Consider the following 116,605-nt stretch of genomic DNA (forward strand, 5'->3'; position numbering starts at 1 on the left):
CACACACCCCACATACGGATACACACACCCCACATACGGATACACACATACACACGCTGAGATGCACATTCACACATAAACACACACACATCTATATATACCACACACACACACACAGGTACACACACACCACACACACAGATACACACTCACACATATACACACATACACCTAATACACGCCACATATATACATACACACACTCACATATACACACACCACACACACAGCCAGTTCACTGTGCTCTGAGTCTGACACTCTCTGAACTGAGAACTTCATCACAAAGGACGCTTAATCCTCTTTCCCATCAGCCTCACCCCTGGGCAGCCCAGGGCCCCGGACCCTCCTGACTCCCTGTTCCATGTCAGGGAGCCTGAGTCTGACGGGCCTGCCCAGCACGCTGTACGTAGCACCTGAACTTTCAGAAGGCCCACCATAGATCCCTGCTGGGTGAAGGAATTCAGAATCCACTCTCATGTTAATCCTACCACCACTTCCTTCTTCCTCATCTCCACCCACCACACCCCACACCGCATGAGCAATCTGTGGTCAGATTTTGTAGAGGCCAGTCTTTGGTCCCACCCCCTCTCTCACACTCTCTTTTTTGCACCCTTGCCTAGACCACCAGAGGAGTACTAAGCGTTTGGGCAGACTGACCCAGCAGTGATGGCCATGGTGGTGATGATGGTGGTGGTGGTGATGGTGGTGGTGATGATGATGATGATGGTGGTGGTAAAGGTGATGGTGATGGTGGTGGTAATAACGATGCTGGTGGTGATGGTGATGATGGAGATGGTCGCAATGATGGTGATGATGGTGATGGTGGTGGTAAAGGTGATGGTGATGATGGAGATGGTGGTGATGGTGGTGATGGTGGTGATGATGATGATTGAAGGTGATGGTGGTGATCATGTTGTTTCAATTCATTGAGAACTTAACCTTAAATTAAACCTTAAGTGTTTTATCAATATATCTTCTTTTAATATTTAAAACAATTATCTGAGATAGACATTATTAGTGTCATTTTGCAGAAAAGGAAACTGAGACTTAGAGAGCTTCGACAACCTGCCCAAGTCCCATAGCTAACAACCATGGAACCCAGGCCCGTGCGCCCCAAAGTGTGCGCTCCTACCACTGCCCCTGCTCGGCGGGATGGAAAGAAGCCAGGATATTTCATTTAGGGTCCAAAGAGGAGTAGACTGGCAGGGCGCCTGGGGAAAACGTGGGTGGTAGCAAGGCGGCCCCCTCTCAGTGCTGTCCCAGTGCCCTGGGCCTTCCAGACTTCTCTGCAAGGAAACCCCATCCTTAGGTTCTCCTGGTCCTTCACCTGCCAGCCCCCGTGGAAATGTTTTTTCCAGAGACCCATCCCGCCCACCCCTGTCCCAACCCCATTCCAAGGTGCACCCTGCTTTTTTTTTTAATTAATGTATAATCATCATATAACGTTGTATAAGTTTAAGGGGTACTGGCCTGTTGATTTGATACGTTCATATGTAGCAATATGCTTGCCACCATAATTAGCTAACACCTCTATCCCTTCACATAATTATCTTTTTTTTTTTTTTTTTTTGCAGTGAGAACAATTAAGATGTGGTCTCTCAGCAACTTTGAAGTTCATAATACAGTACTGTTGACTCTAATCACAGTGCTGTGGATTGGATCCCCGGGCCTTATTTATCTACTAGGAGCAAGTTTGTGCCCTTAAACAGCACACGCTCAGCTTTCAAAGGCTTCAGCTCAGGACCTGCATCCTCTCCTGGGCCGTTCAGCATCCTTGGGACCGGGCTGAGCTCAACGCTGCCAGGATGGAGCAGGCCGCTCTCACCTCCTGCCTCGCAGCTGGTTTCCCCAGATCCCTGTGCCATTTTTCTTTTTCTTGTCAGTTCTTTTCATCTGAAAAGGTCAGGGAGGCTTCAGGGGGTTCTGGCCCAGCAGGCCGCGCTCCACGCTGTGGGGATGGAAGCTCAGGGGCAGAGCCCTCGGCTCAGCTCTCCCAGCAGAGGTCCTGACACCTGGAGAGCCACGCCCCCCCCACACCCCCTGGGCATCCTGTCGGTCCTGGGGGGCCCAGCTGGTGGAACACAGGGGTGGGGGTACGGTTCTGTGGGGGACTCACGCTGCCCCCACAGGGGTGGGGCTAGGTGGTCTGGGTGACGGGGTGTCCTGCAGAACGGAAGGTCTCTCCCACCCCTGACGCTGAGGTCCTCCCACACACAGCCCATTTCAAAAACAAAGGAGCTAACACACCATTGTAAAGCAATTATACCCCAATAAAGATGTTTAAAAAATAAATAAATAAAAATGTCTGGGAGAAAAAAAAAAAAAAAGCAAAGGAGCCAGCCAGTTCCAGAGATCGAGGGTCCTGCCCTCACCCCAGCAGCAAGTTCTAGCCCCCCAGGCCCCCACCGCTGGGCACCCAGGGGCTGCCCCCTCGTCGCCCTTCCGGACGTCTCATGGGGGTCTCCCACACAAGAGCGAGTGCAGGTGTCTGAGCCAGTCTGGGGAAGGGGAGGTCAGATGCTCTCCAATCAGCCCCGTGCCCCCAGGGCTCTACCCAGAGGCCAGGGACCAGGAGGACCATCGCCCCTTTCCTCCCGACACGTGCTCTCAGCCTGGAGCCAGGACAGGGCCCAGAAGGGGAGGCCTTGGCCCGAGAACCTCCCCCCTGGGAAAACTGCCCCCTGGGGCCTACCTCGAGGGTCCCCAGAGGTACCAAAGGCCCCATGCAGGGGCTGGGGGTCAAGCTCAGGAGGACTCCCTCTGGACCAGAGCTCCCCACTCCAGCCCGTGTGTCCACAGTGCCCTCCCTCCCCCACGCCTGGGTGTCCACACGTGGCATGAGCACAGACAGATCACCGTGGAGAGAACACCCACAGGCCCTTGGCCAGCGGTGACGAACAGAGCAGAGAGGAGATGGGCTGGGCTGCAGGTTTCAGAGCCAAGCCCACCAGAGCCCTGGCAGCAGTGGCACCCTCCACCACCCACAGGTGACTCGAGAAGGAAAACCCACCCTGCACCTCCCAGACGCAGGACTCTCCTGTGTTGTAACAAGCATGGGGCGAGGGGAGGGCAGGGAGAGCCTGGAAAGCCCTGACAAGGGGCTCAAAACTGAGTCACGGTACCCCGGGGGCAGAGAGAATCACCTTCCCTGGCTGGGCTCTGGCCCAGCTCAGGTGCAAAACTGAAGGAGGGGAGGGGATAAGGGCCCCCCTCTGCAAGGAGGGTGTAAAGAGCCCTGGGGTGGGTAGACTGTGGCCCCAGTGTCCCAGGCCTTCCTGCATCTACGCTCTCTGAAGCGGGACCCTGCAGCTCCTCCACCAAGAGACGCAGGCTGGCCCCCTTCCCCTTGAATCTGGGCTGGCCTTGCACGGTGCCAGGCTGGGGCCGGAGACCACAAGCCCCATGTCCCTCTTCTTCACTCATGGCCCACCTCACAACAAGGGGCAGAGTCCGTTTCTCAGGAAGAGGTGCTGAAAATGAAGGGATGGACATAATGCCACACTGTGAGGTCAGACAGCAACAACCAGAACTAAACCCTCGGCCCCTGTGTCGAGGCTGCTCTGAGGCCCTGAGATTTGGGCCATGCTTGTTATGCAGCACAAGCAGTCTCTCCTGACTGCTGCAGGAAAAGATGCTGGAGGGCACATGGCTCCCTCCTCCCCAGCTCCGGTTAAGGCATCAGTTCCCACGGTAGCTGTATCTTTCCGTCAGTTCCCATGGTAGCTGCCTCCTGCCTCCCCCCACCACCTCCTTCCCTTCCTAGTAGAGCATTTTCCAAGGACAAGGACCTGCCTCCCCAAACCAGGCCAGCCCAGAATGCAGTAAATGCTCAATAAACCACCGGTGAACCAATGAATGGGTGAATAAGTGAACGAATCCAGTATCCTGCCTTGGGCAGAACACGCTACTCACAGCATGAACTGTGTCGGTGACCAAGGCACACATCCCCTAGCTGACCAAGCCCTGTGTGTGCTGAGCACACGGTCTCCTACACATAGGCTCACCACACATTCAGAAACACGGGCTTGGCTTCAGGGGGGACCCACAAGCCACGGATGATCCCATGAAAACCAGGCTGCAGCCACTCTGCACAGAGTTCCGAAGGAGGTCTTGGTCACTGTCATGGAACTAGGGCGTTTCTATCTGGGGGATGCATGCATACACGTCTACACATTCATAGGTGTGTGCACAGGCACACACACACACACACACACATATGCACGTACGTGTACACAGAGGTGGTACAAAAATGCATGTGGGCACATGGCACAAATGCATGTGTGCACACGCATACACACAGATGCACACACACTCAGGATCCCAGGCCCCATGGACTGCACCTCGGTGGACATGAAGGTGTGGCACTGCCTCTCCCTACTACATGTGGCAGTGTGGGCGGCCTGAGACTTCCTGAAACTCTTCCAGCCTCTGTTTTGTTGAACCAAATGTGGGTCTGTGACAACTTAGTCAAGCGACAAGCGACACGGATCTTGGTGGCCAGGGCTCAATGGGCAGCAACAGGTGACTTCACCCTGTGGTTTCCACACACTTGCACACGTGTAGTGGGCACATGCGTGCCTGTGTCTACAGGCCAACAGACCTCACCCGGGCTGGACCCACAGGAGGCCAAGGACAGGCGTGGCTAGGGGACTGAGTTTGCAGGCGTGGTGTCAGCCCCCAGCGCTGCCCCCTCAGGTGTGGGTTAAATGTGTCTACACTGCAGAGACGCGGGTGTCCTGGGACAAGAGAAAGCACAGGAACGGCCACGGAAGCTCTGCCAGCTCCTCCCCTGTGACAGGTGAGGGCACATGTGAGCCCAGAAGAGCCAAGCCTGCTCCCCAGAAGTTCCTACCCTGTGTCCACACCCCGCTGCAGGTCTGTGCCCCTCCCTTCCTGGCCCCAGGAACCCCCCAGGGCTAAGCCATCTCCACTGACCTGCCGAGTTCTGTCTGATCCCCCAAACCCCGCGACTGTATTGGGATTCCCGTTGGTCAGATGAAGAGACTGAGGCCCAGAGAGGCCAGACATCTTGGCCAAAACCCGGACGCCCCCACTCGGCATGTGGAATAGGCTGGGTCCCCACAGCAGAATCCTCAACGCCCCCACGCTGGAATCCGCTTCAGTGGCTTTGCTTTCTATTACCCAGGCCAGGCACTGGGCCCCCAGCCACACTGCTTTCTCCCCAGCGAGCAGGGCTCAGGACCCCCCTGCACCCAGACTGACCCGCCCCAGCAGTACAGGAGAGGGCCGTGCACGCAGAAGTCGTGTGCCGACTGCCAGGGCCGTTAACGTGAAGATAGGGGACACCCTAATTAAGTAACGTTTTATTGAACTTTCAAATGGTGAAATGCATTAAAGTCACCACCTTTGATTTGTCACTTTCAGACTCAGTTTAAGGTTGTCACTCTTCCCCTTTCGAGGTGCAGGTCTAGGGTCTGTTCGCTCCTGCACAGGCTCCTTCCAAGCTCCCGTAGGTCTCAGCTTCGGCTGCTGCTGACAGTGACCTTGCAGCTTGCTCAAGGTCACCGGCTTCTAAGGCATGTGGTCCACAGACTCCCGAGGCACTGAGATGGGGGTGTGGGTCATCTGTTCCCAGGGGCCACACGGGGAGATTGACCTGGGCAGCAGCTGTGGCGTGACCAGGAGGGTCTGGGCATAAGCGGTGTCTCCGAGCACTCGGGGACCATGGGCTGTGGGGATGAGCCATGTTTCAGCCTCCATCTTCCCTTTCTGCGATAGGGTAACCCCGTCTCTCGGGCACAGTTGCGAGACCAGCGGGCTCGGAGTCACCTGGAGGCTTCGTTAGAACGCAGCTGCACCCAGCAGTTTCGGGGCCGCCTCAGAGTCAGAAATCTCTGCCAGGGCAGGGATCTGCCTGGACACCCAAAGCTACAGGTCACTGGCAAGGTCAAGCCACAGGTAGGGAGGGCACTGTAGACCGAGAGCCGCAAGTGCGGATTGCCGTGGTCCCAGCGGTCAGAGTGTAACAAGAAGCCAGCCAGGCCCCGCCCCCAACCCGACTGTTATCACGGGGTCATCAGCCTCGGCCTGGAGCCCCCAGGTTCACCAGGCTGGGCGGGAAAACCTGCTCTGCCCTTGGGGAGGGGGCCCCATCCTAAGTCCGGCCCTGAGAAACACCCAGAAAGCAGGAGCACCCTCCCTTCCGGGTCCCAAATGTCGCCCCCTTTCCACCTCACCTCCAGGTCCTCAAATCACCCTCCCAGACCCAAACGTGCCCCCCAGGGACTTTCCTGGTAGTCCCAACACAACCTTCTTCTTTTCTCTCTCCCACCCAGGAAACCTTCCACTCCCTCACCTGCCTAACCCAGCCCAGTGCTTGGAAAAAGAAGCAGTCTCCCCCACTAATTCAGACTCAAGAGTGAATGGCTGATGGGACCTGCCAGAGCTGCCGATGAACCTAAATGCCTCTCTAATTGGTCGAGGATTGAAATAAAGCCAAAGCAGGGTCCTTGACCCCGCCTGCACGTGGCATCGCCTGAGGGTTTTTACCTGTGGAGGCCCGCCCAGACTATGTCCTAACGGGGAAGCCGGGCGGCGGCCCGGGATCCGTGGTTTTAAAAGCTCCCCAAGTATTGAGGACCAGCCGGGGCCGAGAACTGTGGGATTGGGGCAAGTTTCACACACAGGGGAACGGAGCCTTGTGGGGCTGACCTTCCCATGGGGATTTCCAGGACTCACCCAGCTTCTGGTTCTACCACCCATCCACCCCGACCATCACCCCATTCATTCATTCATCCTTCCGGTCATTCGTTCCCAGCATTTATGGGGCGCCTTTGTGGTGCCAGGCTCTGCCCGACGCCCTGGAGGAGCGGCAGTGAGTGAGACGGACCCCCCGCTGTGCTCGTGGGCTCGGGTTCTGCGGGGGACTCTGGGCTGTCAGAGCACGGGGTGCTGTGACGGGGTGGGAAAGGTGCTGTCTAGATGGGGTGCCCAGCCAGGGCTGTCCACCGGGGGGCTTGGGGCCGGGGGGGAGGGAGCCGTGCACAAGGGCCCTCCAGCCAGAGGGGCGGAGTGCGCCAAGGTCCTGGGGCAGGAGCCTGCGGTGAGGGGCAGGGCGGCTGGTGCAGAGTGCGACTGGCCCAAGCCTGGGACAGGAAGGAAGTGGGGACCCTGTAGGCCTGAGAGCAGGCAGAGGACGCTGGGCCACCCACGTCCAGCAGCCCCACAGGGTCAGTGTCAGCGTCTCACTTGACAGATTCAGAAACTGAGGCAAGAAGCCCAAAGCTCCAAGATTTGCCCAGACCTGCTGGCCCCGAAGGCAGGGACCCGGCTGTCCCCTCACGTCCTCACTGCGAGCACCCCAGCCCCCAGGTCTCCCCCCACAAGGCCCAGCAGCTCAGACTGACGCAGCGTCTGACAGCCTGCAGCCTCCTGGGTGACGGAGGCCGCAGATAAGGAGACCCCGGTGTGGCTAAGGGGCTCTGCTCCCCTCCCCCAGCCCCACCCACCAGGCACAGAGCTCGCGGGAGGGGCTGGCGGGGGGTGTCCGGGCAGGGTATGTGTAGGCGGCCGTGTGGCCGTGTCCTCCCGTGTCGCGGAAGCCACAAGAAACCACTCCTTCCGGCAGCTTCCCTCTGGGGAGCCCCTCAGGGATCGGGGAGCAGGCAGAGGAGTTTCTGGGTGAACCCCCCGCCCCTTCTTAGCTGGGGCTTTCCCAGCTGGCAGCTTCGGGGGCCCGGGCCCATTCCCTCCCTGCAGCTGGGCCCTCACCTGTCACCCCCACCGGCGGGGCCACGGGGATTTCTCCCCCAGCCCAGGGCTATGGCCATCCAGCTGCCCAAGTTCAGAGGAGAAAAGGCCCGGCCTGAATGAACTGGGGCCCCCAGGGCAGCACAGGCCCGCAATGCCCCGAGGAGCAGGGAACAGTGACCAGGAGCCGACTGGGGGCTCAGACCAGGGTTCTAGGGCCCCTGCCTCTCAGCAGCCAGACGCGACCTAGGAAGTTCCTTGACCCCTGGAAACCTCAGCTGGTGCTGTAAAGCGGGGCTGGCAACAGGACCTGTCCCCCGGCTCGGGCTTGAGGATGAGTGGACGCATTTGCAGAGCTGGCCTTGTGGGGACAGAGCCGTGAGCCTGGTCAGCGCAGGACTCCGGTGTCCCCAGCATCCTCCCTGCCCTGCCCCCCCACCCCCCCTGAGGATCATTGATGGGGGAGGGCATCCGGGCCCCACGGCAGGCTGCGTGTGAGCCCCAGACTTCCACAGTGCCCCCTACACCCGGCTGTCCCTGTAGACGCCCCGCATCCTCTTCCCAGCTGCACGGTCAGAAAGCAGGCCCAGGGTGACTGGGGGCCGGGACCGGGGAGGACCCCCTGCAGCCCTAACGCCACAGACCCGACTCAGACGAGACTCCTCCCTGCTAAAGTGCTATCCACTGCGGCATCCTCCCCGGAGCTGGTTACAAAGCAGGGTGCACCCTCCACCTGCCGGGCCAGAACCTCATTCTCAGGTGATGGGCAGTCATGTCGGGGAAGCGCTGTTCTGGAACGCAGAGTCCAGATCGAAGATTAAGCAGCTTAAATTCAGAAGCGCAAGCCCAGGGCAGCGACAGCCAGGAGGGAACTGAGGCAGGAGAAGCCGTGAGGCCACAGACGCAGCGCCCCAGCAGCCGTCACGCCCGGGCACGTGGGCTCTGCACGCGGGCTTCCACGGGGGTGGCCCCCAGGCGGCAAGGCGCAGGTCCACCCCCTCCCGTCATGGCTTGCCCTGTGGAGCCTCGGCCCCAGCACTCGCTGCCCCGTGGGCCTCTCGGGATGGCAGAACCCCTCCCGTGTGGTCTCTGGTCCAAGCCGAGCTCAAGGGGTGTGACACCAAGACGAGCACGGGAAGTAGCCAGGGGTCGTGGGGACACAGTGGCCGTGAGGCTGCCCCAGCCATTCACAGCCACTGCTCGTTTCCCACAGCCAGCACTCCTGCCCGCAGGTGGTGGGCGGGGCTCAGGACAGGTGAGCCTCTCCTGCAGGCCACCTGGGCCCGAGCTGCTCTCTCACACCACCTTGGCGCCTGGCTGTCCCATTCCCTCCCCGCGGGACACCCAGGAGGAGGGGCCCATGCCCCTGCTCCACCCGGTGGGGGCAGCCCCAGGGGCAGGGCAGCTGCGCCCCTGGTAGGGGGCCCCCCATCTCTCACTCCCACTGTCGTACAGGCTCGTTCCCGCCAGACCCAAGGGACTGACGCTCACCTTTCCCGCCGCCCACCTGCCTGGGAATGGGCTGAGGAGAAGGCCAGCTTTGGGTGAGGATTTGCACCTCCTTGTTTTCCAAAACGGAAATCCTCCCTCCCACTGCGTCCAGGGGCCTGAGTTTATCCGTTAGCCCCGAGTCGCGTTAATTAGCCAGAGGAGAGGGAGTTGTGGAAGGCACCCAGCGTGGGCAGAGGGAGGGGGCCTGGCCTGGAGCTCAGGGAGTCCGGTGGGTGTCCAGGTGACCTGGGGAAGAGGACCCGCAACGCCCGGGGGGGCTCTCACGAGAAGGTCCAGCGCGGCGGGGGGCTGGGACCTGGTGCCGCCAGCTCCCCCAGGTTCAGCGCACAGGAGAGAAGTCGCCAGCCACACGGGGAGTCGCCTGGGGGCTCCCACAGCTCCCCTCCCCCAACCCCACCCCGACTCCATCACCCACTAAACCCCGGGCTCAGGGGTGGCGACCAGTGCAGCCAGGGGCAGGAAGTGCTGAGGTGGGCTGAGCCGGGGGGCCTTGGGGCAGAGGGAGAGCCGCCCAGCAGGGCCAGGGCAGAGCAGGGGGTGGCCCCAACCCCTCCCCAAAGTGGGGCTCTGGGTGCCCCACTTCCCATCCTTTTCACCCCAACTGCAGGGCCGCCTCTGCTGCCCTCCGGGGCCTCCCTAGTCACCGCCCGGCCAACACACCATAGGGTCCACGCGGCCGTCAGGCAGGGTGTAGGCTCCTGGGGCTGGCTGATGTGGCCCAGGCCAAAGGCCCGGACGGCGCTTCCCCACCTGCTGAGGCGCGCTATGGAATGTTCTCTGCCACCCTGCAGCAGGTCTCGGCCCGTTCCTGGAGACCCACATTCCCCCCGCCAGGCACATCCAGCCCCGAAACACCCAAGTCCTCAGGGCACCGGAGGAAGCGGTGTCTGAGGGGCACTGAGTTTACCACGTGGGCCCTTCCCCGTCTCCCCTTGACGTCAGGCCCCGTATACAGACACACACAGAACCCACACGCCACTGCTCCCCCCTCCTCCGTTCTCACCAGAAGTGGGGAGCAGGGCTTGAGCCCCCATCACCCAAGGCCTGCTTCTCCTCTCTGGGCGGACAGGCCGAGGGTGGAGGTGTGTCAGGAAGCCCCCTGGGAGTGCCCGCCCCGGGGTTAGTGGCAACCCGGAGTCCCCTGGGCCTATCCCGGCCACCTGGGCCCCGGGCCTTCCCTCACCCTGCCCGCTCCCCAGTGCCCAGGGCCTAGCAAGGCCTCCTTTGCACTTGGCCTTGGGGGTCACATCCCTGGGCAAGGTTCCAGACCAGGTCCAGGACCGACTTGCTGGCAGGGTGGGGATGTTCCCTGAGTGGCGCCCGCCGGTCTCCTGGTTCCTGGCAGGAATGTTTGGGGCCCCGTGGGCGGCAATAACCGGGCCCGGGTCAGCGGCTGCCCCACAGGTCGGTTAATAGGTGAATCATTGCCAGACACAGGACATCGGGTCATCCATGGCTGGGCAACAGAGGGTTGCCATAGCAATGCCCAAAACAGAACCCCAGGCCTCCGAGTGTTAGGATGCAGGCTGGGCTCTGGGGGAGCCAGGGTGGGGGGCACCTCAGACGTACACATCCAACCCCAGCTCTTAGAGCAGAGGCGCGGCTGCTGAGATGGAGGCCACGGGGCAGCCTGGCCTGCGGGGGGCATCGCAGACCCCTCACTTTCCTTCACCAAGAAATCAAGGCATCACCATTTCCTCACAAAGGGACCTTAGGAGACCGCCCTTCCCTTCACGGCTACATCACCTCAGGTTAAGCCGCCAGTGGCCATGCGGGGCCCCCCCACCCCAGGCCTCCTGCTGCCTGGCTCTACGTTCCTGAGCCTTTAAAGTGGGCTGGTGCCAGTCCTGCCAACCTCAGAGACTCCCGTCCTGCACCAGGAGGAGTGGTGCACCTGAAGAGCCCCAGCAGGTGAGGGCCGTGTGACTCGGGGGAGTCAGTCCTGGCCGCGGGCAGAACAGTGACCCCTAAAGAGCTGTCTCACTTCTAAACCCCAGAACCCGCAAACGCAACCTTATTTGGAAAAACCTTACATCTGTCTTTACAGATGTCATTAAGGTAAGGATCGAGATGAGATCATTCTGCATTACCCGAGCAGACCTTAAACCCAATGACTGGTGTCCTTAAAAGGAGAGCAGAAACACAGACGCAGGAAGAAGGCCACGTGACCTTGGAGGAGACGGAGACGGGACGGATGCGGCCACAAGCCAGGGATGCTGGCAGCACCGGGAGCTGGAAGAGGCCGAAGGACCCCACCCTCGAGCCCCCTGAGGCAGCGATGACCCGCCTACACCTCGATTTCACACTTCTGGCCTCCAAATAAATTTCTGTAGCTCGAAGCCGCCCAGTTTGTGGTCATCTGATACGGCAGCCCCAGGAAACCAGCACAGCCCTGCGGGACATGAGCTGCCCACCATGGGAAGCAAGTTCTACACTGGCTGCAGGACAGGCAGTGGAGAGAGTCAGGAGCACAGGAGACAGCTGGGATTCATACCCCTGCACCCCCCGGAGGCCAGGCGTCCTCAGACCCTTTGTTTAACTCCACACCCCTGCACCCCCCCGGAGGCCAGGCGTCCTCAGACCCTTCGTTTAACTCGGTTTTTGACAGGAAACAAGCAGGAGCAGAAGCAGCAGCCTGGTGAGTCCCCACGAGCGAGCCCAGGGGTGAGCTCTCAGCACACACTGGCACAAGGAAACCCCAACCATCGCTGTTAGCAGCCGTCGGGAGGAAATCGGCCCCCAGCCCCTCCAGGAACCGTTCCCTTTCATCATCAGTCAAACGCTACCAGGCCAGCATGGGGCCGCCCAGGTCCCACCTCCCACCTCGGTGCCCCAGGTCTGATTGGTGTCCTTGGCCGGTGCCCGGCGTCCCACCCCCCAACTCAGCAAAACTCCGCAAACCCACCCTTGCGTGCAGTGAGGCTCCGTCTGAAAAGCCTTCAGAAAGCTGCGTGTTGGAGGCAGATCTGTTTGTTTTAATTGATTTCCGGCTCCTGGCAGGTGGGGTGGGAGCGGGAGTGGGGGGAGTGCAGGAACGTGCTCACGGGCCCCGAGTAGCTGACAGCTCCAGGGAAGGAGCAGGCGCCCCACCCCTCACGCTGCTTCCCTGTGACCTTGGGGTGCCCTTGAGCGCACCACCCCCCCTTCTCTCTTGCTAATCTCTAGCAGCAGAAGGTCTAGCAGAGCCACACAAAGAATGTCGGGTCGCCCTAAGAGCACCTTGATGGGAAATGGTCTGCTGACCAGAGCACACGGGAGGGTTCTCCTCAAGGTGGAGAAACAGGCAGGGAATGTCTTTGTGTGATTGTGTCTTCAGGTACAAATCAGACACAGAGGGAAGCCAGTGAGATGTAGGAAACAGAGCCTAGAGCCTGCTCGTGTCTGTTGCAGGCACATGGGGGTGGGGGTGGGTGTCCTCTGTGTGCACGTGTGTGTACATGGATGTGCAGGTGTTGTGCGTGTGTGTGTGCATGCCTGTGTGCGTGTGCGTGTGACTTGCTGTGTGTAAGTGTGTGTGTGACTTGTTCTGTGTGTATTTGTGTGTGTGTGCATGTGCACATGACTTGCTCTGTGTGTGTGCGTGTGCACACGTGTGCGTGTCCTCTATTCAGTTCTGTCTTCCTGACAGCAGTCTGCGCACACAGGTGTAGGGCCGGCTCCCCTCCCCTGACCCTGCAAACTCAACCCTCCGCCCGGGATCGGGGGGTAACCCCGCAGCCTGGCGAGCTCAGCATCAGGGAGCTGACCCCGAAGTGGGCCAGGTAGTGGCTGCAGCCTTCCACAGGCCACCCTCAACTGGCCCTGACCTGAGTGGGAATCCACTTCCCGCACCTCCACTCCCGTGCTGAAGGCCGAGGCAGGTACTGGAGGCAGCCACCGGCCCCTGGAAACAGGTGCAGGCCTCATCCCTCAGGTTCCACCCCTCGAGCCCCCCTTCAAACTGAGGCCTGACACGTAAGCATGAGCCTCTGGGTGTCAGCCCGCCTCCAGGCGGCCACATGCAGCATGTGGCTGGCGGGACCTCTGACCCCGTGATCCGGCCGCCTGTGTCAGGCTCTGGGGCCGCCTGCCCAGCCGAGTCCCTTCCTGGGACGTGGCAGGACCAAGGCTGCTCTGAGAGTCTTCCCAGCAGAGGCCGCGGGGGCCCGGGAGGCCGGTGGCCTGGGAGGGCTGGCATACCACGTCATTCTGTGTGGGAAGAGGTCCCGCCAGAGCCGCGGGGACCCCCCCCAGCACAGCGCTGGCCTGCCAGGCAGAGACTGCCTCTTTTTCAGATGATTTTGCAAACGAGAAAATGAAACAAAAACTGCTTATTATAAAGAAATACCACTGGCTCCCTTTGGGGCTTTTTGTGTCTGTTTCAGTGTCCCCTGCTGGACACTAGCTTCCTGGGTCAGGATGGGGCCTCCCAGAGCGCTGCGTGGCCAGCGCAGCCCACACGAGCGAGGCCCTCTGCGGATGTGCGCTGCGGTGCTTCCCGAAGGCTGGACCCCTGAAGGTGACCTTTGAGACAAGATCCGCGCCTCCTTCCGGCGAGGTCTTGGCGGCCAAGGCAAAGCCTCTGCTGCCATCTGGTGGTGAGTCTCGGAATCGCAGGTGGTCATCTGGGAACTGGACACCCCTGGGAGAATCTAGCTCACCACCCTCGTGAACCGGTAAGGATGGGAATCTGATACTCAGAGGGCTTGATAAATCTGCCCGTGTTCACGCAGCGAGCCGCCTGCAGAGCAACCAGCCTGGCTTCCTCAGCGCCTCCTGACTTACTGGTTAGGGGTGAGGCTGTATGATACCCATCAGGTAGGGGTTCCGAGTCCCGCCTTTGAGGTCAGGCAGAGGGGGTTGGTCCTGGCCAGGCCCTCACCGATGGGGAGCACCGGGCAAGGGACTCAGCCTCCAAGCCTGGGTTTCCTCCCTAACAGTGGAGCCTGTTACAGGCGGCTGGGCGGCTTGAGGGCTGCCAGCTGCCAGGGCGGTTGGCACAGTGCCTGGCACACAGTAGGTGCTCATTGAATGCCCTTGCTGCTGCCGCTGCCGCTGAGGAGGACCCAGAGATCAATGCGACCTGAGCCCTGGGATGGGAGAGGCGGCCTCCAGCGAGACTGCTCTCCCCGCACTCGCCCCACCCACGGAGGCGACCACTCTGGCATGTCCCGGACTAGCCTGGTCGTAGGTGTCTCTTGGAGAATTATGGGACACACAGACTCCTGGACTCCAGCCCCACACGGTCTGATTTGCTGGGTCTGGGACAGGGCCCAGGAATCTGTATTCGTGCAGCACTCTGGGTGGGTCCCAAAGGCCGACAGGTTTGGGGGCTGCTGACCCATCCCACCTTCATGGTTCTGGTAGAGGGGACAGACACGTGTCCTAGAGCGGGCAAGGCCAGGCTCTGGTGGCCCAAGACTGGGCAGTGTCCCCCCCAGGAGAGATGTGACCAGAGGTAGACCCTTGTCACCTAACCTGGGTGAGGAAGGGCCGGCAGGCAGAGGCACAGCAGCAGGCGGTGGGGGCCTGGCACCTGCACAGGTGATGAGCTCCAGGCCCTGCATCAGTAGACGGACACGAGCTTGGGAGGAGCTTGAAGGGAGGGGGAGCAGACGGTCCTCTGGGTTCAGAAGTTCCTCCTGCAACAGCCCGAGGGACTGATACCAGTGGGAGCACCACAGTCAGGGATCTGGTGGCCGTCAGATCCCAGAGCGCGGCCGGGCAGCCGCAGCCCAAGCTGTGCTCCCTGCTTTGCATCAGTGTGGCCTCAGGTCCGGCAAGCGTCAGGCAGACTCGCCCTCAGCTCTGCAGAAGACGGTGGTCAGCTGGGTGCCTGCGCAGAGTCCGTGTAACTTGGCTGACAGCAACCATGGTGGGTGGGCCGTGCGGGGAGACTGTTCCAGAACAGACCCTAAGACGAGGAGGCTCGGACGCCAGCTGACATGGCAGCACCAGACGGGCGAAGGCCACTGGGATGCAGGCTGGGCCTCCTGGGCCCAGGAGGGGCCGACCCTGGCCCTCTGTCAATGGCCTCAGGAGCTGGTCGTGCCCCAGAGTCTCGGGCGTCTCCGAAGGTGCAGAGCAGCCGTGGGCCAGCCCTTGGGCCCCTTAGCTTGAGAAACGCCCAGGCAGGGAGGAGAGCAGAGAAGGGGCGTGTACCGCCCGGGGGCCCTGGGAGGACAGCGGGACGAGGCTTTGCTTCAGGAGTCCAGGCAAGGTGGGGTCTCCCAGCGAGCTGCCATCAGGGAGTCCTCTCAGCTCCCTGCCTGGGCTGGGCCCCAGGGCTCTCTGCAAATCCCCAAGGAGCTCCATCCCGGATTCCCTGAGCCGGCTGCGTGACCTCACACCCCTCCCCAGAGGGCCAAAGTCTGCGTATTCAGGTCTGCATTAGTCAGCTCGAGCCGCCGCGAGGAATGCCGTAGACGGGGAGGCTTAAACAACGGAAGCTCATTTTCTCACGGTCCTGGAGGCTGGAAATCTGAGATCAAGGTGCCACAGGCGTGGCTCCTCTGAGGTCGCCCTCCTGGGCATGCAGACGGCTGTCCCCTCCCTGTGACCCCCTTGGTCATCCCTCTGTGTGTGTCTGGGTCCTAACCTCCCCTCCTTGTACGGCCACCAGCCCTATGGGGTTAGGAGCCATGCTCATGACCTCATTTTAACTTATTCACCCCTTTGGAGACCCTCATCTTCAAAATAGTCACATTCCAGGGCTTCCCTGGTGGCGCAGTGGCTGAGAGTCCGCCTGCCGATGCAGGGGACACAGGTTCGTGCCCCGGTCCGGGAAGATCCCACATGCCGCGGAGCGGCTGGGCCCGTGAGCCATGGCCGCTGAGCCTGCGCGTCCGGAGCCTGTGCTCCGCAACGGGAGAGGACACAGCAGTGAGAGGCCCGCGTACCGCAAAAAAAAAAAAAAAAAAAGTCACACTCTGAAATGCTGGGGGTGAGGACTTACATATGGATTTGGGGATCACAGCTCAGGCCGTTACCAGGCCTGGGCAAGAACCACAGGGAACTCAAGACCAGCAGCATCTAATGACAGGTCAGTTCTGGCTGCGGCCAGACCGACAGGACCCCTCAGCCCCCCAGACCCGGTGCAGTGATAGGCCAGGCTGTACAAAATGGAAGGCGGCCTCTGGGGTACCCGGGAGGAACAGGGACCTCAGAGACTCTGATTTTCCAAAGTACCTGCCCAGCCCCCTAGTGCAGTGGCTGTTTACGCTGCCTACCCAGGGCATGCCCTTCTCCACGGGTGTGGATGCAAAGGCAGGGCGGCGGCAAGGGGGCTTCCTGTTGGAAGGAGCCTGGGGGGGGGGGTGGAAAGGAGTCTGGAGAAGCTCCCACGGGGTGAGGCCCCTTCCCTAGATGGGGCCAAACCCAGAGTGACCCCAAGCTACAACAGCGCAAGTGTGTGTGTGTGTGTGTGTGTGTGTGTGTGTGTGTGTGTGTGTTAAGCAGGGCTCACTTTTGGAAATTCTCCCATGTGCCCTCCCTGCTTGCTGTCCAGTTTCTCCCAGGAGGAGAAGCCTGGGCACCACCACAAGGAACATCCCGCTGGGCCCCATCAGGGCGCCCAGGGCCCCTGGCCTCCACTGCCCGGGAGAGGGCCCTCCACATGGCCTGGCAACACCAGCAGTGCCCGTCCAGCCGGGACATCCGCTCGCTTCCCACTCCCGGAGGCCACATCCGGCCGCCCACTGCCCTCTACATGGTCACCGCGCAGCTGGCAGCCCCTGGCTGATCGCCCGCCCCCTGCTGGCTCCCCCGGGAGGCTGCTTGTCTCCTTCCATAGCGGGGGAGTCTGGGCACACAGCACGAAGGCCGCCCCTCTGTGTGGGGAACACTCAGACCTGGTTGCCAGAAACCCCCGAGGGCCCCGTGCCTGTTTCAGGAAGGGGGAGCCAGAGTGAGGGGGGACCCCAGGGTGTGGTACCTAACAGAGATGGACACTTCTGATTTCTGGGGAGCAAAACCCCAAGGGAGCTGGGACAGAAGTCCCCAGGGGGAGGCCAGCGGTCAGGAAATCCCCACCTGGCACCCCAGTTTCCACACAGGGTTAGAGAAGCGAGCCCAGATCCTCTCCCTCCCAAGTCCCCCGCCCCTCCCCCCTCCCTCCATCCCTCGGGGCTCTTGGAGGAGTCCCTCCTTCCTGCACCGGGTCTGGGAGCCAGGAGTCGACCCGGTCACTTAGAGGCAGCCGGGGCTGAACAGGGACAGGCGGCCCAGTCTCCCCCGCCCCTTCGTCCCTCGCATCCCCATTACAGGTCCCCTCGCGCCTTCTCCATTGCTCTCCAACCCACCCCCCGCCCCCGCCACGAAAATAGTACGGCCAGCACACAGCAAGTTGCTTGTGTCACCTGCTCTTTATTGACTGCCACGGGCTGCCTTCTCATGGGTGACCAGATGCCCCAAGAGCGGCACTACATAGAGAAGGGTTGGAGGGGAGGGGGTCTGAGAGGTGCAGCCTGCAGAGAGCCTGGGTGCACGGGAGCCCCGCCAGACGGATCTCACGGCACCTGGCTCGGCCCCGGTGAGGGCGCCTGCCACCAAGGGCTGAGACGCACCTGGCTGGCCCTGGAGACCAGAGGCCACCCAGAGATTGCTCAGCGAGGGGTGTTCTCTGACCTCCCGGCCAGCCTGGACGGCCCGCAAGCCCGGGAGGATGGGGATGCCGTCTGAGAAGCTGGGATGGCGGTCACTTCCACCGACTGGCTGGTGTTGGAATCCGGGTCACTCTGAGGTCTGAGCACCTCAGGCCAAGGCCCCGAGCTCTCCAGGCTACTCTCTCAAACCCTCATGCCCTCGGAGAAAAGGAAAAGGAAATGGAAAAGGGGGAGGCAGGGGAGACAGACGCCCCACTTTCTAGGGTTCCCCCGGAGGGATGGGTGGCGGGGGCCGCAGCGGGTGGCAGCCGAGGCCGAGGCCGAGCTTAGGAGGAGGGCGCGGAGCTGGGCTTCTCCTCCCGCGACACGGGGATGGCCCGCTCGCTGTGGCCGGCATCCATGCCAGACGTGACCTTGGGGCCGGAGAAGGTCAGCATGCCGTCCGCAGACAGCGAGCAGGAGAGTGCGGACTGGTCCACGTTGGAAGGCAGGCGGTAGCGGCGGTGGAACTCGCGGGAGATGTAGCCGTGGTCATCCTGGGGGGCCGGGGGAGGGCGCGGTCAGAGACGCCGCCACAGCGGGTGGCGGCCGCCTCTCACAGAGGAGGGCATCCTGGACCGCACAAGGGTCAGACCCACGATACCCCCACAGGGCGTGGGCTGCACCGTGTCCAGGGCTCTGGGACCGCGCTGCATCCCTGCATACAGTCTGGGCTTGCCTGGGGCCCCTGGCTCTTCACGATAATGTCACCCCAACGTCGTGTGAGTGGTCCTGCCCCTGGCCCGGCCCTTGGGTCCAGCTATCCCTGCACCTCTGGCCTCACAGACTGCTTGGGCTCAGGTCCCTGCCATCCATCTAGCTGGGTCAGAAAGCCATGCCTCGACGTTCCCTTCTCCTGACACCCTGGACCCAGCTTAGCCCCTGGCCCGACTCCCTCCCCTCCAGGTGGAAAGACCCAGAGCCTCGGCGTAGTGTCCAGGCATCTCCAGGGGCCCAGGAGGGGAGAGCAGCCGATGCAGTGGGGTCTCTCCCCCGCCTCCAGCTTCCCCACTACTGGACAAAGCCCTGATCTCTGAGCTGTCCTGGCTGGGCCCCTGCCCCCTCAAGATAACGGGCTCCGGGCACTCGGGCTCCGACACGAGTCAGCTGTACCGTCCTCCCGGGAGAAGCTGGTGTGAAAACCTACGTGGCTTGGAGCTCGCTCCCTTGGTGCTGGTGTCTCCTGGGGTCTTTCCTAATCCCACCCCATCACCCAGGGGATTTGGACAGAGCCCGGGATGCCGAGTAGCTCCTGAGTGGGGTTCCCCACAGGCCCCGCCGGCCGTTCACCTGCTGCCCAGGCCTGCTGCGGGCCCGGGGCGGCCTCCTGTCACCAGGACGGGGCCTCGCTCGGGGGTGCAGCCCCTCCCTGCGGGCCCAGGCTCACCTGCCGCTCGTTGTGCTTGCCGTGGATTTCCACGAAGTCCTCCTGCACCTTCACCGTCAGGTCCTCGGGAGAGAAGTGCTTCACGTCCAGGAAGATGACAAACTTGTCCCGGTCGGATCGCACCTGAAACCAAGTGTCCGTGTGGGTCTCCACGGGGCTGCGGCTCAGGGAGGGGGGTGGCCGGGGCTCAGTCCCCAGTCATCAGAACAGAACCTGCAGTCAAGGCTCTAAGCTCTCCGTCCACGTGCCCGCGGGGCAGAGGGACCTGGGACTCAGGTCTCTGTGGCCACTGGGCTGATAGCCGGAGCCCCGGGGCTCTGCGGCCGCCTGGTGGGTGAGGGGCTGCCTGGGTGATGGGTGTGGGCTGCGCGGCCTGTTACACATTGGTTGGTTGGCTGCTTACGTGTTGTTTGGCTGGTCGGTGGGACTGAGCACTTGGAATAAGGTCGCGGCCCTGGGGCTCTGCCCGCCTCTCTGTGAACAGCCTGGGGCTTTGTCTCTGCACACGGACGTGCATGTGACATGCCGGCAGCCTACGCAGGCTGCCCAGCTCCTCGCACAGAAACTGCTTTCGGCCGCCTCCCCTCCCACTCCCCTCGCTGGGGACGCTCCCTTGGGCTCCGTCGGCCCCAGAATGGTCGGCGTTTCACCAGCTCCGAGCAGGCCTCTGTGTTTTAGGCAGTGGTGACCCCTGGCACCTCCAGAGCACTGGACCCTGGGAGGGAAGGCCGGTGGGCTGCCTTGCCTGCCCTCGGGGCCTGGCCTTGGGCGCCCGGGCGAACTCGGGAAGAGCCCACACTCCGCAGCTCCATGGCCGCAGAGGGCTTCAGACAGGAGGCCTCCTGCCAGACCTCGCTGCTGGAGGGGAAGTGCAGCCCCAGGCCACACAGAGCTCCGTCCACCAGCGCCCGTGCCCTGGGCTGTTCCGGGGGCTCCCGGCACATGGAGGGACGGCACCAACCACATACGGGCCGTGCGCTGATGACAGGCAGCAGGCGGGCTCTTCCTCCCAGCACCCCGGGGGCACGCGAGGCTCTGCTGCGGGGTGGTCTGCCTGGCCTCTGTGCGTCCAGGACGGACGAGGTGGGCTGAGGCGGGAAAGTGGCCCCGCGGCGGTCACCAGCCGCTCCATGAAGCAGGGCGCGGGCACGCAGCGCAGGGGTGCCGCGTCTGCCCCAGGGCCGGCCCTCACAAGCCCCCGCTTCTCGCCCGGCCACGGCCCGGCCCCCGTGCAGCCGCAGGAGGAAGCAGCGCGCAGCGGGTCTTACCTCGGAGATGCCGGAGTCCAGCACGCTGCGAAAGAGGGACTGGCGGTAGTAGGGGCTGATGGTGGAGGACAGGAAGGGCAGCAGGTCGTACTCGAAGAGCCCCTCGCCGAAGAACTGGTCGAAGAGCCGGCTAGGGTAGAAGGGGCCCAGGGCACGTTTGAACCAGGGGTGCTGGATGGCGACGTCCATGGTGGGCGCGGACTCTGCAGGGACCCGGGGCCGGCGGGGAGTCAGGGCAGGGGCCTCTGGGCAGCGCACTGAGGACCCGGGGCGCACGCCCTCCTTATATACGGCGGGACAGAATGGAGGCATCAGGGGGATTTGTCTGGAAGGCGTGAGCTCAGGAGGGAGGCCGCCCAGTCAGCAGAAACGTGGGCTGGGCTGAGCGTGCACGTCTCCCAGCCCCGGGCTGCAGCGCTGACAGCCCAGAGCTCTGGGCGCCAGGGGAACGGCGTCCCCAGGGGGCTTCTCTGTGCGTGGCTCTGTGCCCCCCAACGCTCAGCAGGTGCTCAGCAAAGGCTCGCGTCTCCCCTTTCCTGGGCGGGGGTGCTGTGTGCCAGGTAGCATGCCCGTGTCTGCATATGTGGGGCCCTGTGACCTCACGGCCACCTTACGAGAGGGAGCTCGTACCCCTGGTTCACAGACGAGGAGAGTGAGGCACAGAGGCTAGACAAGTGGTCCCCGAGTCCCACCGCCACGAGGCGAGGCTGCACTGTGTTTCAGAACAGAATTACCTCCATGACTTCTTCCTGATTACAAACATTATACATACTTGTAAAAACTCTCAACAAAGACAGAAAATGAAGAGAAGACACTAGAAAGCGCCCGTAATTCCAGCACCGGGGGGCCCTGCTGTGGCGTCTGTGTGCATCCTGAGGGGGGGCAGGTTTGGTTTCACAAACATGGAAACCCTGCATCCCGGGGTCTCCTCTGGACATCATCCCTGAGAAGCTCGAGGCCTGGGAACAGACAGAGCCAGGGTCCTTAGAGCAGGTGCCCTGTCCCTGTTACTGGCCTGGTGACTGGTTTGCTCCCGTCTCTGTGGCCCATTCCAGCTATGGCCCAGGATGCGTTCCGGGGGGACCGGCCACAGCTGGGGCACTCCTGGCTTTAAGGCTTTCATACTTTTCAATGGCTTGGCCTCCGGGAACCTTGCTCTAACTCACCAGCCCCTCCACACCCGCAGCACAGGAGGGTGCCGGACCCACGCCCTACCCGAGCCAGCTTTTTCATGCACAGTCCAGACGGTGAGATGCTTCTAATTCACCCTGCGTCTCCCCAGGTCCTCGTGCAGCTTCTGACCAGCGTCCACCTCCTGTTTGTGGGGTCAGTGCATCTTCAAAGCACTCAGGATCTTTGCAAATTTACCTCCAAGCCCTGGGCTTAGTGGGCCGGGAAAGAGTACTCACCCTGTACCTAAGTGGGATTTTGTCTCACACACCTAAGAAGCAACTGGTGTCAAAAGTGGGAATTTTGGCGCCTCCCTCACACAGCCCCTCCCTAACTAGCAGTGCACAGTATCAAAGCCCACCTCCCTGCCTTTCTGAGCACCTATGATGTGCATCCAGCCAGTGGTAAAGGGCCCAGAAAAAACTGGAAATGCCAACCTTTGCCCTGCAAGTCTACGATTTCGGCAGGTAATTCCCTAGGGTGTCAGGCAACAAGGGCCAAACCAGGGGGCAGATAATCAATACTCTGAGGGGTGGAGGGCACTCTCCCTGCCCCAGGCCTGCCTGAGCCCACACTGATGGTGACCTCATGGTTCCTTGCAGCCACCCTAAATGGCATGTAGGTGCCAAACCTCCCCCACTTCATAGAGAGGGAAAGTGGGGTATAGAAAGGTTAAACAGGTCACTTAGCATGGAGGAAGGGGAGGGGGCTCTAGCGCAGGCTGCCCACCCAGGCTGGGAGTCAACCGGGGAATGGGCAGGGCTGTGGGCGACCCCACACAGCATGGGCTGCCTGCTCCTGGGCGTGGGACAGGGGGAGGAAGGGGCACAGGCATCCAGCTGGCTGCTGAGGAGAGGGTCCAGCTGGGCCAGGCACATGGTCCGTGCGGGCCAGGGCCACACTGAAGCTGCAGACAGAAGGCAGAGGCAGCAGTAAGGGTCCTGTCTTTATGTACAATTTGATATTTTGTTCATCATGGACTTTTTGCACCCATTTTGATCTGTTTAAACATCACATTAAGATGTGATGTACCCTGATGACTGCGTTTGGTCCCTCTGACACTTGGTACGTTCTCACCTGCACCTGGCTGTCCATGTGGTCCTTCAGACACGCTGGGTCTGCAGGCAGGGGCGGGGTACAACCTCGGCCCATGGGGTGCACGGCCCAGGGTAGCTGAGGGTCCGCCAAGGTCCTTCAGACACGTAGGGATGCCCAGGCACTCACCCATGCCCCCGACCCGTGGGCTTCAGCCAGCGGGAGCCCAGAGCTGGCCTTCAGAGTAAGCCAGCACCAAGGTGGCAAACCCAACCACGCAGGCCCCGGACAGGGGGCCCAGGACGGCCGCAGAGCCCTCGGGGGCCTTTCCAACCCAAGACGACGGTGCTGTACCAGTTTCCTGCAGCTGCTGTAACAAAAGACCACAAACTTGGCGGCTGAAAACAACACAAATGTATTACCTTGTAGTTTGGAGGCCAGAAGTCCCAATGGGTCTCACTGGGCTCAGATCAAGGTGTCGGCAGGGCTGGTCCCTCCTGCAGGCTCCAGGGGAGACTCCATTTCTTGCTTTTTCCAGCTTCCAGAGGCTGCCCATCCCTTGACCCATGTTCCTTTCCTCTGTCTTCCAAGGCAGCCGTCACATCACATCCCTCTGGCTGCCCCCCTCTGCCTCCCTCCAGTAAGGACCCTATGATTACTGAGCCCACCCGGGGAATCCAGGATCACTCCCCCAGCCTTACAGTGTGCTCTTTAAGGAACCTTATTTCCCCCCTTGCCATGTAAGGTGACACATTCACTGGTTCTGGAATCAGGGTGGGGAGGCCATTAACCACGCGCTGCAGGGAGGGAAGCACTGTGATGACAGGCGCCCTCCCTCGGGGCAGCTGGAGGGACCCTCCACTCAGGAAATGCCCACCACTAACGGCCAATACGACTCACGTCACTCAGAGCCACCCCCTCGTTCGGGTCAACTTACATCTCCGTCAGGTGTCTGAGCCCTTCCATCTTCCTCTCCGGTTTGCTGACCTCGCCTATCGGCCAAACCTGTGGCTCACAGGCGCCATGGCAGGCGGTCCAGAGCTCTGCAAAGTGGCCACAGGGATGAGAGGTGATACGGGATGGAGTGATGGGCGACCGGCTGTTTCCAGCTCACCTGTGTGAACTCACCCTGCCTCACACCTGACCCCACACAGCCCAGACCCTCCCACCCTGGATTCTTGGAAAACAAGACCCTTTTCCTCCGGGCCTGGGTTCCTCCTTGAATTCACGGCCACGTTCTAAGGGGTGCGCTGTCTGCATCTGCAGAGATTTAAAACAATAACAACCACCCAAAAGTCCGTTCTAATCATGCAGGTGGAAAATACGCCTCCTCTTCTGTTAGTCTGAGGTCTGAGCAATCTATACATGATAATACGGTCCATTTTCCTTATTGGAGGGAGTGACGTCCTATAAAGTCGCCGTGAACAGTGAACTGGTAACTACGGAGCCATTTCTCCCAGGGGAACACAGGCTCAGGTCCTACCAGCCTCTGGTCACAACATTTTCATCAGTCACTACGTGGGCAACAGAATCTTCATCGATCGCTACGTGGGCAACATCTTCACCGATCAATACGTGAGCTTCTTTGGTGTGTGTTTCTGTACAAACACAGCTAATTTCACACGAGTGGTTGATTCATTGACACTGAACACACGCCAGCAGCCCCATAACTCACTCCTGCAGCGAAGCTCACCTGACACATGTTTTCTCCGGGGAGGCACGTCCCAGCCCTCCTGCACTTGGGACGCTAGACAGCCCTTCCCACTGTGCTTGGGACCATGCAAACAGTGAAGCCACAAAAAGCAGAAAAATTGGGAAACGGGATACTAAACAGACCCTGGAAAGGACGCTGGCTGCAGCACGAGCTGGAACAAGCAGGCGGAGCCGCCCTGTCGCCCTCGGCTGGGGACGTGCACGCCCGGCCACTCAGATACTTCACCTCTGCCGCTCTGCTCGGTGAATGACTGTGAAAACGGCCGTGAGCATGGATTTGAGGTCAGATTTCACAGAGCAGATATTATGGACTGAATTGTGTCCCCCCCAAATTCTTATGTTGATGTCCCAACCCCCAGTACTCAGAATGTGAACTTACTCGCAGAGGGGTCTTTTAAAGAGGTGATCAAGCTAAAATCAGGCCGCTAGGGTGGGTCCTAGTCGAATCTGATGGTGTCCTTATGAAAAAAGGACATGAGGACACAGACACACACAGGGGAAGACCTTATACAGGAGGGGGCTGGTGTCCTTATAAGGGGAAGAGACACCAGGGGTCCCCAAACACATGAAACACCGTGTGAGGACACAGGAGAAGACGGCGTCTACACGCCAACAGGGAGAGGCCTCAGGGGTTCCAGCCCTGCCCACACCGAGATCATGGCTTCCAGAGTCCAGACTGAGAAATAATTTCTGTTGTTTAAGCCACTCGTGCATGGTTCTGTGGTGTGGCGGCCTGGGCACCTAACGCGGGAGACATCCTCAAACGCGGGATCCGCAAATACAAGGAGAGCCTGCATGTGTGTAATGTTCACATAAGCAGAGTGTTCTTTCTTCTCCTTCTCTAAACACGCGCTAAGTGGAGATCCCCCGGAGAACTCACGCGACACAGCCAGCTCGAGGTTGGCCAGCCCTGCTCCGTGCCTTTGCTCTGGAGCCCATTTCCAAGGTCGGGAACTGCTCAGGCTCCCGGGGCGCTTCTCACCTCCAGCCTCTGACTTCTGTGCTTAAACACGGGGCTTCAGGTTGGCAAACGACAGCCCACGTGAAGACGCAGCCCCGGAGTTATCCCAGTTCTGTCACGCTGTGTGACTTCTCGCACTTTTATTGCGTGTTTAAAATATGAAACTGTGGGCTTCCCTGGTGGCGCAGTGGTTGGGAGTCCGCCTGCCGATGCAGGGGGCGCGGGTTCGTGCCCCGGTCCGGGAAGATCCCACATGCCGCGGAGCGGCTGGGCCCGTGAGCCATGGCCGCTGAGCCGGCGCGTCCGGAGCCTGTGCTCCGCAACGGGAGAGGCCACAACAGTGAGAGTCCCGCGTACCATACACACACACACACACACACACACACACACACACACACACACACACACACATATATAAAACTGAAACAGAGCACAGGCTGTGAGGTGTGATGTTTCAGTGCAAACGATAGTTCTCAATGGAATATTTCACTGATTTTGAGGAATATCTTTAAGATTGAAATATATTATATTTTATTGTTAATTGCTTGTTTTAAAGAACAAATCAGGAAACTCATGATTATTCATGATTATTCCCTGATTACACTGGAAATAACCAGTGTAATTTTTATACACTGTGTGGAGGAGGAGGGTCCCAGAGTGACCTGCTCTGGGTGCCACATGCACCAGGCACACCAGTGGCCTTGAGCTCTCTGCTGGCATCCCAGGAGCACCTTGCAGATCTGCAACAGTGACGTGGGCCCCGCAGCTGTTCAGGGCAGACCTGAAGCCCACCGTACACGCCCCGCTGCCTGCAGCTCTCCAAAAGGTCTTGGGTGGACACACACACGGAGCCCTTTGGCCAGGACCTCAGCTCTGCCTCTGTGAGCCCCAGGCTGCAACCCGCCTGGTCACCAGCAGCCTTGGGACCCCCCCGGGCGGAGAGGATGCAGGCGGAGTTCACACCAGCATGTCACAAGAGTGAGGTGCCGCCCTTCCCTGCCTCTCGGTGGGAGGGTCACCTGCTAAACCAACCTGGGGCAGCGGCTCCGGCGCCACAGCCCTTAATGGCCAGACTTGAGCTCTGAGGACCACACAGCCCCATGGACGTCCCCGGGTGCCCGAGGCCCCTCTGCACTGTCCTTTCTATCGTTCCCACACACAAAGCAGACTGTTGACGAGGAGATGCTTTCTCGAGAAGGTCTTTGTGTACTAAGTTTTTAGAAGAGGATTGATGAACCCTGTGGTGTTCATTCTATTTCAAATAACATTGCTGTTATAAAAGTGATCCGTTGTCATTCAGAATTTGGATAAATCCAATAAACCTAAAAGTGGGGGGAATACCCATAAGCCTACCAAACCCCGGGTATGTATTGCAGGCTGTCTCAGAGGAGATGGCGAGTCTTCCCCATTTCGGTTGTTTGCCTGTTTATCGGGGTCTTGGGAGCCGACCAAAGAGTTGTGCCCGAGGGAAGCCGGAGCCACAAAATCCCAACGACGTGCTCCTGAGACGTGGAGGGGCCAGCGGCTGAGGACGCCCCAAGGGGAGGGGTTCTAGGGGCCTGACCACCCATCCTCTGTGTGACAAAGACACCCCCTCATGTCTGTGTGCAGGGACCCCCGCTGCCCTCGTGCTGAGCCCTGAGCCAGGGCCCCCCGGCGGCACCCTGCCTTGTGCAAATCCCTAGTGACCAGGACAGCTGTTCTCCAATGCTCCCATCCCTCCAGCCTGTCCTGGAGACACCAACAGAGAGCTTCCCACCCGGCCCCGCCATGGCATCTAGAAGGCCACAGAGCTGACCCCAAGGCCACCTGCAGCGCAGGCGAGGGAGCAGAGGGAGTGCACAGGTGTGTGTCTGACCTGGGCCAGGTCTGTGCAGGGACGGCCCCAGAGCTCCCGCCTGGAGAGCCTGGACCAGGCCCACGGGGGCCGCGGCGGGGGGCGGGGGGCGGGGGCTGGACCCTCAGCTCCCGAGCACGTGGCTCTGTGTGTGAGTGTCTGTGTGTATAGAAGGGGTGCACTGTGTGCCTGTATGTGTATGTATGTCTGTGTGTGTGTGTCTGTATGGGGGGTGCATGTGTGGTGTGTCTGTGTATCTATGTGTGTGTATGGGTGTATGTCTCTGTGTGTGTGTGTCTTATGGGGGGTGCGTGTATGTGACTGTATGTGTATTATGTCTGTGTGTGTGTGTGTGTGTGTCTGTAAGGGGGGGCTGCACATGTGGTGTGTGTCCGTATGGGGGGTACGTGTGTGTGTCTTTGTGTCCGTGTGTGCTTGTGTGTATGTCTGTGTGTGTGTCTATATATCGGGGTGCACATGTGGTGTGTGCTTGGGGGAGCGAGAGCCCCAGTCCCTGAGACCATCTTTCGCTAACATCTAAATGGATCGGGACCTGTCGGGAGTTTGGTACAGGACGCTGGCTAAAGCCCTGCGCCGGCAGGAAGTGAGGCTGGAGGGTGAGCCCCGGAGACGCGCCGGCCCCTCCCGCATTGTCTCGTGGCGGGTCAAGCCTGATCTCAGCAGTTTTGCACCCCGCTGCACACCAGTTGAACGCCGGCCCTTCTCACACAAAGGCTGGTATTTGCTTTATCTACAGGATTCCCGGACGTCAGCAGTCTGCAGGCGCAGTCACAAAGCCCCGGCACCCCAATTTTCCACACCAGGGCCCAGCGGGGCTCACCCACGAATCTGCCCAACTCAGGCCAACAGGCATTGTTGTGGGTCAGCGGGCTGAGCCCTCGCTCGCCCCTGACCCTCCGTGAGGCCAGCAGGCTGGACAGACAGTCAGTCCCCTGCCCACACCCACTGCGGCCCCAGGGAGGGACGGGAGGGCCGGCCGTCCTCCTCCAGCCCCTTCCAGGACACCGGCATTGGCAGACCCCGCAGAGGCCCCCCAAACACCGCCTGAAGGGGAAACGAGCAAAGCTGGGGCCTTGAGACAGTTCTGTTCCAAACACACCAGGTCGTGTTTGACCCAGTGGGTCACTCACTTCTGCCCACGACACTTGGCATTTTCAATAATTTTTGTCATGAGAGTAAAGTACTATTTCAGTGAGTTTATTCTTGTTACAAAATTTTTCATACATCTAAAAAGTAGAAAAAACGGTACAATGAACCCCCACATACTCACCAGGCAGATTCAACAGTTGCGAGGATTTGGGCCCCAGTTGCTTCATCTTCTTTTTCTTTCCTAAACTATTTTATTTTATTTCTTTAATTTTTATTTTATATTGGAGTATAGTTGATTCACAATGTCGTATTAGTTTCAGGTGTACAGCAAAGTGACTTAGTTATGCATATACATGTATCTATTATTTTTCAGATTCTTTTCCCATATAGGTTATTACAAAATATCGAGTAGAGTTCCCTGTGCTGTAAAGCAGGTCCCTGTTGATTATTTTATATATATATTAGTGTGTGTATGTTAATCCCAAACTCCTCATTTAAAGCAGAGCCCAGACTTCCTGTCATTTCACCCCTACATACTTCAGTAACTTCAGTAACTTCTCTTAAAAGATGAACATCTCCTTGTATCAGCACAAGTTCCATTTCATATTTGATAGTCATCATTTCTCGGTATCATCTAACACCTGGGCCCTAATCGAACATCCTTATCATCTCAAACATGCTATTTTACAATTGATTTCTTTAAGTCAAGACCCAAACCTAATCCACTCCCTTCTTTGGTTGTTGGGGAGGTATGTTTTTTCCAAAGGTTTTTCTGCATTATGGAGAAGGTCTCATGTGTTTTCCTCATTTGATCTGTTAAATGGTGAACCATATAGATTCACTGTCTACTGTGAACCAATCTACTGTGAACCAATCTTCCAAGGCTGGAATCAATCCAGCTGAGTTGTCTTAACCCAGGCTTCCCAGAAAACCAAGCAGGGGCAAAGCGTGGGTATTAATACTTCACTGGGAGGTGCAATCCCAGGGAAGCAAAAGTGGGGAAAAGGAAAGTGGGGAATGAAGGGATGCAAAGAGGGTGTGATATGGTACATGATATAGAATAGGATAGAATAGAATAGAATAGAATAGAATAGAAGAGTAGAGTATATGGTGGTACTCTCTGGGGCTGGCAGCAGCTCTCACAAGAGCACAGCTGGTAGAAACTCAGAACAGAATTTAACTGCCGGTTACTTCCCGTGTCATCGCTCTCATGGGCCAAATCTACCTCAAGGGGCACTAACTCCCTGAATTTCTGACCTGTCTTCCCTGGGCCCCTCTGGGCAGCCTCTGGAGGGCCCAGCCCCTGATCGGGGAAGTCGGCCTGAGGGCCAGAGCTCCCGCAGCCCCACTGTGTGGAGATGGGGGCCCAGGCCCAGCCTTGGCCCCTGGGCTCTTAGGAGACGGCCAGTGGGTTTGTACGTTTGCTTAGTATGTTTATGGCTTTGCATCTATGCTCCGAATGCAACTGGCCCATAATCTCTTTTTTACTCTCCTTACCCGGTTTTGATAAAAAGGTTATGATTCATAATAAAATGGGGGACAGGGTCATGTTTTCTATTTTTCTTTTCTCTGGAAGAGTTTCCTTAAACGTTGGCAAACTCACCTGTAAACACCTGGGCCTGATGCTTTCTATTCTGGGGACGTGTTTTCTACCTATTCAATTTTTGTAATTGTTACAGAGGACTTCCGATTTTCTATCTGTTTTTCCCTGAGTCGGTTATGGAACTCGTGGTTTCCCTTCTTTTTACACGCAGTTTTGTGTAGGTGTCCAGAGTCCCCGGCATTAGGAGCTCCTGCTGGGCACGGACTGCACCTCCTCTGGGCCCCATGAGCACGACGGGGGGCCCTGCCCCTTTTCATTCCTCCTGCTGTGTACTTAGGTCCACTTGCTTTTTTCCCTTGTTCACCTGGAGAGGTCTGTCAATTTTGTTTGGTTTTTCAGGAAGCCGTTTCTGGCTTTGTGGTTTTCTGTTGCATCCGTTCCTGCACCTATTATTATATTCTTCCTTCTGTGTTTTCCGGATTTACGCTGCTATTAATTTCCTTAACGTTACGTGGTTACTTAGGTATTTGGTTCTTCCCTTTTCTTCATCTCTCGTGTGGGATATCAGCGTCCCCATCCCCTCAGCTGCATCTCGCAGGAGTCGGCGGGAGAGTCAGGCGCATGTGGCGGCAGCCGCGCAACCCGGGAGCCCAGCACACCCCCCAGCTCATGACACTCAAACGAAGCGCGAAGCAGGCCAACCAGAGGAGCCTCTGTGAGACCCCTGGGCCTGACTGGACGCCCACTTACATGTTTACCTTGATTCCACGCTGACCCCAAAATGCTCGGAGGCAGGTAATGAGGACTCAAGTCCTGGCATCCGCTCTGTTCAGAGGAACTAGCAATTCTGGGGGAGATGCTGAGAGGAAGGGAGAGGCCTTAGGAAAAGGCCCCGTGACAGTGAACTTAGCCACCCTTCCATCGGGGTGAGTTTCCTATTTGAAGAGCGTGTGTGCACGTGTGAATAGCAAACGTTTCCCCATGTTGTCCCCACGCCTGGGGTGGACTCAGCGCTAGCATGAATGACGCTGCAGTCCGCATCCACAGGGCGGGAGCCGAGGCACGTGGATACCAGGAGGCCCTTGGGACCCACAGGCGGGCTGTGTGTCTCGTGGTCCCAGCGTAAAATGCTCTGCTTCTCTGGATCAGATATGCTTCTCTTACGCCAGTCATCACAGTCGGATAGCCAGAGCTCACGCCACCCAAACCTTCACTTGACCTGCCCAGACTTTTTGGTGGACAATCTCATCGTTCCCTCCACCTGGATGGGAGCGATCGGGCGGCCGGCAAGAAGCGACGTGAGCGGCTATCGGCCTGGCCGCGGCCGAGGGGCTGCGCGCGGCTGTGGACACACGTGGGTGCTGGCGCTCAGGGATGAGAGGAAGCGGGCACAGGGACTGGGCAGCAGCGTCCCAGGGTCAGCATCCGGGGAGGGAGGACAAGGCCGGGCGGTCAGCCTCTGTTTCCTGAGCCACAGACACAACTTCCCTAACCAGAGACTCCACCCCGCTGACTTCACACGGCAACCAGACGCAAAACTGGAGAGGAGTGTCTGCAGCTCTGTGTCTGCTTAGAAGAAGGAGGTGGTCAGCCGCGTACAGCATCTCCCAGCCTGGACGCTGCACCCAGACAGCGGCCCTGACCCCTCCGTCTCTGTTGACACTGTCACGGAGAAGCAGTGACACGGGAGGGGGTCTCTGCCTGGCCCCCCAAGAGCAGACCCTGAGGGAAGGTACAGGTGCTGGTCCCTTAGCCAGGGGTGTCGGGGCGGGGGTGGGGACCCAGGAAGCAGAAGTGAGGCAGGGCAGTGAGACAGGAAAATAGGGAAGCCAGTAAAGTGTCCCCTGATGAGAGGGGCGCTAAGGTGGGGGGCTGGGGCTCAGGCCCCAGGGAATCATGTAGGATACACATCAGGATCTCCCCCCAACTGCAGGACAGAGCTGGGGCATTTATCCTGACACAGCCCCTCCTGGCTGAAGGCTGCTCCTGAGGACGTTGACTCTGGGAGTTTCAAATGGGCTGAGTGGATGCGGGGGCCCTGAGAACAGAGAAGCAGGGGGGCATGCACACCCCCCAAATGGTCCCTTAGCTGCGGTGGGTTCACAGGCTGCCGGGGGCTCTGGGCAGGGCAGCAACAGGATCCACCAATGGTGTGAATGGTCAAGGAGTTAAAGACCATGAAAGAGACAAAACCAGGTGTGTGAGTCAGGGCTTTCCAGGGAAACAGAACCAATAGGATGGATGGATGATGGGTGGTTGGATGGATGATGGATGATGGGTGGATGATGGATGGATGGATGATGGGTGGATAGATTGACGGATGGATGGATGGATAGATGGATGGATGGATGGATGGATGGATGAGGAAACTAATACACCTCCCATACCTGACTTTTCAACAAAACTTGTCACTTCTCCCTGCAAAGATTATCCAGAATTCACCTACCCCTCACCAGCCCCCAGCCCCCCATCTGAGACACTACCACCTCTTGCCTGCTTTTTCGCAGTTACATCCTCACTGGGCTCCCCATTTCTGTGCTTGTCCCCCCCAGAAGCTCTTCACCCAGCGGCCAGGGTTATCCCTTAAAGTCACATAGGCCACTCCTGTGCTCCAAACCTTGCTGACTTCCCGTCTCACCCGAGCAAAAGCCCAGGTCTTTACCATGACCTGCAATGCCTTTCAGGTCTGGCCTCACCCTCCCCTCATTCCTGAAGCTCCAGCCACGCTGGCCCCTGGTTGCTCAGATGTGCTGCTGCCTCAGGGCCTTTGCACCTCCTGCCCCCTCTGCACAGAAAGTACTTCCTTCAGTTTCTGCATGGCTGGTTTACACACTTCCTGGAGGTCTTTACCCAAAACCACCTTGTCAGGGACAGCTTCCAGTGCGACGTTGTCATGGTCCACTGCAGGCAGAGCTCAATTCCCCACTCCTCCAACTTGCTGCTTGGCATTGTGACTCTCTCTGGGTAATTAAGTGTGAGTAGACATAACTTTGGCCACATCCAAATGGAGGCTTTCGATGTGCTTGTGTGGTTTGACCCTGCACCATGAGAAGAGGACGTCCAGTGACCACTGCTGCCTCAGCCTGAACCCCAGCAGAGAAACACCTGGAGCAGACCTAAACCTAACCTGAGGCCTGAAGCAGAACCCAGCCAAACCACAGGCTCACGAGCAAGAAATAAATGTCTATGGTTGTAAGTTTGGGGTGTTTGTTACGCCACATCACCACAGCAGTAGCTGACGGATACACAAGGGCTTCCCCCTCCCAGTTCAATTGTTTCTCAACACGCATTATTCTCTAACGTGCATTATGTGCACCTTATTTATCTTCATTGTCTGCCTTCCCGACTAGAAGGTAAGCTCCATGAGAACAGGAATTTTCACCTGTTTCGTTCACCACTGGATCCCCAGCGCTCGACAGGAGGCACTGGGCAAATATCACTGAATGAGTGAATGACTATGATGGGTCTGACACTAGAGCTAAGTCCTGGGTGCACGGGGAGCATATAAGGGGACCTGTAACCCAGCCCTGGAGATCAGGGCAGTCCTCACAGAGGAAGCAACAGAAACCCTAGGTGGCCAGGTTGACCTACCAGATGAAGAGTTCCTGGAGATTACTCCTGTCCCCAAAGTGAATAAAACCACTGGGAATAGGTAGGGGAGGGTGACATTAACAAGGAGAGAGGGAAAACGTAAGATTCCGTGTGCATTATCAAAGGGCACTCATCGGGCCGTCCGTGCAGCCAGGAGCAGCTCTCTCCCATGTCTACGTCTACGTGAACACTGTGAAGTCAGAAGGTGACTACACTTTCATGAAGCACCTACTGTGTGCCACACCAATTGAACACAACTATGAAAAGGACAGTCCCTGCCCTCAGAGAGTTTAGAGTCCCGTGGGAGAGACAGACATGCAGACGGCCTATCAGTCATGGAGAAGCAGAAGCAACGGGACAGAGACGTGGGTGGCAAGTCCAAAGTCTGCAGGGCAGGCTGGTCAGCTAGAAACCCGGCAGGAGCTGATGCTGCAGGCTTGAGGCAGAATGTTTTCTTGCCCAGAAAGACCTCCACTTTGCTCCTAAGGCCTCTCAGCTGATCGCATGAGGCCCATCCAGATTCTCTGGAATAATCTCCTTTACTCAAAGTCCACTGAGGGTAGATGTTACCCACATCGACAGAACACCTTCCCAGCACCACCTGGGTTACCGATGACTGAATCTCTGGCGTCTACACTTCTGGCCAAGCTGACGCACAAAACTGACTGTCACGTGCTGGTGACAGTCACACTACAAGGTGAATGTACTTAATGCCACAGACCTATACACTTAGAAAAATATTTTTAATCACGAAATTTTTTTTATCTTTAAATTTTTTTAAATTATTTTTAAACGACTAAATATTATTATATATTTCATTTAAAAAAAAAAACCTGACCATCACAGGCTGTGATCAGGGTGAATGCTGATGCCTGGAGATCACCCAGGAGGTGTGACACACTTCACCGGGAGCCCCAGAAGACACCCCCGAGCCCCGCCGGTGATGGCTACGGACAAAGGAAGTGCCCATCAGCAAACTGCATTCGGCAGCAGTGGCTGAGCTGTTTCTCAGGCTGAGCCTCGGCCCTGCGCGCACGGTGTGACCCGCGCAGCATCCCTCCTGCTCGGACCCCAGCGTGTCCCTGCCTCTCCCTCACCAGCCGAGCAGCAGGGGCCACCTCGCTGCAGAAGCTGAAAGAATCGTACTGAGGTCACGGCTGTCTCTCCTTCCCAGTTGTTTTTGCTTAGCCGTTGTGGTCGGCAGAATAACGCCTCCTCCAAGATGTTGGGTCTTAATCCCCAGAACCTGTAACTGTGCTGTCTTGTCTGGCAAAGCCGGTGTGATCGCGTTAAGTGGCTTGAGCTGGGGAGGTTACCCTGGGTGATCCGGGTGGGCCCAGTGTCATCACAGGGGAAGGGGGAGGAGGTGTGACGAGGGAAACAGGTAGGAGTGAGGCCGGGGCCATGAGATAAGGGATGCGGGTGGCCCTCAGGCGCGGGAGAACATGAGGACTCTTCCCGAGAACCTTGGAAGGAAGGCAGCCCTGTAAACACCTTGACTTCAGCCCAGCGACACCCATTTTGGCCACCTCACCGCTCCCGTAAGACACCACAGTCGTGCTGTTTTAAGCCACTAAGTCCATGGTCATTTGCCACAGTCGCCATGGGACCCAGGTGTCGCTGCGCATGAGACACACTCCGGCTCCGTCTGCGAAGACTTGCGAAACATAGCAACCACGTTCAAGGTGTCGATCCTGATTCCAGTCAACTCGCTGTAAAAAGACAGCTGTGAGGCGACTGGGGAGATCTGGACACAGGCTAGCACGTGTCGTTGAGAAGTTATTGCTGATTTGGCCCAGCCTGTCGATGGTATCACGGCTCTGCACGTGGGGGAATACTCTGCAGCAGGGAGGCAGCGGGATGGCATGATGTCTGGACTTAGTTTGAAATACTTGAGGGGCGGGCGGAGTAAGAAAATGGGGTGGATGAAGGGGATATAGGCATTGAGATGACTATGGAATTGCGTGACGTCCCAGGGGCTTTTCCAAACCCTTCTGAGAGCCTACAAATGTGTCTCAGCGAAACGGCGGCCTGAGATTTCCACAGTTACCCTTTCTATATCCCCAAGTGTAGCGGCTCTGGCTCTTTGGAGCCAATGACTGTCTACACCGACAGCTCACTCATGTCTGACACCTGACAGTTCGCGAGCCCCTGTGTGGAGTTGAATCACGTCCCCGCAAAGGCTGTGTTCACATCCCAACCTCCAGAGTCTGCGAATGGGCCCTTATTCGGAAATACGGTCTTTGCAATGTGGTCAAGTTAAGATGAGGTCAGAATGGGCTCGCGTGGACCCTAAATCCCGTGACCGGCGTCCCAGTAAAAACAGAGACATCGCAGCAGAGACACACACAGAGGGAAGAAGCCACGTGAGGACAGGGCAGAGATTGGGGTGAGGATGCTGCCACACGCCGGGGGATTCCGGGGTTTGCTGCCACCACCAGAAGCTGGAAGAGGCACGGAGGGTGTTCCCCTGGAGTCTTCAGAGGCACCAGCCCTCCCCACACCTTGAATTCGGACTTCGGCCTCTAGACTGTTTTAAGCCGCCCCGTCTGTGGTTCTTTGTTACGGCGGCCCCAGGACCCTCACACACGCCCCTTTCACTTTCCCCTGCAGGGTGTCATTGACCCTGTCCTCCCCGAGGCCCTAAGAGCTGGGTCCAGCACGGTGAGGGGTGAGCTCTGCCAGGATGGCCAAGTCCACACCCCGGGGGCTTCCGCTCGCAGCTGGCTGGCCTGGGCAGGCTCCGTCTCCGTTTCTGGGTCTCCATTTCCTCTCCATAAAGCTGGGGGCTGGACCACCGCCGGGAGGTCCCTTCCATTCCAGCAACCCCAGTTGTGAGCAGGTCCCGCACCTCTGTGTGTTCCGAACGCAGTACCCCTCCCCCACCCTCCCCAGCGACGCCTGCAGGGGTACGCCAGGCAGCAGTCATCGACAGACTCTTTCATACAAAATTCAGACTTTTGCCGCAGCGGGCGCTGCACCTTTGACACCAGGAAGCGGAAGCTCCCCGCTTGCTGCGGCAAATGGACACAAGGGGGAGCTATTCACCTGCTTTTAGGCAGCGAGAAGGCTCAGCCCGATGCTCTGCTTCTGTAGCTGTGCAGGCGCTGCCAGTACCCCTCCCCCACACTCCCCAGCGACGCCTAGACGGAGAGCACGGCCCCAGGGCTGCCCCAGCACCTCAGGTGGCTTCCGGATGGGGCGAGGTGGGAGCCACAGGCAGAGTGGCATGGCGGGTGGGGTGACGCCGCAGCCAGGGTGGGTTGGCTGCATCTCCCTGGGGCAGGGCTGCTGTGCAGTATGGGGCGCACGGCACGGCAGTCGGGCCAGTGCCCAACGCAGGGTGACGGGGACCGAGGGCCACCAGGCAGGCAGGCCTATTTGACAGAGTGACCTTGCTGCAGGGGGCGGGGGCAGGCAGAGCCGCGGCATCGCCACCAAGTGCAAACCTGCCGAAAGACAGATGGTTCTGGCTGCAGGGGCTGGGGCTCTGGTTCACATGGGCCGTCAGGACCTCGTCCTGGGAAGGAGGAGAGAAGCCCACTCTTGCTAGGGGGAGAGGGTTGTCAGAGGGGCAGGTTTCCAGCTGGGAGGCTGACGGCCTGAGACCCACGCGGGCAGCGGTACAGCGGGTGGGGGAACTGGCTGGGGGAACGGAGGAAGGCCTCCCTCTGAGCACAGCCCGGGGGCCCTGCCAGCCTCCACGCAGCCCCCAGCCAGCCTTTCTCTACCCCACATCCCACCCTGGAGGCAGCACAGCTCTGTACCAGCCTCTCTCCTGCTGGCAGCCCCCCAGTCCCTCTGGGCTCCTTCAGACACCCCGAAACCTAGGCTCCCTTGACACCCGGCATGGGACGGTGGCCCCTGCACGTGTGTTGGCAGGCGGCGGAAGGGAGGCTGCACAGGCAGTGAATCCCCCGCCACTGACCCCCACTAACATCCAGGGCGGGGAAGGACCTGGTGCCGCCCCTCCTGCAGCCCCCATCCCCACCCCCAAAGGCTGTGGCCCACGGCAGGCATCCCACTGGGAGTTCTGACCCAGGGCCAGAAGCCACCTGCCCACAGCGAGGCGGGGCCGTATGGCCCATCCAGGTCAACGGCCAAGAGGAGGTGAGCTGTGCCCTCTGCCACTGAAGGCCAGGCCACTGGGTAAATTAGACGATAAAGAGATACACCACTATCTGTTTAAAAGAATTGCTAGTAGCAACCTTGGGTCCTGTTTCCGACGGGGCCTAGGGCACGATGCCCAGGGAGAGGCAATAGCTGGAGAGCCCGTGCTGGGCCGAGGCTGGGACGGAATCACAGGAATCTCTCTGTCCCCCAAGTCGGTTTCCACCTTCAATACTTCTTCTCTACCCAAAACCCGAACAACCAGTCCTGTGCAGCATCGCTTTAGGAAACACCGTGCTTTTTTTCCCACTCGAGCCCTAAATAATCGCCTGCACAGCTACAGAAGCAGAGCATCGGGCTGAGCCTTCTCGCTGCCTAAAAGCAGGTGAATAGCTCCCCCTTGTGTCCATTTGCCGCAGCAAGCGGGGAGCTTCCGCTTCCTGGTGTCAAAGGTGCAGCGCCCGCTGCGGCAAAAGTCTGAATTTTGTATGAAAGAGTCTGTCGATGACTGCTGCCTGGTAAATACTCCCACGACCGTCACGCCATCACCCACGAGATTTGGCGCATCTGAAACCAGCTTCCAACAGCAGCCAAATGGAAAGAGTTCAAAGACACAGGTTTACAGAATTACAGAACCCCCGTCCGATGCAGCACTTCACCCGCAGGAACGCATCCTACAACGTAGAGTCGCACAGGTTCGCAGCAGCCGGTGCACGAGGTCACTGGGTGCAGCTGTGTTTGTGACAGCAAAAGCGGACCGTAGCTAAAGGCACATCAGTAGAGGGCAGGTGCAGTAAATTCCGCCGCAAGGGATATTCTGCAACCATCTAAAACAGCAAGGCAATCTGCACACCATGCCCACAGCAGCATATGCACAAAGGGAAAAGGCGGAAGCAACCCAGATATCCATCAGCAGACGAATGCATGAACAGCATGTGGTCTGCTTATATTTCTCAGCCTCAGAAAAGAAGGACATTCCAACACCTGCTACAACATGGATGAACCTTGAGGACATTGTGCTCAGTGACATAAGCCAGACACAGAAGGACAGATACTGTACGATCCACTTACTTGAGGTCCCTGGAGGAGTCAGATTCATAGAGACAGAAAGTGGGATGATGGGTGCCAGGGACAGGGGTTGGTGATGGGGAGAGTGTTTCATGGGGATGGAGTTTCTGTTGGGGAGGATGGAAAATTCTGGAGATGGATAGTTGCACACCAATGCAAATGAGCCTAATGCTGTAACCAGGCAGGAATCTGTGGGGTCTTCCTGGGACAGACCACCCCCCATGTCCTCCGCCTGCCTCTTGTCTGTAGAAAAACTTTAGCCTCCTGGGCCTTCCCCTGAGTTCCAAAGAATGAATTTAATCAGAGAAGTGAGAACATGTAGAAAATTCAGTCAAGCAAGACAAAGTAATAATAGTTTAGCCGTTAAACAAAGTCAAGGACCTTTAGTTCCTCCTCAAGGGCTATAGATAATATTCTGAGTCACGTCCTTTGAGCTGTTGCAGACACGGAAACCCCCATGAAGTGGAAGAAGTTCACTGTGTGCTGTCCACCAGCACGGAGACCCCAGACCAGTTGGAACCAGAAGGTTGATGATGCTGACTCCTGATTACCTCACCACCAGCCAATCAGAAGAACGTCCACGAGCTGATCACACAAGCCACGACTCCCTTCCCTCACCTTGTCTTTACAAACCTTCCCTGAAAGCCATCAGGGAGTTTGGGCCTTTTGAGCACAAGCTGCCTGGACTCCTTGCTTGGCGTCTGCGATAAATGCTGCATTTCCTTCACCACAACCTGCTGTTAGTAGATTGGCTTTACCGTGCACGGGCGAGCGGACCAAAGTCTGGGTCGGTAACAAGGCCTCTGAACTGTGCACTTCAACATGGTTAAGGTGGTAAATTTTATGTTATGTATATTTTACCACAATAAAAAAGTGAGACAATTCTTTTATGTTGTGATATGGAAATATCTCCAAGTTGTTACCCAGAAAACATGGTCGAGAACAATGTGTATCGTGTGCTAACATTTATGTCAAGGAAACACACGTGCAGCCACTGCATAGACTATCTCTAGGACCCGCTGGAATGGGTGATGGGGCTGCCCTTGGTGAGGGGGATGCAGGGGGTCTCACTTCTGAATTTTCCACCGTGACAACAGCACCCACACATAAAGTCATTTACTAAAGTACAAATGCAAAGAGTGAAGATGCAGGGCACACCCCAGAAAGCCATGGGGCGGGCGAGGTTGTGTGTGTGACGGGGGGCGGGGCGGGTGTGTGTGGTGTGGTGTGTATGTGTTGACCGTCTTTACTCTGCCAGAAATACTGGTGTCCCAGAGGCCCAGGTGCAGACCTGAAGACTTCTTTTTTTTCTGTTTTCTCCCTCAAAAAAAATTTTTTTAATTTTATATTGTGAATATTATTTACAATATTTATTTTATATTGTAAATTTTTTATTGTATATCAACTATACAATATTATAAGATTTCAGATGTACAACACCCAAAAGCCTTCTTAAGGGTCCAACTACATGGTCTGGTCTATTACACATGCTTATAAAAGAAAACACAAACGTGCTTCTTTTGCTGAGACCAGGTTAACTGATTCCCCTGGACCGCTCAGGAGCTGGTGGAAATGAAGTTCTCGCCATCCCACTCCCCGCTCTCAGAGGCCCTGCTTTGCTTCAGGGCCTCCAGGGAGATGGACTCTACCTCCTTAAACATGACTGGGGGGTGAGGTTTCATGGCTTTCCTCGGACCAGGGAGGGGAGCTATGTTCCATGTCACAAAAGCACTGAAGGAGGCTTTAAGAGGAGACCTCAGAAATCCAGCCCCATTAGACAGACCAACAAACCAAGGCCCAGGGGAAGGAAGCAACTTTTCAGAGGCTCCCAGCTGGAAAGGCCCTGTCCCACCCACCACCACCACCCACCACCCACCTTCACCCCCACCCCCACCCCGCCCTCCGCTCTCACCGGGCCGGTGCTCAGCCTCCACCCACCTTTTTGCATCTAACCTAACCACAGCCTTGGAGGAGGAAACGTCATCCCCATCTTACACATGGGGAAACTCACCTGAGAAATGGACTCCTTCCACAGCGGAGCCAGGATTCAGTCTGGTCTGAGGCTGGGGGCTGTGCAGACACAAGGCCCCAGGACATTGTCCGTCCTGATTCCTCGCACAGGTGCCCACCCTCCTGCCTGGGGGAGACACGCAGGCCAAAAACCTCTTCCTTTCACACCCTCGCCCTCCACGTCCAACCCATTAGCCTGGCCCAGCACCCCACCCCCGACATGCTTCCTGACCCCGTCTGCTTCACCCCCCCTCCCTGCCCCCACCCTGGGCCAAACCAGGTCACCCTCCTGGGATCAGCGCCCTAACCAGTCTCCCCGCTGCCCTACCCCCAACACTCCAAGCTCTACTTTTTAAAGAAACAGTTTTACTAAGATATAATTCACCTATCACGAAGTTCACGCTTCTGCAGTGTACAATTAAGTGACGTTTAGAGTAGTCACAGGACTGCACATCTATCACCACTGGCAAATTCCAGAACATTTGCTTTACCCCAAAAAGAACTCCCATGCCCATTAGCAGTCACTCCCTATTCTCCCCTCCCCCACCCCAGCCCTAGGGAAACACTAATCGACTTCCTGCTTCTACAGGTTTGCCTACTCTGCACCTTTCACATAAATGGAATCTTACAATATGTGGTCCTTTTGTCTGGCTGGCTTATTTTACTTAAAGCCGTGTTTTCAATATTCATCCATGTGGTGGCATGTATCAGAATTCCCTTCCTTTTCGTGGCTGAATACTATTCCACTGTATGGACAGACCTCATTGTGTGTATCCATCATCCGCTGATGGACATTGGGTTGTTCTCACTGTCAACTAAAAACAGAACAAAACAACACCACAAAAAACGCACAACCGGGGCTTCCCTGGTGGCGCAGTGGTTGAGAGTCCGCCTGCCGATGCAGGGGACACGGGTTCGTGCCCCGGTCCGGTAAGATCCCACATGCCACGGAGCGGCTGGGCCCGTGAGCCATGGCCGCTGAGCCTGTGTGTCCGGAGCCTGTGCTCCGCAACGGGAGAGGCCACAACAGTGAGAGGCCCGCGTACCGCAAAAAAACAAACAAAAAAAAAACAAACGCACAACCTAAAAGCTGAGAGTTATGTTTTATTCATTACTGAGCAGTACAGTCTGGGGAGGCAGCCTCTCAGCTCTGAGCAACTGCTCCAGAGAGGTAGGGGATGAACCAGGACGTGCAGGAGTTATTGCTGAAATAAAAGCCATGTATTTGAACATGAAAAGATTACTGCAAATCACAAAAACCAGACATCTCAAGTTAATGACCTTAGTGCTTTTCTCTGTATGGGAAGACGCAGGAGTCTGGGCTCACTGAAATCATTCCTTTGATGTGCACCTCAGTTCTCTGGGGCCGGCGTCCTGTACCTTCTCATCCTGGTCTCCGCAGGGCGCATTGCTGTGGGGATGGGCGGTGAGCTGCAGCGGCCAGCGGCTTGATGGCAGGCACCTGCCTCCACCCGACTTCTGGCTGCCACGTCCTTTGTCTACCCATACGGCAGAGGCACTATCTTTCATTCGCAGCAGGCAATGTTTTTCTGTGCACATCACCTATGGCTACTGTGAATAACGCTGCTGTGAACATTCAGGTACAAGTTTGTGTGAGACTAGATGTCATTCTAAAATCAATATATGCCACTGGGGAGTTTGAATGATGTGCTCCACCCTTGATGCTTTTAAAAAACATGGATCGGGTCTCAGTTCTCCTTCATCCGCCCCGGTGACACCTATCGATTTCACAACGACATTCAATCTCGGGGGTCCGGCCACCTGGCCTGGCCGGAGCACATCTCCAAACTCAGCCAGCCTCGCCTTGCCCTCCGCTCCCTTCCCAGGTCCAGGGACACTGGTTGTCCGCTGAGCACCCCCTCACCAAGCTCCCTCCCTCCCCGGGTCTCTGCGGTCACGGTTCCCTATGATGCTCATTCCAGCTCTCCACACCTGTCAGGTCTCAGCTAGAATATCAGGACCTCAGAGGCCGCCCTGACCCGCGCAGCTGCCGGGGTCCTCCTCCCGGAGCCGGGCCTCCAACCGCTCACTCCCTCTTAACTCCCTTCACAGCTCTCGGCGTGGTCTGAAGTTAGCTCGTGCTTTTTCTTCCTCGTCTTCTCTCTTCCCCTGAATGACGGCTCCCTGACATTTTTTTAAAAAGCAGCAACAGGTCCCAGATGGGGCCATTTGCACACTCCCGACGCCCCACCCCACCCCCAGAGAAAGGAACCAAGACTGAATTGCAGTTTCAACCCCTCCCAGGAATGTGACCATTAAACAGGTGATGGGAAATTTCCGGATCAGCAAGAGTGAGGCAGTCCTCAGGGTACAGACCCTGCCGTTCCCTCCCCCAAAGAAGGTGGGGGGCCAGAGAAAATCCTTCTTGCCCTGCCCTTCCTCTGTGTATCAAAAACCCCATTTCCTACAACCCCCTCGGGCCCTTCTGTTTACTAGACGGGATACTGCTCGACCAGGAGTAGTTGAACAAAGCCAATTAGCCCTTCCAATCTACTCAGGTGAGCTTTGTTTTTTAACCCTGAGGACAGGACCTGCTCTCACACGCCCTGGTGTCCCCAGTGCCTCCAGCAATGAATGTGTGGTCCTAGAGGTGCCGGGAAAACATGGGACTCTGATGAAGAAATGAAAAACAGAAGGACTGGAAGCTCCTGCAGTCCTAGCCCCGCGGAGCTGCTTTGACCGTTACCGAAGCCCGCTGTCCACTTCCTACCCCGCCTGGTGTGTTTGTATGTGGTCTTGCTCGCTGGTTCGGTGGTGATTTTGATTTGGGGGCTTTCTCCTGTGTCGTGAGAGCACATCCGTCCTTCCACGCAGAAAGATAAACTCTCCTCCGTCAGGCCTGTATGACTTGTAATGCAGTAGGATACGGGTGCTACCAGCATGTGCACGCAGCGTTTTCTACTCCGTTAAACGTAAAATGAGAAAGACACGGCTTTGGGATGGAAATGGCTGCCCAGCAGACGCTGCGAAGGCACAAAGCAGCCTGTCAGTTCTGCCAGGGGGTCATTCCCACCCAGGCGAGAGAACGTTTGGCTGATGTGTTCAAACCCCATCCCCCTGGCAGCTGTGGGCGCCAGCGCCCGGTCCACATCTGCTGCATCGGCTCCTGATGTGTCTGCCATCACGGCCAACACACACTGTGTTATTGTCTCCTCAACAGTCACAGAGGTGGGTGTCAGTGGTCAGGTCAAGCGGACACCAGTCCCTGGGTAGACCTATCATTACCACGATGGAACTAGGGTTTAATTCCATTTGAAAGGCCAGATGTGGCCAAGAGCCTGTATCAGCTATCTTCTGCCACAATCAACGCTGCGTAACAAACCACCCCAAACCAACAGTGCTTTTATTAGCTCATGATTCTGGGGATCGACTACTGAAGCTGGTCCACTGGGGCTGTCCACTGACAGCTGGGCACCCTCACATCTGCCATTGGTGCAAGTGGGCATGGCTGCCCTGGGCTCCGGGCTCCAATAGGGTGGCCCCCACGCTGGCAGTCCCTAGAGCGTAAGTGTGAAGTCCTCCAGAGGACTTGCCAGGCTGGGAACCACACCGCACTCCTTCTACCACGTTCTACCGCATAGAGCAATTCTCCTGGACGTGCCTCACTCGCGGAGAGGGGACATAAGACGCCACGGCTTGATATGAGGAGTCATGGAGTCACATCTCTAAGTGACGGAGTCCGCACACAGTCTTGCAGAGGCAGAGCACAGAACCAGTCTCAGGTGCCGTCAGGAGGCCTGGAGCTTAACCTGCAAACTCCTCTCTCCCACTTCTGATCCTGTGGGGTGAGGCCCGGGAAGCTGTGTGCTTAGCAAGTGCCCAGGCCGTTCTGACATGAGGGGTCCTTGACCACACGTTAAAAGACATGGACCCAGGCTGATGTTTCTTAACCCAGATCCACAGACCTCAGGACGCTCGTGAACCCCCAGAAATGTACAAAGTTTCATGCTTCGGACCAGAGCCTTTATTCAGCATGGGAAAGGGCTCGATGACCCGAGAGAGGTTAAACTCGCCCATAATCCACAAGTACTCACTTTCACCCTGGTCTTAACCCTCTTGCCCAAGCCAAGGTGTGACACTCCAGCTCCCCCTACCACACACAAAAAGGTGAGGATGGTTTGCCTGATTTCACACACACGCTCTTGTAGCCAAATGCCTCAGGTGTGTGGGAAGGAAAGGGGGTGGCTTCAGGGCACGTCCAGTGGGGCTGTTCTGGGGGGGGCATGGATGGGCAGAGGGGCTGCGGCTGGGGACCAAGGAGCAGCCCCTGTAGACGGCTTACAGAACACGCTCAGGTGGACAAAAGTCTTTGTAGAGATAAAACCCTCCTAAGGAAAAAAGAGGCCTGAGGATTTTGTTTCCTCATCTAAAATGACCCAAGGCCTTCGGTTTACTGTCCCAGCCCCACTGTGGCCATCTGGTGGGGCTGCCGGGGGCGACCTCGGTTGGGCCAGACGGAATCCACGTGGGTGGAACCGTCATGAAAGGGGCGTTGTCTGTCCACACTGGGGTGAGAATCACATGACTTCTCCAGCACCCCCCCACCTTAGGAATTGAGTGGGGTGTCTGAGTCTCTAAAAAAAACCTCTGTGTCACCAGATTGTGACCTGTAACCTGAGTAGGACATCCCTGGTAAAATCGGAAAACAAAACTTCTGGGGAGTTTTTGCAACAAGTGTGGGCTCGAAATGCTCCCGTTAACCCAGACCCTGGAGGGGTCAACTCAAAGGCCGACACACCGGGCAGCTCCAAGGAGAGGCTGCCGAAAACATACAGATTCAGAGGCCCCAGCAAGGAGATATCGGCTGAAGCAGAAGGACACCAGGGGCTCTCCCAGGGCCTCTAGGGGCCCTGCTATTCCCCCAACTCTGCCTTGCTGGAAGAAGCCCAGAACCTGGGTCTCGGGGCCCCCTCCCAGCCACAGTGAGAGGCAGGGACCTCCCCAGAGAAGGCCAGGAGAGCCCAGAGGGGTTGAGGACCATCCCCGAGGATAGCCCGCGAGGCCCTGGAGCCCCCAGACTCCTCCACTGACCAGACCAGGCCTCCTTCCAAGACCTTCTGGCTGACGAGGGACCCGGGCAGTGGCTGCCCTTAATCCACTGGTCCCGGTCTCCTGCTAGAGATCTGCAGGGCGTCAGCACCAGCTGGTGACAGGTTTTAAGGTTGTCAAAAGAAGAAAGACCCTCAGAGGCCCCCTGTCCCCTAGTCTAGTCACACCCATCTGGATTCGTTGTTTCTCCTGCTTGAAACTGTAGGGGAGGGAAAATTTCCCCCGTTACCCCTCTTGGGTTCTTAGGGATGGACTGATAGTAAAATTGACACAAGACAGATTAGCAGGAGGGAAAGAAACTAACTTTCGTTCATGCACATGGAGGTCTCATAGAAATGGAACCTAAGAAGTGGCAAAGCAAGCAACTTTTATATTTTTTAGACAAAGAAATGGTAAATTTGTGAGGAATTGACAGGACAAAGAAACTTGCGTTTGGGTGCCCAATTCGTGAAGCACCTAAACAGTTTGGGCTTGGGGCAGTCAGTGAAAGGAGGCACGGGGTTTTTTATACAGGCTTCTCGGCCCCTAATTCCCTGTCTCTGCTGATAAGGGTGTCCTTCGACCTCCAGGTGCAGGGGGTGTACCCTTCACATGGGAGACTTCTTTCCTGCTCTCAGGGAGACAGAAAGGTCAGAGCGTCCCTCTTGCATTGGTCGTTCCTTAAGCAACTTTAATTCAAAACAATATACCATCGAGGCACATTTGGGGGTGGCCTACTGTGGGCCCCACGATCCTGAACCACTGGAGTCTGCATAGGAGCTGCCTCCTCTGATGTGCTGGAAGGGACACCGTGTGTCTGTGGGCTCCCATCCCAGTAACCAAAGTTCCCAAGCCCGCCTCCCGGGGAAAAAATCTCGCATCACGTTCTCTGCATCTCTTTACCGCCAGCCCCAGGCTGGCCCAGCTTCCCGCCCGAAACCCAGGAGACCTGGCTCCCCCGTTTTCCTTCAGCCAGGGGGCTGGTCAGTGGTAGCGAGGCTGTCACATGAACACCACTTCTCAGGAGGTAGACAGTGGCCTAAGGAGCCCTGGGGAGGCCTTTGGGTGGCATTGGGTGCTGGCAGCCCTATTCCCATCAGAAAGAATCATGCCAGCAATCAAAACAGAGTCCCCTCCTGAAACAGAGAGGCAGCCTAGGTTAGAGTGGAAACAGAAGTCTGAAGATGCTTCACACCTGGCCGACAGGGTCCAGTCAGGAGACAGAAACCACAGGGTGATTTGAAACGGAAAGTTTATTACAAAGAATTATGAAAAGGGCATTGGAGTAACAGAGAATTGGCAGCAACAGGTACAGAGAACACTGAAGAGTACAGGAAGAGCAAGACGCAGGGAGCAGCCCTCAGGCTGACATGGGGCACCCAAGGGAGACCCCACCCCAGGCCGTGCTGGAGCAGGCGCGGCGTGGCCCGGTGCGGCCGGCAGCGTGGGGCAGGCACGGAGCTCGCTGGCTGGTGGAGAAGTCATGGGGGACCTCACCAGCGGGGTTGCTGGAGGCTCGTCCGCTGGGATGCCAGGGGTGCCGTGCCCCAGAGCTCTCTACCAAGCCACCCCAGGGGATACAGGAGAGGCTGCTCTTGGGACCTGCCTTGCCAGGTCACTCCAGTGCAGAAACCCTGGGAGAAGGGCCAGGGGAGGTGCTGGCCACTGTGCACGGCAGGGCCTGAACACTGGAACAGCAAGAGAAACCCTCCCTCCGGTGTCCCTCCGCGGTTCTGTACTGACAAGGCTCCTCACAGCACTGGCCCCAAAGCAGAACCATTTGCAAAGCCCAAAGCAGGCAAAGAAGGGAGGATATGAAGCTGAGAGGGAACAGACCAAGAGCTGACACAAGCCCACGCGCCGGCGAAGTCTGCCCCTACAGTCAGCCATTCCCCCCACGTCCAAGGCGTGCATCTCAAGGCAGCCCTGAGCTAGGGGGCCGTCTGCAAAGGTGACTGAGGCCCTCGCGAGGGTGCCAGATTTAGTACATAAAAGTGCAGGACAAAGCTCAGATAAATGAGATAATTTGTTAGTATAGATCCCATGCAACGTTTGGGACATACTTATACTAAAACATTATTCATCCTTTATCTGAAATTCAGATTTAGCTGGGCATCCTGTGTTTGTTTTTAATTGAAGTACAGTTGATTTACAATGTTGTAATAGCTTCAGGTGTACAGCAAAGTGATTCAGTTATATTTTTTTCTCAGATTCTTTTACACTAGAGGTTATTACAAGACACTGAATATAGTTGCCTGCGCTATACAGTAAACCCTTATTGTTTATCTATTTTACATAGTTTATATCTGTTCATCCCAAGCTCCTAATTTATCCCTCCCTTCCCTTTCACCTTTGGTAACCATAAGTTTGTTTTCTATGTCTGTGAGTCTGTTTCTCTTTTGTAAATAAGTTCATTTGTACTATTTTTTAGATTCTGTCTATAAGTGGTATCATATGATATTTGTCTTTCCCTGTCTGACTTATTTCACTTAGTATGACAATCTCTAGGTCCATCTACGTTGCTGCAAATGACAGTATTTCATTCTTTTTTATGGCTGAGTAATATTCTATTTTTTTATACACACACACACACACACACACACACACACACACACACACACCGCATCTTCTTAAACTAATTGAATGTTAGACACTTAGGATGCTTCCATGTCTTGGCTATTATAAATAGTGCTGCTATGAACATTGGGTTGCATGCATCATTTTGAATTCGAGTTTTCGTCTTTTTTCCGGATATTTGGGCGTCCTGTGTTTTACCTGACACTCTGACCCCGGCACTGCCCTCAGGGACACAGAGTCTGATAGACACGGTAAGTCCCATCAAGGCCTTTACTTCGGCATCTTCTGTTCACAAGAGCGTCGGTCAAGTACAGAGCTGGCTGAACTGGCTTATTCCCTGTGCCCCTACCCCCTCCTCCCCAGGGGCTGGCCCGGGCCACGGCTCCTTCCATCAGAGTGTCTGTCACACCCCACAGTGATCCCCCCTCACTAGGCTTCATTCGCTCACAAATGTTTCCGGGGATGCTTTTGCCGAGCTCCAGGTCTGAGTTTTCCGGGGCCAGTTGGGCTTCGGAGTTCAAAGCATTCAGGGCCAAAATAATAATAAGAAGAAAAGGACATACAATATATTATGTAACCTCCATCAGGGCCTGGGGCAGGACCGCCAGCATGAAATACACTAACACTTCTGCAGCCAAATCTGTCCCACTAAGTGGGATAAATACCCCATAAACAGTATTACACCTTGCTTCCGGCTGACTTATATAGCAATAAAGTGGCTCGTGAGATGCTGAGATAACTACAGACAATAAATTCTCTAGTACTTCTTACTGCCAAGGAAAATGTTCTAAAGCTTCAAGCTTATGCCAGTTCAAGCGAAGCTCAGTGCCCAGACGTGCCTGTGCAGTGAGTCACCTCCAGGCCTGGCTGCCCCAACCCCGCGAGGAGGCCCAGCAGCGCTGTGCAGCCTCGGTCACCAGGCTGGAGGCGGGCATCGGAGAATTGTCATCTCAAGCCACGATGCAGCCCCAGAAACATGGTGCCTCTCGGCACGTCTCTGCGCGTCACCAGCTGAGAACTAAGCCATCTCTTGGGCTCCGTGACTGCCTGCTTGCTGATAAATGTCCTCGAAGCCAGTGATGGGCAGGTCACACGTCATGACCTCACAGTCCCCGGGAGCCTCCCCAGCATGCACAGCGCCCCGCCTCGTCCTCATCTGTATTTAACGCAGTCCACAGGCGGCTCCATCCCTCAAGGGAGGCAGGAGACCTGCTCCATTCCCATGCCCAGCATCTCTTCCATGTCCCTTTCCCCTGACTTAAGCCCTGGTTTACGTCAACTGCAGGAAGCATTCACTTACCCACCCCCCACTGCACCTCAAAAAAAAAGTTTTTACGGGGCTTTCCCGGTGGCGCAGTGGTTGAGAGTCCGCCTGCCGATGCAGGGGACGCGGGTTCGTGCCCCGGTCCGGGAAGATCCCACGTGCCGCGGAGCGGCTGGGCCCGTGAGCCATGGCCGCTGAGCCTGCGCGTCCGGAGCCTGTGCTCCACAACGGGAGAGGCCACAGCAGTGAGACGCCCGCGTACCGCAAAAAAAAAGAGTTTTTACATTCACTCTTCATGGGGTGTAAAACTCCTGTCACAAATCGGGGGAAAATGAATGTCAGAAATCTTACTTTTCGAAAAACATTCAGGAAGGCACCGTGTGCAGGAATAATAAAATACCCGTTTTCTCCCAGTCTGGGGTTCTCTCAGTGAATTCATGCTGCTGATTGAAAGGGATCATCAAGCCAGGCAGAAAACACTTCTTGGGTTACCAGTACACGTTCGTTTGCATAAGAGGGCACACACAGGGACGCATTCGCCCGCCACCTGGGACTTTTTCCAATCACGGCCAGCTTCATCCTGAGTCGGCCTGTGCTTTTCATCCTGCAACCCTGCCTGCACCCTCCTCAACCATTCTAATGCCTTTCTAGAAATGCACTACAGGACCCAGCTGTTTCCTCAGCTCTGAAGCCTAGTGCAGACTGAGGTTTTAACCCGAAGCAATCTTAGCAAATCCACCACTATGATTTTCAGATGGTTCCTGAAGAGAAGTTTTTCTACCAGACATTCAGATTGTTTTACATCACTGCCTAAATCTCTACAGCCAAGCTTCTGAATATTCATGCTCACCTTTACAAATCAGTTCTTCCCGTGCTATCCAAGCTGTTTCGTGAGCAGCAAATGCCGTTTGGCATACGCTGGCGTCCTCACTGCCAACCCCACCATCCACTTCTGTCAGCATCCCTGGCCCCCCATGCAGTGGTTTCCACGTCTCACTGGGTCTTGGTCATCACCAGTCCTGCAGAACTTCAACTGCCCGCCCTTTGATTTCCAAAGTCCTATGTCACGGTGGGTCCCAACATCACTGGCTTCCTGATATCACCAAGGACAGTGTTATCTGTGTCCCCAGCAAGCAGTGGGGTATCTTTAACTCTTTTTTCAGGCATGAATAGTACGACTGAACACGAAGTCACAAAAGGAAAAATAAACTTTAAAATTTAAAACACACACATCAGCAACGGATAGAGGCGCCTGCACCCCTGGGAGCACTGGAGTGCTACAGTCAGGTCAGGTCAGCTTTGCAGCGAGGTGAATCTTGGCACCAAACTTATGGGAAAAAAAATTTCTCAGTGTCCAGAGCTTTCTGCATTTTGGAATTGCAGATAAGGGACTGTAGGTCTGTTCTACCGGGGAATCAAGGAAAAGACAGAACCAGCGTCTTCAAAGAGCTCCCAGTCCAACAAGAGAGAGCTGTCTGCAGAGCACAGTTCAGTGGTGAAAGCTGCTATTCCTTCCGGGGAGGAAGACCTTACCCTCTACCCTTCTAGGGTTTTCCAGCTGCTCTAAGAACTAAATTGACCTGAGACAGATTAATAGGAGAACATCAAACAAAAGTTTAATAACATGTATACATGGGAGAGGCACTAGAAAAATGAGTATCTCACCAAAATGGCTGAAGCCCTCACCTTAAACACCATCTTCAGCTGAAGACAAAAGAGCACGTTGAGGGTAGTGGTTTGGGAGTTCAAAGGGGTGGAAGGCAATTCACAGAGATGGAAAAGCAGATGTGTGGTAAGCAAATGTTCGTGGGCCTTGCAGAGACAGTGGGACACAGAGTGGACTCTGACCTCTAGGTTTTCCCACCACATTGGGCCATGTTCTTCGTAGATATCTGTGGCGACGGCTCTATTCCAGGAACAGGCCCTTTATCTAAATTCTTTAGGCAGCTAAGGGGGGGGGGGTAAAAAGAAACACTTTCTGAGTCTTTTTTCTTAATAACGATCAGCCTAAATTAATCCTCATGCCAAAGAGACATATTTTGGGTTGGCACACTTTGCTTACCTAGAGTGAGCACCTACGAAGGGGTCCCTCCAAGGCAAGCATTGCTGGTCCCATTAACAAATGGAAACTCTGAGCCCAGAGAAGTTCATAACCAAAGATATAAAGACTTACAACACATGTGTTACAAATGTGTACAACTCAACACATTTAAATTCTAACCTCCAATGGGGTGAGGGCCTTCGGATCACAGTCAGGCCATGAGGGAAGAGCTCTCACATATGGAATTAATGCCCCTATAAAAGGATCCCAGAGCGCTCTCCCTTCCCCCACGTGAGGACCGTTGGGGCCCAGGACAGGCCATCTCAAAATGTGCCTTAATGGCATATTGATTATTTTGAATTAAAGTACTTAAGAAACGGCCAATGCAAAGGGACACTCTGACCCTCCTTTCTGTCTCCCTGAAAGCAGGACATAAATCTTTTCTGTGAAAGGAGCATCCCCTGCATCTAGAGGCAGGACACCCTTATCCCCAAAGATGGGGAACTGGGGGCTGAGAAGCACAAACCTCATTCTTTAACTGGCACCCCAAACCTAAGTTTCTTTGTCCTGTCGAGTCCTCACAAATGTATTGTTTCTTTGTCTAAAAAGTATAAAAGTTTCCTGCTTTGGCCACTTCTTAGGTCCCATTTCTATGGGGCCTCCATGCACATGAATTAGAATTAGTTTCTGTTTCACCTGTTAATCTGTCTTGTGCCAACTGTACTATCAGTCCAGCCACAAGACTCCAAGAGGGGTGGAGGGGAAGTTTCCCCCTCCCCAAGAGCACAGATAGGATCATAGCCCCGGCTATGACACTCACCCACCAAAAAAGTGGTTCTCAGACTGTGTCCAAAGGAAACCAAGAGGCCTCAGATCTGCTGTGAGAGCTACACAAGGACCTGATTATCTATTTTTACCCTTCACCTGCAACCCATTCTCAAATGTGTTCTACAGCAAATTTTAACACCCTAGAGACGGCCAAAATATTAACCATTTCTGCGAGGATACCTCACTTTTGTATAGGCCTCCCCCCAGGATAAAACTGTTGCATTCTCTTGTTGAGTTATGAACACCCAAGACTGCAGAGCTTGGTTGGCACACACACCAGGTGTGCATTTGCCCCCAATACAAAAAGATGCCTGCAGGAGGCCACTTGTTGCAGGACTGCTAATGGAGACGAGACTGGATCAACCCATGGGCCCATCAACAGGGGACGGGTTGACCACACAGTGGAGCTCTGCGCAGCTACAAAAGCAGTCAGGACCTTGACCACGTATCCTATGAAGCCTCCTCAAGGATGGACGGTTACATGAAAAAAGGCAAGGAGGAGGTAACATGGATAGAAAGGAGGGTCCTCCAAAAACCGGAATAAACTAAGAAAACCAGAGGTCGGTAGCGCTGGGGGAAGGACCTGGCGTCCCCGTAGGTCTGTAACCTCTGCTCGGCTCCCGACTGGCCCCCTTCCCGCGGCGGCCCCTGCGCTCCAGCTTTTCCGCGGTCTTTAGGGTTTACGTGCGGCCGGCCTTCTGGGCATCGGAGGCTCTCCGAACCTGCCGGGCTTTCCCGGGACCGGGCCCAGGCGGCGCACCTCCCGGACCGGGGGCGGCTGGGCACCCAGATTTTGCTCCCCGCCTACGAGTGGTGCTCGAGGAGGGATCTTCCCGGAGGAAGGGTTCGAAAGACGGTGGGGGTCCCAAAGGGAAAGTGCGGGCAGAGGGCGCCTGTCCCGCTGAGAACCCGCGGAACCCGTCCGCGCGGGACAGGCGCGCCCCGGGCCCAGCCCCAGGTACAACGTGGAGAAGCTGTCCGCCGCCTCCTCCTCCTTGACCGCCGTTTGCGCGCTCGGCTTCTCTGGGCACCGGGGGACGCCGGCGGGGATCTTAGGGCCTCAGCAGTGGCGCGACGAGCGCGGGAGAGTGGCCGGAGAGCGCAGGGAGCGCCGCCGGAGAGCGCAGGGATCGCCAGGAGGGGGCGCCGGGAGGGGACTCAGGCGGGCGGCGCGCGGGCTCCTGGGCCGCGAGGGCGGTGCCTCACGCGCGCCAAGCCCCGCCCACGCGCAGGCAGCGTCTCTTCCGATTGGGCAGCGCCTCCAGGCCGTCGGGGTGGGCCGAGAGTCGTCGCGTCCGGGTGACGTCTCCCGCGGGCGTCGGGAGGGGTCGTCGGCGTCCGCAGCAGTGTCGGCGGCCGCGGCGGCGGGTGGGAAATGGCGGAGTATTTGGCCTCCATCTTCGGCACCGAGAAAGACAAGTAAGTGAGAGCCGGCCGCCGGGGTCCCGGGCCAGGGGGGCGGGCGGTGTGCGGCGAGGCTCGGCGGCGGGGCCCGGGAGGCGGCGGGAGGCCCGGCGGGCCGGCGGGGGGAGGGGCGGGCGGCTCTTCCGGCCTCGGGAGTCGCGCGCCGCCGCCTCGTGCGCCCGGGCGGGCGGGCGATGGGCCGGGCGGGTGGCGGGCTTCCGCTCAGGCGGCGCGGCCTCTCCCGCCGGGGGCTCCTCGGCGGCCCACCTACAGGCGACCCTGGCCCCCGCGACCCCGGCACGCGGAAGCCGCCTCGAGTTGTGCTGAAGTTGTCAGCATTGACGATTCTCCCAACTTTCATCTTTTAATGTCGAGTCGGGCAAGCGGTAGTACAAGCTTCGCCCGCGTTAAATCGTTAGATAACTTAGGGTCCTAACTGTTAGGGTTTTATCCGCTTCACGAGCCTCTTGTGTGAGTTAAGCGGTGATCGGGCTGATCATAAGGACATTTGATGTGAAAAAGTATTTTGGAGATTACGGGTTTAACTAACCGTAAAAGACATAATCTGATTTTAAAATACTTTAAGATGTAATTCCAATATAATAGTAAGATGGGTGTTTTTTCTTTTATTAGGTTGTATATCTTTCGTAACCAATTGTTAGATTAAAAGTAAAACATATAATTTTGATTTTGCCACGTATTAATTTCCAGTTTATTCACTGAAATTTAGACTAAAGGGAATGTTTCCAGACATTTTGGAGGATAATTCTTATTTGAAAACCCAAAGATTAAGCTTAATCTATTCTTTGAATAAATGGTTAACATCTTGGGATTCTTTAGGGCTGTACAGGGCTTACGTGAATATGTTTTTTAATGATAAACTCCTAAGGGTGCTATAGATAATGTTTCAATACCACTTGATCAAACACTTTAAATTGTTTCTGTTTTCCAGGATGCAGTCTGTCTTGTAAAATGTCTTCTTTTACACATTCTAGAATTTCCTGTGTTGTTTGGAAGAGGGGGTTATATTTTTTCCTAGCAAAACTCACAAGACAAAAGCATCAGTCATACTCACTCCAGAAACATTAATTGAGTGTCAACTCAAGGCCAGTCTCTGGGGACTCAAAGATGGGTAAAACTTGGATCTTGTTCTCAAGGAACTCAAGGAGTGAGGGGGTACTTATTGTGTAAAGGATAACTAAAGTAAAACACATTAAAATGTATTAAGTGCTATGGAAGAGGTGTGTGCCCCGAAGGCCGTGGCTCCAGAGGCGGCAGCTTGGGGAACATGATCTTGAATGGATTGGCCAGCTCTGCTGGAAAAAGAGGCTTCTCGGAGTTTGCTGAAGAGCGTGCAGTGTTAATTTCACTCTTGAGCTTATGTTAGTGTGCGCCATGACTTATGTCCCATGCAGTGTTTTTCCATTGTTCTGGTAAAAAGCTGCATAAGGTGGTGTCTTCGCTCTTTGCTCTATGAAACTCTTACTTCAGAGGTTCATTTCAATGTTTTTTATATTCCTTCTATAAATAACCACATTTCAGTCTGTTGGTGCTGTATTGTAAAAATCATGGCTGTAATTCAGGAAACGAGTATTTAATCTAGGTTTCTCATTTCAGGGAGACTTGCGGGGTTTTAGTTTCCAGGAAACATCTCGACTCCTAAAAAATGAAGATGATGATTCCCGCTAACCTTTTAATTTTCTTTTTTTTTTTTTCAATTTAAGCTGGAAGTAAAATGTAGGTCTGTACCAATTAAAAATATCTAGCTAATTACACATGTGAGGTTATGGACAGTTTCTAAATCTAAGCATAGCTTAGCCTTTCTGATATCTTCTCTGTGATAGTAAATCACGTGTTTTACATCATTTTATTTCAATAGTTTAATGAGCACACTAGAAAAGTTTTGACTGATAGACTAAATTCAGTAATTAACTGGGCACCGTGAAAAGAGAGTCATCTCTGGAAGTACAGGACCAAGGGTTGTTTTAGTTATATGGAATAGTTGGGTATTAATTGTTGAGATGGGTTTTGTCTATTCTGGGATCTTCTTAAAATAAGCTTTATTTTCAAGTGACTTCCTGAAGATGTAATGTTATATACTCAAGTGAAATAATCTGAAGCAAGACCTGTAAGTTTGCAAATACACGTGGTCATCATTTTCCTCTCCTGGTACATTTAGACGTTTCCACTTACATTGCCATCTGATAGTAAATCAATGGCTAGTTGACCTTAATGGTCCATCAGATTTCACTGAGACCCTTTGACCTTAACTCTGGGTGGCCCTTGCTGAATACTTGAATCTACAGGGTAACTTTCCCCCCTCTGCGAGTCTAAGTTTGAATGGGGCCCCCAGTAAGAGTGCATAATTCATCATGGATGGGTTATGCCAAGCCACCTTGCATTGCTCTCACGCTGGCTGGAGTGCTGGTTTTGATTTTATCCGGATGGCCCAAGTATTGGAGCTTTTTAAGGGAGGGCTTTGCGATATGGGGACAGAAGGTGGCCTCGTGTAGTTCCTGCAGACGGGGGGGAGTTCCCCAATAGCTTGTTTTCAGTGTATTGAAACCAGGAGGACCTCTTTTTGGAAATTTCTTTTGGAAACCAGACCTCTTTTTGGAAATTTCCTATTGGTCTGGTGTCTTGGGTGAGGGAACCTGGACTTTGTGATTATTTAGATAATAACGACTACGTGTAATGAGCACACAGATGGTGCATCTGATTCTGGTGCTCGGAACAGTGCCATGTTGGCATTTTCCTCAGTTTACAGATGGCTCCTGAGACCTGGACAGGGGCTGGCTACTGGCCCAAGTCCAGGCAGCTAGTAGCCGACTCAGGATCTTGACCCCTCGCTACACCGTGTTGATGTCCTCAAGAGAGAATTTCATCGTGGAAGACTAAAGAACAGATAGGTTTTAAGTTAAATACAGTTTTAGATTAACTTAACATACAGTTTAAGAGGAAACGATAGAGAAGTACAGTTGACCTTTGAACCACGTGGAGGTTGGGGTGCTGACCCTCTGCACAGTCAATAATCCAGTCTGAGTTTAACTTCTAGTCAGCCCATGTCTGCTGTTCCGAATCCTACGATTCATCCAACCATGGGTCGTGCAGTACCATAGGATTTAATGACTAAAAAACCTGAATATAAGTGGACCTGCATAGTTCGAGCCCGTGTTGTTCAAGGGTCAACTGTAGTTGAAAGTGGAGGGGATTCCAATGCAGAGGAACCAGGTTAGAATTAGAGTGTTCTTCATTGAAAGAGTACCATGTTTTTAGAGGGGCAAATTGAAGCTGAGTAGTTCTAAAATATGGGAAGGTACCTATTACCAGTAAAAACAATGTGCCTGTGTTTTTGTGAAGTAAAAGAAACGTAGTTTGATAGCATTTATCATGTTGATGACATGTTTTCATCTATTTGTTATCTTCCCAGCAAAATAATCAGTTCTTATTTTCCCTTACAGAGTCAACTGTTCATTTTATTTCAAAATTGGAGCATGTCGTCATGGAGACAGATGCTCTCGGTTGCACAATAAACCGACCTTTAGCCAGGTTTGTTTGTTTTTCCTTTTTTTTTTCCGTTTTCATGTAAATGATCAAAACTTAATGTACTTTACAGAGGCAGTTAATTTCCATGTGTTAATAAGCAGGGGGGTTTTTTCTATAGTTTTATTTTCCATTTGTGTTCATAAATTTGTTTGTTTAAATGAGAATGAGGCAGGTGAACCACCCCTAGCGGAAGGTCTGAGAGCACCATTCCCTGTTTTTTTCATTAGAAAAACTTATGGGTTGTGACTGGTTTTCACTGCCTGACCACTCTCCCTGCCTCTAACAGGCGTGGGCCGGGAGGGGCAGCCGGGCCTGCGCTGCCCTCGCCTCTGCTCCAGGCGCTGGTAGCTGCAGAGCTGGCTTTCTGCTTGTTGCTCTCCAGGCAGTAGAGGTGGATGGAGCCCCCTTAGAGGAGACGCTGGTGTGACTGTCAGCAGAGCCGTCACACTGTGCACGCAGGGGCTCTCCAATACCCCTGGGTGTGTCCCCTCTGAGACCCCAGCCAAGGACACAGCAAGTTGTATCATGTCATTAGAAACATGAACAATGAAAGTTGACATTAGAAGACAGGCATTTACTTTCAGTTATTCGTGGCCAGTCTGTTCAGTTAATTGAGAGATGCCTGTTACCTTGGGCTTGGCTATGTTGTGAGTTCAGATCGGTCAAAAATGGTGATTTTTGATAGTTTATTTTTGGCTAATTGAAGAAAAGGCAAGGGTTTACACCCTGCAACAGATCCAGTGAATTAAAGGGAGAAAGCACCTCTGGGAGGAACAGAAAACTTCTGTCCGTGTTTACCTGAATGTTTGGATTTGAAAAGAATCTATACTTCAGTCTTTGCAGACTGAGGGCTCTTGAGCTCCTTCAAGCCGCCCGTGAAGGCTCAGAACCACTGTGTGTAAGTGTTTAGGAAAGTCAGTCAGTTGTTGTAAGAAAGAGACAGTATTTTCTAATTTAATAGCTTTGAACATGTCTCTTTTGAAATTCAGAATATTGGAGAATTCGCTTTACGTTTTCTGTTTGTTGAAATTTTATTTTAAGTGCTTCCGTTTATGAACGAAATCTCCCTCACTAGGCCAGTGGCCGTGATTCCGTTAGAGTTTGGTGGGGTCAGGTGTATGTGTTCACTTGAACATCTTGTTTTGATTCGTTTGGTTGGCTTTAGGTAATCCTGACCACCTGTGATTTTAATGGAACTGAATTACTCCCTTTAAGTGAAGTTTCTTTTATTATTAAACAGCCACTGCCAGATGACCTGAGTGAGAGCTAAAATGAATTTCCTGTTGGATCACTGGGCTCATATGGCTTTCCATCAGAGCTGCCACACACTGGTGATTCCAGTTAAAAACCAAGTGCGGTTGGCTTTGGGAACGTCGGAGTCCTGAAGTGGTTGACTTGGGGCGGTATCAGTGGCTTGCAGAGAGGCCAGGCCCTGGGGGTGGGTCTGTGTGGTGACAGCTGTGCTGTGTGGCTGGCGGGCATGCTCCCAGGTGGGTTTCCCAGAGCAGACCTGCGGCTGAGGGACCCGCACGACCATTGCCCTTGACCCCGCAGCTGGAAGCGGAGGCGGCCGGTTCTGTGAAACCACTTACAAAACTGCTCTGGATACACGTTGAGACTGAATATTTATTTTCTTAAATCATGTGGTTTATTGGTTCAGCTTGTAAATCTAGCATAATTCAGTGTGGGTTTCTTTTTAAGCTTCTTACAGTGATGTGGACATTAAGATTCATGTAATGCTAGCCTACTAACTTAAACATGGTTTGTTTTTTCAGACAACTTGAGTTTGAGAAGAACGGTACAATGTAAGGTTTCACGTCTGCCTCATCCAGCTTAAAGCACAAGGGCTAAAAGGATTTTTTCCCTTAAAAGAAGGATTGGAAAAGAGCAAATGTTTTAAGCTATTGTATTATGTAAACAGAGATCCCACCAAGAAAATGTAAATACGCTAGGTGTCCATGAGAGTTAGGAAGCCCATTGGGTGCGCCTGTTTCCTACGAGATCAAGAGAGCTTGATGGACTGCATATACTTGGCTTATGCATTTGGTTTAAAAAAATTTTTTTCATATGGGGAATATGATTATAATGTGACTTTTTCGACATCATAGTGTCTGCTAGCTTGAAGTATGAGGAAATGTTAGCGTTCTATTATTTACCGTGTCTTAAAACACTTCAGTGACATGGGACTACTCAAAGTAACAATTACAATTTCTTCTTGGTTGCTGGCTGACTTGACCTAAGTCACTTGACCTAAGTCACCGCTCAAACTCTGTTTTCATAATATGATGGTTTGGGTGTACTCTTCAGAAGACAAGTGTCTGACTTGCAGGAAACAAACAGCAGGCGTTGAGCCATTTGCAAACAAGTTGTCTCTTTGCAATTGTCTAATATATGCACAGCAGCCAGTAGAATTCCCCTTTTTATTTTTTTTTCCCCGCAGACCATCTTGATTCAAAACATCTATCGTAATCCCCAAAACAGTGCACAGACGGCTGACGGCTCACACTGTAAGTCCCACAGTTGGAGAAATTTTTTTAAAACAATGGTGTTAAAGAGCCCACTCTTAATTGAGACAAATAATGTTGGCTTCTGAGCTGCTGACATAGAGCTGTTGCAAACAGGACACGGTGCCGGAGGTCCTTGGCGCACACAGCAAGAACTTGATACTTGGCTGCGTTCAGCAGGCTGGCCGGGAGGTCACTGGCCGGACCTCTTCCCACCGTGGACGTTTGTTAACGAGAGGGGTCCGGCCCTGTGACACCCAGACGTCACCAGCCAGTCATTGGTCTTCACAGTGACTGAACCCCTGGCAATTATTAAGTTCTTTCTGTGAAATCAAAAACCTTAGGAATATTTAGGATTTAATAAGGTAAGTTGCCCAATAAGTGTGGGTTTTATTTCACCATTATACTTTTTCCTCTAGGAAGTAGAGATTTCATGATACGTAATTATTGTATTTCTCTAATCAGTTTATACAGGCACCCTTTCTCATTTGTTCATTAAAAGTTGCCTGTAACAGGAATATTTTGGTAGTAGCCTGCCGAGTTGTTTGCATTCTTAACTGGATTGGAGCTTCGAAAGGGAGAATTTTTACAGTCTGTGACAGAAATACAATACGAACATGTCATGGGATCTCTGTTGCATCGCAGTGTCAGGGCGCTCCACGACAGCCACCAACTAAGAGAGAACACCTGTGCTTCGAAAGAAAATAACTTGCTCTTTTTTCAGCGCTGGGTCTTGACTGAAGCGATCGCCACAGGAGACCGGTTGAGTGTTTACATTTAATTTTCCATGATGTAAAGTTGTTGCGTTTTGTATTTCAGACCATTGCCCTCTTGAACATTTACCGTAACCCTCAAAACTCTTCCCAGTCTGCTGACGGTTTGCGCTGTAAGTTCATACAAGTTCCTTCCCTGGTTCCCTGGGCTTGCGTGTCAGAGCTCAGCGTCAACTCCATCTGGTCTGCCGCTGTAGTGTCAAGGACCGCCTTTCACTAGAGGTGTCGAGAGCTTGTGTCCCACTGACCCCATGGAAAGCTCTGTTTGAGATTGGAACTCGTGCCCACTTATTTAGGAAGGAAAAAGTGACTGGAGAGGGTGCCCTTGACAAGAGCATGGCGCTGCTGCTCTCCCTTCCGGCCCCTTGGCCGTCATCCGGGGGGGTGTGTGTGCACGCTCTTCCTGCTGACAGGGAAAGTTTCTCTGACTTAAAAAAAATTGTTCTGAAATTGTTTTTCAGATTTTATTTCTTACTAGACTTTTTTCCCCTTAAACTCCATTTTGGAGATCGTGCTTTTAACTGTGAGAGCACTGTTCTGAGAATGTTTCCCAAGTAGGGTCCTCCAAGTTGCTCTGACCCCAAGTGCAACACCAGTCCTGTGTGGACTCCCGTCTTCATCAGATACTTTATGTAGGTATTTCCGACTTCAGGAGTTAGTTTATTACATTTGGGAAATAAAGGATCCTTGGTAGGGAATAGCTCTAGACTGGGCATTCAGTAGACGTTACTGGTTCCTTCAGGTAATGGGAGATGCTGAATTTGAGTTATGGATGTGGTATTTACTGAGGGGTATCTTTTGGGGAACAGGAGAAATACTACTATCTCTGGAAAGTTAAGTTTTACAGCTGTTGAAATTCACCGTGGAGTGAATTTAGTCATCTGAGGATAAGCTGAAACGCACATCCTGGACTCGTGTTAAAATCAGGGGGTCCAGACCAAAGGGTAGATGCTTCTCATTCACCAGTTTGTTTTGAAGCTGTAAAAACTAGATCACAGAATAATACCACGAGGTACCTTTGGATAGCCACAAACCTGGATCAAACACACCCTTGGCCCGGAGCCCCTCAGTTTATAGGGTGACCTACAGTGGGAGAAATGGTCCCAGCAGCCACCACCTCCTCAAGCTGGCCCCAGACTGGGAGGCCTTCCAGTTCCGTGTGTGTGCGTGCACGGTGCCTGTGTCTGCAGGGGAGGGACTGGTACATTTTTCCTGCCGAGACACTAAATGTTTTTCGACGCTAATGCTGACCTGATAGAGAATTAATTTCTTTCCCTGAATCTGATGGTAGCAGGATTTACTTGGTAGCCCTTGATTTAAAATACCTGGTTTTCTGTTATTTAAAGAAATAAGATCAATGGGTGGAAGAAACTGTTTCTCTATGGACTGATTAAATAATTTTGTAACAGCCCTACCCTGGGGTAGAAATGAATGAGAAGTAGATGACTGAGTTATGACAGTTAATCACTCTTTGCCCTGCTTGTTTTTTCGGGGATGCGTATGCTTTATTGACAGAAGAATGTTGGATTAGTTCTCTGTGTCTGTATTTGCGATTCACAGGACTCTTGTTTTGCATATGCTACAAAATAAAAGTTTAGCTGTACTAAAGACTACAATTCTGGGGTCCAGATTGTACAAATTAAACACAATTCTGATTCTACAATTTAGCTAGGTTCATCAGTTTCCTAAAATTACTGGCTCTTTTTAACGTACCCTTTTATCTGTAGAAAAATAAGCTATCTCTGCTCTGATTAAGCTCAAAAATGAACCCCAGTTTAAGAGCGTTTCTGTAAGAAAACTGGGTACTTATTTAAAATATATTGAGTCGTGTAAATACTTTCTTAATTGAACAGTTTTTTAATCACTCATCTCTGCCTTTTAGGTCATTTTGATTGACTCAGAAATTTTAACCAGAGTATAGGAGATGAGATATGCCCACCATCAAGCATTTTAAAATATGAACTTTACATAAATTTTAAAATACGATATTCTGTTATATGGTAACAGAATAGGAATTCTAAGAATATAGCCAGTATTTTAACAGCCACCAAAATTTGATTCTCAGTATTGCTAAAACTTTTTGAGTGTGTAAATATTTTCTGTCTTCTCATTTTTTCTAATGTGGAGAAGGAAATTGTAAACATTAAAATCTGCCCTTGGAATGGGTTTCACTTGACTAGCTTTTCTGTTGTTTAGAACTTGATTTCTGGTCAGGGAAGAAGGTACGTTCACGATAGCTTTTAAATCGACACGAGCTGTCGAGTAGCCATTGTTGCCTAATGCATTCAGTAAGTTCTGTGTTCTGATGCAAGCTGGATTCCTAGAAATTCAAAAATAACTAAAATGCAGGGACACCCCCCCGCCCAACTCCAGTGGCAAGAAAGTGAACTTAAATCATTGTCAGGATCAAAAACTGAAGTTAGTTCTTATCCTTGAGGTAAAAAGTTTTCCAGCGAGCTCGGGACTCGCAGGCAGCGCAGTGTGGATAGAGCCCATGGCCACAGCCCAGCGCCCTTGGCGGGTGCCCAGAGGGGGCCGCCAGTCCAGGAGGTGGCTTGTGGAAGGTGACAATTAAAGACAGGCTGTCCCAGCCTCGAAGCCACTCCCCGGTCTGGCTGTTTGGAACATCAGTTTACTGACACACCAGCTTTGTGCTTTCTCAGATTTAGGTTCAGAGAACGTTAGAGAGTGATGGTAAGATTTGGTAGGAGGATGATGAGGATAGAATGTAAATTTGCAAAATCTATCCACAGAACTGACTTGATTTCACTTAGTGCATGTGAATTATGAAGAATAAACTTGATGAAAATAGTTTGAAATAGAAAATAATGCTTTCTTCAACGAAGCATTGTAACTTTCCCTTTATGTGAAAGAGGGCGTTCAAAATACTGTAATTGAATTTGGTAATTATCCTACTGAGTCTTTATTTTCGGTCATTTGGGTTTTAATCGCATCAGAAAGAACTTTAATGACATTTTGTGTGGCTGCTAATTGGTAAAAGAAACTAGTCAGGAACATAAGCTTTTAATCATTTACCCTGATTTCAGCTTTCATTTTAACCTAATAAAGGAAAGGAAAAAAATCAGTGTGATTACTTGGCCTGTATCTTAAATCTAAAAAGGAAGAAAATTTTCACTTAAAAGTTTCTTAATTTGAGAGTCAACCTTTTCCTCACACTTTCTGAAAATGTTGGCCCTTTGATGCTGATTAAAACTTGTTGTGATTTTAACATTTTAATAGCCAGAATTGAGATTGTCATAAGGGGCATTTAAAAATCTCACCACACTTTAAAATTTTAACAAGTGGCTGTGTAATGCAGTGTCTTCAGTCTCCAGTAGAACGCAGCTCTCGTTTTCTCTCTAGATAATCTGATGTGTGTTATGTAGCAGTTTGAGTTTAAGCACAGAGCTGTCTCAGTCACGGTTCCCTGCTCTAACCAGCAAGATTTCTGTTGTTCACAGGTGCTGTGAGCGATGTCGAGATGCAGGAACACTATGATGAATTTTTTGAGGTGAGCTGTTGACTGAAACCCACTGACCTGTTGTTCACCCTCTGTATATGGAATTAGGACTTTTCTCCATTAATAAAAATGCCTAAACGTGAGTTATGTTCAGTTACTCTTTTATTTCTGTTGTGATCCTCAAACCACTGTCCTCCCTTCAGGAGGTTTTCACAGAAATGGAGGAGAAGTACGGGGAGGTGGAGGAGATGAACGTCTGCGACAACCTCGGAGACCACCTTGTTGGGAACGTGTATGTCAAGGTAGGAGTGAGACGGCAGGTGAGGCTGAGGAAGGGTTAGTGCCCTTAGCCGCTAGCCTCGAAGTTCCACGTGCTCGGCCCTGTCCATGAATTCGATGCGCTGACCGGCCCTCGTTGGCTGCGGCTTGGGTCCGGTGGCCGGCCTGCGGGTGCCGGGAAGGCGCAGGGAGGGCCCCGGTCGGCGGGTGTCTTCAGCTGTTGGTTAGCGGCTGTTGGACTGGGGAGAAGAAGCTGGTTTATATGTTTGGTTTCTTCTCCCCCCCACCCCTTTTTTTAAATAAAAAGCTTTCATTGCCTGCCTAAATCATGACGTGTTCTTTTAACCAGTTGAATTTGAAAACCATGGCAACATATATGGCATGAGCTTGGACCGTAGCAAAATTAACTCATTGTAAATAAAGGGTGGGCTGGTTCTTAAATTGCTGTCCGACATTATCCCACCCGAATTACTTTATCCCATCTGAATTACTTTACCTGTGAGCGGGTGACGCATAGTTGAGTCAGTAGTTGAAGACGTTTGTCATTGAGGTGTGGGTGGCAACGTTTTTGCCTTGTCTTTTCAGTTTCGCCGTGAAGAAGATGCGGAAAAGGCCGTGATTGACCTGAACAACCGCTGGTTTAATGGCCAGCCGATCCACGCCGAGCTCTCCCCTGTGACCGACTTCAGAGAAGCCTGCTGCCGCCAGTACGAGATGGGGTAGGTGTGTGCAGGCCCCAGGGGCGCCCTGGGCGGGGTGGGGGGGGCACGCACCACATGACCCCGTCTGTTCTCCCGCAGGGAGTGCACACGGGGAGGCTTCTGCAACTTCATGCACCTGAAGCCCATCTCTCGGGAGCTGCGGCGGGAGTTGTACGGGCGCCGCCGTAAGAAGTGAGTACTCGAGTGAACCGTGACTGTTTCTTAACCAAAATACTGTTTTCAAGTAAAGCTTGGCCTTCGTGTCATTTCTCTTTAAAAGGCACTGCTTAGAATGTAGTGCATATTTTAAAATATAACATGTACTCTTTGAAGGACATTTTCCACGCACACACGGCTTCCTCGTCAGGTCAAGATCAAACCTTAATAACTGAGGGAACCGTTAAGCTGGTGACCACTAAAATTAGGTTTGTTTACACGGTGTTCTCAGATATCTGGACTTCCTTTATGTGCTGCCTATTTCCATTGGGGTTTCTTGGTTTTTATTGGCTTGGGCAGGTTTCTTTGGCTGGGGGCGGGGGCACCACCCTATGGACCACCGACAGTTGGGCACCGTTACGTGTCTGGTCCTGTTGCTTAAGTGCAGGTGGTCGTGTCACCAAGCAGAGAAAAGGCCAAGGTGTCAGTGTGACGAGTCTCTTCTCCTACTCAGATCACTGAGTTCTGACCCCAGAGGGATTCTCATCCCTCTCCTGTCAGACAAACATTTGGAAATGCAGACCTTACTGGTGATTGTTTCATTGTCAACAAAAAGAAGCGTAGGAGAAAAAGAACCCTGGCCTCCCCTCACCCACAGCAGGCCCGACGGACACCGTCGCTGAGCTGCGTACGTGTCAGGGCGGCGGCTTGGCTGGGACGGGACCTGAAACTGGGGTCAGATGTGGAGTGAGGGGTGTGTATGTCCCGTTCACTCTGGATTAGGGTTTCCCCCAGCTGTTTGAGTTGGCGCCACAGGAGGATATGATAGAGAAGATGGCGTAGCTCTTCAGTCTTCAGGTGCCCCTTTTTATCCCTGACACTTACCGTCTGAGACGAGGGCACATCTTACAGCTCCAGCTTGTGGCTTCATCGGCAGCACTTTTCTCCTTTGTTGGCCTCATTGGCGCGATGAGCTGCAGTGTTCAGACGTGTCAGTCCCCCCGTCCTGTATGTTGCGTGCTGCGGTGTGGGTGCCACGGTGTCCTTTTCTGTCCTTGCTTGCAGGCATAGGTCGCGGTCCCGCTCTCGGGAGCGTCGCTCTCGGTCTAGAGACCGTGGCCGCGGCGGCGGCGGTGGTGGCGGCGGGGGACGGGAACGCGACAGGAGGCGGTCGAGAGACCGAGAGAGGTCTGGGCGATTCTGAGCCGTGCTGTTCTTGCCGCGTGTCTGCTGGGAAGCGTCGTCCGTCGTTGGTTGACCGAGCCAGTTCATAATGGGAGTTTTTTTAAAAAAAACAACAAAAAAAACAAAGATGGGTTTCTGAATAAAATTTGTAGTGATACAGAATTCCTGTGTGACTGATTTCTTGTGCCAAGTCTTTGTTTCCAGTCTCTTCCTTTACAGACCTGTGCATACATCATCAGCCCTTGAGGTGAAGGTATTACATCAGGCACTTCGCGTATAAATAACACACCTACCGGTTAAGGGAAAACTCATGTGCGAAAAAGGCCTGTTTCCTGCGATCGGCACGTTAACAGGTAATCCAGTGTTTCTCTCCCGAAGCTGTCAGCAGACTGGAGTGGAAGCCCTGCAGACTGCGCTGGCGTCTGCAGGAAACTTGATCTCGACCAAGCGCAGTCCGTGGAGCCTGCAGTGTTGGGTTCTTATCCGTGAGCTTCTAGTTCTGCCCCAAGGGCTGCCTTGTGTCCTGAGGCACGGGTGGCATATAACACGGGGATGCGCTCAGGCACTCGCGTTTCTGTTTCACCGACTGATGGCTGCGTCGTAAACCACTAAGGGACAGGAGCACAAGCCCTGTGATCACATCTGCCTCGGCAGAACCCTCCTGTCTGGTGTCACCTTCCCAAACCATCTTCGTCGTGGCAACGCAGGGCAGTGTGACTCAGGGCAGCCGTGGAGTCGTGTCCCGGATCCTGCCGTGGCTGCGCCTCGGCTGAGAGCACAGAGATCCTCTTAAGAGAATGTCTTACCCAAAGGCAAACCGAAACACGCTTCCAGGTGACCAGCACACGGCACTGCGTGGCATCCCCGTGTTTCCTCAAGACAGCCCCAAGCACAGTTGCCCGCAGGCGTCCGACCCTCTTACCCATTCCTGAGAGGTGTGCCTGCTGAGTGCAGGGAGACACATTACTTCCCTGACCAGTTTGTTTCATGGAAGTCAGCTTTTATCTGATAAATTATAAAAAGTGATTTAGTGATTACGTTAGTTTTGTTCAGGTTTGCAGTGTTGAAATTCTGGGTTTTTTTTGTTTTTTTGCAGTAGTAGGCAGATGATTTTGGATAAAGTGGCACTTTGAGTCGGTGGTCTAGGAAGTTATCTTTAAATCAGTTTTCATACTCGCAAAAGAGTCTGTACCAGTACTTCAGATTTTCTATCTAAGTTTCGTCAGAGTTGTAGAAATTACTGAGTCATTTCCACTGCATCTGAAGGAGGCAACGTGACAATTTTTAATTTGTATTTCTTAACTTTGATTAGAGTCACCTTTTCCTGTGAAAGTCTCTAGTTTCAAAAGTAAATGAAGATCCCTGGTGGTCCAGTGGTTAAGAATCCACCTTCCAACGCAGGGGACTCAGGTTCGAGCCCTGCTCGGGGAACTAAGATCTCACATGCCACGGGGCAACTAAGCCCGCGTGCCACAACTACTGAGCTCGCGTGCCTCAACGAGAGAGCCCGTGTGCCACAACTACAGAACCCACACGCTGCAGTGAAAGATCCCGCGTGCGGCAACTAAGACCCATTGCAGCCAAAAATAGGTAGACTTTTTTTTTTTAAGTGTCTTGAAAACTTTGTCACCAAAGTCAGAAAGAGGAGCTTACAAAGTAAAGGGAAAGGAACCCTGCTGCCCCGCCCTCCACACCCTAATGCAGGTCTGGAGTGAAAGGCCGTTGAGGGCAGTTTGGGCCTGAAGCTGCCCCGTGTTGCCACTGGTTTGGGCATGCTTGGACCTACCCACGTCAGCAAGGAGCAGCTCAGTAGATAAGCCCAAGTAAAGGTGGTAGCAGCCAGGTCCAAGGGGATTTTTATTTTATAAAAATGGTGGGGAGCTTCCCTGGCGGTGCAGCGGTTCAGACTCCGCCTTCCAGTGCAGGGGACATGGGTTCGAGCCGTGGTCCGGGAAGATCCCACATGCTGCAGCGCAGCTAAGCCCTTGCACCACAACTACTGAGCCTGCGCTCTAGAGCCCACGAGCCACAACTACTGAGCCCGCGTGCCTAGAGCCTGTGCTCCGCAACAAGAGAAGCCACCACAACGAGAAGCCCGCGCACCACAACAAAGAGTAGCCCCCACTCGCCACAACTAGAGAAAGCCTGCGCGCAGCAACAAAGACCCAATGCAGCCAAAAATAAGTAAATAAATAAATAAATTTTTTTTTTTTAAAAAAGCCACTTGAAATAATTGATTTGTAATGAGGATGGGCCCAAATATTACTGGAAAAGTTTCTTGTCCTGAATATTACACGATGTATATTAAGACTGAAACCAAATAGAGAACAGCTGCTGAAACAAACTTAAATACGGTATCAACACATTTAATTCAACAGTTGTGTTGAATTACTTCAATTAACTTTTACAGCCTTTGTTTTTTTGCTTGCTGTTTTGACACACGTATAGCAAGCTTACCCTATGCATGTGTATATATATAATAGTTGAAAATCATTTTAAATACTTCAAACATTGGTGTTTGAGGTCACCACCACTATCGATTGGAGAAAATTCACTTCCTTTGAACAAGCTAATATTGGAGAAAGGGTTGCTGGTGTGGTCACTGCAGTATCACTTTTTCCCTTCTCGGTTCAGGAGTCCTTATTTACCAAAAGGGGATGAAGCAGCAAATGATTTTTCTTTTTTAAAAGTCTATTCAGGGGCTTCCCTGGTGGCGCAGTGGTTGGGAGTCCGTCTGCCGATGCAGGGGACGTGGGTTCGTGCCCCGGTCCAGGAAGATCCCACGTGCCGCGGAGCGGCTGGGCCCGTGAGCCATGGCCGCTGGGCCTGCGCGTCCAGAGCCTGTGCTCCGCAGCAGGGAAGGCCACAACAGTGAGAGGCCCACGTACCGCAAAAAAAAAAAAAAAAAAGTCTATTCAAAACACTGGTATTATAAATGTGCTTCTAGAGCCTTTGTAATGGAAAGTCAGGCTGGGGTCTTGGCAGTCAGAGTGTCACACGGAACTCAGCGTGGCTGGCCCTAGTGAGGTTGGCTTTGTTTAGTCCAGTGGTTCCCAGTCTTGGGGGTTCTCAGACCATTTAGAATTTTCCAAAGAAACAACATAGGATTGTGGTCAATATAAGATTCTCAACTTCTGGTTTGCTAAGTGGGACTTTTTTAATTGCTCTCATCAAATTTCACCCATCATTTGCTGAAAGAGCATTTCAGTTTTTTAAACATATTCAAAAGTAGAGAAATTGTGGTGAAGCCCCAGATAGTTAAAGCTTGTGTACGTAAGATGTTTGCATCCCTGAAACGTAAGGACTTTTCCATGCTGCCACCTCAGGAAAGCACAGCCCGGAATAAGCTTGGCTCCATCAGCCATGGTGCCTTGCCTTTCCTTTTGTATCTCCTAGGGTTGGGGTGTAGCAGCACGTCCATCAGGGTGCTGTGACGTGTTTGTGTGTGTTTGCACACACGCTTGTGCACCAGCCAAAAGTGAGCAAGGTGGAATAAATGGCTTGTTGGCACTTAGCATTTTCGGCTGGCATTTCAGGGCAAGAATAGGCAAAGCTCTACACTTGAGAAAAGGATGCTCAACTGGAAGAGGCGCTTCAGAAGACCAGGTGCTCCGAGAACTCTTGGGTCCAGCCGAGCAACTTGGGAAGAGGGCTGGGGTCTGTCTAGGGGCGCGGGGATTAGGTTCTCAGAGGGCTTTGGAAGTGGCAACAGGAACTAGCCCTGGAGGCTGAATTCCTGTCCCTGTCAATCCAGACACAGGCAGCATGGAACAAAGCAGGAAGAGAAGGCACCTTGTTGGGTCAGGCTTTTTATTCCAGTTGATCTGCATAACCTTTTGAGAGATAGGAGGGGACAGCTCTAGAAATCAGGTAAATTGAGCACGTTGTCCCAGTGCAAGTAACAGCAGATACGGTGAGCTAGTTCCATCAACAAAAATAAAGGATGTATTGGCTGTGTTGACCCAAAACACATAGACTGCCAGTTATTTCTCCAGCAAAGATGGGCTTTTTCAGGATAAGCAGAGAATCCAACTGGGGTCTGTAGCCGTGAGGAGCCGTGTGCAAGTCCCCGCAGCGCTCCAGCTCTAGTTCTCTGCCTGCCCCACCCCGTAGGGGTTTGCATCGCCTCAGCTTCTCCAGGGTTCACGTTCCAGAGCAAGGACACCTTCCCCCAGGACACCCAGCACCTGGCGTCTCATTGACCCAAATTGTTACTGCGTATAGCTTCCAAATTCTTCATATGAAATGAGTACGGTACTGATAAAATCTCCAAGAAATGGGACACACACACACAAAACTACAGGGGAGTCTCAGTTCTGAATATGGATGCAAAAGTCCTAAATATGGGCAAACAGAATCTAGCAGCATATTAAATATGCCACAGTTAAGTGGGATTTATTCTAGGAGTTAAGGATGAATGAAAACAAATATTTAATTTGTTCTATTTAAGTTTTCTTGGGAGAGTCCCAATCACATCTGTGTTGTATCTCTTAGCCGGCTCCATGATTGTCATATTTTTAATGAGCTGCGTGATGCCTACCGCGCAATACTTAGAGAACTGTTACGAGGTGAACCCCCAGTAGGTCCTGCCCAGTCAAGAAGTAGCTGCACCGGCCAACGCCCAGACCAGCCTCCCAGCCACAAAGCACCTCCCTCCTCGAGAAAACGACCATCTCAACACATGTGGCCATCGACCATCTCAACACGTGTGGCCATCGACCATCTCAACACGTGTGGCCATCGACCATCTCAACACGTGTGGCCATCGACCATCTCAACACGTGTGGCCATCGTCTTGTTTCGCTTTGGTTTTATTATCTTAAACACTGTACATAGATGGACCTAGAGATTATCATACAAAGTGAAGTAAGACAGAGAAAGACAAATATCACAGGATATCCCTTATATGTGGGATCTAAGAAACCAATACAAATGAACTTATTTACAAAACAGACTCACAGACATAGAAGACAAACTGTGGTTACCAAAGAGGAAAAGGGTGGGGGGTGGATACATTGGGAGTTTGAGATTAACAGATACAAAATATATAAAATAGATGATCAGTCAGACTTCCTGGTGGCGCAGTGGGGAAGAATCCTCCTGCCAATGCAGGGGACACGGGTTCGAGCCCTGGTCCAGGAAGATCCCACATGCCACAGAGCAGCGAAGTCTGTGCGCCACAACTGCTGAGCCTGCGCCCTAGAGCCCGCGAGCCACAACTGCTGAGCCCTCGTGCCACAACTACTGAAGCCTGCGTACCTAGAGCCCATGCTCCGAAACGAGATAAGCCACTGCAATGAGAAGCCCACACACCACAATGAAGAGTAGCCCCCGCTCGCTGCAACTAGAGAAAGCCTGCATGCATCAATGAAGACCCAACGCAGCCAAAAATAAAATTAATTAATTTTTTAAAATCAAAAAAATAAAATAGATAACCAACAAAGACTTACTGTATAGCACAGGGAACTGTATTCGATATAATAACCTATGATGGAAAAGAATCTGAAAAAGAATAAACATTGCAAATCAACTATACTTCAATAAAAACAAAACTAAAAATCTAGGGGGTGGAAGGGTTTGGGAGATTGGGATGGACACATATACAATATTGATTCTATGTATAAAATAGATAACTAATGAGAACCTACTGTATAGCACAGGGAACTCTACCCAATGCTCTGTGGTGACCTAAATGAGAAGGAAATCCAAAAAAGAGGGGATATATATATGCGTATAGCTGATTCCATTTACTGTACATTAGAAACTAACACAATATTGTAAAGCAACTGTACTCCAATAATAATTAAAAAATCTACATAGGCTTCACCAAACATTACGGTTTTGCCTGTTTTTGAATTTTATATAAATGGAATCATTGCGTATCGCCTTGCCTTGCTTTGACTCAGCTTGTCTGCAACGTTCAGTATGTTTTTGGACGCCGCTGACTTGAAATTGCAGCTCGAGGCATATGAATCGAGTAGTTAATACCTGTTACTGGCACAGCTGGCCAGCTGGAGGAACAGAAGGAGGAAGAGGAGGGGGGGCCGGTGGGGACGCGTCCCCTGAGGAAGGAGTGAGCTTGGACGTGCATGGATCAGGAAAGACCGGCATTAGGCTGTGCTGTGGAAGCACGGGGCCCTCATCCCCCGTCACCCCACATGTCGGCCGAGGGCCAGCTGCTCTGACTCCCAGCACCGTCATCTTCCCTGGGGCGGCTGGTGGGGCAGCCCCACCTGGATGGAGCGTGGCCAGCCCGCGGGTGCAGAAAGGGAGGAAAACCCCTTGCCGGTTCTTCAACTCTGATCAGAGAGACACGTGAACTTCCTTCCACACTTCGTGGGTCAAAGCAAGTCACAAGGCCACTCAGCACTGCAGTGGGAGGGGCGCCAGAGGGAGGGGTCCTGGGATGCTGGGTGGACAGCAGCGTCCTCCAAAGTGCATTCAAGGCACAGCACACGGGAAAGAGCGTCAGGGCGACATTGTACAGGGCCTCGTGAGTTTGGGAAGGACCTGGAGCTCGTTCTGAGTGGTGGGAAGGATTTGAGCACGAGGATGATACATTCTGATTCGTGTTTCTGAAGTAGTGTCTCACCGCAGGGTGCTGGAAGGGGACCAGAGTGGAAGCTACTGCTGTGGTCCAGGCAGGCGGGGAGGGCAGCTTGGACTGTGGCAGGTGTTGGGGGCCGTTGAGTCTGGGACAGACGGTCTCTGTCCCCTTTGCCTTCTAGCTCTTCCAGTGGCTGCAGTGGCAGGTTGGCAGGTCCCTGGCTTCATCTGGCACGTCCACAATGGACAGATGAGGTTGGTGCCTTTTCGTGCCATTGGCCATTTGCGTGTCCCTGTGAATGACCTGCTCAAGTCTCTGCCCATTTTAAAATCAAGTCGTTTGTCTTTTTCCTGTGTATTTCTAGGAGTTCTTTACACAGTCTGAGTCCTTTGTTGAAGGTTGCAAATATCTATCCCGGTCTAGGGCTTCCTTTTCCCTCTCAGTGGTGGGATGAACGCATGTCTTCCCATGTAACTAGTCCAGTTCAGCAATATGTCTTCTGTGGACGGTGCTTTCTGGGTCCTGTTTAACACACCTTTGCTGCCGAGTTCCTGCTGATACTCTGCCTCGCCATAAGCCTATCGTCTTAGCGTGCACACTTAGGGTACACGCAGGATTGCTCTCTGATCGTTTTGTGTGTATGGGCGCTTGTTATTTTACAGGGTTAGCCCATCGTTCCAGCAACTTTTATTGTGGAAAGAGCCACAGCCTTCCCTGCAGAGCTGAGGGGGCCTCTGTTGAATCAGGTGACCACACGTGTAGATGGGTCCGTTTCCAGCTTCTCCAGTCCCGGGTACCTCCTTGTGCCTCACGTATAGTCAGAATGAAGGAGAGCCCATAGGACCTGCTGGTGGTCAGATGTGGTCAGAGAGAAGGTTCCAGGTCGCCTCCACGGGCTTTAACCTCAGCAGATTTTTTTTTTCTTTATCAATTTCATTACTGATAAAGCTGATTGGAGAACATGAATGTAGGTTTTAAGGCCCGTAGAACTCATACTGCCACCTCCATCCATGGTTTGACCTTGGGACAGCCCACCTGAGGGACAGCCTGTGTCCGCAGGACAGGCACAGTCTCCAGGATACTGCCAATGCCAACCTGGGGAGGGGACAGGAGAGTTGGTCCCCAGGGTTCGCACCTTTTAAACGGATCAGTGTCTTGCAGTCGGGAGAGAACGGACAAGTCAAGGGCCTCCGCCGAGCAGACCACCACTCTCCTCTCCTGGGAAGGAGGGGGCATGGGAGGGGCGGGGAGGAGGCAGCACTGTGATGGGTGCTGGTTCCTTGTGGAAACACAGTACTGAGCTAAAGGGGCGTCACTTCCCACCCCAGGATTCCTCAGAGCTCTCTCCCAGCTCCCTGGGAGGAGGCAGGTGGGGTCCAGAGTGGGCTGGGGAGGACTCACCCCTCAAGGCTGCCCTCCGTCACGCACAGGCCATGTCCCCAGTACCCCTACCCCTCCTGTTCCACGGATGGGCGGTTGGCTTCATCCCAAGAAAGTTTGGAACAGGTGAGAACCGTGCAGTAATCAACTCAAGGGCCGCCCTGAGGTCAAGGCTGAAACTTCACTCCCGAAGCATCTGTCTCCCCTGAGCCTCGGTCCCACTGTCCAGAGAGGCTTCCCAGCACCTGTGCGGGAGACCGAATGAGAACAAAGCCAGCAATCTGAAACTTCGGGAATTGAGAAAGTGTAACCCTCCTCCCACATCAAATCCCTAAGAGGGTAGTCCAAAGCCGCAATCACCTTCCCCCATAAAGTTCAAAGACATTGAAGCTCAAGGTCTCTTCCTCCTATGGCATCTTATGTAATGGAAGCTTCTCAACCAAACAGTCCTGAGGCCACCAGGTGGCTGCCTTCCCTTGCACCTGTTCCAGGAAGCAGGACAGGCCTGAAAACACAGCCCTGCAAGTCCACGTGGCCCGTCAGGAGAGCTCCCTGCCCCTGACGTAAGAGCTGCACCCGTCCCTGGCGGCGGGTTCCTGGTGGCTGGATGACTCACGTGGATGCACCGTATGGGTCTCGGGGGGACCTACCATGCCCCCCCCCGCTTGGGACTTACTGTTAGAGTAAGCTCAGGAGCTCTCACCTCCGAAACGGGGCCCCCATCTCAGGACAGACTGTGGCCTTTTGCTCAGAAGATGCCAGGTTCATCCAGGTGAACTTGGCTCACTCCCAGCTGGAGCTTCCTTGGCGTGCGTGTTCAAACCTTACACAGCAGAGCCTTAAACTCAGACAATCCCCACCTGCATGTGGTGAAGAAACATTCAGGCACCTGCTTCAAATCCCAGGTCTTTTTATTTCTTTTTTAACAAGTTGAATCAAATGAAATTGCCATTTTTTTTGTAGGTTAAAAATGGTCAGACATCAGCAGTTTCATGTGGGCCAACCTGACATGTCCCAGGGTTGGGTTGATTGCCATTGCAAGACGGGCAAGAAAAGCAGAGATGCAGGCGTCCGACTGCCTGGGTCGAATCCTGGTTCTGCTCCCCTTTAGCTGCAGACCTTGGGCAAGTCACCCAACCTCTCCTCCTAGAGTAGTTATGAAGATTCCATTAGTTAAAGTTAGGTAAAGTTCCTCGAACAGTGAGTGGCACGTACATAGTAAGTGCCCAAGCAGGGCTAGTTGTTGTTATTAGTGGTAACACTATTCGTAGCTGAAGGTAGGACATGGTGGTATGGAGAAGGACAAGCAGAGGAATAACCAGGAACCCTAATAGGCTTGTTGTACAAGGTGAGAACTTGACAGGTGGTATAAGAAGTTACTGAGTACAGGCCTATATGGAAAAGAATCTAAAAAAGAGTGGACATATGATTCACTTTGCTGTACATCTGAAACACAACAATGTAAATCAACTATACTCCAATAAAATTTTTTTTAAAATAAATATAAATAAATAAAATTTTTCAAAAAGCAGTTACTAAGTACAAAACAGACTCTGAAATTGACAAAACATTGTTGGGAAAACTAGAGTAGAGCTAAATAAATAGACCTCCCATGTTCATTCATGGGCTAGAAAGTTTATTCCCCAAGTCAAAAAGAATCAAAAAAAAAAAAAAAAAAAGAATCAAATACTTAGGAACAAATTTAATCAATGAAGTGCCAGATTTGTACACTGAAAATGACAAAAAAATTGCAAAGAAATGAAAGAAAAACTAAATAAGTGGAAAGTTATCCTTTGTTCACAGATTGGAAGGTTTAATGTTGTTAAGATGGCAGTACTCCCCCAAAACAATCTCCAGATTCAGTTCAGTCCCTCTCACAATCCTAACAGCCTCTTTGTGCAAATGGAAAAGCTGGTCCTAAAATTTTATGGAACTGCAAGGAAATCCAAATAGCCAAGGCAATCTTGAAAAAGAAGAATGAAGTTGGAAGACTTGCGCTTCCTGATTTCAAAAGTTAGTACAAAGTTACAGTAATGAAAATGGTGTGGCACTGGCATGAGGATTGATGTATAGATCAACAACATATTTAGAATTGAGGGTCCATAAGTAAACCCTAACATCTATGGTCAATTGCTTTTGACAAGTGTCAAGACCAGTCAATGGGGAAAGAATTATCTCTTTAACAAAGAGATAATCCCTGCGCCACCAGGGAAGCCCAAGCATTTATTTTTTTTTTAATTTTTTTATTTTTTTGCGGTACGCGGGCCTCTCAGTGCTGTGGCCTCTCCCGTTGCGGAGCACAGGCTCTGGACACGCAGGCTCCGGACGCGCAGGCTCAGCGGCCATGGCTCACGGGCCCAGCCGCTCCGCATCATGTGGGATCCTCCCGGACCGGGGCACAAACCCGTGTCCCCTGCATCGGCAGGCGGACTCTCAACCACTGCGCCACCAGGGAAGCCCCAAGCATTTATTTTTATTGTTAAAATAGATATGGCCTAAAGTTCATAAGTCAAGAAAAAGAAGTGCTGGATATTGTCCACATGACGGCGATGAGCACCATTTTAAAAATGGCCAGGGCTTCCCTGGTGGCGCAGTGGTTAAGAATCCGCCTACCAATGCAGGGGACTTGGGTTTGTGCCCTGGTCCAGGAAGATCCCACACGCCACGGAGCAACTAAGCCTGTGCGCCTGTGCTCTAGAGCCTGCGAGCTACAACAGCTGAGCCCGTGTGCCACAACTGCTGAAGCCCACGCACCTAGAGCCCGTGCTCCGCAAGAGAAGCCACCGCAATGAGAAGCCTGCGCGCTGCAACGAAGAGTAGGCCCCGCTCGCCACAACTGGAGAAAGCCCACACGCAGCAACGAAGACCCAACGCAGCCAAAAATAAATAAATAAATAAAATGAAATGAAAATGGCCAAATAAATTGTCTCTGAGACCTGGAACTGGGGGTGGAAAGAGACTCCAGTTTTATTGGAGTATAGTTGATTTACATTGTTGTGTAATGCTTCTACCATTAGCTCTTCTCCTGCGTTTGCTCTGTCACCCTGTGGATGAGAACCATTTCCTCCTGCTGCCCTGTAACTGGAGGGGCCAGCCAGCCATCTGCCACCCAGACTCACCTCCGCAGGAGAGTTCACACGTCCCTCATCTGCCTCAATGTCCTGCCTCTTCCTGAGCTGCAAGCCCTTTTGCTGGCCCCTAGGGCCCTTGGGTGCAGGGACAGCAAACTCCTCCACAACAGACATTTATTTTTTCACAGTTCTGGAAGTCCAAGATCAGGTGGTTGCAGGATTGGTTTCTCTCTCCTTGGTTTGCAGATGACCGCTTTCTCCCCGTGTCCTCATGTGGTCTCCCCTCTGTGAGTGCACCCCTGGTGTCTCTTCCTCGTCTTATAAGGACACCAGTCAGATTGGGTTCCAGCCTGCTATGGACTGAATATTTGTGCCCCCGTCCCCCAACCAGAAAAACCCCAATGTGACAGTATTTGGAGGTGGGGCCTTTGGGAGGTGATGAGGTCATGAAGGTGGAGCCCTCGTGATGGGGTTAGTGCCCTTATAAGAAGAGACACAAGTGAGCTTGTCTCCTGCTCCTTCCCCCAACGTCTACAAGCCAGGAAGAGAGGCCTCACGAGGCTGATCTTGCGCTTCTAGTCTCCAGAACTATGAGAAATAAATGTTTGTTGTTTAAGCCGAGCCCCTACTCTTGTTAAAGAAAATTATTCTGACACTTGTAAAAAGGGTAAAGAAGACGTTGTTTGAGACTGTTGCAATAGGAGAGAGAGATGGGGCTCAACTCCCAGTACAAGGAGGAAGCTGGGGATTTGCTGCCAAGGAGCAGAGTGAGGGCTCAGTGGATGGAAAACTACTAGGAGACATCAAGGCAAGGAGATTCCTTTTTTTTTTTTTTTCTTAATTTATTTTTGGCTGCGTTGGGTCTTCGTTGCTGCACACGGGCTTTCTCTAGTTGTAGCTAGCGGGGGCTACTCTTCGTTGCAGTGTGCGGGCTTCTTATTGCAGTGGCTTCTCTTGTTGCGGAGCACGGGCTCTAGGCACACGGCTTCAGTAGTTGCAGCACGCAGGCTCAGTAGTTGTGGCACACGGGCTTAGTTGCTTCACGGCATGTGGGATCTTCCAGGACCAGGGATCGAACCTGTGTCCCCTGCACTGGCAGGCGGATTCTTAACCACTGCGCCACCAGGGAAGCCCTAAGGCGGGGAGATTCTTGATAGACAGACCTTGTAGAGTTCTTGCTAAAGGCAGGCCAGGGACTTCTACATCAAAAGAGGGGGGACCTTGATCGAATGTCAAGGGTGATCAGATATGGGGTGGGGCAGTCTCTCTAAACTGACTTAGCAGGATTCCTGCTAAAAGTGGCCTAGGCAGGCCCAAGACAAGGTGTTGGGGGGATGCTAGTGGAGAAGAGGGCTCAGAGGAGCCTGACCAAGGTTTGGTCAAGGAGTCTTAGTTACCCTAAAGGCCTCTTTTTCACTTAATCACCTCTTCAAAGACTTTATGCACAAATATAGTTACATTCTTAGGTGTGTGTTGGGGGGCGGCACTTGACATATGAACTTGGGGAGGTCACAGTTCAGCCCATAACAAGGACACATTGTGCAAGCAGATAGGGTAGGGGGTCCCTGGAGAAAGAGAACCAGGCATGGCCTTCTCAACACAAGAGAAGCCATTTTTGGCCTAAGCCACTTTGTTTTTTTCTGTTTGTTTGTTTTTGCTTTTGTTTTAAAATTGTATTTTATTTATTTATTTTTTGGCTGCATTGGGTCTTCATTGCTGCGCATGGGCTTTCTCTAGTTGTGCGAGCGGGGGCTACTCTTCATTGCGGTGCGCAGGCTTCTCATTGTGGTGGCTTCTCTTGTTGCTGAGTGCAGGCTCTAGGTGCTCAGGCTTCAGTAGTTGCGGCACACGGGCTCGGTAGTTGCAGCGCGCAGGCTGTAGGGCACACGGACTTCAGTAGTTGTGGCGTACAGGCTCAGTAGTTGTGGTTCGCAGGCTCTAGAGTGCAGGCTCAGTAGTTGTGACGCACAGGCTTAGTTGCTCCATGGCACGTGGAACCTTCCCGGACCAGGGATCGAACCCGTGTCTCCTGCATTAGCAGGCAGATTCTCAACCACTGTGCCACCCAAGAAGTCCCCTAAGCCACTTTGTGATCTAAGCTTGGCCACAGTGCTTGCCCTTAAACTGGTCTCAGTAATTAATGATCTTTGGGGAAGTGAGGGAATGCAGGAACACAGGAAAATCAGTAAAGAAACAATAGTTCAGACGCTGACTTAGCACCACTGCTGTGGTCTCCATCCAGAGTGCATCCCCTGGGTGGAATCAGACCAAACCAAGGACATTCTACAAAATCCCTGGCTTGTACACTTCAAAAATGTCAGTGTCCTGGGGATTCCCTGGCCGTCCAGTAGTTAGGACTCCACGCTTTCACTGTTCAATCCCTGGTCAGGGAACTAAGATCCCACAAGCCACACAGCACAGCCAAAATAAAAAAGGGAGGGAGGAAGGAAGGAAGAAAAAATGTCACTGTCTTAATACAAAGAATAGCTAAAGAGACTGAGCCACTGAATGTGGCATGTGGTCAGGGACTGGCTATGCAGGACACTGTGGGAATGATTGGCCAACTGAGGAAGGTCTGTTGGGTAGATCATAGTTTTGTATCAACGTTAACTTTTTGTTTTTTAAAGTCTTTAATTTTTTCAAAGCAGTTTTAGCTTAACTTCTTGATTTTGACAGTTGAAATATGGTTATAGGAAACAATTCTTTGTTTCTGGGAAATACACACTGAAGTAGTTGGGGGTAAAGGGACATTGTATCTCCAACTTACTCTCAACCATTCAGAAAAAACAGATAGATAGATGGTAGATAAATTGATGACAAAGACTTAGATACATATTTTATATGTAAGAATCTAAGAGAGGGAGACACAGAGAGAGAAGTGTAAAGCAAACATAATAAAAATTTAACATTTGGAAAATCTGGATGAAGGGCACCTGGAAATTCTTTATAGTATTTTACTGTATACTATACCACTATAGTATGTACTATACTATAGTGTGTGTGTATATATATATATATATATACTATACCACTTTTCTGACATTCTAAAATTACGTTAAAAATTTTTTTTAAATTTTTATGCTTGCCCTTTAAAACAACACAAGTTCATTGTCTCTCACAGCTCTGGAGGCCAGAAGTCCAAAATCACGGCGCCGCAGGGCCGTGCTCCCTCTGAGGCTCTGGCGGGGGTCATTCCTGCCTCTCCAGCTCCTGTTGCTTGCGTGTTCTTGTCTTGTGCCTGGATGACTCCAGTCTCTGCCTCTGTCTTCACATGGCCATCTCCCCTCTGTGGGTCTGTGTCCAAATTTCCCTCTTGTAAGGACACCAGTCGTACTGGATTTCGAGCTCCCCTCTTTATTCACTATGACCTCATCTTAAGTTGATTATATCCTCAAAGACCCTATTTCCAAGTAAGATCACACTCAAAGATTCAGGGGTTAGTAAAAGTTTAACATCTGGGAATCTTTGAGTATCTGGGAATTCTTATACTATTCCCGCCACTTTGTGGCAGTCTGAAATTATGCCAAGATAACATAATTCGGAGCGTAATTTAAAACTCCCCACTGGAAACCCTCCCAAGCGCCCCAGGTCTTTGAGGCTAAAGTCCAGATCGTGGCCTGGACTCCGCCTCCCCTCCCACCTCTGACCGCACCTGCTTCTGCTCTGGCCACAGTGACCTTCCCTGCTTCCCCGGACACCCTGCTTTCTTCCTGCCCCAGGCCTTTGCACTGGCTAACTTCAGCCGGGGACATCCTTCTCCAGGACAAGATGTGGTGCCTAAGCTCTCTGCTCTAGGGTCACCTGTCCACAGAGACTTCTGACCATCTGATCTGGGACTCTGCCGCTCCTGTCTTTCTCCATTCCCCGCTGTATCATTCTTTATTATCAGTGTCATTAGTGGAAGTTTTTTTATGAAGTGATGTCTGTTGAGCCCCCTCCCCTAGAACAGCAACCCCACAGGCACAGAGGCCATTTGTCTCAGCCTGCTCTGTTTCCCATGCAGCGCTGGGAGCAATGCGGGCACGTGGCCAGCGCACTAAACAGTTGGGTGCTGGGCCAAGTAACTCCATCCTGTGTGTCTGCCCAAGCCTGGCGGCTCCACCTTTCACTTAGTCACTACGGTGCAGGAGAAACTCAAGGGGCAGGGATTCTCCATTCAGCTCGGAACCTCAAGAGGCAGGCAGGCTCTTTAAAAGTCGAGAGCACCCAGTCTGGAATATTGTTATTAGCGGTCGCCTTCCCAGCGACCAGGGCCATCCTGGCCGTCAGCCTTTGGCGCCTTAGGCGCCCGTGAGAGCCTGCCGGCAGCCCGGCTCCCAGCGGCTTTGTGGCTTCTGGCCATGTCCACGTGCGCTCAGCTTCCCTCCCGGGCTGGGCAGACAGAGGGGCTCGGCCGGCGAAGCACTGTGTATGCTGGGCCCTTGGACCGTAAGGGGCAGGAAATAAGTCGGGACAAACCCGCCGTGGTGGATCCGAAGCCCAGGTGCAGAGCGCCTACTGTCTGCGCGCTGGGTCCGCCCGCAGCTTTCAGCCCCCTGGGGTCCCGCGACCAGACAGAACCGTGTCCGGTGGTCGCGGGACCGGGCCAGCGTGAGGGGACCTAGCAGTTGGGATGCGTGCTGAGGCTCATCCTCAGGGCCTTCCAAGTCCTTCTTCTCTCCAGACCGCACGTTTTTAACTCATCAATCAATATTTATTTATTACACTCCCGCAGAGCAAGGATTTACCCAAGTAAAACAGAATCGGGACATTGGGTACAGTGTTCGCACACCCCTGGATGCGGGGTTCGGGTTGGGGTCCCGGGGCGGGAGGTGGGGAGAGGGTAGGGGTAGGCGGAGCGTGCTGGGGTCCCGGGAGTGAGGGGAGAAGAGGGGACAGAGGCCAACGGCCCACGGCTGCGTCAAAAGAGAGTAGGTGATGGGGGTGGGGTCTTGACCCAAGGTGCGGCAGTGGGGGAGGGGTGGGGGCGTGGCGGCTGGGCGTGGCGAGAGGCGGGTACGAGAGAGGTGGTGGCCGCGCGATCCGCAACTCGGGATTGGCCGGAAGCCGGCCCCCGCCCCTTCCTCTCGGCCAATCGCCTTCCTCCCACTCTGGCCGCCCGGTCCCCGGGGTGCCACCCAGCCCCGGGGTCGCGCTTTCCGGGTCACCGCTCGCCGCTCCCGGACGCGCCCAGCCCGCCGCTTTTTCCCGGTCTCGGTCCAGGTGAGCACTTGCCGGACCGTGACTCGCTCCACCCCTAGGCGGAGGGATCTGGCCGGGGTCTGGGACGGGGTCCTCGCCTCGGCAACCGCTGGGCCGGTGTTGCATCATCTACATCTGCCAGCCGCGGAGCTGGCCACGCGACCCCCGCGTCCAGGACCCTCCCCTTATCGCGAGTCCACACTGTCTTGAAGCTGGGGGTTCCGCGCCCACGTGGCCCAGGGCCTTCACTCCAACTCCTGCGGCTGCGGAGGGGACGGCAGGGGGCGCGAGCCGGGGGGCGTCGAGCTGAGACTTTCGGAAGATGCGCTCTAATGGTGGCATCATTGATTTTTCGCTGCATTTTGGATGGGAAATGGTTGTCTCGAAAATTGCTCTTTTCTGCCAGTTCTGTGGAGTGGGCGGGGGGGGCGGGGTGTAAAATATTGATGTAGTTGCGTAGGCTGCGCGGGAGGTGGCTGCCCGCGGTGGGAGGGAGCGCAGGGCAAACAGGGCCCTGCCCCCAGCACGTACTAAGGGGATGGGGGAGGGTGAGACCCTGAGACCCCCACTTCGAGCCCTAGGCTAGGCGGATGGCTGAGCTGGAGAATGGGGAGTGGTAGTGGGGAAGGAGCGGGAGCGCAAAACTTAGCCTCCCAAGAGTTACCTGGGGGTGTTTATCCCAAACGGTATCCCCAAAGGCCAGGTGACCGGGCGGTCTCCAGATCCTCTGTAGCGTCTCAATTACCCGCCTGAAAAGTCTCCCTTTGAAACGGGAGTTTACTACCTTCCGCACCCTTGGCCCTAACTGGCCCCCTTTGGCCGACTGGTGCGCGCGTGCAGGGCGCTGGGGGGCGCGGGGGGCGTGACCCCAGGAGGGTCTTGGGGTTTGGAGTGCGGCAGGAGCCAACAGGACCGCGCCAGGGGAGCCCGCCTTCCCAGCACGCACGTGCGTCGGCGCGCAGGGCGCTGTGCCCGCGGGGAGCTGTGCCCGCTGGGAGCTGAGACGGGCTGCACTGGACTGAATCCGCGGGTTCGAACCCGGGTCGCCCAGCGAGGGTCCCGCCGAGTGCCTGTGGGTTCCACGGAGGCTCTGTCGGTCTCGATTTGAGTTCCAGCAGCCCCTTACCTTTCGGGAGGTCGCTACAGGCGAGGCAAGTCGCCACATAGGAGGCGCAGGGCTGCCTGCGTCTGCGTGGCAGGTCTGCGGGGTGTTCTGGCCAGGGGGCTGCCGGCCTGTCGGCCTCTGATGGGGCGAGAGGTATACGACAGGGGCGCTTCTGCACGACGGAAGAACCACCTACCCGTGGGCGCACCGCGGAGCGAAGGCAGTGTTCCGCTTACCTCGGGGGCTTTTTGAAAGGTGGAAGAAGGACGCGGGGACGTCCCTCCGTGGTTTCACGAGGGGAACTGAACGCCTGAAAAAGTACTTGCTGATCCAAAGACTTGAAGGAACCTCTGCTCTAGGCACGTTTGGGGGCAGATCGGCTGGGAGGCTGGTTTCTCCCGGGAAGCCGTGCGCCGCGGGCCTCGTGGATTTGAAACGGATGTGATTGCCAAGAGTGGGGGTCTCCGCTTCCCCGGCATGCAGGCTCCGGCCTGGGCATCTGGGGCGACCTGCTGGGCGCTGGTCTGCACCTGGCCCTGCGCTGGGAGACAGGGAACCAGCTGGGGCGGCCTCTGCCCTTGCTGATGGTGGCGGTACCTAGATGGGGCCGCTCCCGAGGAGAAATCCAGCGGGTCCACGAGCCTCCATGTGCACCTCCAAGTGAGGGGCCCTTTGCACCTTCAGCCCAGTTCCGCCTGGGCCACCGAAGCTTTTCACAGCAAACTGCCTGCCGAAATGTCCTGGGGAGCAGAGGGGCAAGGCTGGGGGCTGGAGGAGTGGTGAGGGCTGCACTCAGAGGTCACCCCGAGCCACATCCCCTACCTTGAGCTCCTCGCAGGGGCCTTCCAGACCCACAGGGCTCCAGAGACTTGGGGTGGGGGGAGCTTTAGGTTTACAGAAAAGTTGAGGAGAGAGCAGAGTTCTCACGTACCTCCCCCCTCACACTCACGGTTCCCCCTATTATTACCATCTTACGATTTTTACAATGAATGAACATTATGGTTAACGAAAGTCCCTACTTATTCAGATTTCCTTAGTTTCCCCTAATACCCTTTTCTGTTCTGGGATTCCATCCAAGACACCTCATTCCATTTCGTTTTCACTGCTCCTTACGGAGTTGGAGCCGTGGTGAGTGTTCGGTCATCAGCCTGGTGAGTGATGGCTCCGCGCCGGCCGTGGACCGGTCCTCTGTTCAGTGTGGGAAATCACAGGGCGGCAGCCGAGCGGCTGAGCTCAGTCCTGGTTTCTGAAGATGAGAGGTGGGCGTTTGCTCATCGTCACCAGAAGGAGCTGGGCAGGGCTGCAGCCTCTTTGAGTGTGCCCATTCCCTTTCCTTTCTTTCTTTCTTTTTTTGTCATCTATTTTAAGGTTCCATGAGATTTTTAATTGATAAAATACATGTAATATACTGTTTAACTATTCATAAGTTTCTGAATTCAGTAGCAATGCACACATTCACAATGTTGTGCACTATTATCTGTACCCCAAACTTTTTCATCATAACTCTGTACCCATTAAACAGTGACTCCCCTCCCCCTGCCCCTGGGAATCTCTATTCCACTTCATGTCTCTCTGATTTGCCTATTCTAGGTACCTCATATAGGTGGAGTCATGCAATATTCTTCTGGCTTATTTGACTTCACAGAATGTTTCATGCCTTCTTTTTTAGGGTAAAAATATATTTATTAACATCTTCATCTTCCTCTTGTTATTTCCATCATATAAATGTAGTCTTTTAAAATATATATATTTATTTACTTGTCTGCTCCGGGTCTTAGTTGCAGCATGCGGGATCTTCACTATGGAAAGCGGGATCTAGTTCCCTGACCAGGTATCGAACCTGGGCCCCCTGCATTGGAAGCGCGGAGTCTTAACCCCTGGACCACCAGGGGAGCCCCTAAATGTAGTCTTTCTCAAACAACTTTATTGAGATCTCTTTGATATATAAAAGTCATATATATATTTAAGGTGTACAACGTGATGTTTTGATTTATGTATACGTTACGAAAAGAGCACAATCAAGCTATCAAGTTGAATAACGCTCATCACCTCTACATAGTTGCTGTGTGTGTGTGTCTGTGTGTGTGTGCGTGCGCTCACATGTTGAGAAGATTTTAAAACTTCATTGTTTTTTCATGGCCAAATACTCTTCCACTGTATGGGGAAACCACATTTTGTTTATACATTCATCCGCTGACAGACACTTGGTTTGTTTCCAGGTTTTTGCTATTGTGAACAGTGCCGTTATGAATGCGGTGGGCACATACTGTATGTTTCCATTTTTTTTGGCTATATGCGTAGGGGTGGAATTGCCGGGTCACACGGTAGTTGTATGCTTAACCCTTTGAGAAGCTGTCCAGCTGTTGTCCACAGCAGCTGGTGCCTGCGTAGTTAGGCCTTTTCCTGCCGAGCTACTTGAGTGAACGGAGCTCGGCGCGCAGGATTCCCAGGACAGGCAACAGAGAAGCAGGCCCTTCTGCAGGTGTTTGGAAACTGCCCGAACTGACGGCATCTCTTCCCCTTGCCTTTGACAGATCCCACCATGCCTTCTGAGACACCCCAAGCAGAAGAGAGGTCTGCAGGGTGCCCCCACCTCTCAGGGGCACACCTGGGGAAAGGAAGCCTGGAAAAGGAGCCTCCGGGAGACAAGGAGGTCCTGTGGATCCGTCCCGATGCCCCGAGCAGGTGCTCCTGGCAGCTGGGCAGGCCTGCCACCAGCTCTCCACATCGCCACACTGCTCTGTGAGTCCCTTTATGATCATAAGATGGGGGAAGAGTTTGCTACCTGAAGCCAGGTAGCCACAGGGACCTGGGGTGTGAACTGCCACCCCACCACCCCCATCCCTTGCAGTCGCTCTGGATGGGTGGTGAGCTGGGGTGGGAGGTGTTTTATAGCTGAGTCCCCCAAGGCTCAGAGAGGCCAAGGCTCGTCTGTGTGGTGGCGCAGCACCTAGTTCAGTGCCTCCCAAGAGCAGATGCTCAATAAATAAAGGGATGTGCCCAGGTCCCACGCTCTGAGTGACAGGTAGGGGGGAGGTTTCTGATCCAGATCCGTCAGGTTGCACACTCTTGTAATTAGGATCATGCCTGCCCTTCTCTGCTCAACTCCAGGCTGTGAGATATTTCTCTGTAGTGGGGTCTTTGTGGTTGGACTGAGACTGTTGGATGAATAAACCGCGACTTTAAGCCCTCTCTTGGGTATTCATGTGTCTGCAATGATCTCATTATGAATAACTGCAGTGGAAAATGCAGTTCATTTAGTCACACCTACTATATGTGTGCCCTGTTCTAGGTGCACAATCAGATCAATCAGTGGGAAAGGAGAAAAAAACAAAAAAGGCAAAAATCCCTGAGCCATCATGAAACTCGAACTGAGTTCACTAAATCTTAGGATTATCTTTATTTCCTTAGTGTTCTCTCCCAGAAATACAACAAAGGAGTCGGAAGAACATGCCTTTTGGATGTTTGGTTCTTATCCTTCACACACTGCTGTACCAACGTTTATGATTATTGATTTTCGATTCAGAACTGGGGAGGGGGAGGGGGAGGGGTGCTCTCCTCACTGGGGCCAATGGACCGAAGTAACATTTACAAACCCAGAAGCTCCCAGCGTTAAACATACCTCGATTCTGGGAGCTCAGGAGGCCAAGTTGGCCGCCGGCCATAGGGCATGAGCCCCTGCTTCCAGAACAAAGCAGGGGGTGAAATGGCTCCGTGAGCTTCTCACTGGGCCTGGGGTGGCTGGGACACCATCCTATCCAGGCTGCAACCTAGCATCCCACCTGCACTTCACGTGGTGGCCTGACCCTCCTAAAACGCCCTGGTGCGGTTGCTGTCCCATCCTGAAACTGCTTGTCCCAGTTCAGGTTATGAGGAGCTGGGCCCAGGCCTGAGGCTCTGGGGCTCACCCGCTGTCAGGACGCTGGACCCGGGTCCCTGGACGAGGCAGCCTAGGCGATCCCGGTGGTGAGAGCACAGGGGTGATGAGACGGGTGGCCTGGGGAGACCTCAGAGCCGGTACCTGGATGGGCAGGAGGTGCCAGCCCTGTGGGTATCTGGGGAAGGGGTTCCAGACGGTTCCCAGGTAGGGTGGGCTTAGAACGAGGAACAGAATGGGAGCAGCAGAGGGAGGGGAGGGGCTGCTGAGGGGAAGCAGAGCCAGGCGCCCTGCCAGGCGAGGGGGTTTCAGGTTATTCCAGGGGGCTGTAGGGCTCTGCTCCCGGAAGCCTGCTGGGCTGTCTCAGGGAAAGCAGCTGAGATAAGGTGTTAAATTCCCTCCCCAGGCCCGGCCGATCACCTCAGGCAAGCTTCCCAGGTGACTTTCTGCGCCCCCCCCACCCTCCCCCACCCCCCGGTGCTGAGTCAGGAGCCCTGAGTTCTCCGCAGGGGCGGGCTGGGCCTCCCCGTTCTCAGGCCGCTACAACCTCTGCTGGGGGTGGATGACTCAGCCGCCCTCCAGTCCCTCCCAGGTGTTTACCCCTCCTGCCCTGGCTTTAACTAGTTAATAAGTCAACCCCGAGGTCGCCCCTAGAGCCTGGTATCCCTCCAAGTCTGGGGTCAGGAGCCCTTTGCCCCCGCCCCGGCTCTCCCCTCACCCCAACTTCCACACCTCTCTTGGCCAAGCCTGCCTCTGGGGGGGCTCGGGGCGTCCGTGCCACCTTGGAGGGTGCAGCTGGGCTCTGGCCAGGCCGTGTTGCTGCCCGTGTGGGCCCCGGGGTGGAAGGCGGCATTCCCGGGGAGCGGGGAGGAATCTACATGGTTAACGGGTCCCTGCAGTGGGGACCGCGGCTCACGCAAGCGTGAGAGCCGTGGGGATGGCACCTGAGAAATCCAGGTGTAGGAAGCCATTGAGTTTCTTGGAACTCACGTCAGTTTTGCATATTCCGGGATGAATAGTCGGTCCCTGAGGATGAGGATGGAGGCAACATCGTGGGGGCCACTCAGGAAACGCAGGTATCACAGCGTGCACAGCTGAGCAGCAGCTGAGCTGTCCCACACCTTCCTGTCACCTGTCACTGGCTGCTCAGCTGGAAGAACCACTGGGGAGGGGGGGGCAGTCACTCCAATGTGAAGGGGGACAGTTGGTCCATGAGAAGCGAATCCCGTTCTGGGCCTGGAGGCCCACCTGGGAATTCGCCTGACCTTAGCCCCAAGGACAAGAGATGACCCGCCAGAGGCCTTTGTTCTTTGGTCTGAGTATCAGGCTTCCTGCCACCTGTGCCAGACACTCTGAGTGATGCCAGGTGCCTGGGTGGGCTCTTTGCAGTCACTGTCACTGTCACTGCCCGGTGGCCAGACCGTCTGAGGGAGTCTCTGTCCAAGGGTCCCCACCAGTTTTTTCATCGAAGAAAAGGAAGGGAGGTATCCCAGGAGGCAGGTGCTGAGAGAGGAGATGAATTGAAGATCAAAAACCTAAAAAGATCAGGACTTCCCTGATGGTCCAGTGGCTATGACTCCGCCTTCCAATGCAGGGGGCGCGGGTTTGATCCCATATGCCAAAAGAAAAAAACCTAAAAAGGTGGACCAGGACGTGATGTTTTGAAATCAGTGTTTGTTTGTTTTAACTTTTTTATTTGGAAATAACACTCAAATGAAGTTGCAAAAATCATACAGAGAGGTCGTGGGGACGTTCGCCCAGCTGCCCACTGATACCATCTGTTACCACAGTGCGTTTTCAAACCCCGGAAACGTTGGTGCAGCTGTTCACTAAACTGCATTCGTTTTCATAGGTTTTGAGGTGAACTTGCCCGTGCATGTGTGTGTGACCTTTTAGCAAATGTGGATGCGTGTACTTGCCACCCAGTTCCTCATGAAAGGCAATTCTTGGCTTTACTTCTTGATTTATTTAGAAGAATGTGCTGGCGTGCCAAGGCTGGTACCGTTTTGTTTTTCTGAGTAATCGTGGACTCCTCTGTTTTAGGGAGAAGTCTCCCAAAATCCTGCCAGACATCCTGAAGAAGATTGGGGATACCCCGATGGTGAGGATTAACAAGATTGGGAGGAACTTCGGCCTGAAGTGTGAGCTCCGTGAGTGCCGGCTTCCTGCGCGCGGCTCGCAGGCTGGGGCGCGGGTGGGCCCCTCACACCCTGCGGGAGGGGTGTTCGACCACGTCAGGTGAGGTCGGGAAGCACCCAGGACAGGGCGGGCTGCTGGAGGGTGAGCGAGCCCTCGCCGGAGTCGGTGTAAGGGGGGCCGTGGCCTGTGAGCTGAGGCCTGGATTGTGGAGGGAAGCGTGTCCGGGCAGATGTCGGGGGCAGAACCCGAGCCGGGAAGGCGGTGCTCTAAGCCGGCAACTGCAGGAGCAGAGCGGCGCCGTTCTGTCTCGGACTCTCGTAGGGAGGGGCAGCCATGCCGTGGGTGGGGTGGGCTGACCTGAGAGCCGGGGCGGGTTTTGTGATGAGGGTCCCAGCCATCAGCCGGGCAGGAACTGGCTGCCCCGGTGCTCAGACAGACAGTTCGCGTCTCACTTAGGAGACAGAGTGGGGATTTGGGAGCTGCGTCTGGTACACGTGGGGATCACCTGAGAGTCTTATCCAAGTCCTATGGAGAAGGGACTTCTTTGCAGGAGGCTGTTTCCAGGAACACAAGAGGGTGGGGGCCTTTCTTCACCGCCACTGTTCTCCCAGCTCGGAGCCCAGGTAGATGTCAGCCTTGTCCCAGAGGAAGTGACAGGTGCAGAGGCCCTGGGGCGGACCAGGCCCGGTGCTGCTGGGGCAGAGAGAGCTGGGGAGGGGAGGGCGTGGGGGTCCTTGGGGGTCAACACCTCCTAGGGGAGGGACCGAGGCCACGTGGTCGATTCACCCCAGAGGCATCACCATCAGAGGCTTCCCGCGCATGCCTCTGGTGAAGAATTCTCTCATAAGCAACAAGCAGTACACACTCCCAGGCGCTGCTGGGGGTGTATCAGAACAGCCCAGGAGAGCTATCTGCTCTGTGCTCCTCCATCAGATAACAGAGACCAGTAACCAGTACCCCATCGGCATGGGCCTGCTGCGTGCGCGTCAACTTGGCAGGAGCCCCTGAAGTAGGTTTTACTGTGTCCATTTTACAGATGGAAAAACCGAGCCCCCGGTTGGTTACTTGGCTTGCCCACGGCTGATCAGCTTGAATCCCTGCGTCTCTGTTGGCTTTCCCAGGGGCTCATTAGAATTTTCTAACAAGTAATTCAAGTGTGTGACCTACAAGAGTCTGGGGTGCAGGGCTCCTCAGCGGTCAGACATTCAAGAGCCCCTCCTTCACTGTCCCGGCAGGGGCCTCTCTGGGTCTTGTGGATTTCAGAAACCAGGACAAAGCAGGAGGAGCTTGTTTTGTGGGTGCTGCAGGCCAGCCTGGTCCTTCAGTCACATTTGGTGCCACCGCTCCCCCTTTTACGAACACTGCATGTTTTTGAGAGGTGGGAGGGAGCCCTCCCCCAAGGGAAGAAGAGCAGAAGCAGAGGCTTAGGCACGGGAGAGGACGTCGTATCTGCTAGGTGTGGAAGGTGTGTGGGTCCTGGTCTGTGACGGGTGAGCTGTGGCTTCAGGACATCAGGTCGTCTGTCATGATCCGCTGGGTACGGCGGGGCTGTCTGCCCTGATTTAAGCCTGGGCTCCAGTCGGCCGCCCCCTGCACGCCCAGCAAGTCTCTTCGGGACTGTGCTGCGTCACGGGGGTGGCTCTGCTCCATCCATCCAGCTGGGGGGGCTCCTTAGGCTGCACTGTCTCATGCACTTGGAGTTGCCACATGGTCCGTGGTGGGTGGGACGGGCAGGTGGCAGAAGCTCCCGTGGGCAAGCACCCTCACCCACATCAGGTGTGGGAGGTGGCAATGGAAAGGCGATGATTTTCAGGACCACCGAAGCTTGTCCCTGCATCCTGGGCGTATCGGGTGCTGGGGAGGGGACGGCACGGCAGGCATCCCTTAGCGGTCGGGGTCCTCTTCCTCTCTCATGACGCGTCTCTGGCTCCAGTGGCCAAGTGTGAGTTCTTCAACGCGGGCGGGAGCGTGAAGGACCGCATCAGCCTGCGAATGATTGAGGATGCTGAGCGCGAGGGGACCCTGAAGCCTGGGGACACCATCATCGAGCCGACGTCGGGGAACACAGGTGGGCGCTGCCACGGGCCAGAGCTCCCGGCCCGGGTGACCTGGGGCTGCACGCGCCGGTCTGTCCGGCGGGCCCTTCCCTTCCCTCCACGCACTTCGCTCGGCTCCTGATGCCTGTGTGCAGGTGTGTGGCTGCGCCCAGCTTTCACTGATATCTTGCCGTCCAGCTGCATTGGTGATGTTGGAGTCTGTTATGTGGGCAACTACACCTTGTAGTAAAAATCTGTCCTAGTTTCCTTTGGCTGCGGTAATAAATCCCACAGCCTAGGCAGCTTAATCAACAGACATTTATTATCTCGCAGTCTGGAGGCTGGACAACTGACATCAGGTGTCAGCAGGGCTGGTTCCTCCTGAGGCCTCTCTCCTGGGCATCTTCTCCCTGTGTCCTCACGTGCGTCCCTCCGTGTGTGTCTGTGTCCTGATCTCTTCTTATGAGGACACCAGACATACAGGGTTAGGGCCCACCCATATGACCTCGTTTAACCTTAATCTCCTCTTCAAAGACCCATCTCCAGTTAGAGTCACGTTCTGAGGGGGGTTGTAGGGTAAGACTTCAACAGATGAATTTTGGAGGGACACAGTTGAGTCCATAACACTCCACCCTCTGGCCCCCAGAATTCATGTCCTTCTCGAATGCAAAGTACATTCACCCCCATCCCAACAGTCCCCCAAAGCCTGAACCCGTTCCAGCACCGACGTTAAGTCTCATGTAAGGATCACCTAAGTCAGAGGCGGATGAGACCTGAGGCTCGATTCCTCCTGAAGCAAAATTCCCCTCCGGCTGCGAACCTTCAAACCGGACAATTTATGTGTTTCCAAAGCACAGTGGCAGGCCAGGCACAGGACAGACATTTCCATCCAAACCCAGAAAGGGCTCGCGGGTCCCAAGCAGGTCCGAAGCCGAGCGGGGCAAACTCCAGGAGATCTTGAGGCTCCAGAACCCTCCTCTCTGGCTCCGTGTTCTGTCTTCAGACTAACTGGGGTGGCCCCTCCCCTCAGCCCTGGGCAGCGGCCCTGACCCCTTTGGAACCAGGGAGGAGGCGTCCGGCCCGGGCCTGTGCCCCGGCCCCGTGGTGGGGCTGGGGACGGGAACACGCGGGCTCCACAACGTCTGCTGCTATTGTCACCTCCCAGGCGCCCAGTAAGAGCTGGAGGAATTGGGGTTCGTGGTGGGCAGCCTGCTTTCTTCTCTGGGCGCACTTGCCTTTTTATCTCTGCCTCCGCATTCTCCTCTTATCCCCTCATTTGAGGGCAGAAGGGGATGACGTAGGGCATTTTTGCAGCGTCCTCTCCCCTGGGCCTTTGGGGCTGGAAGCGGGGTCTCGGGGGCACCGTGGCCCCCTCTCACTGCATGTGCTGTCCCCAGGGATCGGGCTGGCCCTGGCTGCCGCGGTGAAGGGCTACCATTGCATCATCGTGATGCCAGAGAAGATGAGTACTGAGAAGGTAGGCGGGCATCTCCCCGGCCCCTGCCCCTGCGCTGTAGGCCCGGTGGGGAGGTGAAGGCCACCACGTACCTCTGCAGGTGGACGTCCTGCGTGCCCTGGGGGCCGAGATCGTGAGGACACCCACCAACGCCAGATTCGACTCCCCTGAGTCACATGTGGGCGTGGCCTGGAGGCTGAGGAACGAGATCCCCAATTCTCACATCCTGGACCAGGTGAGGGCCGGGCCCTGGGGGCGACTGTGTGCCCAGAGGCTTGGGACCAAGTGGGGCCTTCCCTGGGGGATGTCTGCCGGGGGCTTGGGGGTGGTGTCACATCTGCAGCAGGAGCAGAGGCCGCAGAGGGACCGACGCACTGGGACGCGGTCACTGGCCTCTCCCAGCCCAGTGTGTGGCCGGCAGGGTCGGCCAAGCCTTTGGCTCTGCTGTCTGTGTGCCGGCTTCGAGGGCTCAGCTCAGTGCGCTGGAACGCCCTTTGCAGAGGACCCGGGAAGCTCTCTACAGGCATAAGATACATGCAGACCTTTTGACTGGAAGCTCTTCTTTGTCACTCACTCCACATCTGGGTTAATTCAGAAATCGCATCTTGTGGAGAGCTGGTTTTCGTGCTTGGTGTCTGTTGAGGTGCCCGGGCCATTCCCCGAGCTGCCGGCATCCTCTCTGGCTTTGCACTGAGCTGTTTGCCTGGTGCCCTGGGGCTGCTGCCGGTTCTGTGCCTCGACTTCAGCAGGACTCCTCTGCTCTCTTTCCTTGCAGTACCGCAATGCCAGCAACCCTCTCGCTCACTACGACATCACGGCCGAGGAGATCCTGCAGCAGTGTGACGGTGTATACTTCTAACCCTGCTGTCCATCTTGACTGGGAGTGTACAAGTCACTTACCCGCTCCTTCGTAAACTCCTTTTAATCCTTCAAAACCCAGCTCCAATGTCCCTCTCCGTGAAGTGCTTTCTAGAACATTTCTCTAGAGCGGTTTCCTCCCTCTTGGACTTTGCCCGTGCCTCTCCTATAGCGCCAAACATACCATGTGGTTGTATCTGTTTACCTAGCAGTCTTTCCTCCAGACCCGTAGGAGCTCCTGAGTGCAGGGCACAAGGGTGTCCCAGGCTGGTTCTGGGCTCACAGCTGGGGCTTCACGTTGCTGAACGGCACTTGGCCTCAAGTCCCAGCCTGGGCACTGAATTCAACATTGGGGTTTTCTCATCTGCAGAACTGGGGTGGTGACATCTGCAGTTAGCTTACTCTGTACAGACATGAGGCTGCTTGGAACCTCTCCGCACAGTTGTTGCCAAGGCCGAGGGGGTTGCGATGTTTTCTGACGGGCCGTTTCCGTAAGAGGTCTTCGGGAAGAGTTGCCAGGGGCTTGGCACCCCTGGCTTCCTGTTTGGAGCCTAGCGTTGGCTTAAGTGCCCTCGTTCCGTGCCCAGGAGCCAGGCAGCAAGGTCCAGGCATTTGCTCACCCAGGTCTTATGTGTGAGAATCCTCTCATTCGGTAAAAACAGCCTTTCTGCCTCCGCACGGGTGCCTGCGCTGACTTGTCTGCAGGTGCCTGAGCTGGCCGCCGGGCACTGAGAGAGCCCAGACGACGTCTGAGCCAAGCTGAGCGGTTTATTCTGGTCCCTTTGATAATTCAGTTCACTTATCCACGTCGTCTGAACCAGACAGCTTAAGGAAGCGTGAAGAGCCTCCCTGGCTCAGCCCTCAGCCAGCTGGGGCCCACCCCCTGCAGGAAGTCACCTTGTTCACGATTCATGACAAACAGGGATTTCAGGGACTGGCTGCGTTTAGCCTTAAACGGGGCTCCCTGGGGCTCTGTTCCTGTGACTGTGTCTCAAAGATGAAGGACTGTGATGAGAGGCTTTAAATTTGAGAATAGGTTTGCTTTTGCCCTTTCTGATAACTTGCCTTCATTGTGGTTGAGGACCTTCTTGCTTCTTATTAAGAGTGGAGGGCTGAGCAGAAACTAACACACCATTGTAAAGCAATTATACTCCAGTAAAGATGCTTAAAAAAAAAAGAGTGGGGGTCGGCCGCTCCTGCCTGAGGATGTTCTCCCTGACATGCCTTCTCCCCTGTCAGGGAGGCTGGACATGCTGGTGGCGTCGGCGGGCACGGGGGGCACCATCACGGGCATCGCCAGGAAGCTGAAGGAGAAGTGCCCTGGATGCAAGGTGAGGGGCTGCGAGGGCGCCAGCCTGCCCCGCCCAGGAGATGTGGGCCTGGACGTGTGCGCGTTCCCCACCTGCGGCCTGAACTGCAGCTGGAGGCTTAACTGTCGGGCTCCCTGGCCTTGGGCCCACAGAGTGGCCTCTGCTTTAGAGCCGGAAGTGCCCATTTCTGACACTTATGCGTAGACGGCCTTGCATCTTATATGGGGGGGGGGTGTACCTGTGCCTGCCCCGGGGATAAAGGACCCAGCAACCTGGACGCCCAGATGAGCTGGGGGTGGGAGAGTCCATTTGGGTGGCCTCCAAGGGTCATTCCAGAAGCCGAGAGCTCTCAGGTTCAGGTCCTACCGCTGCCCCACCGGGGCTCTGAGAGTAGGGGAGGGGCTCCTGAGCCTGGGGAGGGGCTCAGAGAGACCCCCACTGGAGGTGCCGAGCGCACCCTTCCTCTCTGCCCATTTCTCCGCCGTCCAGGAGAGGTCAGTCCTAGCGCCCCCCTCGCCCCAGGCTCCCGCTGTCCCGGGGCGTCTCCTGGGGCTGTCCTCGGGCACCCCGCGCAGGAGGAGCTTTCCAGGACGCCACTTCCCCCAGCCTCATGCTGCCCCTCGAGTGCCCTGAGCTGGACATTCATTTACCTTGCGATCTCCCAGCGCCCGCGCCTGGGTTTGTGGGTTTCGAGCCTCGTGCCCGAGGTCCGGGAACAGGGTCCGCGCCCGGATGACAGCCGGGTGCGTCCAGGTGAGACTTGAGCCCTAAGGCTGCCCACTCTGCAGATCATCGGGGTGGACCCCGAAGGCTCCATCCTCGCAGAGCCCGAGGAGCTGAACCAGACGGAGCAGACGGCGTACGAAGTGGAAGGGATCGGCTACGACTTCATCCCCACCGTGCTGGACCGGACGGTAGGCGGGGCGGCAGTGACAAGCCGCAACCTCAGGCCACAGCCTTGCCTAGCTGGGCACGGTGGGGGGTGGGGGCGGGCCTGGCTGAGCGGGAACAGAGACGCGAGCTCCGCGCTGCACGGGGCAGTAGTCTCGGGGGTCATGACGTGGTGACTCGCGGTACTTTACCTGACGAGCATGTACCACGGCCCTGTTGGGCAGACACAGAGGCCGTTGGGGGGTGGCAGGTGGCACAGACCACCCCGGCAGGGGGAGGGAGCCGGGTGGCTGGAGCGGGTAAGCAGGCCGACGTGGGAGAGCTAAGGACCCCAGAGAAGGCTCCTTCTAAGGACCCTAAAGGATGCTTCGGTCAGAGACCTAGACTAGAAGTGTGGCCCTCAGCGGGGCTGCTGGGCGGTTTTACTGGCCACGTGCACAGTGTGCTGGACCCGGGGGGAGGGGTTGGGGCGCGACCTAGGTCTGCAGATGCGAGTCCTGGATCCCAGACAAGGGGCTGGGCTGCATCCCTGGAGGGTCACGACCTCCTGGACCGAGGTCCTCTGTGAGGTTGCAACCTGGGCGGTGGTGCCCACGCCCACCACACCCCCGCTGCCCAGCGCCCGGCGCTGCCCGGCCTGACCGCCTGCCCTCGGCCCCCCAGGTGGTGGACACGTGGTTCAAGAGCAACGACGAGGATGCCTTCGCCTTCGCGCGCATGCTGATCGCGCAGGAGGGGCTGCTGTGCGGTGAGTGGGGCGCCGGGCGCTCGGCCTCTGCCAGCTGCTGGGCCAGCGCCGGAAGGACACCCTCGCTCTGGGGCTGCCCGGCCCACCTGCACCCCATCTGCTGCAGGGCTTGGAGGTTCTGTGCGAGGAGGGTTTGGTCGTGACAGTCGGTGGTAACGAGGAGAATGTGGGTAGACAGTGAGAATGGGGGGTCCTCCCAGCACCCCGAGCCCGGTCCCTCCACCGAGGACCCCTCCAGAGCGTGTTGGGGCGTGCACACGCACTGGCACGCACACGTGCATCGCACGCCCCCGCCGGGTCTGACCCCGACCCTCCCGGCAGGCGGCAGTGCCGGCAGTGCCATGTCGGTGGCCGTGAAGGCCGCCCAGGAGCTCAGAGAGGAGCAGCGCTGCGTGGTGATCCTGCCGGACTCTGTGCGGAACTACATGTAAGGAGCAGTCCCTCCGGCCCCTCGGCTGCCCGCACTCCGCCCCCCAGGCGCCTGTGCCGGCTCTGGTGCCCGCCAGGCCTCCCCGAGACGCGGCAGCAGGAGGGAGGCGGCATGGGGGTCTGTGAGGCCGCGGGGGATGCGGAGGAGGACGCAGCCGCCCTAAGAGTGCCTCCGCAACCCCCGCTGCAGGGAGCACCGGCTCTGCTGCTTCGCTCACGCTGCAGCCCCTACCTGGCGAGACCCAGGCTGGGCTCGGCAGCCCCGGGGACGGGCTGTGCGATGCCTGCCTGCTGGCCTCCGAGGCCCCTTCCAGTCCGATGGTGCTGAGTATCTGCACACCTGCCCAGGTGGCAGCTTGCAGCCTCCTGCTTCCAGTTCCCGTCCTCTCGGCCGATGGCGCCCGTCTGGGGCCACCGGCTGAAAGAGCCAGGGTTGCTATGCGGGAACAAGGGCACGGGGGGCTAGAGACCTCCCCCACGGACCCGTGGGCTTCCTCCCTGGCCCAGGAGTGGCAGGTTACATACCTCGGGTGAGCTCCGCTGCCCCTGGTGGGCGCCCGTTCCAGCAAGGGGTGAGGCACGTCTGGGTGTCCACTGCCAGGTTGCCCTGAGCATGGCCGTCCGCTCACACCGCACGGTGCGTGAGAACGGCCATCTCGCCGTGTGCTGGGCCAGACTGCTGTGCGTGCGCACTCCTGCCTGTGTGTGTGAGAGAGAAATGGCGAGAGTGTGACTGAATGATCATGTCTCGGGCACACACGTCTAGGCTGGGGGGCTGTGGGTCCTCCCTGCTCCCCACTTTCTTGGTCCTCGTCTGCCTTTTTTTTTTTTTAACATCTTTATTGGAGTATACCTGCTTCACAATGGTGTGTCACTTTCTGCTGTATCACAAAGTGAATCAGTTATACATATACATATGTTCCCATATCTCTTCCCTCTTGCGTCTCCCTCCCACCCTCCCTATCCCACCCCTCTAGGTGGTAACAGAGCACCGAGCTGATCTCCCTGTGCTATGCGGCTGCTTCCCACTAGCTATCTACCTTACATTTGGTAGTCTATATATGTCCATGCCTCTCTCTCACTTCGTCCCAGCTTACCCTTCCCCCTCCCCGTGTCCTCAAGTGCATTCTCTACGTCTGCGTCTTTATTCCTGTCCTGCAACTAGGTCTTCAGAAACTTTTTTTTTTTTTAGATTCCATATATATGTGTTAGCACACGGTATTTGTTTCTCTCTTTCTGACTTACTTCACTCTGTATGACAGACTCTAAGTCCTTCCACCTCACTAAAACTAACTCAATTTCGTTTCTTTTTATGGCTGAGTAATATTCCATTGTATATATGTGCCACATCTTCTTTATCCATTCATCTGTCAGTGGACACTTACCATGTCATGATTATTGTAAATTGTGATGCAGTGAACATTGTGGTACATGACTCTGAATTATGGTTTTCTCAGGGTATATGCCCGGTATTTGGATTGCTGGGTCATATGGCAGTTCTATTTTTAGTTTTTTAAGGAACCTCCATACTGTTCTCCATAGTGGCTGCACCAATTTACACTCCCACCAACAGTGCAAGAGGGTTCCCTTTTCTCCACACCCTCTCCAGCATTTATTGTTTGTAGATTTTTTGATGATGGCCATTCTGACCAGTGTGAGGTGATATTTAATTGTAGTTCTGATTTGCATTTCTCTAATGGTTAGTGATGTTGAGCCTCCTTTCATGTGTTTGTTGGCAATCTGTATATCTTTGGAGAAATGTCTGTTTAGGTCTTCTGCCCATTTTTGGATTGGGTTGTTTGTTTCTCTGATATTGAGCTGCATGAGTTCCTTGTATATTTTGGAGATTAATCCTTTGTCAGTTGCTTCGTTTGCAAACATTTTCTCCCATTCTGAGGGTTGTCTTTTGGTCTTCTTTATGGTTTCCTTTGCTGTGCAAAAGCTTTTAAGTTTCATTAGGTCCCATTTGTTTGTTTTTGTTTTTATTTCCATTTGTCTAAGAGGTGGGTCAAAAAGGATCTTGCTGTGACTTGTATCATTGAGTGTTCTGCCTATGTTTTCCTCTAAGAGTTTTATAGTGTCTTGCCTTACATTTAGGCTTTAATCCATTTTGACTTTATTTTTGTATATGGTGTTAGGGAGTGTTCTAATTTCAGTCTTTCACATGTAGCTGTCCAGTTTTCCTGGCACAACTTATTAAAGAGGCTGTCTTTTCTCCATTGTATATTCTTGCCTCCTTTATCAAGGATAAGGTGACCGTGTGTGTGTGGGTTTATCTCTGGGCTTTCTGTCCTGTTCCATTGATCTGTATTTCTGTTTTTGTGCCAGTACCATACTGTCTTGATTACTGTAGCTTTGTAGTATAGTCTGAAATCAGGAAGCCTGATTCCTCCAGCTCCGTTTTTCTTTCTCAAGATTGCTTTGGCTATTCGGAGTCTTTTGTGTTTCCATACAAATTGTGAAATTTTTTGTTCTAGTTCTGTGAAAAATGCCATTGGTAGTTTGATACGGATTTCACTGAATCTGTATATTGCTTTGGGTAGTAAAGTCATTTTCACAGTGTTCATTCTTTCAATCCAAGAATATGGTATATCTCCCCATCTGTTTTATCTTTAATTTCTTTCATCAGTGGCTTATAGTTTTCTGCATACAGGTCTTTTGTCTCCTTAGGTAGGTTTATTCCTAGGTATTTTATTCTTTTTGTTGCAATGGTAAACGGGAGTGTTTCCTTAGTTTCTCTTTCAGATTTTTCATCATTAGTGTATAGGAATGCAAGAGATTTCTGTGCATTAATTTTGTATCCTGCTACTTTACCAAATTCATTGATTAGCGCTAGTAGTTTTCTGGTAGCATCTTTAGGATTCCCTATGTATAGTATCATGTCATGTGTAAACAGTGACAGTTTTACTTCCTCTTTTCTGATTTGGATTCCTTTTCTTTCTTTTTCGTCTCTGATTGCTGTGGCTAAAACTTCCAAAACTATGTTGAATAATAGTAGTGAGAGTGGGGCAACCTTGTCTTCTTCCTGATCTTAGTGGAAATGGTTTCAGTTTTTCACCATTGAGAATGATGTTGGCCATGGGTTTGTCATATATGGCCTTTATTATGTTGAGGTAAGTTCCCTCTGTGCCTACTTTCTGGAGAGTTTTTATCATATGTGGGTGTTGAATTTTGTCGAAAGCTTTCTCTGCATCTATTGAGATGATCATACAGTTTTTATTCTTCAATTTGTTAATATGGTGTATCACATTGATTGATTTGTGTATATTGAAGAATCCTTGCATCCCTGGGATAAACCCCACTTGATCATGGTGTATGATCCTTTTAATGTGCTGTGGGATTTTGTGTGCTAGTATTTTATTGAGGATTTTTGCATCTGTGTTCATCAGTGATATTGGCCTGTAGTTTTCTTTCTTTGTGACATCTTTGTCTGGTTTTGGTATCTGGGTGATGGTGGCCTCGTCGAATGAGTTTGGGAGTGTTCCTCCCTCTGCAATATTTTAGAAGAGTTTGAGAAGTATAGGTGTTAGCTCTTTTCTAAGTGTTTGATAGAATTTGCCTGTGAAGCCATCTGGTCCTGGGCTTTTGTTTGTTGGAAGGTTTTTAATCACAGTTTCAATTTCAGTGCTTGTGATTGGTCTGTTTATATTTTCTATTTCTTCCTGGTTCAGTCTCGGAAGGTTGTGCTTTTCTAAGAATTTGTCCATTTCTTCCAGGTTGTCCATTTTACTGGCATATAGTTGCTTGTAGTAATCTCTCATGATCCTCTGTATTTCTGCAATGTCAGTTGTTACTTCTCCTTTTTCATTTCTAAGTCTGTTGATTTGAGTCTTCTCCCTTTTTTTCTTGATGTGTCTGGCTAATGGTTTAACAATTTTGTTTGTCTTCTCAAAGAACCAGCTTTTAGTTTTATTGATCTTTGCTTCTTTCATTTCCTTCATTTCTTTTTCATTTATTTCTGATCTGATCTCTATGATTTCTTTCCTTCTGCTAACTTCGGGGTTTTTTTGTTCTTCCTTCTCTAATTGCTTTAGGTGTAGGGTTAGGTTGTTTATTTGAGATTTTTCTTGTTTCTTGAGGTAGGATTGTATTGCTATAAACTTCCCTCTTAGAACTGCTTTTGTTGCATCCCATAGGTTTTGTGTCATCGTGTTTTCATTGTCATTTGTTTCTAGGTATTTTTTGATTTCCTCTTTGATTTCCTCAGTGATCTCTTGGTTATTTAGTAGTATATTGTTTAGCCTCCATGTGTTTGTATTTTTTGCAGATTTTTCCCTATAATCGATATCTAGTCTCATAGTGTTGTGGTCAGAAAAGATACTCGATACGATTTCAATTTTCTTAAATTTACCACGGCTTGATTTGTGGCCCAAGATATGATCTATCCTGGAGAATGTTCCATGAACACTTGAGAAGAAAGACTATTCTGTTGTTTTTGGATGGAATGACCTATAAATATCAATTAAGCCCATCTTGTTTAATGTATCATTTAAAGCTTGTGTTTCCTTACTTATTTTCATTTTGGATGATCTGTCCATTGGTGAAAGTAGGGTGTTAAGTCCCCTACTATGATTGTGTTACTGTCGATTTCCCCTTTTATGGCTGTTAGCATATGCCTTATGTATTGAGGTGCTCCTGTGTTGGGTGCATAAATATTTACAATTGTTATATCTTCTTCTTGGATTGATCCCTTGATCATTACGTAGTGTCCTTCTTTGTCTCTTGTAATAGTCTTTAGTTTAAAGTCTATTTTGTCTGATACGAGAATTGCTACTCCAGCTTTCTTTTGGCTTCCATTTGCATGGAATATCTTTTTCCATCCCCTTACTTTCAGTCTGTGTCCCTAGGTCTGAAGTGGGTCTCTTGTAGACAGCCTATATATGGGTCTTGTTTTTGTATCCATTCAGCCAGTCTGTGTCTTTTGGTTGGAGCATTTAATCCATTTACATTTAAGGTAGTTATTGATATGTATGTTCCTATTACCATTTTCTTATTTGTTTCGGGTTTGTTATTGTAAGTCTTTTCCTTCTCTTGTGTTTCCTGCCTAAAGAAGCCCCTTTAGCATTTGTTGTAAAGCTGGTTTGGTGGTGCTGAATTCTCTTAGCTTTTGCTTGTCTGTAAAGGTTTTAATGTCTCTGTCGAATCTGAATGAGATCCTTGCTGGGTAGAGTAATCTTGGTTGTAGGTTTTTTTCCCTTTCATCACTTGAAATATGTCCTGCCACTCCCTTCTGGCTTGCAGAGTTTCTGCTGAAAGATCAGCTGTTAACCTTATGGGGATTCCCTTGTATGTTATTTGTTACTTTTCCCTTGCTGCTTTCAATATTTTTTCTTTGTATTTAATTTTTGATAGTTTGATTCATATGTGTCTTGGCGTGTTTCTCCTTGGATTTATCCTGTATGGGACTCTCTGCACTTCCTGGACTTGATTGACTATTTCCTTCCCCATATTAAGGAAGTTTTCAACTATAATGTCTTGAAATGTTTTCTCAGTCCCTTTCTTTTTCTCTTCTTCTTCTGGGATCCCTATAATTCGAATGTTGGCACGTTTAATGTTTTCTCAGAAGTCTCTGAGGCTGTCCTCCATTCTTTTCATTATTATTATTTTTTATTTTTTTGTGGTACGTGGGCCTCTCACCACCACAGCCCCTCCTGTTGTGGAGCAGAGGCTCCGGACGCGCAGGCCCAGCGGCCATGGCCCATGGGCCCAGCCACTCTGCGGCATGTGGGCTCCTCCCGGACCGGGGCACGAACCCATGTCCCCTGCGTCAGCAGGCGGACTCTCAACCACTGCGCCACCAGGGAAGCCCCATTCTTTTTTCTTTATTCTGCTCTGCAGTGGTTATTTCCACTATTTTATCTTCCAGGTCACTTATCTGTTCTTCTGCTTCAGTTATTCTGTTATTCAGTTATTGATTACTTCTAGAGAATTTTTAATTTCATTTATTGTGTTGTTTATCATTGTTTGCTCTTTAGTTCTTCTAGGTCCTTATTAATCATCTCTTGTATTTTCTCCATTCTATTTCCAAGATTTTGGATCATCTTTACTATCATTATTCTGAATTCTTTTTCAGGTAGACTGCCCATTCCCTCTTCATTTGTTAGGTCTGGTGGGGTTTTATCTTGCTCCTTCCTCTGCTGTGTGTTTCTCTGTCTTCTCATTTTGCTTAACTTACTGTGTTTGGGGTCTCCTTTTCACAGGCTGCAGGTTTGTAGTTCCCGTTGTTTTTGGTGTCTGCCCCAGTAGGTAACGTTGGTTCAGTGGGTCATGTAGGCTTCCTGGTGGAGGGGACTGGTGCCTGTGTTCTGGTGGATGAGGCTGGATCTTGTCTTTCTGGTGGGCAGGACTGCCTCTGGTGGTGTGTTTCGGGGTGTCTGTTAACTTATGATTTTAGGCAGCCTCTCTGCTATTGGGTGCAGTTGTGTTCCTGTGTTGGTGGTTGTTTGGTGTGTGGTGTCCAGTACTGGAGCTTGCTGGCCGTTGGGTGGAGCTGGGTCTTAGTGTTAAGACGGAGATCTCTGGGAGAGCTCTTGCCGATTGCTATTACGAGGGGCCGGGAGGTCTCTGATGGACCACTGTTCTGAACTTGGTTCTCCCACCTCAGAGGCTCAGGCCTGGCACCCGGCCGGAGCACCAAGACCCTGTCAGCCACATGGCTGGTGAGGGTCAACAACTCTGCTTTACCCTCTGGGCTTCAGTTTCCTCACCCCTGAACTGAAGTCACTCTGGGCTTTCAGCGGTCTTCCCTCCAAGCCTGCCCCTGTAGCTCCAGGCCTAAGCAGCTGTTTGTCAGGTGCTTTCTCATCTGCCTTTTTAGGGCAGGTCTCTGGCAGACCCCAAGGCCTAGTCTGGTGTCCTCTGAGCCCAGGTGGGATGGGGTCCCCCATGCCCCTCTGCCAGAGCAGACATGAGGACAGCCAGGGAAGAGGCCACCCAGGAGCCCCGAGGGGACATGATGGCACAGGATCCGGGACAGAACTGTTACCCACCTGGGTTCTCGGACTCTTTAATCAATAGAAACTAATAAGAGGCCAGACGAGAAATTCAGGCAAGGCTTTATTGGGACTCATTCTGTAGCAGGCGGGAGTGGAAACAAGTAACAGCTTCCCTTGCTCTCTCGCTGAGGAGGGGGTGAGCTGGTCCCTTAAGTGGGGTGAGGGTAGGGGTGGGTCCAGGGGTCAGGAGGGGTGGCTTAGGTGGTCTGCCCACCCCTTTGTGGTACTGTGTACACGGGGCATTTGCAGGACCCTGCTTTTGCTCCCAGCAACTCAGAAGTGGCAGTTGGGTTTTTGGTTTTCTTCTGTCTTGTTTTGTCCTTAATTTGCCCCAGCTGTGCTGTGCATGCAGTTATTTTTAGTCCCTCATAGTCTCTTTGTATCTGTTGCTTGAGAAGACGTTTGTCCAGGTGCAAGCACTGCAGAAAAGGGTCCCAGGTCCCAGGTCCCAGCGTACCACAGAACCTTCTGCTGTGCTCTGAGCTCATTCAGCCCTGGTTGACCAGATGCCCCCATAGACCACAGTTCCCTGGGGGGTCTTTCTGGACTCTGGCTCTCAGGCCTCTTCGCGGAGCCTCCGGCCAGCCCCTTTGGGGTCTCTGCTGGGCCGTGGGGAGGGGTGCTGGGCTTTCCCTCTCTGAGCACCTCCACCCTCAGTGTGGGCAGAGGTGGTGGTGAGCCCCTGGTGACTCGTGGTGCCGCAGGTCCAAGTTCCTGAGCGACAAGTGGATGCTGCAGAAGGGCTTCATGAAGGAGGAGGACCTCTTGGTGAAGAAGCCATGGTGAGGACGCCTCTGAGCAGAGATGTCTCCCCAGCCGCACGCGTGTGGCTCGCGACTTGCGTTCCTGGTACCCTGGGCACGTGTGCTGTCCTGCACCTGGCTGGGCGCCCCTGCGGTCTCCCTGTCCTGGACTCAGCCTCCCTGGCCCACCCTCTTCCTGCAGGTGGTGGCACCTCCGAGTTCAGGAGCTGAGCCTGTCGGCCCCGCTGACGGTGCTGCCCACGGTCACCTGTGAACACACCATCGACATCCTCCGGGAGAAGGGCTTCGACCAGGCGCCCGTGGTGGACGAGTCGGGGTCAGTCTCAGCCTCCATCCAGAGCTCTGCCCTCAGAGGGCCCTGCCGGGCGCCTCCAGCCTGTGCTCCACGCTGCTCTGTGTCCGTGGTGCTGGACGGGGCAGCCCAGGGGACTCCACAGCTGGCCGGCTGGCCTTGGTCACTTTGCACTCAGATGCTCAGAGTCTTGGACGGCTGGTCCCTGAGCACCGGCCAGGATGGGGGCTGCTTGTATTAAGCCTTTGGGCTTTAATGCCTTGGTCCCAGCCCATTGCACCCAGCATGTGCACAGGAGGCCGGTGTAGGGTCCTGCCCTGGCTCTGGGCATGTGCCTGACAGTGGAAGGCCGTGACAGACGTGCCCTGGTGACAGTGACGCACCATCAGGGCTCTCCCGGGACTGTCCCAATTCTAGCACCGAAAGTCCCATGTCCCAGGACACTGGCCAGCTGGTCACCCTTGACACCTGTCAGAATGGAGATGCCCAGAGGACTCACTGGTTTCCCGTTGCCTGCACTGGACGGTCAGCTCCAAGGGCAGGGTGTTTGGTCACTGCTCGGCTCCTGCCACACAGAGACCCTGGGTAGATAGTGGTTGGTTCTAAGAGGAGTTCTGGGCTTGACCCTGAGGGTGGCTGTACTGGACTCTGCTGTCTTGGCAGGGGGTGGGGTGGGGTGGGGTGTGGAGGGTGCGGGAGAGGCACCAGTGCTGACTCCTGCACCGCCTCTGCTTCCCCAGGGTGATCCTGGGGATGGTGACCCTGGGGAACATGCTGTCGTCCCTGCTCGCGGGGAAGGTTCAGCCTTCGGACCAAGTTCGAAAAGTCATCTACAAGCAGTTCAAACAGGTATGAGCCTCGCGAGGCCTGAGCAGTCGGTGCTGAGACCAGCTCCGTCCCGGGAGGCGGGGCCACGCGTCCCTCGCCCCTGACCCCATCAGACCCCTAAATCTGACAATTCGCCCCAGCTTCACAAAGCAAGAAGCCCCAGGTGGGTAAGGCCAGCATTGGTGAGGGCTCACCCACGCCTGTACTTTGGCAATGCCTGTGGTCACTGGCAAGCCCAGGGACCGTCATCCCAGCCGAGCCGGGCATCTGCCAGCATGACCATTCCCAGGGCACCGGGCCCTGATTTTGTCCTATGCACACCTCATTTAAGATCACCTGGCACGCCTAAGTATTTAATAAGAACTAGAACGTTCTGGAGGCTGAGCCGGGGCTGGTCAGACCCCGTGGTCATCCTGAGATGATGGCCACCCTGTGATGGGCCAGGGCAGAGCCGACTCTGTGTCCCCGAGGGTGCCTGGGGTCAGGGCAGCCCCTCTCCCTGGTCTCCTGGCATTCCACAACCCCTTTCTCCTCGGACCCCCAGGGAGCGGGAGTGCTGGGTCGCTGGCTGTCTCCCGCTTGAAAGGCAGCGGGTGGAGCCCAGATCTAGGCATGGATTTGGTTTTCCTCTTTCCCCACCTCACACGTAGCCGAAATGTCGCCAGAGTCTGTGCGTTTCTCCCCATATCCACCGCGCTGCCATCGCCTCTGGCGTGGTCCCTGCATGGCCCCTCACTCCTGGCCCTAACTCTGCGGCTGGAGAGACCACAGGAGACGTGGGTGGGGTCTTGCCCCTTCCTGCCAAGCCCAGCCGGGAGGGTCCCGGCCCTGCGACCCCGGCTGCCTCCACTCCTGCCGTCCGCCTGCCCTGGTTCTCAGACGGGCCGGTCCCTTCCTGCTGCCTTGGCACCGCTGTGTCTGCTCTCCTGCCCCCCACCCCCCGTCCCCTCCCCTCGGCCTCTCTGACCCCCAGGGCCCGAGCACCTAGCACACGGGGTGTGTTCTTGGAGCACTTATTGCCCCCCAGTCCAGTGGAGGCTCCAAGAGGCTATCCTGGCCCCTGTGGGCCCTGCGTGGGGAGCACAGGGCCCGGCGTCACATGGCCAGCCAGGCTGAGCAGGGGCAACCTTTCCGCCCATGCCATTGCCCACCGGCCTTTCTGGAAGTTTCTGCCCCTCCTTCTCTTCCCTGCGTTGAGCTGAACATAGCGTGTCCCATTTGATGATTTTGAAATGAACACACACTCGCGACACCACAGTCAAGAGTGAGCGTATCCATCCCCTCCCCCACTTCTACCCCGGCTTCCTCTCCCCTCCCCGCACGTCTGTCCTGTCCTGTAGACTGTGCGCCCTCCCCGGGCCATGCGCATATGCAGCCCCACCGTGTGTACCCTTGTCTGGCTTCTTTCATGCAGCAGAGTGGTTTGTGGTTTTTTTTCTATATAAATTTATTTTATTTTATTTTTGGCTGCGTTCTGTCCTTGTTGCTGCGCGCAGGCTTTCTCTAGTTGCGGCGAGCGGGGGCTACTCTTTGTTGCGGTGCGAGGGCTTCTCATTGCGGTGGCTTCTCGTTGCAGAGCATGGGCTCTAGGCGTGAGGGCTTCAGTAGTTGTGGCTCACGGGCTCAGTAGTTGTGGCTCGCAGGCTCTAGAGCGCAGGGCTTAGTTGCTCCATGGCATGTGAGCTCTTCCCGGACCAGGGCTCAAACCCGTGTCTCCTGCATTGGCAGGTGGATTCTTCCCCTGTGCCACCAGGGAAGCCCAGCAGAGTGTTTTGAGGTCCCTCCGAGGTGTGGTGTGCATGCTGTCCACCCCCTCCCGTGCCTGAGTCCAGTCCTGTTGTGTCTCTGGCTTCTCCTGCTGATTCTCTGCTGTGTGTGCCCTTCCCTCCCCCAGGGAAGAGCCGAGCGCTCTAATGTTACTGAGTCCAAGCTTGCTCTGCTTGCCGCAGGACAGGCCAGTAGATCGGGAGACAAGGTGTCAAGGCTATAGGAATACAACGTTATTTGGAAAGCCAGCAGACGGAGAAGATGGCAGACTGATGTCTCAAAGAACCATCTTCCCAGGGTCTGGATGCCAGTTTCTTTCACAGAACAGAGAGGGGGAGGAGGTGAGGAAGTAAAGTAAAAAGGCCATAAGATATGCAAATGTCCCCTGGAATGGCCAGCCTCGGGGGAGGGGATGTGGGGGAGGGGATGTGTTTGTTTCTTCTTTCTTGCAGCCATCCACAGGTGGGCAGGGTCAGGACGTTTCCCTGAACAAAGGCACTTGGGTTTAACATTCAGGCAGAGGGGCGGGGTTCCCCGAGGCAGGCTGTCCTTTTAGCGAACAAAGCAAAGGTTAAAGTAAAAGAAACAGATGCAGCCTGTAGTCAGGACTGGCTCCTCCCTGTTCCACTCGGTCACCCCCTTAGTGGCCGAGGCTGACCTCCAGCTGCAGCCTTCACCCGGGGTGTAGCCGAGCGTCATTTCCCTGGGCTCTAGTGCCGTCCAGGCCCTCGGGGGTCTCGACGCCCTGCCACCGAGATGTTGGGTGGGGCCGTGCGTGCCTGCTCTGCTCCAGGAACCGAGCGGTGGGTGTAAGCGGACACAGGACGTCCTTCAGCAGGGTCCCCGGCATCCCTGGTGCAGACAGTGTCCCGAGGAGAATGCGGCCCCGAGGAAACCTGGGTGGGTCCTGTCTCCTGGGTACACCCTCCGCCTCCAGGGCTGCCCCTTCCTGCCGCCACGGGGGTCTGGCCGCCGGCAGTGAGCAGCAGGGGGAGGTGCCCATGGAGCTGTGGCGCCCCCTTTCCGCCCTGTTCTCCTGGCGGAGAGGAGAAATCCTGACCCCCCCCCCCCCACCCGTGGTCTACTGACCACACCCAGCGTCTGACCGCGTAAAGGCAAGCATGGGGGAAGTTGCTTCCGCAGCCCGGGGCCGCTGTGTTGTGTACCGCTCAGCTGCTCTAGTGCTTGGCGGGCAGTGGTGCCCAGCCCTCCTTACACAGGTTAAGGCACTGCTGGCGCTTTTCCTCCCACCCCCGAGCTTGCGTCCTCTCCCAGGGAACTTGCCTCCTTTGCGAGAGCTGAACTAGAAACGGTTCCAGTGGGGCTCACAGCTTTGGAGATCGCCTTGGGCTTTGAAAGACGGACCTAAGTGTCTTTTTCTTCTTTTTCTTGGAAGCTCTCATCGTGTGTCTACTGAGCAGATGGCCCAGAGTGGGCGCTCACGTTGCCCGCCCCTCACCAGGCCCCGTACCCCCGCCCCTCACCACGCCCTGTCCTGTCACATCTTGCACTGATGTAGGATTTGTTCCGATGGATGGCGCATGTTACGCTGTTCGTAACTAAAGTCACTCGTTTACTGAGGGTTCAGTCTTTGGGTTCTACAGCTCTGTGGGTCTTGACAAAGGTACAGTGACCTGTACCCATTACAGCATCGCACACAGTAGTGTACGTGCCCCACGTGCCCTGGATCCCTGTACCCATTCCCCACTGCCTGAACCGCCAATCCGACTAGTTTTGCCTTTTCCGGAAATTCATAGAGGTGGAATCATACTGTGGGAAGCCGTCCTGCTGGCTCTTTGCAGAGTGATACGTACGGACTCTTCAGGTCATCCAAGTGTCCTTTCCCGTGTGTCAGGGCTCGTTCAGTTTCTAAGTCAGCAAGAGGCTCCAGAAGAACCTTCTGGAGGGATGCCGGCCCCTCCTGCTGCCTTGTGCTTTCCTCGGGCCCCGGCCGAGCTGGGCTGCCCTGGCGAGCGCTGACCGCGGCTTCCCTTCCAGATCCACCTGACGGACCCTCTGGGCAAGCTCTCGCACATCCTGGAGATGGACCACTTCGCCCTGGTGGTCCACGAGCAGATCCAGTGTAAGTGGGGCCCTCTGCGGGCTGGGGGCGGGGGCGGGAGCTGGGGTGCTGGCCGCCGGGCCTCCGGCCCAGGCTTGTGTGTGCGCTTTCCTGCCGTGAGCGCACAGGGCGTCTGGGAGCTGGAGAAGCTGATCCCCAGCCTTGGGTGCAGATCTCAGAGGGACCCCGCTGTGGGCCAACCTGGGTACCGGCTCGCGGTCAGATCACAGGGCTTTATAGCCTGCTCACAAAGCCCTTCCCGGACCTCCTGGCCGCATCTCTGGAGGCCCGGGATGTTATTCTGGTGCCGGGAGAGGACGAGGGTTATACAGATCCCGAGAATTGGGGCCGGTGGTGGGGGGGCCTTGGAGCCCGCCCTCCCGCCCGCCGAGGGCTGGTCCCGGGGCCTGGGCGCCCCCACCTAACCCTCTCCCGTCCTCGGTTCCTGGGCGCGGGACCTGGCCTTGGGGATGGGGGGACCTGCAGGTGTGTACGCCCCGCCCAGCCCTCGAGCTGGGGAGCGGCGCTGCGGTCAGCCTCGCAGCCTCCAAGTGCCAAGGAGGGCGTCCAGGCCCCGGCTCCCCTTCTTGTGTCGCACACTCGTGTTTGAATATCCACACACCCTGACGTGGGATCCGGTTTCAGGGTCTGTAAATAGTTTCCTTCGACACCGCCCTGTCAGAAAGCACTGTCAGCGGCGGCTTTCGTGCTATGTGGGCGGAGCTGAGGGGTCATAACAGAGACCCTACCGCCCTTTACGGAAAGTTTGCTGACCCAGCTCTGGCCAGTATCTCCCGGGGCACCTGGAGACCGCTCCGACTGCCCGCCCCCGTGGGGCCCAGTGCTCCAAAGCTGCCCCTTTGCCTCGAAGCCCCTCATCTCTTCTGGGTGCCCCTTGCTTTTTCCTGAGGTGCTCCGAGCCGGCCAGTAGGGTGCCTGGCCTCTCTGTGTCTCCAGCAGCCCACCCTGTGTGACCTCTGCCCTCACAGGCGTGAGGGACAGACAGGGAAGCGGGGTCTGGTGGAACGGGGTGCGACCTGGGCGTTTGCCACCGGCTGCTCAGCTCTGCCCGGCCCGCTGTGTGCTTCACAACAGCTGTCAGTCAGGGTTCCCCGAAGAAACAGAACTAGTAGGATGTGTGTATACAGAGATTTGCTCTAAGGAACGGCTTATAGCCTGGCAAGTCCCAAGACCTGTGGGGCTAGTGGCCAGGTTCAAGGCCCCAAGAGTCAATGTTTCCGGGTCCAAAGGCCGGACGTTTCCATCTTACTCACGTTGGGTCAGCCCTTTTGTTCTATTCGGGCCTTCAACTGACTGGATGAGGCCCACCCACACTGGGGAGTGCAATCTGCTTTACTAGGTCCATCCAATCAAGAGTTGATCTCATCCAAAGACACCCAGAATGTTCGCCCAGTATCGGGGCACTCCATGGCCCAGTCGAGCTGAAATGTAAAATATACCATCTCCATCCCCCTCTCTGCCCTTGGGCGGCAGGGCAGGGGGCCAGCGGCCTGCGTTCATTCTAAGCCTGAGAGAAAGGCATGGGTTTGAACACAGAACTGTAGGCCAGAGATGTGAGCCGGTGGTGTTGGGTGTGAGTAGGATTGGAATTTCGTGCCACGACTCGGGCCTTGGGCACCAGGGGCGACCCCCGGCTGTTCTGAATGAATGTGGCCCTCGGGCGTCCCTGGTGGGCGTGGCTCAGCGGGGTCAGGGCCCTGCTCTCTGCAGCTTCGCCCAAGTGGCTTGCGTTGGGAGGGGACGGCACTTGTGCTTGGGCCGCCAGGGCACACAGGTGCCCGTGGACACGGGGCATCCTCCCCGCACACCCCCGCCACCCTGTGCCTCAGATCCGCTCCGTATGAAGGCCCCTCTGAACCTGCGGCCTTGTCCCCCCTCAGACCACAGCCACGGGGAGTCCAGTAAGAGGCAGATGGTGTTCGGAGTCGTCACTGCCATCGACCTGCTGAACTTCGTGGCCGCCCGCGAGCGGAACCAGAAGACAAACTCGGGAAGTGGAGGTGCCGGGGCCGCAGCCCAGCTCTGACCACCCCCCAGGGCTGTGCGGCTGTTCTCCTTCGCTTTCGTAAACACTAAACAAACACACACATGATTTTAGCCACCTGGCACTGGGCGTCACTGTCACAGTGGGTGTCAAGGATGCTTAGGGCTTAGCCGGGGCCCAGCAGAGATGTTACAGGTCCCCGTCATTAACACCTGGCCACCTAAATGAATCTACGTATGATTTATTCGATTAGATGTGTTTTTCTTTAACTAACTTTCTCTTAAGATGTTTCAGCAAGCAAATCTTTTCAAAGAGAACTCAGCCAGGCGGATGGACCCCTGCCGTGACTGGGGTAGGGGGACTGAAGACAGAGGCCAGTGCCTTTCCCAGGAGTCCAGAGGGGGGAGCAGGAGAATGGGGCCCAGGAAGCATGCGTCGGCGCTGTGGCCCTTCTGCCAGCAGCGTGGTCCACTGGGGGATGGGTTGGTTGGAGTGGCTTGAGTGTTTGGGGTTTTTTAATTGAGGTGAAATCCACTTAACCTAAAATGATCAATTTTTCAATGTGTTCATTAGAGGTCGTCCAGCCACCACCTCTGTCGAGTTCCAGAACATTTCATCCCCCCATTAAGCTGTCACTCCCCTCTCCCCTCCTCTCCTGGCACCCACTACTCTGCCTTCCATCCCCACGGCTTTACCTGTTTGGGATGTTTCATATAAAAAGAATCGTACAATATGTGACCTCTCGTGTCTGGCTTATTTCACTTTGTCTGATGTTTCTGAGATTCACCCACGCTGCCGCATGAATCTGCTCCATTTTTGTAGCTGATCAGTATTCCTTATACGCACAGACCACGTTTTGTTTATCCATCGTCAGTTGATGGACATTTGGGTTGTTTCCACTCTTGGGCTGTTGTGCCTAGTAGTGCTATGCACCTTCGTGTACAGGCATTTGTTTGAACACCTGTTTTCAGTTCTTTCGGTTCTATACCCAGGACTGGAATTGCTGGGCCACGTGATAATTCTATGATGAATTTTGGGGGAGCCACCAAATTGTGTTCCACGGTCGCACCATTTTACATCCCCACCAGCAGTGCATGAAGGTTCCAGTTGCTGCACGTCCTCACCAACACTTATTTTCTGCGTTTTGTTTTTTATAGCCATGATAGTGGGTGTAAAGTGTTATCTCACTGTGGTTTTGATTTGCATTTCCCTAATGACTAATGATATTGAGCATCTTTTTATGTGCTTGTTTGGTCACTTGTGTATCTTCTTTGGAGAAATGTCTATTCAAGTCCTTTGCCCATTTTAAAATTGAGTTGTTTGCCTTTTGTTGTTCAGTTGTAGAAGTTCTTTATATATTCTGGATACTAGAGCCTTATCAGACATGTGATTTGCAAATATTTTCTCCCATTCTGTGGGGTAGCTTTCCTCTTTCTTGATAATGACCTTTGGTGTACAACAGTGTTTTGTTTTTGATGATGTTCAATTATTCTTTTGTTTCGTTTTTGGTGTTATATCCTTGCCAATCCAAGGTCATGTTTTCTTCTAAGAGTTTTATAGTTTTAGCTTTTACGTTTAGTTCATTGATCCATTTTGAGTTAATTTTAGTACATGGTGCAGGGCAGGGGTCCAAATTCATTCTTTTGTATATGGCTGTCCATTTGGGGAACAGACATTCTTTCTCCATTGAATGGTCTTGGCACTCTTGTGGAAAATCAGTTGGCCATAGATGTATGGGTTTATTTCTGAACTTTTGGTTCTGTTCCACTGGTCTATATGTCTGTCCTTATGCCAGTACCACACTGTTTTAATTACTGTAGCTTTGTAGTAAGTTTTGAAATCAAGAAGTGTGAGTCCTCTGGCTTTGTTTATGTTCAGTATTGTTTTGGAAATCGTGATGTATCTTTCTTCATGTTTCTTGTGCTTGGAATTCTTTGAGCTTCTTGGGTTCCAATATCTGGTTTGTAGGAGTTCCAGAAAAGAGAAGGAATCACCAGTGAAATAATTCAAGAAACTGTCCCAGTCTGAAAGACACGAGTTTGTAGATTGAAAGGTTCCACCTAGTACTCAGCGCAACAGATGGAGAAAGACCCACACAGGGACAAGAAGATTAGAAAAAGTTTCCATTTAGGGGTGGGGAAACCCAGCTCACAGAGAGAGTCTAGGGAATGAGAGAGGGATCCAGCTTCTCCATCTCTAGAATATGGAGGCTGGGAGACAAGGGAGTGAAGCCTCAAGACATCTGAAAGAAGGGACGTGGGCCAGAATCCTGGGTGCAGGCACGCTCTCCCTTAACCCTGGAGGGAGGATGTAGACGTTTCCCCTGAGGCAGGTGGCCTCCGGGCCCAAGGGAGCACTGGAAGTTGCACTCCACCAAAATGAAGGGGGAAAACAAGGGCCCCAGCAGGCCATCAAGACAGGTACCCCCAGAGTGACGGGGAACAGGGCTGGGCAGCCATAGATATTGCAATAGACGGACACAGCGTGCAGGACATGCTGAAGACGCAGCCCTGAGGGCCCACTCTTGTTTCCTACATGCCGGAGCCCCTTCCAAGGCCTCAGACCACGTGGGCAGGCCGAAGATTCGACGGGAGAGGCCACCGTCCCTTGGGAGCTTTCTGGCGGGGCTGGGCTGTGTGGAGGGGGTGCTCACAGCTGCCTGACCCTGTCCCGGCTGCCGCGCTCCATCTATCTTCCGGGAAAGGCCTCCTGTCGTGGACGCGGCTTCACTCCTCTGTAAAGAGCCCCAGCTGGGTGTGCCTTTTGGGAACGGCCAGTTCCTTAGTCATCAGCTATTTGTCTCTAAGACCGAGGCTCCTTCCGGGTGTTCTGCAGCCCTGGGCCCCCGGCAGCCGCGAGCAGGCCACACGCCGCTGTCCCCCCGGGGGCTGTGCGGGAAGCCGTCCCGGTCCCCACAGACAACCTGGCAGGCGGAGGCCTTCCCCACCAGGTCCGAGGAGGGCCTGGGACTGCACAGATCTGGCGGGAGATGTGCTCTGACCTCAGGGGGGCTCATTTGATGATTTGACTGAGGATGGGGAAGTTTTTTCAAAAAAGTATTTTTCAGTAGAACTGTGGTAGGACAAGTAAGGAATATCAGGTCCTAATCCCTGGAACCTGAGAATGTTCCCCTCTTTGGAAGTGTTTGCAGGTGTGATGGGGCGATTATCCTGGGTCATCCAGGTAGGCCTAAAGGCCCTCACGTGTGTGACAACAAGGGTCCGTCTAGGGGAGAGGCAAGCGGAGACCTGAGACTCACGGACAAGAGGAGGAGGATGTGGCCCTGGAGACGGAGACGGGAGGGATGCGGCTGCAAGCCAGGGATGCCTGGAGCCCCGGAAGCTGGAAGAGCCGGAAGGACCCGCCCCCAGAGCCTCCAGAGGGAGCACGGCCCTGGGACACCCTGATCTCAGACTCCTGGCTTCCACACTGGGAGGGAACGAAGGTCTGTTGCTCTCAGCCCCGTTCGTGGTGCTTTGTTTCAGCAGCCCCAGTGTATCATCAGATTATACTCTCGCATTTGACTTCTTTCACTCAGCGTAATATTCTGATTTTAAGGGAAAATTTCAGACATACAAACAGGTGGAAAGAACAGTAACCGCCCCGCTGAAGAAATAAAACCTCACAACGGCAGCTGGAGCCCCGCGTGGCTTTCTGATGGCGCCTGTGTCGTCTCGCTACACACGCGTGTGTCCCTAGATGGCGTGTGTTACTGGTATCATAGGTACCGTTGTGCCGCCAGCCTTTTCTGCTCAGCTCCGCGCCCTCAGGATGGTGTGTGTTGACGGTGCCGCACCGGCTCATCCACTTCCGGCCGTGTCATCTTCCGTCAGACCGCTTCGCCCACCCACACGGACGGGCTTGTTTCCAGTGCTTTACTGTGACACGTGGTGCGGCCACAAACATCTCTGAACGCAGTGGCTAAACCTTACGGATCGCTATTATGAACTGGCCATTGCTCTAAGCATTTCACGTGTATTCACTCAGTTGAAGTCCCGTGATTTAACCTCTAGACTTCTATGAGAGAGAAAGACACTCATTCCTCTGTTGCATAGGCCACTGTTACTCTGGGTCTGTGCTACTTACAGGTGGGCCCGACCCTCTCTGGGATGCTTAGGCAGGAGGAGGGGGGCTGCTAGGAGTGACGGTGTCTTCAGTTTTTCCAGAGATAGACGGCCACCTGCCCCCCACCCCGCATTAGCTAGAGCTGGTGTAACAAAGTACCCCAAACTGGGCAGCTTAAACAACACAAATTAATCCTCGCACAGTTCTGGAGGAAAGAGGGCCAAGATCCAGGTGTGGGCAGCGTTGGTTCCGTCCAGAGGCTTTTTCCCAACTTCTAGGGGTTTGCTGGTAACTCTTGGGCTTCCCTGGGGTGTAGAAGCATCACCTTGACCTTTGCCTCCATCTGCACATGGCGTCCTCCCTCTGCATGTGTCTCTGTTTCCAAC

The 116,605-nt window shown here is 54.1% G+C and overlaps 3 protein-coding genes across 7 annotated transcripts; 2 read left to right on the forward strand and 1 right to left on the reverse strand.

The window, feature by feature from the left end:
- Window positions 1–17,561: 17,561 nt before the first annotated feature.
- On the reverse strand, window positions 17,562–20,845 carry CRYAA (crystallin alpha A). Its single transcript, XM_027117208.1, has 3 exons — window positions 20,499–20,845; window positions 19,231–19,353; window positions 17,562–18,340 (listed from the first exon to the last, which is right to left on the reverse strand). Exons 1-3 carry the CDS (start codon window positions 20,808–20,810, stop codon window positions 18,131–18,133), a joined length of 645 nt encoding a protein of 214 aa, XP_026973009.1. The 5' UTR covers window positions 20,811–20,845; the 3' UTR covers window positions 17,562–18,130.
- A 32,832-nt stretch (window positions 20,846–53,677) lies between these two features.
- U2AF1 (U2 small nuclear RNA auxiliary factor 1) lies at window positions 53,678–66,575 on the forward strand. Of its 3 annotated transcripts, XM_027085642.1 has the most exons (9): window positions 53,678–53,824; window positions 57,271–57,358; window positions 59,796–59,862; window positions 60,679–60,745; window positions 64,094–64,143; window positions 64,296–64,394; window positions 64,957–65,090; window positions 65,172–65,264; window positions 66,294–66,575. In XM_027085642.1, the coding sequence occupies exons 5-9, from the start codon at window positions 64,114–64,116 to the stop codon at window positions 66,430–66,432; spliced, it is 495 nt and encodes a 164-aa protein (XP_026941443.1). In that variant the 5' UTR covers window positions 53,678–53,824; window positions 57,271–57,358; window positions 59,796–59,862; window positions 60,679–60,745; window positions 64,094–64,113; the 3' UTR covers window positions 66,433–66,575. The 3 variants fall into 3 exon arrangements, with proteins under 3 accessions (XP_026941443.1, XP_026941348.1, XP_026941267.1); XM_027085547.1 differs by lacking the exon at window positions 60,679–60,745; XM_027085466.1 differs by lacking the exon at window positions 59,796–59,862.
- Window positions 66,576–82,502: 15,927 nt separating this feature from the next.
- Window positions 82,503–112,892, forward strand: CBS (cystathionine beta-synthase). 3 transcript variants are annotated; one of them, XM_027085779.1, is made up of 16 exons: window positions 82,503–82,613; window positions 86,232–86,439; window positions 89,618–89,724; window positions 91,647–91,781; window positions 93,147–93,226; window positions 93,306–93,440; window positions 93,981–94,050; window positions 95,303–95,394; window positions 96,162–96,287; window positions 96,928–97,012; window positions 97,334–97,439; window positions 105,141–105,218; window positions 105,382–105,516; window positions 106,233–106,341; window positions 110,086–110,170; window positions 112,051–112,892. In XM_027085779.1, exons 2-16 carry the CDS (start codon window positions 86,240–86,242, stop codon window positions 112,194–112,196), a joined length of 1,689 nt encoding a protein of 562 aa, XP_026941580.1. In that variant the 5' UTR covers window positions 82,503–82,613; window positions 86,232–86,239; the 3' UTR covers window positions 112,197–112,892. The 3 variants fall into 3 exon arrangements, with proteins under 3 accessions (XP_026941580.1, XP_026941647.1, XP_026941731.1); XM_027085846.1 differs by having other exon boundaries at window positions 89,618–89,715; XM_027085930.1 differs by lacking the exons at window positions 93,147–93,226; window positions 93,306–93,440; window positions 93,981–94,050.
- Window positions 112,893–116,605: the final 3,713 nt, after the last annotated feature.

The sequence above is a fragment of the Aethalodelphis obliquidens genome, unplaced genomic scaffold, assembly GCF_003676395.1.
Source record: "Aethalodelphis obliquidens isolate GAN/ISIS:26980383/991018 unplaced genomic scaffold, ASM367639v1 scaffold1, whole genome shotgun sequence".
Taxonomy (NCBI): domain Eukaryota; kingdom Metazoa; phylum Chordata; class Mammalia; order Artiodactyla; family Delphinidae; genus Aethalodelphis; species Aethalodelphis obliquidens.

Bases quoted from the DNA above. Each gene is read 5' to 3' on its own strand.
- CRYAA (XM_027117208.1), bottom strand. From the start codon at position 20,810: ATGCCTCCATTCTGTCCCGCCGTATATAAGGAGGGCGTGCGCCCCGGG. The intron at 19,354-20,498 runs GTAAGACCCGCT...ACTTGGTTTCAG, and splicing joins TGGACTCCGGCATCTCCGAG to GTGCGATCCGACCGGGACAA. The intron at 18,341-19,230 runs GTGAGCCTGGGC...CCGGCCCCCCAG, and splicing joins GCAAGCACAACGAGCGGCAG to GATGACCACGGCTACATCTC.
- CBS (XM_027085779.1), top strand. From the start codon at position 86,240: ATGCCTTCTGAGACACCCCAAGCAGAAGAGAGGTCTGCAGGGTGCCCC. The intron at 93,227-93,305 runs GTAGGCGGGCAT...GTACCTCTGCAG, and splicing joins AGAAGATGAGTACTGAGAAG to GTGGACGTCCTGCGTGCCCT. The intron at 97,013-97,333 runs GTGAGTGGGGCG...CCCTCCCGGCAG, and splicing joins GCAGGAGGGGCTGCTGTGCG to GCGGCAGTGCCGGCAGTGCC.
- U2AF1 (XM_027085547.1), top strand. From the start codon at position 53,781: ATGGCGGAGTATTTGGCCTCCATCTTCGGCACCGAGAAAGACAA. The intron at 64,395-64,956 runs GTAGGAGTGAGA...TTGTCTTTTCAG, and splicing joins TTGGGAACGTGTATGTCAAG to TTTCGCCGTGAAGAAGATGC. The intron at 65,091-65,171 runs GTAGGTGTGTGC...GTTCTCCCGCAG, and splicing joins TGCCGCCAGTACGAGATGGG to GGAGTGCACACGGGGAGGCT.